Source organism: Budorcas taxicolor, chromosome 5, assembly GCF_023091745.1.
Source record: "Budorcas taxicolor isolate Tak-1 chromosome 5, Takin1.1, whole genome shotgun sequence".
Classification (NCBI taxonomy): Eukaryota; Metazoa; Chordata; class Mammalia; order Artiodactyla; family Bovidae; genus Budorcas; species Budorcas taxicolor.
The window spans coordinates 71,543,280-71,644,708 of record NC_068914.1 but is presented as its reverse complement, the minus strand read 5'-3'; the positions used below and the strand labels follow the sequence as shown (position 1 = coordinate 71,644,708).

At 50.7% G+C, this 101,429-nt stretch overlaps 7 protein-coding genes across 8 annotated transcripts; 5 read left to right on the top strand and 2 right to left on the bottom strand.

Moving 5' to 3' along the window:
- The first annotated feature begins 11,983 nt into the window (after positions 1–11,983).
- LOC128047290 (sperm mitochondrial-associated cysteine-rich protein) lies at positions 11,984–12,496 on the top strand. The gene has a single exon (XM_052639404.1). It carries the CDS (start codon positions 11,984–11,986, stop codon positions 12,494–12,496), a length of 513 nt encoding a protein of 170 aa, XP_052495364.1.
- A 5,629-nt stretch (positions 12,497–18,125) lies between these two features.
- On the top strand, positions 18,126–23,745 carry MFSD5 (major facilitator superfamily domain containing 5). Of its 2 annotated transcripts, none has more exons than XM_052639584.1 (2): positions 18,126–18,289; positions 18,868–23,744. In XM_052639584.1, exon 2 carries the CDS (start codon positions 18,886–18,888, stop codon positions 20,236–20,238), a length of 1,353 nt encoding a protein of 450 aa, XP_052495544.1. In that variant the 5' UTR covers positions 18,126–18,289; positions 18,868–18,885; the 3' UTR covers positions 20,239–23,744. The 2 variants fall into 2 exon arrangements, with proteins under 2 accessions (XP_052495544.1, XP_052495547.1); XM_052639587.1 differs by lacking the exon at positions 18,126–18,289 and adding an exon at positions 18,485–18,510 and having other exon boundaries at positions 18,868–23,745.
- A 3,203-nt stretch (positions 23,746–26,948) lies between these two features.
- On the top strand, positions 26,949–48,290 carry ESPL1 (extra spindle pole bodies like 1, separase). Its single transcript, XM_052640912.1, has 31 exons — positions 26,949–26,966; positions 27,198–27,290; positions 27,466–28,509; positions 28,790–28,894; positions 29,054–29,174; positions 31,506–31,642; positions 32,546–32,739; positions 33,018–33,257; positions 33,479–33,623; positions 33,938–34,076; positions 34,277–34,416; positions 35,658–35,792; positions 36,972–37,091; positions 37,589–37,760; positions 38,129–38,257; positions 38,388–38,544; positions 39,161–39,270; positions 40,314–41,311; positions 41,728–42,055; positions 42,252–42,407; positions 42,773–42,986; positions 43,088–43,278; positions 43,864–43,991; positions 44,115–44,237; positions 46,180–46,335; positions 46,446–46,616; positions 46,741–46,845; positions 47,017–47,132; positions 47,399–47,482; positions 47,639–47,803; positions 48,089–48,290. The coding sequence occupies exons 1-31, from the start codon at positions 26,949–26,951 to the stop codon at positions 48,288–48,290; spliced, it is 6,336 nt and encodes a 2,111-aa protein (XP_052496872.1).
- A 1,600-nt stretch (positions 48,291–49,890) lies between these two features.
- On the top strand, positions 49,891–53,417 carry PFDN5 (prefoldin subunit 5). Its single transcript, XM_052640423.1, has 6 exons — positions 49,891–50,016; positions 50,225–50,327; positions 50,630–50,661; positions 51,771–51,845; positions 51,934–52,039; positions 53,215–53,417. Exons 1-6 carry the CDS (start codon positions 49,945–49,947, stop codon positions 53,289–53,291), a joined length of 465 nt encoding a protein of 154 aa, XP_052496383.1. The 5' UTR covers positions 49,891–49,944; the 3' UTR covers positions 53,292–53,417.
- Positions 53,418–54,007: 590 nt separating this feature from the next.
- MYG1 (MYG1 exonuclease) lies at positions 54,008–60,969 on the top strand. The gene is made up of 7 exons (XM_052639578.1): positions 54,008–54,247; positions 54,428–54,540; positions 57,078–57,237; positions 59,896–60,048; positions 60,174–60,296; positions 60,394–60,575; positions 60,729–60,969. The coding sequence occupies exons 1-7, from the start codon at positions 54,032–54,034 to the stop codon at positions 60,925–60,927; spliced, it is 1,146 nt and encodes a 381-aa protein (XP_052495538.1). The 5' UTR covers positions 54,008–54,031; the 3' UTR covers positions 60,928–60,969.
- Positions 60,859–75,191, bottom strand: AAAS (aladin WD repeat nucleoporin). Its single transcript, XM_052639577.1, has 16 exons — positions 74,998–75,191; positions 74,250–74,377; positions 69,196–69,251; positions 68,793–68,884; positions 68,559–68,605; positions 68,203–68,301; positions 67,743–67,886; positions 63,387–63,507; positions 62,957–63,081; positions 62,715–62,775; positions 62,470–62,560; positions 62,173–62,266; positions 62,019–62,086; positions 61,789–61,870; positions 61,602–61,686; positions 60,859–61,478 (listed from the first exon to the last, which is right to left on the bottom strand). Exons 1-16 carry the CDS (start codon positions 75,118–75,120, stop codon positions 61,251–61,253), a joined length of 1,644 nt encoding a protein of 547 aa, XP_052495537.1. The 5' UTR covers positions 75,121–75,191; the 3' UTR covers positions 60,859–61,250.
- A 6,346-nt stretch (positions 75,192–81,537) lies between these two features.
- SP7 (Sp7 transcription factor) lies at positions 81,538–87,517 on the bottom strand. Its single transcript, XM_052641193.1, has 2 exons — positions 87,497–87,517; positions 81,538–82,812 (listed from the first exon to the last, which is right to left on the bottom strand). The coding sequence occupies exons 1-2, from the start codon at positions 87,515–87,517 to the stop codon at positions 81,538–81,540; spliced, it is 1,296 nt and encodes a 431-aa protein (XP_052497153.1).
- Between the last annotated feature and the right edge of the window lie 13,912 nt (positions 87,518–101,429).

Below are 101,429 nucleotides of genomic sequence, written 5' to 3'. Positions count from 1 at the left end.
ACTAAGTTTACAAGGTGAATGATAGCCTCTGGACTCACAGCAGAAAGGACTCCTAAGCTAGACCACTGAACACCATCATGGGCTGAACTCTTGATTTAACACTCACATCAATCCTGCGAAGTAGGAATTATGATTCCTATTTCACAGATAAGAAAACTGAGGTTAAGGGACTGATTAAAGGTCACATGGCTGTAAATGGTAGAGCCAAGATTCAAACTCTACCACTCTGGAGAAAGTGACCATATATGTTTTAACACTTTTATCAAAAAATGTTACACCTCTCTGAAACACAGATCCTGAAGCCAGACTATCTGAAATGATCCCCACCACTTCTGAACTGCAGGACCTCTGATGTATTAGCGCTACTTAATCTCTCTGGGCCTCAGTTTCCTTCTTTGCCGACTGTGAATAATAAGGCCCATTTCATAAGGTTATTACGAGGATTAAATAATTTACCATATGTAAAGTGTCTAGAATAACATAGGACACATACTAAATGCTTTGTGTATCTCGTGTTCTTTTTCCTTGTCCCTTCTCTTTCACCATACCTCCTTTAATTTGCACTCCTCTCTTTCCATCTTTCCTCAGTGCTCCCTCTCCAAGTTTCCCCTCCTAGTCTGTCTCTGTCTCCAATTATGCCTCACTTCCTAACCTCTCTTCACATCCACAGAAGTTGATGGAAGCCCGGCTCTGTGCCAGGCATGATGCTAGGAAGCTCCTCTCTCTGTCCTCAGTTTACTTTGATTTTCCATCTCTTCCCTCTCTTCTCTGAGCCCTCTGCATATAGCAAGCCCTCTCTACATCCCCCCTTCCTCTAATATAGCCTGGCCCCTGAGCCCAGGGAAGGGCGAGGGGGGTGGGGGGAAAGAGGAAGTGAGACTCCTAGGTTAGGCAGGTGGTTCCTCTCCTGATGCTCTGATAAGGGGAAGGTTGTAGGCTTTCCTAGGAGCACCAGAACCGCCCACCTGTCTCGGGAGTTAGGGACTGGGAAAGGAGAGTCATCTCAGCCTAGTGCCTCCTCTACCAGCCAGAACCATGATGGACTAGACGAAGAAGGTCAGAGAGCGAGGACGGAAGAGAGCGAAACACAGAGTCCTCAGGGTAGGCAGGCCCAGAGGTAGATAATGGGTATTTTACATCTCTTTCCGTCAGTCTTTGCTTCTAAGATCAATATCTTTCCATCTTTGTACCTCTGTTTTTTCATTTTTCCCCCCTCTCTTTTTTATCTCTCATCTGCCTTGGCTTTCAAGTTCCTGAAGGTAAATTGTCATGGCAGTTACAGGAACTCAGACCCCAAGCCACCAGCCATCACTCAGTCCCAATGCATAAAGCAGCCGCTGCCCCTCATTGCCACCACTCAGATCCCCAGCACCCTGACTCTTCAACCCAGTGTCTCCCTAAGTCCTAAAACCCTGAGCTCTGAGCCCCCAGGGTACATCTCCTTCACCTTACCCTATTCCCTGCAGTCCTCTTCCCAGGTTAAGCCAAGGAAGAGCCAGGAGTCCAGGCCCCTGAGGCCCCTGGGCCACAGCTTAACAGGCTGGGCCACATTCCAGGTGGATTAACCCCTCCAATGCCAAGGGTGAGAAGCTACTAGAGGTCCCCCCATCTTCCCCAGACTGGCTTAGGCTGATCACTTGGCTGTGTGGTCCAGCACTCTCTGTCTTTGCTTCTCACCTGTAGGTGGGAAACAGAGAACTGAGGGCAGAGCAGGAGGACTTTGAGGGTCCCAGAAAAGGATGCTCAGGCTCCTAGTCCTTGCGGGGGAGTGAAGCTGTGAGTGAGTGAAGGACAGCCCAGCTCTCCCAGGAACTTCCTCTTATTTTGCCTCAGAGAAGGAACTTGAGAGTTGAGTGAAGAGAGGAAGGGGAAAGAGATTCATCCCAGTTCTGAACCTTGGTTTCTCTGCCTTGGCTGGGAAGAGAAGGGGAGGGTCCTAAGTCTTCAGTATAGGAAGGGACCAAGGACTTGAAGACAGTGGTACACAGTGTAAAAGGAAATCCTAAAGTAGGAACCCAGAGGCCATGGTACTTCAGGGGGACCTGAGGAAGGGAGAACGGACTTCTTTCCTCCCAAGATGCCACCTCAGGTGGAGAGGGCTGACCAGGGGAGAGCGGGCCCTTACAAAGCTGCTTCTCTTCAAGTTGAGGTGGAGTTGAGGGGAGGGCATGGATGAAGGGGGCTGCCGGATGGAGGCGGGGGTGTCTCTCTGCTGGCTTGCCCGCTCCAGAGCCTGGAACAAAGCTGCTCTTGTCGGTGGCTCTCCACCCGCTGCCCCCCTCCCCTCTGTATAAACACGACCACCTTTTTCCATGACCCCATCCCTAGCCTGGGCGGAGGACCCAGGCATCCTCTGCTCTGGCCTGGGCCCCCAGCCTGCTCCCCAGGAGGCAACGGCAGGCTGGGTTTCCCTGGCCTCCTGCCACCCTCGGGGGAGTCCAGACCCTTGAGTCTCCACCTCCCATCCCCGTGTGTGCCCTCCCTCTACCTCACTGGCCCCAGGGAGGGGCAGTACCCAGGAGGCAGGCAGGCAATGCCAGTGGAATGTGTGTGGGCATCGGAGGGCATGGGTAGGGTGGGGCAGAGGGGGGAACTGGAGGTGCCAGTTGGGTGGCTTTCTGAGCCAGGGGTGGGGGAGTGCCGGGATGGGGGGGTGTGCCCTGTGCTGCCTACTAGGCTCCAAGCCACAGCATGTGTGTGCATATGTGTGTGTGAGAGTGTGCGTCTATTTGGGATACCCAAGCTCCAGGACCCCTCCCACACTGCCTCCCGCCCCCTCCCCTGTCCTCTCTTTTCTCGCCTCAAGGAAATGAGACACCACCTGTGGTCCTCAACCCTAAGTCAGCATCTGAGCAGTGATGGTAAGGGTACAAACCTCAGACTTTGGGACTGGTACCATCACCTGCCCTAGATGTGGACCCTGAAGGAACACCACCATCTCAGCTTCTTGCCCCACAGACCCCTCCTCAGGCTACTTGCCCCCCTCCCCGACCCCAGCATCCTCTTACCCTCTGGCCACCTGCAGAGACTCCCTCCTACAGACTGAGTCAGGTCGAGGGAACTGGGCTGTAAGAGCTAAAAACGGAGGCAGCGCCAGTAAGGCCCTGGGACTGGAGCTCCTGGGTCCCTTCCCCGGTCTCCCTGCTTTGCCCTTGTTCCATTCAGGCTCCCCTCAGGAATACTCCGGAGGAGCCCCCCACCTCGGCTGGAGGGAGCCGGGACTCACGCCCAGGTGGCAGCCCTGGGAGAGGGACTCCGGCACTGCAGCTCACATCCGCTGCCATCGGCTATACAGACCCCTATCCTATCCACTTGTCTCTCCAAACTTCCGGACTCAAAGGGACAGAATCATTTGCCTCTGGCTCTTCTGATGTCCAAGTGGTGCCATTCCACTAGGGAAGGAGGAACTTGGATCAGCGTGGACCAAAAATCCTGCCCTCAGATTCCCCAGGGGAAGCCTGAGGGGAGGCGGATGGTGGACTTTCCCCGCAGGAGGGGACCCTATCTCCCCTCACACTCTGGGCACAAAAATAAGGATAGAAGCCCGCTGGCTGGAGGCTCTTCTCCCAAAGCTCTCCCAGGATACTCACCACAACGAAGGGTGAATACAGCCCGGCCCAGCCCAGCCTGCCTTCCCCAATCCCTTCCCACCTCAGGGCTGACCCCCAAGTCGGGGCCAGGAAGCCCCCCTCCACCCCTGCGGACAGCCAGACCCGCGCGGGGAGGAACCGAGCCGGCGTGGCTCCCGGCGCCCCCGCCCCCAGCCCACCTCGCCCGAGGAGGACCCGGGCGTCCGCGGCGGCGGAGCCTGCTTCCCCGCCTGACTCACCTGGAGGGGGAGGGAGGGGGAAGGGAGGCCGCCGAGCCCCGAGGTCCCGGCGTCGGGCGGTCGCGGGGATGGAGCGTCGCAGTGGCAGGGGCTCGCGGTGATGGGGGGTTCTGGGGGGGCACGGACTCTAGGCTGGGACGGTCCCGGGGCCTCTCGGAGCCCGCCCGCCCACGTGACCGCCCCAAAATATCCGACACATTTTCTCCCAAACCGCACACTGACTCTGCAGGCGGGGACACGGAAAATATTTTCTTTCTTTTTCTCCCTCCCCACCCCCCCACCTCCCTCCCAGCCCGGCTCCCTCCTCCCCCTCCCGCCCTCGCTCCTCCCTACCCTGCCGCCTGCCCCTGCCCGGCTCCCTCCTCGGTGCCCTGGGGCGGGGGGGCGGGGGACTGGGCGGGGCGGCCCGGGACGCCTGGGTCTCTGCCCCTCCCATTTGCTGGGCTTCCGTGGCTCCGTCCCCGGGAGGCCGGGCAAGGCTGGCAGAAGAGGTCAGTGTCCTGGGCCCATGATGCCACCCTTTCTCTCTGGCACTTTCCCCCTTCCTGCCATTTGCGGAGGTGGGGGGGGAGGTGGCTACTGGTTGAGTCCTCTGGCGGGACTGTGGTTCCCGGAGGCTAGTCTCTGTACCTCCTCAGGACAGGCAGTGAGAGCTGTCTCCACGTCCTCCCAGGGGTGGCTTGACCGCGCAGGGATCCGCCAGAGCAGAAGCCACTATCTTCACCCTGCGCTTAGCCTTCACCTGCGTGTCAAAGTAGACTCTTCTTCCCCATGCCTACCCCAGCCGGTCCTTAGGTCCCAGGAGCAAACTGGTTTAACTAGTGGAGGTTGTAGGGGTTCTGAGGCTTGGGTTTAAAGACCTCTCTCTGCTTTGAGTAAGCTGTGGGAGCTAGGTCTCCTGGGTCCCCGGCTGGCTGCCAACGCCATCCCCACCTTTAGGCTTGTGTCTGGAGGGGAGAGGCTGGGGAGGAGGGCCAGGGAACTGTAGCTGGGGGTGGGAGGAGCCTTGCGCTGGGTGTGAGAGAGAAAGCCCAAGCCGAGGGTGTGTGTCTGTCTTAACTAGCTCCTGCCTGCCTGCCTGGTGGATGCGCCACGAATGTTGTTGACGCTAGGTCTGTGTGTGTGTGTGTGTGTGTGCGCGCGCGCGCGCACGCACCCAGTGTGAATGTCAGTGTCTGATGGGGACATTCCTCCAACTTCAACGTGACCACCACAGACTCTAAGTCCCTAGAGTCGGAACCCCCGGGGTGTCAGCATCCATCCTACTGAGGACAGAGCCAGAGAAGAGGAGGGAGTGTGAAGTCCAACCTCTGTGCACAGGGCCCCAGCACTCCTACAGGGACTAGCGTGGGCATGCGAGAGTGGAGAAGGGCAGCAGTAGGAGGGAGGGCTGGACCGGGCAGGAGAGAGGCACCCAAAGGACCTTCCCAGCAACAGTCCCAAGTAGCTGGCACTGGGGACAATGACTTGGTCGCATCACATTTTCCGTACTGGAATTACCTTGTCCCTACTGCTACCCTGAGGACCAGGTATCTTCCCTCCCAGGAGAGGGAAAGGCCACTTTTGGTAGCCAGAGTCAGATGAAGAGGAGGGGGATGAGGGGGCCTGCTGTGGCTCTCTCAGGAGAACAGGAGCTGCTGATGGGGTGCTGACAGGCTCTCCCTTTCACTCTGGGGCTGGGAAGAGCTGGGAATAGACACTCCAGGGTCCCGTCCCCAGGTGGCCTGGCTGCTGTTGACTTTGCTTGGTTACCCTGGGAGCAGCTCTCAGCAGTGTGGGAGGGGCGGGTGTTGGGGGGTTGGACCCAGGCATCCAGGCCGGGGTGGGATGGCACTCAGCCTGTGTGGCAGGGATCCTGCCAGGAGGCTGTAAAGTTAACCCCTCCTGCCCTGGTGATGGTGGCTGCGGGCGAAGGAGGGCGGGCCCAACTGCGGTTTGTGAATGTGGCCCTGATTCCCCCTCCCCCTCCCAGCACATCTGTACTTGGTTTACAGTGAATGAGTCTCCTGTCCTCATGAACCGGGTGAGGGCACCGCTCCCTCCCTGGCCCCTGGCCGGGCATCCTGACACAGAATCAGGCGCCACCCACCCGCAGAGCGCTCTCCCTGCTGGGTAGCCCTCTCCCAACACTTCCCCTTACCCTTCTTAGAGGGGCTCGGGGGCTGGTCCCCCAGAGCTAGAGCTCTGAGACTAGGCTTCCAGGACAGCGAATGGGGCCAGAGAAGCTAACGGGGCGGAGGGTGGGGGTGGGGGACAAAACTCTTGGATAGCCTGGAAAGAGGGAGTGGTCTGGAATTCCATCTGTCTCTGCCTTCCTCATTGTCTTGGTTTGTCTGTCTGTCTGTCTGTGTCTTTGTCTCTGGTGGGTGTTTGTCCATCGATCCGTTTTGGAAACTGTGGCTCCGCCCTTCTGGCCTCTACGGTCCCCAGCCAACGACAGCAGTCAGGGGGCGATGCCCAGGAAGACCCGCCCTACGCCGGCTCCTCCCCTAGGGATTGCCTCGCCCCCGCCCCCGCCCCCACCCCTCCCTCAGGACCCAGTGACTGGGGTCTGTGGGCTGCAGCGGTTTGGAAGTCAAACCAAACTGGCAGACTGGGGAGCAGAGAAGAGGGGTATTGTTAGGGGGTCAGTTTCTTCTCTCCGCCTTGCACTGCAGTCTGTGCTCTGCCCAGAGATTCCAGGAGGAAGCTTGAGAAGAGGGCCTCCCACTCTGGAAACTGGTGAAGAGAGCTCCCCTCATTTCTGCTTCTCTTGGGTCATCCCTAGTTCTAGGCTTTGCTCTGTTTGTGGTTGCTCCACTTGATCACCCTGGCAACTTGAGAAATGATATCTTGGGGGCCCTAGAACCAGACTTCCTTCGCTCCTTACATTGCAAAAAGGAGAAAATGGATCCAAACTTCCAGCCTACCTGCCCTGATTTGCCATATAGTCCACCCCTAATTTTCACCCTTGCCTCCTCCCCAGCAGCATCAGGACACTGAATACGTAATCTGCCCAAGCCCAGTCTGCTACTGGGTGGACGTCCCACACCACGCTCAGAGGTGGCTGGCAGATGTCTGGGGGTGGGGGTGGGGAGGGGGTTTGAAAGGGAGGGGAAAGCTCTGTTACAACCCCCAAGGACATCATTAAAGCATGAAAGTGCCATCGGGGCTTGGAGACCAGGGCACCCAGGGAGACCATGATGAAAACATGTTTTGTACATCACGTGCCTTTCCCGTCCTCCCCTCCCCTTCCACCTTCTCCCCCAGGCCTGCTCTGTGCCAAGGCTGGTGCCGGCCTTGCCCTGAGTGCTTCTCAATTCTACCCCTTGTATCAGGCCTATTTTGCTCCTTGCCACTTTGTTGGTTGTCCCGGTAAATGACTGTGTGTAGAAGGTCTTACCAGCACCAGAAATACCCAGATCCCCACAGAATAAGGCCTTGACTTTGCAACACAGGATTTTAGGACTACCCTAAACAGCCCTAGGAATTTCTTCCCTGAACACGCACCATTCATTAATTCAACAAATCTTTATTAAACACCCACTGTATGCCAAGCACTGTGCTGCTGCTGCTAAGTCACTTCAGTCGCGTCCAACTCTGTGTGACCCCGTAGACGGCAGCCCACCAGGCTCCCGCATCTCTGGGATTCTCCAGGCAAGAACACTGGAGTGGGTTGCCATTTCCTTCTCCAACGCATGAAAGTGAAAAGTGAAAGTGAAGTCGCTCAGTAGTGTCCGACTCTTAGCGACCCCATGGACTGCAGCCTACCAGGCTCCTCCGTCCATGGGATTTTCCAGGCAAGAGTACTGGAGTGGGGTGCCATTGCCTTCTCCGAAGCACTGCGCTAGGCCCTAGGAATCCGTAGGAATCTCCTTGGGCCCAAGTATCCAAGGAAATCAGGAAAGACTTTGGGGACGGGAGGAAATGAGGAGGAGAAGAGAGGGAAGGGAGGGCAGCAGAAGAGTACGTACAAAGGCCCTGGAATCAGGGTCCTGGCTCCCAACCACCCTGCTCCCCCAGAAAGAAGAGGGGCCCTCCACTCCTGCTCTTCTGCTGGACTTTGATTCACTACAAGGGAGGGATGGTGAGCACCTCCTAACGGCCAAAGCGCTCTAGGACCCTAGGACATCTGGTGCTCCTTCCCTGGAAAGATTCCATCCATCCCTTCATCTCTTCCTCCAGAAAGGGAAACAGAGGCACAGATAGAGAGGAACAATCCACAAGCTTAGGCCCCAGATTCCATACAGAAAACAAGGCCCCACGCTGAGGTGGAGAGACTCTTGAGTTTGCCCTGCTGTAGCCTCACCAGACAGAAAACCTGTCTACTCTGAACTGTTCGATGGTGCACCCTCCCGCCCTGGGATCCAGCCCTGACCTGTCCCACTCCCTGGAACGAGGAGGAGGTCTGCCTCCAAGGTTGCCTGGAGCATGTGAGCTAAGAGCTCCAGGTGTCTGCCAGTCTCCATGTGGGTGGGTGGAGCAGTCTGTTTGGTACAGAACCTCCATCCTGGATTACAGGGTTTTATCTCTCCTCTGTCCACTGGGGGGCTTCCAGCTCCTCCAGTTTAGACACCAAGGTTCCAAGCTTCTTCCTTTCTGAAGAAAAGGGATGGAGGGTCCTTTGAGGAGAGAATAGGTTTCTTTGTGGCTGTTCCTCCTCCAGAACTGGCTCAGAGGTCATGGGACCAAATGGGGTTAAGTTCTAGACCTGTTCTGATGACCCATTTTTCCTCCCTGTGCCCACACCCCCTGGGGCCAGGGTGTTGGGTGGGGCCGACCTGGCACCTCCACGCCCACATCTGGGACTTCCCCTAGATGGAAACTCCCAGAACCCTGGTGTCCTGCCTCCACTGCCAGCTCTCCCACTTCACTTACAGTGGGAGCTCCCTGTCTGCCAGCTCTCCTCCAGACTACATCTCTGCCTTAGCCCCAAGGAGGCCCCGCGAATGTGGGACCACCTTCAGGGACCATCTGTGATGTCTGGCTGCCCTTTCTAGTGGATTCCTTTGAAGAAAAGATGTGAGGCTGGGGGGAGGGAGTTGGGAAGCTATCCTTTGTTGAGCACCTACTGTATGCCAGGCGTTATGCTTGGCTTGTATATTACTCACTTAATCCACATAGCAGTCCAGAGAAGGAGCAGTTATCATCCCATTTCACAGAGGGAACTGAGAACCAGAGAGGGTAAGCAGCTTGCCCAATATCACACAGCTATAGCAGAGCTAACATGGGAACCTAGGTCTTGGTGGTCCTGAGCTTTCCTCACCACCACAGGCTTCCTCTTCATCTGCAGCTGCCCACCTCTCCATGAGATGAGACTTGGAAAATTCAGTTCAATTCAACCCAATTCAGAAAATAGTTATTGAACATCTGCTCTATGCCAGGCACTGATAGGTGCCAGACCAGCAATCTGGAAGGTTGCTGACTCAAGGTCTGGTGGGAGAGATAGGTGTGTGAACTTCAGTGTCTAACTTCAGCAGAATGATATGAGCAAGGTGGCGTGGAGTAGAGAATGAAATAGTATAAAGGAGACACAGATGTAAAGAACAGACTTTTAGACTCAGTGGGAGAAGGAGAGGGAGGGATGATTTGAGCGAATAGCACTAAAACATATACATTACCATATGTGAGACAATGATTAGTGAGAGCTTGATATATGAAGGAGGGCACACAAAGCTGGTGCTCTGTGACAACCTAGAGGGCCAGGGTGTGGCGGGAGGTGGCTAGGAGGGAGGTTCAGGGACACACATACATACCTGTGGCTGATTCACACTGAAGCATGGCAACAAGCATCACAATATTGTACAGCAACTATCCTCCAATTAAAATAAATAAATAAACTTTAAAAAAGAAAAGAAATAGTATTTCCATTTTCTCCTTATAAAAGAGTATAGAAATATATTATGAACAGTGTACAGAATAAATTGGAATATGAATACCTACTCGACTGCCATCCAGCTCAAGAAATAGAGTATTTCCTGCTCCAGAGGTGCCCATGTGACTCTCCCATCATCCTCTTCCTCTCTGAAGAAGTAACCACCATCCTGACTTTTCAGATAATTATTTCCTTCTTTTTATTTATAGTATTAGCACCTACATATGCATCTCTTTATAATATTATTTAATTTTGCCTGTTTTTTGTATAAACAGAATGACACTGTATTGCCCTTTCCTGTCTGACTGATTTTGTTCAGCTTGTTTGTGAGAGAGACACAAATTGTTGCACATAACTGTCTTTTTCATTGTGGCAGAGTATTCAGTTGCATGAATATACCACAATTTTTTTTTTTTTTTTAATTCTACTGTTGGTGAAAGTTTGAGTTGTTTCCAGTTTGGGCTATCATAATGCTACTAAAAACATGATTGTACATATTTCCCAATATATACATGCAAGAGTTTTTCTAGGCTATAAAGCTAAGAGTCGGCGTGTGTGTGCAGACAATCTCAATTTTTATCAGATAATGTAGAACATTCTAATCAGGAGCAGGTGTAAAATCAAGACCCATACGCCTTTCTTGCCTAAAACTCTCAGTGGTTTTCTGTTTTCCTTGGAATAAGATCCAAGTCACTGCTGTGGCTCCCAGGGCCTCTTCCTGGCTCTCTACCTGTGCCATATGACTCTCCTCTTTGCTAAAAGCTGTACTTGCTGTCCTCCTCTCTGGAATGTTCTTCCACTAGCCATCTCCATGGCGCTCTCCCTTGCTTTCTTCAGGTCCTTGCTAGAATGTCACTTCCCAGTGGCACTGTCCCTGACCACTGAATTTTCTTTAAATAGTTGTTTATTTATTTGGCTGTGCCAGGGCTTAGTTGTGGCCTGTGCATTCTTACTTGAGGCATGCAAACTCTTAGCTGAGATGTGGGATCTAGTTCCCTGACCAGGGACTGAACCCGGGCCCCCTGCATTGGGAGCGCAGTCTTAGCCACTAGACCACCAGGGAAGCCCTGGCCACTGAATTTTCTATTACAAAATTTTCCAGGCCTCCTTACCCTCCTCTCAGCTTTTGTTTTCCCCACAGTCCACCCATCTGGGTTCTAGTCAGCCTCAGGCTGCTCTCCTGTGATCTGCCAGGACTTTTATCTCCTCCCAAACCCTTAAGTGGCAACCCACTCCAGTATTCTTGCCTGGAAAATCCCATGGACAGAGAAACCTGGTCAGCTATAGTTCATGGGTTCGCAAAGAGTCAAACACGACTGAGTGACTTCACTTCAATTCACTTTAAACCCTTAAGGGCCCTTGGAGCTGACTGTGTGGTGGCTAGCTGCTCCTTCTGAAGGATCCACCTCTCTGAGTCACTTTGTATCACATCACTCTGGGTTTTTTTTCACAGCCATTCCATGCTCCTAGACAAGCTAATGTATTTATTTGTTTACCTGTTTGCTTTTTGTCCCCACCCAGCCCCACCCCTCACTTTAAAGGGCACTCCATAAGTGGAAACCTCACTGTCTTGCTCTATAACATGACCAGTACCTGCTGCATGATAGGCCCTCCAATAATAATTGTCCAGTGTAAAGTAATTAGCTTCCAATTAAAATAAATAAATTTAAATTAAGAAAAAAATAATTGTCCAGGCTGGTTGTCAGGCTCCCAGAGACAGCCAGGCCCTCCTCCTCCCCACAACACCTGGGACTTGCCCTGTCTGGAAACTCCCAGAACCTAGGTCTCCCCTGCCCCGCCAGCTCCCATCAATATCCCAGGCAGAGTCTCAGAGCATCTGCTGTGCTGCTGCTACTGCCCTGAGTCTCCTCTGGGGACTGTTTGGAAGTCTGAAGTGGTCATTCTGGCCATCGGGACTGGAGAGTGATGGGCAGGTGTCAGGTGCCCGGAGCTCAAGAAATACTTTTTGATTGAATAAAGGGGAAATCTTCAGAGATGAAAAGGATCTTGCCAGATGGAGAAAAGAGAAAGGGCACTGCTTGCAGAAGAGTGCACATCATAGTTAGAGGACTTGGTCTAATCTGGTGCCCATGGAAGGTGCTCTGTGGAGGGGAGGGGAGACGGCAAGCAGGGAAGGGGAGGGCTAGCTGGGGAGGTCTGAGCTCCTGCCGGCTCAGAGAGGCTCAGCAGTGTCTTAGGTTTAATCCTGCCCCCACCGCTGCTCCCCACAGTTCCCCCTCTGACCCCACCCGTACCCTCCCCTTCACCCAACCCCCAGCCTGGCCGCTCCCCGCCACTGAATGGACTTCTCTCTGGGCCTGCGTCTGGGGCCTCGGAACAAGAAAGCCAGCCATCAACAGCCACCTGCGCCCTCTGGACACTGCCCACCAGCTGCCTCCCCTTGTCCGTCCTGCCCCGCCTCTGCCTGTGCCTGCCCCTGCCCAGCCTGTCCCCCTCCCACCTGCTCCTGCACCACCTTTCCTTCCTACACAGCTCCCTGCCCCTCCTGTCCTAGCCTCCCAGGCCCACCCTGTACCTGCTCCTGCCCTCCCTGCCCCGCCTGTCCTCCCTTGACTTATCCCCACAGTGCCTGCAGCCAGTGCTCTGGCCAGCACTTGACCTGCTGCCGCCCCTCTCCTTGCCCCATGTACCCTTGCTCCAGGGGTCGAGCCACCTGTTTCAGCTCTTGCTTGGGCTGCAGTGACAGCTGTGGCTGTGGTCGAGGGGCTGCCTGGGGACCTCCAGGCTCCACTGGCCACTCCAGCTGCTGCTTTAGGGGACAGCGCACCTCTCGGCACTGTCTGATTGTCTAGGGGGCAGTTGCCCCCTGGGAGAGTGCCCATCTCCTGGAGCACTTCTGCAGGCAGAAGATCAGCTGGACCCTCTCGAAGGCAGGGAAGGGGGCAGGCTGCTCAGAGCCCCCCGGCCTCCTCAATCCTGAGAGTGAGAGCCAGGCATCTGTTTTGAAGCTAGTTTCTGGACACGCTCTCACTGGCTCCAGAATCTCCTCTTCTGCAACTTCTGCAATGGAAAATGTTCTTCTCAGGGCCTCTTCTGTGGTCCCTGAAGGTGAGCAAGTTGACCACTTCCCCCTCTAGTTGACCTCCCTGGGAGACCCTTCTTGGCTCATCTTTTCTGTAGTTTGCATGGATAAGATGGCTTCTTCATCTAGGGACCACATTTTCTGCCCCGTGGACCTTCACCCATACCCCTGAATAACCCAAGAGTCTCTGAACCCTTTACCTCTCATTGTGAGCCTGGAGGAAGGGCAGTGGCTCTTGGACCAGAAGAAGAGGCTGAACAGAGGATTCTTGGTTCCTCCCTCCCCTTGGATATCATGACATCTTTTATGGTCCTTTAGTTCTAGGAACCCGGTGCTCTCCACCTGGATGTCTTATCTTTCAAATCTCTGAGGGCTTGCCCAGCCTCATGACCCCAATCTTCCAGCAATAATCCTATCTGTTACATTCACGCTCATCTGGCAAGGGATGATGGAAGCTGGGAGCCCTTGACTCAGGTTCCCAGTGATTCCATCCACACGCAGCTAGTCATAGTCCCCTGTCCCTGGGAGTGGGGCTGGGGAGTTGGAGAAGCCACAAAGAGAAAGATGGAGCTGATAGATGCTGGTATCTGCCTGGGATTGGATCTTAAGCTGAGAGCCCCTAAGCATCCCATCATATTCTCCAAGTTATCTGACACTGATCTGCTTCAGTCTTCTCTTTCTCTGCCTCGATATCTGGGACCCTTTGTTCTTTCATTTCTATCTCTGTATATCCTTCTGCTTATCCTTCCTGCTAGCTTTCTACACCACTCTCTCCATTTCTGTTTCCTTTTTTCTATCACCTGGACACTCTACCTCCACCTAACTTGTGTCTTTATATCTGTTTCTCCCACTCTGTCCCTCCTTTTCCCCATCTAAAATAAAATCTACTTAACATACATGTCTTTTTCTTTCCCCTTTCCCTGTCTCATTTTGTATCTTCATGTTTGTTTTCTTCCTTGGTCTTTTTTTTTTTTTCAAACAGGACAAAGTTACATATAGTTCTACTATATGTTACAATTATTTTTTAAGTAGATAAATTAAGATCTTCTCCTTGGTCTTTTGACTCACCTCCTATTTCTCTCCTTTTCTGTCCTATTCTGCTTCTGGGAGCAAGTCACTAGATCTTTTCCATTTCTATTTCCCTTCTTTGTGTCTCTGTCTTTGTTCCTGTCTTTCTGGGTCCAATTCTCTTTCCCAATTCTGTTCTTCTGTTTTTCAATTCCTATCTCTCTTTCTGCCTCCCCAGAATCCGGCTTTCTGTCTGTCTCTCCCTCTCTCTCTAGGTCCTGCAGCTTCCTGCACACAGGCCTACGTCATACCCATCTCATTGCCGTCCAAGGGCCAGGACACCAAGTCTTCCATTGTCCTCCAAACACCCCATGTCCTGGAGTGAGCAAGGGCTGGACATAGCTACCAAACAGTCCCTTTGTCCCCTGCCCACTGTCCAGGCCATCTTATCCTCACTCAGCTCTAAGTCCAAACCTTTTTTCTCCCAACTTCATATTCTGAAAATTGGCAACTGAAAAAAAAAGAATTATGCATTTATGCTACCTGTCCTGTGTAAACTATATTTCAGGGTGGTCAAATAGCTCTAAGTGGTGAAGAAAATTTTTTTTTTACAGAAGAACTCCAGCTGATATAGAAGAAATATGGAATTAGGAAAATCACCATTTTTGCAACCCCTAATGAAATAACTGATCAAAACAAGACTCTTCAATGGATGAAGCTAAGGATGGTGGTTGATGGAGAACTTTACGATGGAGGAATGAAGCTGTAACTACCTGACCCCACTGATGAATCTGAGCATTACTAAAAAGAGCACCACCACATAGCCTGTACCTCCTGATATGATGCAATCTGAAGCACTCAGCACCACCTGTGAAGGACTCTTGCCAAACAAAGAAACAAACAAAAAAAACTGAACATGATTCTAATCAAACCCTACTGCTAACCTCCATTTAATAGGAAATATGGGGGGGTGGAGAACAAATTAAATGGCACAACAAGGAAGTAAAACAAAATATCCAGAATGTGGGGCATTCTAAAGGAAATCTGACCTGATTTCTTTGACCAGTCAATGGCTGAAGAGGAGGGTCAATGAGAGGGGGGCGTACAAAGACAGCTACTACACAGAATAAGTGGACCTTGTTTGATTCCTGATGGGAACCTCCCAATTGTAAAAAGACATTTTTAGACTGTTGAAAACATTTAATTATTTATTTAACATTTAATTAAACATTTAATTAAATTATGAACTGAGTACTTACAATGCCAAGGAATCAGTGTTGATTTTGTTAAATGTGAAAATGGCCTTGAGGTTATGTAAGAAAAGGTCCTTATTTCCTAGAGATGCATACTGAAGCATGGAATGAAGTGATGTATTTAAGTATTTTGGCAAATAAAAGAAAGGAGGAGAAGGAACAAAGGGATAAAAATCAATATTGTTGAATTAAGTATATAGGGTTTTATAGAACCTCTCTACCTTTATTTGAACATTTTCATAATAAAAGTTTTAAATGATGCTCCTCTTGTAGGCATGGTTCCTAGTAATTCCCAGAGCATCCTCCCTGCCTGCTCTGAAAGCCAGACTTCCCCTGTAACTCCCCACATACAGATCCTGGTCCTTCTTGCCCTCTACTGGAAGTGGGTCCTAGAGATGGATTTGCCCTCCCAGGATATTCTCTATCCCTTCCAGTCCTCTGCAGCTCTGCAGGCACATATCCCATGTAAAGGATCTTTCTCAGCTGTGCTTCCCAGCTCTGAGGGGCCAGGGGAACCTGAAAGAGTAAACGTATTTTGAATAGGTCCTATGATAAAAATAATCCAAAATAATGTAACCTTCCCTAAAGTCTTTCTTAGGTGCTTCTGAGAAAACTACAACTCAGTAATGGAGAACACTGGCCTCCATCCCGGAAAACAGAAGACAAGGCATGTAAGGCCATCCTATCCCACTCCCTGCTATCATTCAGGGTGACCTCCTCCCTCAAAGAAAAGATCACCAGGAACTGAGAGACTGGGTGTCAGGAGATCAAGGATTTTCAGTCCAGGACCAGGATGGAGAGCATTTGGATTCCCCCATGCCCTCACTAACTGAGTGACCTTGGGAAATCATGATTTTTGAGCTTTGTGCTTCTAGACGAAGCATGGGAACCGATACCCTTTTCTATTCTCTAGAAGTTTGCCAGTTAGGGATAAAGGCACTTTGGAAGTTATGGAATATAAATCTCAGATGTTTATCATAAGAAAGTATTTCTCAAGATATAATTCCAGACTCTCCCACCCTTCTTTAGTATAAAGATAACTAGCACTTACTAATCACCTGTGCAAGTGGGTGAACACATTTAATCTTCTCAGAAATCACGAGTATGGAACTGGGAAGATCTGGGTCCCAGTTCTGACTCGACCTCTTTTTTTTTTTTTCACGTAGCCCTTCTTGATTTTTCTCTCAGAGAACAAAATTCAACAGTGCCCTGTTGGGCAGGGCGTCCCCTTTCCCCATCTCTTTCCTCTGACTGACTCGACCTCTTACCATGTGAGTCTTGTCATGTCACTTAACCTTTCCAGTTCTGAAGTACCTACCGAACAAGTCGTTGAGACAGTTAAACACTTCATCTATAGCAGTTGGCCCAGGACTTCCTAAAACAGAGCTTAGGTGTAATACATAATAACTGATGCACTTCTGTGGTGGTCCAGTGGTTAAAGAACCCACTGGCCAATGCAGGGTACACAGATTCAATCCCTGGTCCAGGAAGATTCCATATGCCATGGGGCAAACAACCCCACATGCCCTAGAGCCCATGCTCTGCAAAAAGAGAAGCCCTCACACCGCAACTAGAGTAGTTCCCACTGGCTGCAACTAGAGAAAGCCCATGCAACAATAAAGATTCAGTCCAGCCAAAAATAAGTAAATAATATTAAAGAAAAGTTTGATAAGTGTTACCAGCTAATAAAGACCAGCACTTTTTAGAATAATTTACATGTATTATCTCACTTATTTATTCATCTGACATTTATGGAATGCCTTTTATGTCCCATTAAATGTTTCAAGTACTGGAAATATAAGTGAACAAAGCAGAAATTTGTCGGGAGAAGCAGCAGTAAGTGAAATATACAGTGTGCCAGATAGTACTAAGTGCTATGAAGAAAAGGCAGCAAAGGAGAATAGAGAGTTGGAAGGGAAGCAGGTAGGTTACTGTGGCAGAGGTGGTGCTGCCTTTTCAACAGTATGAGCAAGGAAGGCCTCTCTGATAAGATGACACTTGAACAGAGAATTGTAGGAGCTGCAGGAGGGAACCATGTGGATATCTGGGAGAACCAGAGCTTCACAGGGCACAGTGTGCAAAGGCCCTAGTGATAACCAGTGTAGATGGAGTAGAAGGCGCAGGAGGGAAAATGGTAAGAGATGAGGTCAGAGAAGTGGCAGCGGAAAAGAGGACAAAGGATTTTGTAGGCTATTATGATTTTGGCATTTTCGGTTAGTGTGATAAGAAGCCATTGGAGGGTGTTTTGTTTGTTTGTTTTGTTTTAAAAAGTTTACTTATTCGGCTTCCTCGAGTCTTAATTATGGCAGGTGGGATCTTCCTTTCAGCATGTGGGATCTAGTTCCCTGACCAGGGATGGAACCCAGGCCTCTTGTATTGGAAGGAGTTTTAGCCACTGGACCACCAGGAAAGTTCCCCATGGGAGGGTTTTGAGGAGAGAATACTAAAGCTGGAAAGAAGTTAAATAACCTTTCCCAGGTACCACAGCTGTAGCAGAGGGTGGGCGTCCAACTCCGAGGCTGAAGTTCTTAACTCTTGACTGCCACTGAACTTTAAGCCTTTTTCAGTTGGGCGCTGCTCTCCTATGATGCAGACCAAGAAACTGGGACACTGAGAAGTCATATGGCTTGCCCGAGGCGACACAGCTGGTAAGTGATAGGGGTGGGATTTGAGCCTTAGCGGTCTGCAAGCCAAGTCCACGTCCTTTACACCACACTGCCTCCCTCAGGTGTCTGAGCCATACTGACTTCTGGCCAGGAAGTCACTATCGTGGGAGAAGAGAAAATCGAGAAGCCCGTCTCGGCTTAGGGTGACGATGTTCCTTAAGAAGATCAAACCCCGACTCTGCGGAACTGCTGGCATTGTCTTAGGCACAGCAGCGCTCCGTAACCCACGACACGGAGGAAGAGACTGAAAATGGGTCTTTATTTCCAGGAGGTTCGGTAGGTATCCGGGAGTCGAAGAAGCGAGTGTCATGGGAAGGCCACGGATGGGAGTGAACCAGGAGCAGAAACCGCGACCACCACCGCCTCCAGTCTTGGCCTCGCCGGCGTCCGGAGGTTGCAGTCGAGTCGCGGCTAGAGGGCGGAGCAGGGGCGGGGTTTGAACGCCGCGCCCCCGTCACGTGATGGGGCCATCATGGCGGCGGCCAGAGGCCTCCCCGGCTCCCGGAAGCAGGCTGTGAGGGGCGGGCGCGCTGGTGGAACCCGAGCCGGAGCCAGAGCAGGAGGTAGAGCGGGAAGGGCGGCCGGGCGGCCTGGAGCCGGACGTGTCCGGAGCGTCCCCGCAGACCGGGGCAGCAGGTGAGACCAGGGTCTGGGCAAGGCGCGAGCGTGTGTGGCGGCGGCAAGCGGGGTCTAGCGGGCGCAGGGGGGGGGGGGTGCCCTGACCCGAAGGAGGGGGAAATCTGAGATGCACGCGCGTGGCCTGAAGCAACTCTAGAGGCCTGCGCGGGTGGTAGGGATGCCTGGGACAGATGACGAGACCTCGAGGACAAAAACAGGCTCCCCAAAGAGGATGGGAGGTAACAGAAGGAAGTACAGTGTGTAAACGCTGTTACGGGGAAGGGCAGCAGCCCCTTAACTTGCGGGGCTGGGATTAGGTACTCCCTCTTTGCTATGCCAGGAAAGGGTGGGGCGAACGCTCAATCTTCTCTCCTCTCACACCCCTCCCTGCCCCAGAGTGTCCCGCTCTGGCGGGCCACTCCTCCCACCCACCCAACTGGTCCCTCCGGTCTGAGCTCTGGGGGAGTGGAATTGAGGGGTGGGGGAGTGCTGTTGGCAGGGGGGTTGGGTGGATCCACTTTCTGCTTAGACAGGCAGCCCCTGGACAGCGCTACCCGGGCAATGGATGTGACTCTGAAGCCCCCTTCTCTTCCCAGGTCGTCCGGGGGCCGGCCATGCTGGTGACTGCTTACCTTGCTTTTGTGGTCCTCCTGGCCTCCTGCCTGGGGTTGGAACTGTCAAGATGCCGGGCTAAGCCCTCTGGAAGGGCCTGCAGCAATCCCTCATTCCTTCGGTTTCAACTGGACTTCTATCAGGTCTACTTCCTGGCCCTGGCAGCTGACTGGCTGCAGGCCCCCTACCTCTACAAACTGTATCAGCATTACCACTTCCTGGAGGCACAAATTGCCATCCTCTACGTCTGCGGCCTTGCCTCCACCGTCCTCTTTGGACTGGTGGCTTCCTCCCTGGTGGATTGGCTGGGTCGCAAGAAATCTTGTGTCCTCTTCTCCCTCACTTACTCACTCTGCTGCTTAACCAAACTCTCCCGGGACTACTTTGTGCTGCTGGTGGGCCGAGCGCTAGGTGGGCTATCTACAGCCCTGCTCTTCTCAGCCTTTGAGGCCTGGTATATCCATGAGCACCTGGAACGGCATGACTTCCCCGCCGAATGGATCCCGGCTACCTTTGCCCGAGCTGCCTTCTGGAACCATGTGCTGGCTGTAGCGGCAGGTGTCGCAGCTGAGGCCGTGGCCTGCTGGATGGGCCTGGGGCCTGTAGCCCCCTTTGTGGCCGCCATCCCTCTCTTGGCTCTGGCTGGGGCCTTGGCCCTTCACAACTGGGGAGAGAACTATGATCGGCAGCGTGCCTTCTCTAGGACCTGTGCTGGTGGCCTGCGATGCCTCCTGTCGGACCGTCGTGTGCTCCTACTGGGCACCATCCAGGCCCTGTTTGAGAGTGTCATCTTCATCTTTGTCTTCCTCTGGACGCCTGTGCTGGACCCACATGGGGCTCCACTGGGCATCATCTTCTCCAGCTTCATGGCAGCCAGCCTACTCGGCTCTTCCCTGTACCGCATTGCTACCTCCAAGAGGTACCACCTTCAGCCCATGCATCTACTCTCCCTCGCTGTCCTCATCGTCGTCTTCTCCCTCTTCATGTTGACGTTCTCTACCAGCCCAGGCCAGGAGAGTCCAGTGGAATCTTTCATAGCCTTCCTCCTTATCGAGCTGGCCTGTGGACTGTACTTTCCCAGCATGAGCTTCCTGCGGAGAAAAGTGATCCCTGAGACCGAGCAAGCTGGTGTCCTCAACTGGTTCCGGGTGCCCCTGCACTTACTGGCCTGCCTGGGGCTCCTGGTCCTCCATGACAGCGATCGCAAAACGGGTACTCGGAATATGTTCAGCATCTGCTCCGCCGTCATGGTGATGGCTCTGCTGGCAGTGGTGGGACTCTTCACTGTGGTCAGGCACGATGCTGAGCTGCGGGTGCCCTCGCCCACCGGGGAGCCCTACACTCCTGAGCTCTGACCCTGTTCTAGGACCAGGGAGCTGGGATGGACCCTTGAACCCCACCTCTCCAGGGCTGAACAGATCTCTCTGTGACCCCTCAGCCTGTTCGGGGGCTCCTCCTGTCAGTGCTTTGGGTTGGGAAGCACATGGGGTGATGGCCTGGAAAGAAGATGCCAAAAGTTGCCTCTGTGTCACTCCCATCCCCCTTTCCACTTTAAAATAAACAATTTTAATTGATCATTGATCTCATTTACTCATCCTCACCTGTACCCACCTCAGTAGTTCTTATGAGGGGGCAGCTGGAGGTTGTGAGGAGAGAGGTGGGGTTACCAGTGGAACGTTTGTCTTTCTAGCTTCGCTAAGACTTGTTTAGTCGCTAAGTTGTGTCTGACTCTTTGTGACCCCCATGGACTGTAGCCTGCCAGGCTCCTTTGTCCATGGGATTTCCCAGGCAAGAATACTGAAGTGGGTTGCCATCGCCCTTTCCATGCGATCTTCCTGACCCAGCGATTGAACCCACGTCTCCTGCATTGGCAAGCGGATTCTTTACCACTGAGCCACCAGGGAAGCCCTCTCTAAGACTGCCTCCACCTTAAACTGAGAACTGTGGAATTGCCTTTCAACAGAAATGGGTGGGAAAAGCCTGAGGCTCTGAGGTCCTCCATATCTTGTTACCCTGGAGACAGGCACCCTCCCCATTTGCCAAGCAAAAACCTTACTCCACATCCTGAGTGAGACAATCTCTGGAGCCTATGGAGTAGATGTCCAAGCCACTGAGCAAAGATTCCAGGGGCTCGAGCTGCTTCTGTGACCACCCCTTGCGGCAAATCCAGAGGCTTGCTGCATGAATAGGCTTGCAGCTCAGCACACGCGTGCTGCTTGCCTTCTGCCTCTCTGGCCAAAAATGCACCCCTTGTCCACATCACCTGGGTCCATCAGGGCCTGTATGCTTGCATGAAACCCAAGTGAAGAGCTGAAGAGGAGAGAGCAGTGATTGGCTGACAGACCGTGATCTTGTCTGTACCTGATTGTTCCCCACCCTGAGTGAGTGAGGGTGAGGGAGGCATCAGGGCAGGAAACAGTACCAGTACCAGGAACTCAAGTTCTGTGAGCCCCTCCCTGCCTCACCTCTGATTGTATCTGCCTTTCCTCTTCGCACCCAAACCAGGGCTTCTCAGAGGAAGGAGAGCCAGCAGTTAAGCAGGGTGGGGAATGGAAGGAGGGTCAGCTCAGGGTGTGTCCTGGAATGTGCTTGAGGTGGGCATGAGGGACCTACCTGTCCTAGAAAAGAGGTTGATGACCTTTCCTTGGGTCCCAGACGAATTCCCAGACAGGAAGAAGCAAAACTTTCCAGGACCTGCAAGTCCAAACCTGTGTGGGGAGATAGCATCACCCACTGGGGGAGGAATGCTGATGGATGGGTGCCTGCAGGGTGAGGCCAAGGGGAGGGAAGAGTAGTGGTCTCAGGTCTCTGCTCAGAAAAGGAAAAAAACACATTCCCCCACCCAGCTGCAGGGAATAGACGCTGAGGTTAAGTATGAAAAAAGCAGATATCTTTTCCTTCCCCCATCTTAAGGCTAAAACAGAGTCTGTTGCAATAACTCTACTTCCCCTTTCTGCCTGTATTTTATAGTTATTTGTAGACTCTCTGTCCTTGAGGACAGGAAGAAATTGTGTCTTCTATGCCCTTGTCTCCCCATATATACACACAAGTGGGTGCTTGGCCCATGGCTGTGCTCAGTAAATGGAGAGGAGACAAGCTAACTAACTCCGGGCTTTTCAAGAGTAGCCCATTTGGGAACTCTATTAGACTGGAATCCAGAGACTAGTTAATGATTTGTTGTTTTGAATGAGATTATTTACTGATGGAAGCATGAGGGGGGCAGCATGCTCCTAAGTGAAAAGGAAGTAGGGAGGAGAGGTAGAGGAGACAGACTAGTGAAGTTCCTTCAGCTTTGTCCCTGCCGAGTTCTCTTCAAAGGAGCTGGTAGATGATAGAGTGGGGAGGGCTCTTCCTGGCAGACTCATTGGGTGTGACAAGCTGGCAGGTATCTTTAAGGTTGTCCATTTAGCTGTAAACATTTTATTGAGTAACTACTATATACCACACATTGTATTACTAGGTGCTGGTGAAAGTTTTTTTATCCGAGAGGAAAATCCACTTAAAGGGCATACAGCAAAGCCAAGGCTAAACCTTGCCTCCTGCTGCCCACCCAGTGTCCCTTCTATGGCATGTACTGACCCTCTCCCTGGGCCTTCACCTACTTGACTTTCCCCCTCTAGCCCTGCTCTTTTCTCCCAAGCCCTGTCCCTGGAGAAGGGCATGAGAGTGGGAGCACTTAGCCATGGCTACCTGGCCCACCTCTGGATATTTGCCCATATGAGGTGAATGAGGGATTGCTTCACCAGGTGCACGGTGCCTGCAAAGCAGTCCTCATGATGCCTTGCTGAGAGGCAGTGCAGGGAACTGGGGAAGAGCATGGAGCCCGAGCCCAACTGCCTGGGTTTACATTTGTGCCTCAGTTTCCTCATCTATAAAATGGGGGTGATGGTATAGTAGCTACCCTGAGGGTGCTTGTGAGGGTTAAATTAGGCGCTTGGAACAGCAGTTGGCCTCCAGTGTAAGTACTACTAAGTGTTTGCTTTCATATTTTATTTTTTAACTTTTTCAGTCCAGCTGAGCCTACCCAGATTTGGGTGTGAGAATGAGTGGACTGGGTTGTAACGGGGTGAACAACTTTCCAACACATCCCTGTGGTTGGGTGATTCCCAGCAGTGTTTATGCTTGGTCCTGGCCCAGAGAGCAGGATCAGGCTATCTGAGAGGCCTTCTGCTTTGGGGTGTGCAAGTAGCTGAGGAGGGTGTCAGTGTGCTCCACTTGAACTCATTTCCTCTTCCTCAAGTGGGAAGGTCAGCTTGGTGTCAGATTTGATATACACCACCATTTTTCCCTAAGAGAGTCCTGATTTTCTGCCTTTCCATCCAGCTGGTATATAATTATTTTATTTGGAGCTTTTAAGTGATCCTGAGGAGAAAAGAAACAGTCCAAGGAAGCAGGAGCCAATGAGCAAGAAGGCAGGAGGCCTGGGGCATGAAGATAGTACTGAGTTCTGAGGCTGGAGAGTGACCTCTTCCTGGGAATACAGCCCCTGCTCAGGGAGGGGAGAGGGCTGCTCCCAGCTGGTGGCCATGATCCTTCCACTGCGTCTGGGTTCCACTTCCCAATACACTCTTCCCCTAACCCCAATCCTGTGGTTCTCCCTGTCCGTTTATTATTTTTTGCCACCACTTCCCCCACAGAACCACAGAATAGAATTATAAGACAAGTGAAAGTTTGTCATGCTTGGGATCAGACCTAATGTTATCAAAATATGTCACATTCACTTTAATGATTTTTTTAACAATAAGTATGGGCTAACTGTAAAAGAGTCAAAGGCAAATAGAGATGTATTAATGTAAATATGTGAATGTAAATACATGTCCATGTGTTAAAATACATATATTGATATATAAATATATTACAAATATACATATAGACATATAAAATATAAAAAATTATAGGCTCCCTTAAGCACCCCCTTCATACCAGTGTCAAATGTTTGTAGTCTAGGGCATATGTCTAATTCTTTTTAATAAAAATGAATCATACCATTCATGCTGTTCTCCAACTTTTTTTTATTTATTAAAGTATACCTTATTTTTCTCTTTTTAAAAACACTTGAGGGGATGGTACTGAGGAACCTATCTGCAGGGCAGACGCAGAGAACAGACTTCTGGACAGAGTGGGGTAAGGAGAGGGAGGGGCGAATTGAAAGTAACACTAAAACATATGCATTACCACGTGAAATAGATAACCAGTGGGAACTTGCTATCTGAGACAGGGAGCTCAAACCAGGTGCTCTGTGATAACCTACAGGGGTGGGATGGGGTGGGAGGGCAGAGGGAGGATCAAGACGGAAGGGATATATGTATGCCTATGGTTGATTTATATTGATGTATGGCAGAAACTGACACAATATTATAAAGCAATTATCCTCCAATTAAAAATAAATTTGTTAAAAACAAAAACAATTGAGGGACTTCCCTGGTGGCCCAGTGATTAAGAATCCACCTTGCAATGCAGGGGACTCAAGTTCAATCATTGGTCTTGGTTGGGGAACTAAGATTCCACATGCTGAGGAGCAACTAAGCCCAAGCAATGAAAGGTCCCCTGTTCTGCAACTAAGACTCAGTTCAGTTCAATCACCCAGTTGTGTCCAACTCTTTGCAACCCCAGGGACTGCAGCACGCCAGGCTTCCCTGTCCATCACCAACTCCCAGAGCTTGCTCAAACTCATCTCCATCGAGTTGGTGATGCCATCCAATCATCTCATCTTACTGCTGCTGCTAAGTCGCTTCAGTCATGTCCAACTCTGTGCAACCCCATAGACGGCAGCCCACCAGGCTTCCCCGCCCCTGGGATTCTCCAGGCAAGAACACTGGAGTGGGTTGCCATTTCCTTCTCCAATGCATGAAAGTGAAAAGTGAAAGTGAAGTCGTTCAGTCATGTCCGACTCTTCGCGACCCCATGGACTATAGCCCACCAGGCTCCTCCATCCATGGGATTTTCCAGGCAAGAGTACCGGAGTGGGGTGACATTGCCTTCTCTGTCTCATCTTACTGGATGCAAATAAATAAAATATTTAAAAATAAATAAATAATTGAAATCCACAAGACTGCAACAATCATTCATATATCTATGACATCTTTATATGTCAATATATATATAAAACATGCTTTTAATGGCTGCTAAGCCTTGTTGGGCCTTTGGAAAGCATTTCAAGTCTTTTCTGATGCTGGCAAAACCCCTGAGAGTGAGTGAGGCTTGATGTTACTATCCTATTTCACAGATTAATAATAAATTAAGCTGGGACTAGAACCTGGCTCCTCTGTCCAGGCTCAACTTGAAAGCTCTTTCCACCATCCCTTTACTATCTCTTTATAAGCATCAGGATTGCTATTGAGTGTTTGAATTATGTGACTCAAATTGACATTGGTCAACACTTTTTGATCTCTAAAGTTCTTGTTAAAAGTAGAAGATGAATAAGAAAGGATGTTTTCTTCCCTTAAAGAGGGAAAAAATTCTAGAACATTGTCAGGGCATTACCTGTTAAGGTGTAAGCATCTCTCAAATAAATATTGAGAGAACTGATGTATCGTTAATCATTTATGGACCTCTCCTCTCTGCTGGTTCCCTCACTCTATGAGAGATGGGTATCTTCTGCAACACACATTGAACCCCTGAAGTAATATTACCATTTCAATGATGAGATTCTCCAGTCATTCTTTTGCTTTCTTGGTTTGTTTAAGTGGTCTTCCTGGCTAGATTCTCAGCTGTTAAAAGCGGTTGACGGTGATAAAGAAAACCAGTAACACAGAAGGATGAGTTATCCAACAGAGTAAACTGGAAGAGAGTTGTGAACTGAATTCTTTAGGGGAGGAAGGGAAGAGAAGCAGTCAAGTGAATGTGCATGTTTGGGGACGTAGTTTGTACTCACCGAATACAAGCCATTAAAACCTGTGAAATATTTCACTGAATGAATTTTCGTAGTTCTTCACTCACACCCCCTACCCCTACCCATCTACCCTCCACCCCCATCAAGAAAATTCTGTCTTTCTCAAACAATCCCACTGATGGAGGGAGCAAGGCTGGAAGGCAGAGGGAGCTGGAACTCGCTACAGTACTTGCGTCAGTGGCCCTCAGAAAACTACTGTTTTAAAGAATTCCTTGAGGACTTCCCTGGTGGCACGGTGGATAGGAATCCGCCTACCAATGCAGGGGCCAGGGGTTCAGTCACTGGTCCAGGAAGATTCCACATGATGTGGAGCAACTAAGGTGTGCACCAACTAAGGTGTGCACCACAACCGCTGAGCCCGTGCTGTAGAGCCTGCAAGCTGCAACAACTGAAGCAAGCGTGCCTAGAGCCTGTGCACTCCAGAGAAGCCCATGCACGGCAATGAACAGCAGCCCCCATTCTCTGAAACTAGAGAAAGCCCTCACACAGCAACGAAGACCCAGCGCACCCAAAAATAAATTAAAAAATTATTTAAAAAAATAATAAAGAATTCCTTGAAAGGCTACGCCCTTTTTTTGCTAGTAACCCAAATCGAGAGTTTCCAAGTAGGTTCTTCTTGTTGTCTAGTTTACTTCTCGTCTTCTGGAAATTTAAACTCTTTCCGAGCTCTGACGATAAAGGGGAGGTGACAAAGGCAGGGGGCTGGCCTTCACGACTGCAGATAAACCGCAGGAAACTGAGGAGGTCAGCCCCAACTGGAAAAGGTGGGAAAATCCGCGCCCCCAAGAGGTCGTAACGTCCAGAGCAGCGGGATCCGGTCCGCAGGCATCACGTGATGGCGCAGCGCGGCAGGTAAACTACAACTCCCAGAAAGCCTCGCGACCCGCCGGCGTTACGCAACTCTCGCTGATTGGTCGCTGGGGATATTTGAAAGGAGGGGCTGGCGCGGAAAAGGAAGGTTACATTTTGGATCCTTGAGGAGTACTCAGTCTGGTGGGTAAGTCCTGGCCCTGGAAAGAATGATCTCTAGGACGGTAAGGCTTGGAGGTACTCGTGAACGGTGTATGCGCCGAGGTGAATGGAGCCCCAGCGCTGACTTGAGGGATAGGCTGGGCGGCTCCACTAAAAAAGTCGGGAGTCCTCGGAGCATCCTGGTGGGCGCTGGAGAGCTCGATGGAGGCCTCTGTTGTGGTGCGTTGGTTGGTAGGATGGGTTGTGAGGCCGGGGATAGGCTGGGAGAAAGGCATAGCAGAAGCGTCGGTTTATAATGGGAACCCGGCGTCCTGGCTGGGCTTTTTTCCCGACAGGATTTCTGATGGCTTTCTTTGCCCTCCATCTTCCGCACCTTCAAGCCCTTCTCCCGCCCTTCATTTAACTCCTTTACAGATCTCTGCCTTTCCTAATCCGTCTCCTTTCCCCTAGCCCTCCGGCACCATGAGGAGCTTCAAAGGAGTCAACTTTGGGACCCTGCTAAGCAGTCCAAAGGAGGCTGAAGAGCTGCTGCCTGACTTGAAGGTGTGCGTGCTGTTCGACTGTGGACACACCTGGCTTACCAAGCTGAGCTGTTTTGTTTTGTAACTTATTTGAAGAGACAGATGAGTAGGAGATCCTCTCTTGGGCAGTCCTATTTCTGTTTCCTTTCCCTATCTCTTTCTTCTTCATTAGCCTCATTCACATCTTCCTCTCCTAGGAGTTCCTGACCAAGCTTCCCAGCTGCCGGTCTGATTCCGAGAGGAGACAAACTTGTGATGCCATTCTGAGGGCTTGCAACCAGCAGCTGACTGTCAAGCTGGCTTGCCCTAGGCACCTGGGAAGCCTGCTGGAGCTGGCAGAGCTGGCTTGCGATGGCTACTTAATGTCTACACCCCAGCGCCCACCCCTCTACCTGGAACGAATTCTTTTCGTCTTTCTACGGAACGTTGCTGCACAGGGAGGCCCAGAAGCCACTCTCCGACTTGCTCAGCCCCTCCATGCCTGCTTGGTGCAATGTCCTCGCCAAGCTGCTCCTCAGGACTACGAGGCTGTGGCTCGTGGCTGCTTTTCTCTGCTTTGGAAGGGGGCAGAAGGCCTGATGGAGCGGCGAGCTGCATTCTCAGCTCGGTTAAAGGCCTTGAGCTTTCTAGTACTCTTGGAGGATGAAAGTATCCCTTGTGAGATTCCCCACTTTGCTTCTCCAACAGCCTGTCGAGTGGTAGCTGCCCATCAGCTATTTGAAGCCAGTGGGCATGGTCTAAATGAAGCAGATGCCGATTTCCTAGATGACCTGCTCTCCAGGCATGTGATCACAGCTTTGGTGGGTGAAGGAGCCTCTCCTGGTCCTCTTTCCCCCCAGAGGGCCCTCTGTCTCTTGGAGCTCACCCTGGAACACTGTCGTCGCCTCTGCTGGAACCACCACCACACCAGGGCCACAAGTACAGTGGAGAAGGCCCATGATTACCTAAGGAACACCAGTCTGGCCCCCAGCCTCCAGCTGTGCCAGCTGGCAGTTGAACAGTTGCTGGCTGGGGAAGGAGGACCCCAGGCAGTGGCCAAGCTTCTGATCAAGGCATCAGCTATCCTGAAGAACAGCTTGGAGGCACCATCACCCCCACTGCGAGCATTGTGTGACAGCTGCCAGTTCTTCCTCTCAGTCCTGGAGCGAGGCACCAAGAGGTGCTATGGACTTGATGCCATTCTGAGCCTCTTTGCTTTTCTTGGCAGCTACTGTTCCCTCATCCAGAAGCTGCAGGATGGTGTGAGTTCAGGACCCAGAGGTCGGGTGGGAATGTGGTTCTGTGGCCTCTCTATCGGGCTAGGGTCTCTGGTAAGATCTGGAGACCCTGGGTTCTGCCTTGGTAAGCTGCTCTCTGGACCATGCCTGGCCAGCCAGCAAGCAGCCTAGTATATGCTGGCAGGGGTCCATTCTGATGTCCTCCTTCCTACTCCCCAGGCTCTGTCAGTTCTCCAGGGCTCTGGGCCAGGCTTCAGCTTGGAGCTCCCTGCCCCTCAAACCAACCTTTCCCTTCCTTCCTCAGATCTGTGGGGACTCCTCCAAGCAGCTGCAGGCTTTGGTTCAGATACACTTTCAGGGACTTCACCTCTACACTGCGGTGGTTTATGACTTTGCCCAAGGCTGTCAGGTACCATCTGGAATCAAAAAACCTGGACAGGTCCAAGGATCTGGGGTTGCTTGACTGTCCTTGGTAGAGCTTTGAAGTTGCTTTGGGCATGGAGTTGGGTGGACATCATCTTGGACCTCTTACGTCTCCTGTCTCCTCTCACCTCTCTTGTCCCTTCAGGAAGCTAATTCGGCTGACCTGGCCCAGCTAGCGGACAGTTGCAGATCTACTGTTACCTGGATGCTGGAGGCCTTACAGGGCCTGCCTGGCCGAGAGCTGACTGACTACCTGGGGATGACTGGTTAGTACCATGGGCGTCAGATGCAGGGCTCTTGGGAGAGTCATCACTTGTCAGGCAGGCAAGTAGCACTTGCTGAATAGTTCTGACCCCTTTGGGATTCCCTGTGGTTTTTGGAGGCAGTGAAAAGATGTTTATAAGTATCCAATACTCTGTATTTAATATCAGTAGAGAAGTGATGAGACTAATTTACCAGAGCAGATATTAATTTTTTTTTCTCATTGACTTTGAAATCTGACTTGGCATGTGTTTCATGAATATGTGAAAGTGAAAGTTAGTCGCATAGTCGTGTCTGACTCTACAATTCGATGGACTGCAGCCTGTCCCGTTCCTCTGTCCATGGAATTCTCCAGGCAAGAGTACTGTAGTGGGTTGCCATTTCCTTCTCCAGGGGATCTTCCCGACATGGGGATTGAACCCAGGTTTCCTGTAGTGCAGGCAGATTTTTTACCCACTGAGCCACTAGGGAAGCCCATGTAGAATGGTCATAACTTAAATTTTTTAAAACCAGGCAAAACATTCACATCATTCAAAATTCAAATTGCACAAAAGGGCAGGCAGTGAAAAGTCCCTTTGCCTCCTCATAATCCTAGTAACCCACTCCCACTTTGCAGATGCAGCTAATACGGTCAGTGTCTTCTGCATCCTGCTAGAGATACACTATGTATATGTACTATGTGTGTATATACTATGTAATATGTATATATTAGCCAACAGGCATATATACTTCCCCATCCTTTTTTTTTCTCCCCACCCTTTTTAATTGAAATAAACATAGGGAAAAATACTAAAGTCATAAGCAAACAGTCTGATGAACTTCTGCAAAGGAAGCATACTTTGTAATCAGCATCTAGGTCAACTCAAAGAATATGACTTAACCCCCCTGAAGACCCCTCTGTTCCTCCTTTTGGTCCACACACCCCAACAGTAACCACTATCCTAACAGCATCGGTTAGTTTTGCCTGTTTTTTGTATTTCATAATAAATTTCCCCCTTCATTTACAAAAAGCATGGCCCTTTAGTTTAAATTATATAAACCTAAAGAGTTCAGTCACTAGAAGGTTTTGGAAATTTTTCATATTCGTATTTTCAGGTTAAATCTAGCCACAGAAGTGAAAAAATATAAGGAGTCACAAAAATTAACAGTATGAAAATTCTTCCCACAGAATATTGAAGACCTACTTTATTTTCTTCTAGCCATCTATGTCGATAGCCAGGAAGCTGCCTAAACTAGAATTTAGGAAGAGTGTATTCATTCATTCAGTGAATATTTATTGAGTACCTACTATGTGCTGCTAAGCACTGTTTCAAGTTCTTAGGTATGTCAGTAAACAAAACAAAGAGCTCTGCTGTCATGGAGCCACATTCTGGTTGGGGGAGAAAGATCATAAACAGTAGGATACCTGAAGTACAACTTGTTAGAAAATGATCAGAAATATGGAGAGAAAGGAAAAGTGGAACAGGAGAAGAAAGGGAATTAGGAGCTCAGGATAGATGAGGGGGCAAGTCACCATTTAAATAGGTGGTCAGGGTTGGCCTCATGAAGAGGGTGACATGAGAACAACCTGGAGTGTGGGATGGAGTTGGCCAAGTAGGCACCTGAGAAAGTACATCCCTGGCAGTGGAAGCAGCCAGTGCCAGGGCCCTCTGGCAGGATAGAGGTGGTGTGTATTCAAGGACTAGCAGGGAGGCTAGTGAGGCTTCAGTGGACTGAGGGAAGAAGAGGAAAGTGAGGGACAGGCCAGAGTGTTTCCCCCCAAATGCTGACCTTTGGAGCAAGGTGAAGACAGATCGGTGTGTGAGAAGGGATGGGCGCTGTATGGGAATGAGGGCTTGGCTCGTAAAACAAGGGCAGAGGTGGGACTTCCCCGGTTGTCCAGCGGTAAAGAACTGGCCTCGCAATGCTGGTGATCTGAGTTCAATCCCTGGTCAGAGAACTAGGATCCCAGAGCAACTAGATCTGTGCACCGCAGAAACCAGTGAGCCCTCACACCACAACTGGAGAGTCTGTGCACCGTAGCTAAAGATCCCACGTGATGCAATGAGATCCCGCAGCTGGCAACCTGGACCTGACACAGCCAAATAAAGATTTCTTTAAAAAAAAGGCACAGAGGGGCTGGGTGATGTGAGGTTGCCTTCTGGAATGGAGGGCTCAGGCAGACTTGAAACCCAGAAGGGGATAACGGCCCCGTTCTCACTCCCTAGCAGTGGGCATTGCTGCCTAATCTGGGGGCTGCCGAGCTGACCACACAGGTTGAGCATCTCTCTACTGCCCCTCCAATGGCAGAGGGCATAGAGCCATTCCTGTGGTCCTCTGTCCTCTTTCCCCTGCAGTCTCGTACACCAGTAACCTGGCCTACAGCTTCTACAGTCACAAGCTCTATGCCGAAGCCTGTGCCATCTCCGAGCCCCTCTGTCAGCACCTGGGCTCAGTGAAGCCAGGCACCTATCCTGAGGTGCCACCTGAGAAGGTACGTGGGTACGAGGGAGGTGATGTTGAGAGGAAGGAGGGGACTCGAGTGGCATGCAAGGGCCTGGCCAGGACCTTGGAGTAGAGAGTCAGGAGCTGCATGTTGGCACTGGTACCTGGGGCAGTGTTTCCCAGACCTCACCTGTACTGTTATTTACTTTTCTGATTGACTCACTTTTTATATTTAGCTTGATCCCCAGCCAGTGCTTTTCATCCTGGCTAGATGTTAGAATTGAGTGAACTGAAAAAAAAAATTCTGAAGCTGTCCCAAGCTAATTGCCTCAGACTCTCTGGCACTGGAGCCCAGGCATCTGAATTTTTTAAGTTCCTTAAGGAGTTCCTTCGGCCAACCAGAGTGAGAACCACTATCATAAAGCAAGAATATACCCAAGAAATGATGGGCTGGCTGGATTAACAGGCGAGATGGGTCATAGAGGGCCTTGGGTTTCATCTGATGAGCCTCTCAAGGACTGATGTGGCATCTTGGGTTTCTCAGCATCGCTGTAGTGAATGACTGGAGGGCAGGGACAACAGTGGGCACCCAGGTGGCTCCAGCAGATCAGGCAGATAAGGGCAAGCGTCTGAACTGAGGCAGCTTCCTGGGGGATGGACAGAAGTGGGTGGGTGCAAGAAGTCAAGGACTGACTGGAGAGTGACTGGCTATGTGAGAGGGGGAAGGAAGAGGCCAGGATGGTCTCGCCTTTCCAAGTCAGGAGAAGGTGGCTATTTGCTGAGAGGAGGGGGAGGGTCAGGAGGAGGAGCAGATTTTCAGGGGTGTGCGTGATGGATCTGTGGGTGTAGTTGAAGCCTCAAGGAGGACCGTGGGCTCACACGCACATACTCTCCCGTGGTACGTACTCCTTGCACGCCTCTTCAGTTTGGTCTGTTTTCTTTCTCTGGTCAGTTGCACAGGTGCTTCCGGCTACACATAGAGAGTTTAAGGAAACTGGGTAAACAGGCCCAGGGCTGCAAGATGGTGACTTTGTGGCTGGCGGCCCTGCAGCCCTGTGGCCCCGAACACATGACTGAGCCAGTCACCTTCTGGGTTCGGGTCAAGATGGATGCTGCCAGAGCTGGAGACAAGGAGCTACAGCTGAAGTGAGTTGGTGGGGAAGGGGATGACCCAGCTTCCTGGCCACGACTGCTTTTGGCACTCAAGGTCATGTTCATTCTCGTGGCTGAGAAAGGCACTGTTCCCTCCATTCACTGATTGATTGAGTGCCGAGTATGAGCAGGCACAGGGCTGGGTTCTGGGGGGACAGCAGTGACAGGCGGTGTTCTTGCTTTCACCCCTGGAAACTGAGCTCAGCAAACCAAGGCGGGGACTCCTTGGCGTGGGCCCAAGTCTCCCGAGTGCTGAGCCTGCCCTCTCTCAGGACGCTGCGAGATAGCCTGAGTGGCTGGGACCCGGAGACCCTGGCCCGCTTGCTCAGGGAGGAGCTGCAGGCCTACAAGGCAGTGCGGGCCAACACAGGGCAGGAACGGTTCAATGTCATCTGTGACCTGCTGGAGCTGAGCCCCGAGGAGACACCAGCCGGGGCCTGGGCCCGAGCCACCCACCTGGTGGAACTGGCTCAGGTGCTCTGCTATCACAACTTTGCCCAGCAGACTGACTGGTGAGGAGGAAGGGCAGGGGAGGCCACTCCTGCTTCTGGCCCGGGGTCCTCTTACCCTTTTCCGAGTCTGTTTCCCTCTCCACGTCCCTGAGCGCCCCCTGTAGTTTGTGGTCATGGGGACTCTTGAAAGGTGAGGCCAGCTTGCGGCAGAAGGCCCTTCCCGGGACACTGTGGCCAGATCTCATGGTTAAGCTGGGCTTGAGTGCGTCTTCTCCTGACAGCACTGCCCTCGATGCCATCCGGGAAGCTCTGCAGCTTCTGGAATCTGTGAAGCCTGAGGCCCAGGACAAGGATCGGCTTTCGGATGATAAAGCCCAGGCCCTGCTGTGGCTCTACATCTGCACCATGGAGGCCAAAATGCAGGAGGTGAGCACGGTTGCTCTGGGCTGAGCAGGACTGGGCTCAGGGATTATTTTCCCTGGACCCCAGCAAGCTAGCTGTTGTTCAGTCATGTCTGACTCTTAGTGACCCTATGGACTGTAGCACACCAGGCTCCTCTGTCCATGAGATTTCCTGGGCAAGAATACTGGGAATTGCCAATTCCTTCTCTGGGGGATCTTCCCAACCCAGGGATTAACCCCCCTCTCCTGAATCACAGGTGGATTCTTTACCACTGAGCCACCTGGGAAGCCCAGGAAGCTAGTACCAACCCTGCTTTTCACCCTGATCACCCCACCCAGGGTATTGAGCGGGATCGGAGAGCCCAGGCCCCTTGTAACCTGGAGGAGTTTGAAGTCAATGACCTGAATTATGAAGATAAACTCCAGGAAGATCGCTTCCTATACAGTAACATTGCCTTCAACCTGGCTGCGGATGCTGGTGAGGGCTGTGAACTTAGCGAGGTCGGATGCAGCCTTCTTGATGGCCTCCTAAGAACAGGATGGGTCCCCTAGCTGTGGGAGAGGCTCCCCGAGAGTGGGAGGTGGGCACAAGGCAGAGGCTATTATGGGAAAGATGACCACATTTCCCCAGACGGCCCACACTGAGAGAATGACTAGTCCCTTTCTTCTGATTTACAGCACAATCCAAATGCCTGGACCAAGCCCTGGCCCTGTGGAAGGAGGTGCTTACTAAGGGGCAGGTCCCCACTATACGGTGTCTCCAGCAAACAGCAGCCTCCCTGCAGATCCTAGCGGCCCTCTATCAGCTGGTGGCAAAGGTAACGGGACAGCGTGTTGACACAGACCAGAGACTCAGCTCCTTCACCTTCTTTGGCCTGTGTCCCAGCTGGGAAGTCATGTCACCCAGTGTACACTCTGTCACCAGCTTCCCCAAGTCTAAACCCAAGGCCTTAGGCAAGTTGCTTAGCCTTCCAAGCCCTCATTTCCTTATTTCTAAAAGGAGAGTAACAGAACTTCCCTGGTGGTCCAGTGGCTGATTCCACTCTTCCATTGCAGGGGAATGTGGGTTGGATCTCTGGTCATGGAATTAACATCCTACATGTAACACGGTGTAGCCAAAAAAATAAAGTAAAAATAAGATAAAATGAGGATAACAATAATATTAACTTCGCCTTGTTAGCATTCAATAAGATAATGCATGGAAGATGTGTGTGTAAATGAAATACTCAAATGATAGCCATAATTATTAGTAATTATCAGATAATTTTTAAAATATTTATTTTTATTTTTTTATTTGCTGCCCAAGTCTTTAGCTGCGGCATGTGAACTCTTAGTTGTGGCACGTGGATATAGTTCCCTGGCCAGGGATCGAACATGGGCTCCCTGCGTTGGGCGCACAGAATCTTGGCCACTGGACCACCTGGGAAGTCCTAATTATCAGAAAATTCGAGATGTGTATACTCAGGAAAAAATACACAAACACCTGTAGACACAATTTTACATCTTTACATGCAGTGCTGGGAGGTGTCAAGGACTTCCTGAAGTTCTTCTCTGGACCCCACATTAAGAACCTATGAAAAAATGAAAAGGATCTTTGTACTATGGGTGTTAGGCCACTTCCCTAGCAGGAGGAGCCTGGGGAGGCTGCCTGAGCCCTAGATTTGAATGTTACCTCTATCGCATACCTGTTATGTGGGCTTAGACAAGCAGCTTAATCCTACCTAAGTTTCAGTTTCCTCATCTGTAAAATTAGGATTAGAATTGTTATGAAGATAAAGTGAGCTGGTGCGGTGGCTGGCACATAGTAAGTGCTCAGTAAATCCTGGCTGTTGATGATGGCTGGCATGCAGGCTTTAGAATAGAAGGGAGGGGGCAGGATGGCTTGCACACACCCCTGGCTGCCCTCCTCTCTGGCTCCTTAGGGATGGCCAGTGGTTACTCTGTCTGGGTGGCCGCATTCCAGCCAGCCCCTCAGATTAGACCACAGGGCTGGAGAGGAGGGGGTGGAAATGAAGGCTTGAGTACAAGCTGGGTAAACGCGTTGCTCCCGGCCTACCAGCCCCTGCAGGCTCTGGAGGTCCTCCTGCTCGTCCAGATCGTCTCACAGAGACTGAGGGACCATGCGAAGGTAGCCGGCTCTTCCTGCCAAGTCACCCAGCTCCTCCTGACCCTCGGCTGTCCCAGCTACGCCCAGGTACAAGTGCCAGCCACCCCAGCTTGTGGACCTGGCTTCGGGGACTGGTTTCTCTTCTCTGAGAAGATGGGACACTAAAGGGGCAGCTTCTCTGCCTTCTGCACCACATTTAGCTGAAGGATCGTACAGGGTGGTTGGGAGGCGGCTGTGGGAAGAGGAGGCGTCTCTCTCCATCTCCCAATTGTTCACTCTCTTACATAGCCCAGTGAGACAGAACGGCAGAAGGCCCTTTACTAATCCTGTATGTCTCAATGGTTTCTGGTGCCCTGGCTTGCTTACTGAGTGCTGTTACAATGTGTCCTAACCAGTCTCCTGGCCTCCAGTTCCTTCCTTTTCCACTCATTGTTCCAGCATGATGCTTTCAGGCACAGATCTGATCTTATTAACTCTTTCCTACTTAAAGAGTTTTGTGGACTTTTCCATTACCTGAGGGATATGGTCCAGATCCTTTATTCTGAATTGCACGCCTTCTGTACACTGGTTCACTTTTTCTGGCCACTCCCTGCCATGAACCCCATCTGTACCACTATATTCCTTGTATGGGCCTTGCTGCCTTTGCCTATGTTAATCCCTCCACCCCAAATACACCCTCACCCCCATTTTTTTTTTAAATTGGGGTATAGTAGCTTTTCTCCCATTTTTTTCTATTTTTTTTTTGTTCAGCAAACACGTACTTTGTTTTCAAGGCCTAGCTAAATGGTCTCCTCCTTCGTAAAGCATTTTAAATGTCCTGTTCCTCACGGGCAAAATCAGCCACTTTTCCTGTGTCCCCACACCACTGATGGCATTGTATCATGATAAGATAGGTATGCCCTGCCCCTACCCCCCGCCCCCGCCTCACTGCACTGCAAGCTGTTGGATGGAAGGGCCTGCTTACTGCTTATCCAGCTTTATCTCTCTAGCTTAGTGGTTAACTGAAAGCTACTAAATGAGCACTTAGTAAGAGAATAATTCCTACGTATGTTTGTGTTAGTTGCTCAGTCGTGTCCAACTCTTTGCAACCCCATAGAGTGTAGCTCACCAGGCTTCTCTGTCCATGGATTAAAACATTTGAGATAATTTAATATTTAACTGGATGTATTCAACATTTTGCTTGTGAATACTTTAATCCACTTTAATTGGAACAGTCTGGCTGCCTGGTCACCAGCATGCTCACGGAAACCCTGATTGCGTCCCCAGGTGCACCTGGAAGAAACAGAGTCGAGTCTGAAGCTTCTGGATCACACCACAGACACATACCTGCTCCTCTCCCTGACCTGTGACCTCCTGCGAAGTCGACTCTGCTGCGCTCACCAGAAGGTGCTTCTCACTTTCTTGATCTCCGAAGGTCCTGGGGTTTGGAAGGATTTTAGGATTCTCCAGATATCTGTCTGGCTCCTGAGGTTTCTCTGGAGCTGGGGAGAATGTTCCTGACCCTGAGAAGCAGAGCCATCTCCTCACCTCACCTTCTCCCGAGGATCACTCACCAGTGCTTCTCTAGGAGCCGTTCTACCATTTTCATCCTTTTCTAGCTCTCTCGGGGATAAGGGCAAAGTCTGTCCAGTGACTAGAAATTGGGATGACGCTGACACCCTCAGCTGGGATCCAGTTGAGGGATCGAAAAGGCTGGGATTTCTTACACACGAGCTGTGTGACTGGGTATCTTGTGCCTTTTGTGACTCTAGTTTTCTGTCCAGCTTTTAACATCTGAAAAGCAGGGGCTTGGGCCACGTGATCTCTAGGGGTATCCCAAGCTCTGAATTGCTGATCCGATCCCACTCACTGCTCTCCTCTGCACCCCTACCCTCTATCCCCAGGTGGCTGAGGGTGCTGCTCTGCTGCTGTCTGTGCTTCAGGACCCTGCCCTCCAGAGGGCATCCAAGGCCTGGTACTTGCTGCGCGTCCAGGCCCTGCAGCTGGTGGCGGCCTACCTGAGCCTCTCGCCAGACAGCCTGCTGGCCCCGCTGTGGGAGCAACTGTGTGCCCAAGGTGAAAGAAGCGGGCAGTGGGCCTTCTTGCTGGGTGTGTGTGGTCTGTCCACTGTCCCCTCTGCTGTCCAGCTGCATGGACGAGCCTGCCTAGAAGCTGCCCAGAGTAGGCTTGGGATAGCACATGAGTTTCAGTTCACTTGCTGACTCTAATCGATTGCTCAGTGACTCCCCTGAACTGACAAGGATTCTGAGACTGGTCTTAGGGGGAAGGAGTTCTGTGACTGATTATCTCTGCCTGCCTTAAGCACGGACGGAGAGAGTGAGAGCCTGCTTTGCATTTGCTGTCTTAGTATTGGAAGGCGGTGGAAGCTCTGGCCGCATCATCTCCCTTCTTGTCCCTCCCACCTTCCCCCGACACTTGCCCAGGCTGGCAGACACCTGAGATAGCACTCATCGACTCCCATAAGCTTCTCCGAAGTATCATCCTCCTGCTCATGGGCAGCGATGTGCTCTCAGTTCAGAAAACAGCTGTGGAGACGCCATTTCTGGACTATGGTAAGCCCAAGGAGGAGAGCCAGTGTGGGAATGAGCAGACTGGTTGGTAGGGCTGGCGGTTTTGTCTCCAGAGGATTTAGGCTATGGATCCTGGTTCCACGTGATGATGATCTCGTCTCCTTTGCTGCAGGTGAAAATTTGGTACAAAAATGGCAGGTTCTTTCTGAGGTGCTGAGCTGCTCGGAGAAGCTGGTCTCCCGCCTGGGCCGCCTTGGTAGTGTGAGCGAAGCCAAAGCCTTTTGCTTGGAGGCTCTGAAACTTACAACAAAGCTGCAGATACCACGCCAGTGAGTACAGGGCCCAAGAGCCTGGTGATTCCCAAACCTCAGTGCCTACGACCTTGACCGTGGGTTCCCAAACTGGTCCACAGATTAACATGTTATGTTTGGAGGGGTTGATGGAAGAATGCATTCCATGGCAAATAAGTGGGAAATGCTGAGTTAATCAAGATTAGATGTTTTTTTTTTCCTATTGTGATTGTCATTGAGTTGCTAAGTCGTGTCTGGCTCTTTTGCGACCCCGTGGACTGTAGCCCCCAGGCTCCTCTGTCCATGGGGTTTCCTATAGGATTTATCATATCCTCCAGTATGCTAATACACATTATAAATCTCCAGAAGGGAGGTTCAGTACACAGTGATTCCCTAAATCTCTTTGCCTGGAAGAGGATCTTTTCAGTGAGGAATTTGATTTGGGAAATCCTGTCCTTAGGCACCAGGATGGGCTGGTTTGAGAGATGAGCACAGAGGGTTTCCCCAGGGAGTGCCTAAAGTCAGCTTTAGGAAGTAAAGGCTTTCTGGAGGCTGGGAAAGACTATGATGGCTCTGCCCGGGAAAGGGCAGAAAGAGACCCTCCAGGGAAACAAGGAATTCCACTGATGGGTCTGTCATCCCCTCTCCCAACCAGGTGTGCCCTCTTCCTGGTGCTGAAGGGGGAGCTGGAGCTGGCACGCAATGACATGGACCTCTGTCAGTCAGACCTGCATCAAGTTCTGTTCTTGCTCGAGTCTTGCACAGGTGAGCAGCCAGGCCCCCACGCCCGTGGGTGGTGGTCAGGGTGACGCATGCACTGTAACACAGCTTTACATGTCAAGGTTTGGTTCCCTTCTAAATCATGGACTGACTTCTGGTCCCAGGACAAAGCTCCCTTCACTTCAGTCAGACCATTGGTGTCCTCACTCCTTCAGATGGCCTGTCCAAGACTAACCCTACCTGCTTCTTAGTTTGCAGCGCTAATATATTTTAATTTAAATAAAATTGAGTATTCAGTGCCTTGGGTACTCACCACACTTCACGTGTTCAATAGCCACGTGTGTGGTTACTATATTGGGCAGCACAAGTATAGCATCCTCAGAAAGGATTAGGGCTAATAATAAAATATTGTACTTATGGTGCTTTTTTTTCTTATCAACTACTTTTACCTGTAATATTTCACTGGACCCATACAAAACCCTGGGAAGTCAAATGGGAATGTCAAGTTTTTCCATTCATAAATTCAGAAAAGTTGAGAAATTCAGTGTTTTGGGCCAGGATCATGGGGCTAGTCAGGGGCAGGAGCCAGGATTAAGACTTGGGCTTCTGGGTGCTGGCCTGCCAACCTGAACTGTGTAGCCTTCTGAGCTGCAGAAATGGGGGCTCTGTGGGTTGTGCTGATCCATTGTTAGAAGGGAAGACACTGTTAGGATTTCATCAAAAACCAGTAAGCTATGGGACTTCCCTGGTGGTCCAGTGGCTAAGACTCCACTCTCCCAATGCAAGTGGCCCAGATTCCATCCCTGGTCAGGGGAACTGCCTGCCACAGCTAAGAGTTTACATGCCACAACTAAGAGGCCACATGCCACAAATAAGATCCCCCCACAACTGAGACTTGGCACAGATGAACAAATAAGTAAATATTTTAAAAAACAGTAAGCTATGCCAATATCTAGTGTGCTAGTACAGGAATATATATAAGCCATTAGTAAGTATTAAAATAATGCAGATGAGGGCATCAGCTGCTGGGTAGACACACCCGTGTCATTCCTCCTAGTTTTGTAATGCTTGTTCCACTCTCTGCTCAGAGTTCCTCGGACTAGCGCAGCACCCGGACTCTGTGAAGAAGGTCCACCTGCAGAAGGGGAAGCAGCAGGCTCGGGTGCCCTATCTTCCAGATCTCCCGGAGGAAGAGCTCATTCTAAAAGGCCCTGCCCTGGAGCTGGTGGCCACTGTGGCCAAGGAACCTGGCCCTGTAGCACCCTCTGCTAACTCCTCCCCGATCCTGAAAACCAAGCCCCAGCCCAGCCCCAGCTTCCTGACCCACTTGCCCACCTGTGACTGCTCGCTCTGTGCCAGCCCTGTCCTCTCGGTGGTCTGTCTGCGCTGGGCATTGGTCACGGCGGGGCTAAGACTGGCCATGGGCCATGAGGCCCAGGGGCTGGATCTGCTGCAAGTGGTGCTGAAGGGTTGCCCTGCAGCCGGTGGTCGCCTTGCCCAAGCTCTGCAGGCTTCCCTGAATCACACAGCACCCCCCTCCCCTGTCCCAGGCCTCTTTGATGAGATCTTGGCTCAGGCATATACACAGCTGGCACTGGAGGGGCTGAGTCAGCCATCAAACAAGAGCCTGGGAAAGGTCCTGGAGTCAGGGTTAAAGTTTGTGGTGGCGCGGATACCCAACCTGGAGCCCTGGCGAGCCAACCTGCTCTTGGTCCAGGCCCTTGCAAAGCTGACCAGCCTCAGCTGCTGCACTGCCCAACTTTTTGCAAGCTCCTGGGGCTGGCAGCCGCCATCAATAAATAACCCCACAGGCTCAGAACCCTCTAAGCCTCGGAACCAAAAACAGTCAGGACAGTCCAGACGAGGATGCCAGCAAGTGGGCTCTGCTACCCTGCCCCTCTCACATATCTCTCTGAAAAGTCTGGAAGGTGGAGGACCACCCTGTACACCTAAGCCCCTAGGCCGAGTCAGGCAGGCTGGCCCTGGGGTACCCTTCACCGTATTTGAGGAAGTCTTCCTTACAAAGACCAAGCCTGAGGTTCCCAAGGCCCCCAGGGTACAACGGAGGGTCCAGACACGCCTCAAGGTGAGGTGGGACTATAGCTAGGTGGTACTGGTGTTGGGTGAGGGTGGTCCTGGAGAAGAGTTCTGCAGGGCAGGTGTTTCTATGGAATAGCTTCCCAGGGCCGGGTGGGAACTGTAGCTCTCCTGTTACCTATCACAGGACCCCTTATATCTTCCATAACGAGACCTAGTTCAAGACCTCATTTGTTTCAGACAGAAGGGACTTTTGTTGGTTCTAGTCTGTTCCTTTCCCTTTTCATCCTTCCTCTGGATCTTCTGCTCCTTCTCCCTCTCCCTCCTTCCACACTGGAGTTACTGCCCCTGATTGAGCATGGCCGATTATGCAGGAGGTAATTTCCTAAATCTTTCTCAAGGGCCTCGGTGATGGCGCCTCCACAGCGCCACCTCCTGGCCCTTTTCCTTTTCCCACCATTCTAGGTGAACTTCAGTGACGACAGTGACTTGGAAGACCCTGTCTCAGTTGAAGCACAGCTTGCAGAGGGATCCAAGAGACAGGGCACTGCTTCCCGGGGCCGGGGCCGGGCCAGAAAGGGCCCGAGTGTGAAGACTAACTCCGTGGCCACGTCAGGCAGTGCCCCCGGCCTCAGTGGCAGAAGCCGGAGGGTCAAGAAGGTGGCATCAGGGCGTTGTGAGGACCTGGGCCCTGAGATGATGAGGACCATCCCTGAGGAGGAACTGACTGACAACCAGATGGAAATGAGCTTTGAGATCCTCAGGGGCTCTGATGGGGAAGACTTAGCCTCAGGTGTGAGGGCAAGGGTGGAAGGCAGAAGTCCATTTTTTTCGAGGTTGCCCTGGGGTCAAAACACAAGAAATAACTGGGGCCAAAGATGGAACAGAAAGAAAGTTCTTTTGCTGGCTCTGGGACTGGACCCTAGAAGGGAGAGCAAGGGGATGGCAGGAAGAGGGAACACTATAGAAAAGTTGTGTCGTCTGCCTAGGTGGGAAGACACCAGCTCCAGCGCCTGATACAGCCGTAGGAGAATGTGAGGTGTTGAGACGGGATGCCAGCAAAGAGGAGCTGCCCGGCCCAGACAAGGAGAGAGACATGGATCTGGGTCCCCGGCGCAGACTCCCCTCGGCCCCCATAGCCATTGGTGAGTATGTTGACCACCGAGATCTGATCACCTGATCCCAGTACCTTTCCATTCTGTCCTTGGTTCTGGGTTTGGATCCCCGTCTGGATCCAGTAGCCTTGAACATGGGTCTGAATCCCAGCACTCTCTACTAGCTGAATGCTAGTCACTCCTCCTCTCTGAGCTTCAATTTATTTAACTGTCAGATGGAATTGGGGCAGGGTGGAGAGTGTGGCTGCATGTAAATTGCACAGCACTGCGCTTGGCATACTGCCCTTCAGAAATGGTAGCTGCTGTTTCCCACGTGGGAGGGGAGATAGGCACTGGTTCTTGGAAAGATTTTCTCAGGAAGTCAGGGATTCATCTATGTCTTGTCTTTCCTTTAGATCTGTCTACCCTGGATTCCATCTGTGACTCACTGAGTGGTGCTTTCCGTGGCATCAGTCACTGCCCTCCTAGTGGGCTCTATGCCCACCTCTGCCGCCTCCTGGCCCTGTGCCTGGGCCACCGGGATCCCTATGCCACCGCCTGCCTTGTCACCGAGTCTGTCTCCATCACCTGTCGCCACCAGCTGCTCACCCACCTCCACAGGCAGCTCAGGTGAGTGCCCCCCATCCCTCAGGCTTGTGCTGGGACAGACTAGAGGGGAGGCTCCAGACATTGAAGGAGGGAGACCTCACCTCCACTCGTGTCGCCTACAGCAAGGCCCAGAAGCGCCGAGGGCCGCCGGACATAGCAGACCAGTTGCAGGGGCTGCACCTCCAGGAGAAGCCTGGAGACATCCCTCTGGCACGAATCCAGCGCCTCTTTTCCTTCAGGCCTTTGGGATCTGGCCACTTCCCCCAGCCTGAGAAGGACAGCTTCCGGGAGCGTCTTGCTCTGATTCCCAGTGGTATGGTGGCAGGCATCGTTGGCTCTGCTGTTCTTTGATGCATCTTCTTCTTAGGAAAGAGTTGGGTGAAGGATCTTCAGGCATTAGTTAGTTCACACACAGATTTATGATCCTTATAGTAGAAGGGCATGTCATGCTTTGCCACTGATTAGTCATTTTGTTACTCTCACCAAATAGACATAACCTTAAATCTAGAAATCTTATTTTTTTTTTAATCTCAAGTTTGAGTTACCTACAAATTCAATGTCTTTCTTTCTTTAGAGCTAAGTTCAGGTGTCTGGAGTTTTCCTATGCTAACATGAAACATGTTCACTGATGATTTGAGTGCCTCACTGTGAGTGGGAAGTGGGGAAGGGAGCAGGTCAGAGGAGGCAGTTTTGTTAGTTTCTGTAGGGACACAAAGAAACACAAAACATGGTCTATCTACAGGGACTTGTTAGAGCAAGGGAGAGCACTTTGAACTCCAGTGATCAGGAAAGACTTCTAGGAGTTGTCTTAAGTGACGGACAGGGACTGAGTGCAGAAGACAGTGAAAGGAATTCCATGTAACAGCTGAAATAACTCGGGACATGTCCTGTGTGCCAGGGGTGACCGTGTGTGTGTTGGCCCTGGCCACCCTCCAGCCTGGAACTGTGGGCAACACCCTCCTGCTGACTCGGCTGGAGAAAGACAAACCCCCGGTCACTGTACAGATCCCCACTTCCCAGAGCAAGGTAGGTTTCCGGGGTCAGGGAGCAGAGTTGGGCTGGGGCAGGCTTCTGGTCTACCTGTGGCTGGGGGATGGAGAGATGGTGGTCACATGGACAAGCAGAACTTAGATAACCCCATCTCCAAAGCTTTCTGTGAGTTCGGCCTTGAAAGAGTTTGACGCCATCCAGAAGGAGCAGAAAGAGAACAGCAGCTGTACTGACAAGCGAGAATGGTGGACGGGCCGGCTAGAGCTGGATCGCAGGATGGAGGTGTGTGTTCCCAGTGTGGGATGGGGTTGGGCCTGCCCTAGAATATCTCCTCTCTCGGGGGTCCGTCCTAGGTCTGTGCTGAACTACCTCAAGTCCTTTCTGGAGGTGTTGCTGTTTTTCAGTTGTGTCAGACTCTTTGCGACCCCATGGACTATGGCATGCCAGGCTCTTCTGTCCTCTACTGTCTCCTGGAGTTTGCTCAGATTCATGTTCATTGAGTCAGTGATGCTATCTATCCATCTCATCCCATGCCACCTGCTTCTCCTTTTGTCTTTAGTCTTTTCCAGCATCAGGGTCTTTTCCAATGAATTGGCTTTTCACATCAGGTGGTCAAAGTATTGGAGCTTCCACTTCAGTATCAGTCCTTCCAATGAATATTCAGGGTTGATTTCCTTTAGGATTGACTGGTTTGATCTCCTTGCAGTCCAAAGGACTCTCAAGAGTCTTCTCCAGAACCACAATTCGAAAGCATCAGTTCTTCTCACTCAGCTTTCTTTATGGTCCAACTCTCACATCCATATATGACTACTGGAAAAAGCTTAGCGTTGACTGTATGGACCTTTGTTGGCAAAGTGATATCTCTGTTTTTTAATACCCAGTCTAGATTTGTCATAGCTTTCCTTCCAAGGAGCAAGCCTCTTTTAATTTCATAGCTGCAGTCACCGTCTACAGTGATTTTGGAGCCCAAGAAGAGAATCTGTCACTGGTTCCTCTTTTTCCCCTTCTGTTTGCCATAATCTTAATTTTTTTCATGTTGAGTTTGAGGCCAGCTTTTTTACTTTCTTCTTTCACCCTCATCAAGAGATTCTTTAGTTCCTCTTCCATTTCTGCCATTAGAGTGGTATCATCTGCATTACGTTGTTCATATTTCTCCCATCAGTCTTGATCCCTGCTTGTGATTCATCCAGCCTGGCATTTCACATGATGTACTCTGCATATAAGTTAAATAAGCAGAGTGACAGTATACAGCCTTGTCGTACTCCTTTCCCAATTTTGAACCAGTCCATTGTTCCTTGTCCAGTTCTAACTGTTGTTTCTGGAAGTGTAGGCCTAAATAAAAATTGTGTTACTTGGGAACCACGAGCACAAGGGGACTTCCCTGGCAGTCCAGCAGTTAAAGTTCCATACTTCCCCTGCTAGGGGTACCAGTTCAATCCCTGGTCTGGGAACTAAGATTCCACATATATGTGGTGCGGCAAAAAAAAACAAACAAACAATAAAACAAAACCAAATAAACAAGAGCCGAAGACTTGAAGGGGTTTTGGCAATGAAATGTTTAAAGATGAGTACAAAATAAGAATTTAAGGCCAAATATCAGCCTCCCAGGGCTTCCCAGGTAGCTCAACTGGTAAAGAATCTGCCTGCAATGCAGGAGACCCCAGTTCGAGTCCTAGGTCAGGAAGACTCCCTGGAGAAGGAATAGGCTACCCACTCCAGTATTCTTGGGCTTCCCTGGTGGTCGCTAAGATGGTAAAGAATCCACCTGCAATGCAGGAGACCTGGATTCAATCCCTGATTTGGGAAGATTCCCCAGGGGAGTGCATGGCAACCCACTCCAGTATTCTTGCCTAGAGAATCCCCATGGACAGAGGAGCCTGGCAGGCTGCAGTCCAGGAGGTCTCAAGGAGTTGGACACCTCTGAGCAACTAAGCACAGCAGCACATCAGACTCCCAGCCATAATTTTCATTTCATTTCCTGACTTAGCTTTTGCCCACCTGTTTGTTTATCCAAATATAGTGATTTATTACAAATCTTACCTTATCAATACTCTCTTAGAGTCTGAGCAAATGAAAAATGTTTCTCTCTTGCCTTTTATGTTGGTTGTAAGATAAATAAGACACACCAACTCATTGGAAGACGCATTTCCTTGTCTCCAAGAGGGTGCCTGTGGGGAAAGAAACTTGGCTTCTTCCCTCACTGACGGTTCTGTTGTGCATCCAGGTTCTCACCACTTCCCTAGAGAAGTACGTGCTGGGCTGCTGGCGGGGGCTGTTGCTGCCATCCAGTGAGGACCCTGACCTTGTCCAGGAGGCCTCCCATCTACAAGAGTCACTACAGCAATGTGGCTGGAAATATCCCGACCCCACTCTGCTGAGAGTGAGTTGAGAAATCAGGGGAGAGGATGAAGTACGCCTTGCCTCTTTCCCACCTGCCACTGCGGGTGGAAAGGGGAGCTGTTGTACTCACTGACCACTGGTCCCCTGCAGATCATGCTCAGCGGTGCCAGTACCCTCACCCCGCAGGACGTGCAGGCCCTGGCTTATGGGCTGTGCCCAGCCCGGCCAGCCCAAGCCCAAGAGCTCCTGGGTGAGGCAGTAGGGCGTCTCCAAGGTCAGATGGCAACAAGCAGTAGGCATCTCATGTTAGTGCTGGACAAGGTAAAGAGCCAGGGGCCACATGGGTAGCATCTGTGGGCAGTGGGCACCTCCTCTCAACCATGCCCCTCCTGCCTCCTGCATACCCCTGCTTCAGGACAGTAACGTCTGAGTGCTTTTTGCCCAGGACCTACAGAAGCTGCCGTGGGAGAGCATGCCCAGCCTCCGCGCCCTGCCTGTCACTCGACTGCCCTCCTTCCGATTCCTACTCAGCTACTCCATCATCAAAGAGGTGTGGGGTTCAGGGAATGGAAGGTGGGAGTGATGGGTAATTGGACAAGAAAAGGCAGAGAGACATGGCAAGAGAGGAAGGTGGTCTTAAGAATGGAAAGGGACTTGGGTTGTTTGAAGCTTGGGTGCTCTGACCAAACTGAGATGCTGATCACTGGTATCTCTCCATCAGTCCGGGGCCTCATCAGTGCTGAGCCAAGGAGTGGATCCTCGCAGTACCTTCTATGTCCTGAACCCTCACAATAACCTGTCAAGTACAGAGGAGCAATTCCGAGCCCATTTTAGCAGGTCAGGGGGAGAAGAGTAAGAAGGGTGGTGGGGAACGGTAGACGCAACACTGGGGTAAATGTCCTTTTCTCTGGAATCAAATGTTGCAGCCCACCTCCTTCCCAGTGTTCCTTCTGCCCTTTTTGCCACATGACCCATCTGCACCACACAGCGTGTGGGATCTTAGCTCCCCAACAAGGGATCGATCCCCCACCCCCTGCACTGGGAGTGCAGTCTTAACCACTGCACCTCCAGCTAAGTCCCTTTTCACTGCCTTTTCCCTGCAGTGAAGCTGGCTGGAAAGGGGTGGTTGGGGAGGTGCCAAGCCCGGAACAGGTGCAAACGGCCCTGACGGAGCGTGACTTGTACATGTGAGTGCTCAGGGCAGGGAGGTGGGGAGAGGGACAGTCCCAGAGGGTGGGTATCATCATGGTCTGCTCTGGGGCTTTGGAGCCCCTGGCTGACTCTGGACAACTCTGGAGGCCTGGCCTGTGAGGTCAGTTTCATCTCACCTCCTTCTGCCTCAGCTATGCAGGGCATGGCGCCGGTGCCCGCTTCCTGGATGGGCAGGCTGTCCTGCGGCTGAGCTGCCGGGCAGTGACCCTGCTGTTCGGCTGCAGCAGCGCAGCCCTGGCTGTGCATGGAAACCTGGAAGGGGCTGGCATCGTGCTCAAGTATATCATGGCTGGCTGGTGAGTCTCGAGGGGCCATCTATTCAAGGTCCTGACCCCAAGTGCTTTCCCAGGTCTGAACTCTAAATCCTTGCTCTTTTGTGCCCCATTTTCTTCCCATCCTAGTTCCCCGGCGTACTTGGGCTTTTACCCCTTTGTCATCATCTATCCTCCTCCTGGAACTATGGGCCAAGGGGCTTCCTCATTGGTTTAATCCCTCTCAACTCATTCACCACCACGAATCATGCCTGCCCTAGGTTCCGTTTTTGAGCCCTTACTTTGTATTTCTTCCCTCTCTTTTCCCAGCCCCCTATTTCTAGGTAACCTCTGGGACGTGACTGACCGTGACATTGACCGCTACACAGAGGCTTTGTTGCAGGGCTGGCTTAGAGCAGGTTCAGGAGCCCCCCTTCTGTACTATGTCAGCCAGGCCCGCCAGGCTCCCCGACTCAAGTACCTTATTGGGGCTGCACCTGTAGCCTATGGCTTGCCTGTCTCCCTGCGGTGACTCCTTGGAGCTCTCCTGTTGCCGATAGAAGCTATATGACTATTCTACCTCCAAACTTAGGTTTGGCCCTGAAGATAAATATTTTAAGTGATTTTCCCCAGTGTTTTACATGAAAGGTTTCCTTTTGATTTAATTTTAATATAATAAAGATACATTACTTAAAATCCTGTTTTGTGTAGTTTCTCTGAGAACATTTGAAGATAAGATGCCCACTTCCCACTATATGGTTCTATAGATAAGAATAACTTGCAACAGTCCAAGTCTGAGAGCATTGGGAAGAAAGGCAAACCACAGGACCTGGCTTGGCCTCAGCAGACAAAGCTAAAGGAGAGCAGGGCATCAAAATGATCTAAGTGGGGACAAAGCCCTGAGGAAAGGTAGAGATAGATCCATTGAGAATGTCTTGGCCAGGTACACTCATATCTATCTTGACTTCCTGCCTCTGGTATCCTCGGAATGACATTAGCTTTATTGCCTCAGTTGCCCTGCCCCCTCCTAAGTGGATATTGTCCTTCCCCCACATTCAGCTATTACACTTGTCAGTGCCATGCACTTTAGCAGCAGGTTCTGGAGAGTTTTTGTAGCTCAGATGGTAAAGAATCTGCCTGCAATGCAGGAGACCTGGATTCATTCCCTGGGTCTGGAAGATTCCCCCAGAGAAGGAAATGGCAACCCACCCCAGTATTCTTGCCTGGAGGAGCCTAGCGGGCTACAGTCCATGGGATCGCAAAGAGTTGGACGCGACTGAACAACTAACACACACGTACACATTGGGAAGTTTTGCGACTTATGTATGGTTTTCCTCTCCCCAGCTAGATTGTTAAGCTCAGAACTATGTATCTTACACTCATGGATCCTTCACATCTAGCACATGGTAAAACACTGTGTTGATTAATAAAGCTACTGCTGTAGTGTGGGTGATAACGTGCCTCCTTCCTGTTCTCTCAACCGCCAGACTCTGGCTTCATCTGCGAGAAGCATCCCTTTCATAATGCTACTGTCCCCCCTGTCCCTTGCTCCTAGAACTTCCCAAGCTTCTTCCTTGCCTGCTGTCACCAGGTTTATACCACCGCTGTGATTATGGTGTTGGGCGGGTTTCCTCTAGTGGCAGGGAGTAGGGGCTACACTTCATAGTGGGTGTGTGGACTTATTTCGGTGGCTTCTCTTGTTGCCGAGCACAGGGTCTAGGCGCCCAGGCTTCAGTAGCTGCCCCTTGCAGGAGCTGTGCTCAGCAGTTGTTGCACAAGGGGCTTTGTTGATCCTTGGCATGTAGGATCTTCCCGCACCAGGGATGGAGCCCCTTTCCCTTGCATTGGCAGGCGGATTCGTAACCACTGGACCACCAGGGAAGTCCCAAGGCCTGAGTAAGATTAAGTTTCTTGAGCATAAGAATCCTGTTAGTTAGAACTTGATTATGCGAGGCTTGGGATATTTTGTGAAAAGAAAACGCCGCAGCCCTTTCTATTCCATGGGAAGTCACGCCGAAGATTCCGTACCCTCCGCCCCGCCGCGAGCTTCCTTCTCTTCTGGGTTGAAGGACCATAGAGACGTCTAGCGCTGCGAGGCCTCCAGGCGTAGCCATCGAGATACGCAGAGGACGGCTAGAGCGTTGCTCTCCCAGAGGGTTTCCGCTTCATAAGCCCTCCTTCCCAACATGGCGCAGTCGGTTAACATCACCGAGCTGAATCTGCCGCAGCTAGAAATGCTCAAGAACCAACTGGACCAGGTGGGGATAGGCTCCGAAAGCACCCCTTTCCCGCCTCACTTCCCTTCGCCCCCAGCGTGTACTTCCTTGCCCCCCACTCTTCCCCTCTTGGGGAGAATTCCCTTCCCAGGCGAAAACCCCACCTCGTCCCAGGACCCGCCCCTTCTCTGGCAGTGCCCGCTTCTCCCGCGAGCCCCCACCCTGACCCTCTCATTCCTGTTCTCTGTAGGAGGTGGAGTTCTTGTCCACGTCCATTGCCCAGCTCAAGGTGGTTCAGACCAAGTATGTGGAAGCCAAGGACTGTCTGAACGTGCTGAAGAAAAACAACGAGGGTACGGGGTAGGCGTGCGAAGGGAACCTGGGAGATGTGGCGAGCCGGCTTCTCTCTTCCCGCCTCCTAATCCAGTTTTCTTACCTGAGACGAGAGAGCAGTCCATTACGTATTGTATACCGCTGCAGGAGCCCTTTGCATGTTGCTTATCTAGAGTTGAAATGTCCAGGATATTTTTCTGCTCCTGTTGCCTCTATTTTCGTCCTATTCGTATAGTTTTCGGGCGCCGTGCCGCTTCGAAACTCCCTTTGAAAGGTGGAGCTGCCAACCTTCCCCACATGTTTGTCTTCATTGCTTTCACAGGTAAAGAATTACTTGTCCCACTGACGAGTTCTGTATCCTTTCCGCAGGAGCCTTTTCCCTGCCCTCTCGTTTTCTCCCTCACACCTAACAACCTTCAAAAAAGGGCGGGAGATTTTGATTATTCCAGAGTGCCTAGATGGTTCTGAGACTGCTGTTAACACAAGCTTAGCTCTGCTGTCTAACCTAAGGCCAGCAACTAATTAATGCTTGGTGAGCACCCAGGTGTATGCGTTTAGAATTGAGGTGTGATTATTTCCCTTTGCTCTCTGAGGATATAACCTAGTAGGGAGGTAGAACTGGTGGTTTACATTTTTACTGTAACTTAGAAAACATAAGCAATAGAAGAATAGAGGATTTGGAAACAAAGGGGTTGGTTCTGTTTATTAATCCTCAATTTCAGTTTAATTATGGCTCTTATTCCTAACTGTTGTTACTAAGAAACCTGGATTATGTCTTACCTGTTGAATGTTGTATTTGAGTAAGTTATGGCAATAGGGCACCCATAAACTACCTGAGAATGGACAGGCTGAAAAGGAAACACAGGAATAGCAGCATAGTAGGAATTACTTAAATAATCAACGTTAAATCCATCAGGAATTAGCTAATTCATGTCTGGGAGTGTTAAAGAGAAAGTGAGGCTGGCTTTTCACTCTTACTCAACAGCAGCAGGAAAGAATTATCCTCTTTTGTCATTCTAATGATCTATCATTCTAATTGCTCTAATATCTAATATCTAATATTATTTCCGGAAGGAATAATGGTAAGAATAGTAAGAACTGCTTGCAGGATGGCAGATGAGATCAGAACAGGATCAGCACATGTGATTTTTCTCCATAAGGAACCAGCTTCCCTGTCTCTCCTCATGTGGAGTTTGTAGGCCTTCAGATGTGCCTTATAGCTTATTCCTTTTAAATTTTTCTTTCTTTTTTTTTTGACTCCATGACTCATGGGATCTTAGTTCCCCTGCCAGGGATTGAACCCAAGCCCCAGCAGTAAAAGCAGTGACTCCTAGCGACTGGACCTCCAGGGAATTCCTGCCTCCTTTTTTAGAAAAGGAGGGTGTTGGTAGGTCAAGCTGAACTAGCTGACAGGGAATCATGACTCATACTGGGCTAGTTTTCCCTTAATCCTTGCTTCTCAGATGTATGTCCCCGGGAAGCTACATGATGTGGAACATGTGCTTATCGACGTGGGAACTGGCTACTATGTAGAGAAGGTGAGTAGAAGGGAAGGTAAGACTGCATCTCTGAGGGGGAGGGCTAGCGTGCAGAATGGGTCACCTCTCATTCACTCTGACCTTGCAGACAGCTGAGGATGCCAAGGACTTCTTCAAGAGGAAGATAGACTTCCTTACCAAGCAAATGGAAAAAATCCAGCCAGCTCTGCAGGAGAAGCACGCCATGAAACAGGGTAAGCTTGGCCTTGGACACCTCTTCAGACCCTTTCTGCCTCCATAATAACAAACATGGATTGCAGTGTGAACCATGGGAGGGAGTATCCCCTTTGCTGGATTAAAACTGTGGTCTTCTGTTTGGTATCTTGATGCATTACCCCTTAGATTCTGTGTCTAACATACCCACTACCTTTGGTGCTTGAGAAATTTAGAGAAAGGAAATCATGTGTTTTTGTGTTTGAGTTCCTATTTAATGGGGATGGAATGAGGGAGCAGGTGCATGTAAATGAATACACAGCAAAGAAATATAGCCTTAACTAGCCAACTACTAGCAGTTGTAGCCCTGGCTGCATATTAGAATCACCCAGATAGTTTAAAAAGAAAACCTGGGCGACTCCAAACCAACGACAGTTGACCCTTGAACAACGTGGGAGTTAGGGGTGCCAAACCTTGGTGAAGTGGAAGAAAATCTGCATATAATTTATAGTCTGCCCCTCTGTATCCTCGGTTTCAAGTTTGCAGATTCAACCAATTGTAGATCATGTCGTACTATAGTATTTAGTACTGGGAGGAAAAAAACATGTAAGTGGACCCACACAGTTCAAACAGGTATTGTTCAAGGATCAACTGTGAGTCAGTAGGGTGAGATTCCAGAGAACAGTGTTTGTTTGTTTGTTTTTAAAGCTCCCTGTGTGATATACAGTCAGGATTAAGAACCACTGTTCTAAAAGCAAACATCTTTTCCACATTATAAATTTCTGGGTATATGTGACTCATTTGAAACTGTATTTTGTTTGTTTTTATATCCCAGTGGTTCTCATATTATTCTCATATGAGCTTCCCTGGTGGCTCAGACAGTAAAGAATCCACCTGCAATACGGGAGACCTGGGTTGGGAAGAGCCTTTGAGGAAGAAAATGGCAACCCACTCCAATATTCTTGCCTGGAGAATCCCCATGGACAGAGGAGCCGCTCTGTCCATGGGGTCTCCCAAGAGTCAGACATGACTGAGTGACTTTCACATCTCATGTTATTGACAATTTAGATTCTAAATTGGTGTTGTGTTTGCCCTCTACAGTGAATCTCTGTGTTGAAAGTTAAATAACTGTGGTAGTCTACCTGTCAATTTTCCTTAACTCTGAGCTCTCCCCTTTAGCTCCTGCCCAGGGTCTGACTCTTCTTTTATTCCACAGCTGTCATGGAGATGATGAGCCAGAAGATTCAGCAGCTCACAACCCTGGGAGCAGCTCAGGCTACCGCCAAGGCCTGAGAGCTTGTTTCAGAAATGGGGCAGAGGGTGCCTGCTTCCAGGGCCTGGGACTTTGTGGATGTGGTTTCCCGGAATGGGGAAAGAAGAGAGTCTGTGTTTAATGCTAATAAATGAGCCAACTGGGCAGAGTGGTGGTCTTTTCTTGCATTAGGCAAGGGACTAGTGAGGAGGTGGGAGGGCGGTGTTAAGAGGGTGTGCCCCTGCCCAGAACCTGATAAGCAGGAGTGATGCAGTGCTCATCTTGGGGGCTTCACTTGGGAATCTGTGAGGAACTGGAGTCAAAATTCAATGCTGGTGATACAGGATGCTCAGGGCTGGTGCACTGATGACCCAGAGGGATGGTATGGGGAGGGGGATTCAGGATGGGGAACACGTGTACACCCGTGGCAGATTCATGTTGATGTATGGCAAAACCAATACAATATTGTAAAGTAATTAGCCTCCAATTAAAAATAAGTGAACTGTGGTATAGAAATTTGAGAAGATGGAAAATGCCATCAAAAAGCTTCAAGGTATGATCTCTCAGCATGGTTTTTAATGCAGCTTTGGGCACCAGGTAGCAAAGCAGTGGTCCAGCCCTGGGTAAAATAAAAGCAATAATAATTTTAAAAAATTCAATGCTGGGTGGCAGGCCCTCTGCGCGGCCCGTTGCCATAGGAACAGCTGGCAACCGGAAGTGGAGCTGCGCAGGCGCTTCCCCTTCCGGGTCGGCGCCCTTACTGACTCGTGGAGAAAGCTGCATGGGCCACCGCTTCCTGCGCGGTTTCCTCCCTGTGCTGTTGCCGCCGCCACCGCTCCGGAGCCCGCATCTCAAGCTCAGCCTGGAGCCTGTCCCACCTTCCAAACGACCCCGCAGCCACCTCATGGCCCCGCCCCGAATCGGGACGCACAACGGCACCTTCCACTGCGATGAGGCGCTGGCGTGCGCGTTGCTGCGCCTCCTGCCGGAGTACCGGGTAGGTACAGGCCGCGCGAACTGACCCGGGGGCTGCCGCCAAATCTTCGGGGTGGACCGCGTCCTCCTAGAGGTGTGCCGCCCGAGCACCCCTCTCCCCTCCTCTGCTCCTTGGAAGCCCGACATTAATCCCCTACCCGTGCGACCCTGGCAACCCCCTCACCTCCTGTGTCCCCTGCAGGATGCAGAGATCGTGCGGACCCGAGACCCCGAGAAACTGGCTGCTTGTGACATCGTGGTAGACGTGGGTGGCGAGTACGACCCTCAGAGACACCGATATGACCATCACCAGAGGTGAGGACTCACTACCATTCCTTTAATTTTCTCAGTGCCCCAGGCCACTGCCGTGGTTCTTGTCAGCGAAGGGAACCGCCTCATCGTTGAATCCCATGGGACTGCTGTCTCCCATGCTTCCAGTGCTCCACCTACTCTGCACCCATCTAGGTGGCTTTGTGCTTCGCTGAGTCCTCGCGTCTGCCGTGGCCTCCCTTGGTCACCCCCGGGGCCCTTCCCGATTCACTTCCTTCTTTGGCTCCGCCAGGCTTTTCTCCCAGCAGCCTTACCGTTACCTCACTGAATACCCCAGCAGAGATTAATCCATTCCTGTGCCCTTGCTGCCCTACCTCAGGCTGCTGGGCCCACGTGATTGTGGCAGGTGGTGAGTGTGTGCTGTCTTCTACGTCACTGACACTCTACCCCTGGGAAATCGTTCTGGCCGAGAGGCCAGAATCCCCAGTACCTCTCCAATCCTTTTCCCTCGCCTCAAGCCCCTACCTCATCAAACTTTCTCAGTGAGTGATCCTGTCTCTCTTCTTTCAAAAGAAATTGAGCTTTTCTTGCGGGTACTTCCTCAGTTTCTCCCTCCTGAATCAACTCCCTCTTTCCAATTCAGGAAACCCTTCTGTTTGCCCCTTTTCCAATGTATCACTTCCTGCTCTGGGACTCTTTATCAGCGTTTCTACTTCTTATCTGAAGAAAGAAACTCTGTTTACGCATCTCCCGTCTTGAAAACAAAGGACTGAAAAAAACCCATAACCCCCTCCCTCACATACACCTCGCTGTTTAAAATGGTTATCTCTGGGGTATCATGAGGATATTGAAGTCTGTTTCTCTCTTTCTCTCTCCCCTTCCCTCCCTATCTTTCTCTTTTTTATTTAAATATACATATTACTTTTCATTAGTGTTGTGAAGAGGGAATGCTCCCAGTGTGTACAACCTAATCTCACCCTCACTTCTCAGGCGTTCTTCAAAAGAAGAGCTGACCCTGGCTCCACATTTCTTTCAGTTCATTCCTTTTATCCATCCTATCATTCATTCAGCCGGGTCTTTTCCAATCTCTCTACCGGAAATGCTGGTGGAAAGGGCACCAGTGACCTCAATGCCAGACTCAGGTTGCTGGTTGAGGGTTAACTGACTGACCTGTCACCTTAACCCTCTCACCTTAACTGACTTCTTTGTGGCACTTGATGTAATTGACTGCTTCCTTTTTCTGGTAATTTTATATACTTAAAAAAAAAATTGTGCCATTTTTGACATGTAAAACAATATATTTAATATTTCTGAAATATAAAACATAAAATGAACACCGAAGAACTGATCTCCCAGCTGAAGAAATAGACCATTATCATTATCTTAGCACCTGTACCTGTGTGCCTCTTCCCCATCCCAACCCCACCTCCCCAAGAGTAAGCAACATCCTGAATTTTGTGTTCATCATGTCCTTGCTTGCTCTTGTGTACAGTTTAGCAGTTATGTCTTATCTGTTTGCATCAACTATTTATTTAGTTTTGTTTCTTCCTGAATCTTTTCTGGGACATTATTTTTATTAGTCTTTATACCTTATGAGTATTTTATAGGTACTTTTGTGTTTACTTAATATTTAATAATAAGTCATTAGAACGAAAAAATGAGCTTCCTTGGTGATTCCACTCGACTGGTATTTAGAAATTAGAGCTGTGGTTTCTACTGTTCTAACAACTATCATACCATTTCCGTGCCCTCTGTCCCAAGGCTGTTCAAGTCCCTGCCTTCCTCACTCACCCGGCACATTGCAGGTGATCTTGGATCGCTTCTCCATGCTGGCTGGCACAACGCACTTTCTGACATGCTCCAGCCTGCTTAAAGTCTCTCGGTGGCTCCTCCTTACCTACAGATAAACTTCAAACTCTGAAGTGTAGCATCCAAGGCCTGCCCTGGTCCAACTCCTGCTTGATCTTTTGCCTCTCATTCCTCATCCCAGGCTGCTTTCTTGCAGATCCATGGATACCTCTCTCTTAGGCATTATACATGTTGTTCCCGCTACTTGGAATGCCTTTTCTCCTTCCCCCTGTATGTGTCTGGCACACACCCACTAATTCATCTTCCAAGAATGACCTGAAGGTTCTTCTCCTGAGCGCTTTCCTCTCCTGAGCCCTTGTTTATAACCAGCTGGAGATTCCTTTGGTTGCTCATGTGAGTGTGCGTGGGGGGCTGTGTGTGGCCATGTGTCCCCATGTGTCCCTGTCCGTGTGCCTTAGGAAGATAAACTTGAAGGCAGGGACAGAGTCTTAGTTTTTTTCATCTCTGATGTTTACAACAAAGTTTGGGCATCTTGTAAGCACTGAGTTAATCCTTGTCAAATGACATCTGAGCCACAGGGAAGCCCAGTGGATGCATGGGGGCTCCAAACTCAAGTCCGTGTTAACCCCCGAGGACAAGCCAAAGCCTCCCCAGCCAGGCTTTGTCCCAGTCCCCCCGGTGTTCCCCAGCCTCCCCACCGCGCTGTGCCTGCACCTGCACACGCTGGGTGAGCCGGGGCGGTTGGCGCTAGCCCCCCTCCCTGTGCTCCTCAGGTCTTTCACAGAGACCATGAGCTCCCTGTCCCCTGGGAAGCCGTGGCAGACCAAGCTGAGCAGTGCGGGACTCATCTATCTGCACTTCGGGCACAAGCTGCTGGCCCAGTTGCTGGGCGCTAGCGAAGAGGACGGCATGGTGGGCACCCTCTATGACAAGGTGGGGACCCAAGGACAGAGATGCCCCCCACGTGCGTCTCCACCCCGTGGGCCAGAGCGACACTCACAACCACGCTCAGGTCAGGGTTCCTGACCCGTGCTGGCCCACCGCCCTCTCACTCAGTCAAGCCCGTCTTCTCGCAGGGGGATGGGTAATCTCTCCTGCCTCCATTCTCGGGTGGTTGTGAGACATGGATGAGGTAATGAAAACTGTAAAGCATGCCCTGACACACATAAAAACAGTTGTTCAGCAGCTTGGTAGTGGACCAGGCTGCCTGTGTTTGGCAGCATGTGACTAAGGTGCTGGCTGGCCTGAAGGTGGAGGGCGGCAAAGGCACAGTGAGTTGGGAAACTGGCAAGGGTTTGATTATGAAAACCTCTTCAGGTTCCACCAGCCCCCCCCTGCAGGCAGTTCAGGTGCCTGTGGTTGGGGAAGCAACAAGGGCTAGTGGCCCTGGCATGCACGTTGGATCCATGATTCTGAGGTCAGCTACTTGACCCTGCTCCTGTGAAGTTCACAAGTCAAAGTTCAAATGCAGTCAACTCTGCTTTTTGCAGATGGGCTGTTGAGTTCAGTTCTCTGTCTCGGCTTGTCTGTCTCCTCTGTGACACAGCATTAGTATGATCCAAAAAAGTTGAATAAATGTGAATGTTTAAATTGGAGCTTCTGGAATAGGTTTTAGACTGCCTGGGTCAATCTTCCCTTCTACTGCTGAGGGGTTTCAAGCAACTGAACTAAACTATACCCAAGGTTTTGTTTCTGGTGTACTACATGGTGATTCACAATTTTTAAAGATTATACTCCACTTACAGTTATTATAGAATATTGGCTGTATTCCATGTGCTATAAAATATTTTCTTGTAGCTTGTTTATTTTAAGCATGTTCTTTTTTTTAATGTTTATTAATTTTTTTGGCTGTGCTGGGTCTTAGTTGTGGCATGTGGGATCTAGTTCCCCAACCAGGGATCAAACCCAGACAGACCCCCTGCATTGGGAGCTTGGAGTCTCAGCCACTGGATCACCGGGGAAATGCTTTTTTATTTTACACATAGTAGTTTGTACCTCTTAACCCAACCCCATCTTGCTCCTATCTTCCCTCCTCCGATTGGTAGCCACTAATTTGTTCTGTCTGTGAGTTTGTTGTTGTTATATTCACTAGTTTTTTAGATTCCACATATAACTGATATACAGTATTTGTCTTTCTGTGACTTATTTTACTAAACATAATACCCTACAAGTCCATCCATGTTGTCGCAAATGGCAAATTTTCATTTTCATTTATGGCTAAGTCATATTGTTGTGTACCACATCTTCTTTATCCACTCATCTGCTGATGGACACTTAGGTTGCTTTCACACCTTGCCTATTGCAAATAATGCTGCTGTCAACATTGAGGTGCATGTATCTTTTTGAATTAGTGTTTTTGTTGTTTGTTTGTTTCAGATAAATACCCAGGAGTAGAATTGCTGGGTCATATGATAGTTCTATTTTTAACTTCTTGAGGAACTTCCATACTGTTTTCCACAGTGACTGCACTAATCTACATTCCCATCAACAGTGTACAAGGGTTCCCTTTTCTCAACATCCTCACCAATATGTGTTCCTTGTGGTATTTTTGATGATAGCCATTCTGACAAGCGTGATGTAGTATCTCAATTGTGGTTTAATTTGCATTTCTCTGATAATCAGTAATGTTGATGGCCTTTTGGCCATCTGTAGATCTTTGGGAAAATATCCAGTTCTGCCTATTTTTCAGTTGAGTTGTTAGGTTTTGGTGTTAAGTTATATGAGCTGTTTTGTGTTTTTGTTTTTTTAATATTCATTATTTATTTATATTGTAAGTACAGAATCTTAGTGATTGGACCACCAGGGAAGTCCGAGCTGTTTGTATGTTTTGGATATTAAAATTACACCCAAGTTTTAACTGAGCCTTGGGTTGGGGGTTCAGACCAATTGGTGCTGGGCAGAGAGGAGTTTCTTTTCCAGCTCTCCCTGAGTAGCACTTTTTCTACATACCACAGATGTGTCTAAATGTAGGCCTATTTTGTAAGGCAGTTTTGCATTAAATACTGATATCCCATGTCCTTTTCTACCCCCCGACTCTTGAGGAATCCTACCATTTCTTTAGGCTCAGGAGATGCCATTGGTACATCATGGGCTTCCCCGGGACCACAGGTCCAGCCCTTGATGTCTAGTACTCATCTTCTCCCACTTGCTGGGTATGCTTGATCAGACCCTCCTGTAGCTCAATAAGTGGATCAGTGAATAGCCTGCTCAGCCCACCTGGACATTTACCTGCCCTCAGCCATGAGGATCCACCCCACAGAGCCCATCATGGAACTCAAGACCTTCCTTGTTCAGAACACAGCAGCTCCCTCCCCCCACATGCTGGCCTTGGCTTTGGCTTTGAGCTGTAGTAGAGTGAGCATTGGATCAGAAATCAGGTGATCTGAATTCAGCCCCAGCGCTGTATGCTCTCTGCCATTTAGGAAGTTGCTGAACTCCGCAATTCCCCCTCTCGTCGTCCAAGTAATGTTGGGAGATCCTTGCAGGATCCTTGTGAAGATTAAAGACTGTATCTGCATACATGTTGAGATCTATAAAGCTTTATGCAAATAGTCAGTGCCCTCCAGAGCCCTTCTTCTACTGCTGCCTTAGATGTATGAAAACTTCGTGGAGGAAGTGGATGCGGTGGACAACGGGATTTCCCAGTGGGAGGAGGGAGAGCCTCGGTACCTGCTGACCACCACGCTGAGCGCCAGGGTTGCTCGGCTTAATCCCACTTGGAACCAGCCCAACCAAGACACTGAGGTAAGGAGGGCCTGGGGAAAAGAGGCTGAGGTGTGTGAAAACCAGGGGAGGAAGTGAGTGGGCTTGGCCTCTTCAGCCCTAGCAGAGTTAGAAGTTCGGGCCAGCACCATGGTTCTCATTTCCAGGCTGGGTTCAAGCGTGCAATGGACCTGGTTCGAGAGGAGTTCCTGCAGAGACTAGATTTCTACCAGAACAGCTGGCTGCCAGCGCGGGCCCTGGTGGAAGAGGCCCTGGCCAAGAGGTTCCAGGTATGGGCCCGGGAGGAGACATGCTGGCAGGCTGCTGGCCTGTTGGGGCTCGTGCTCCTATCCTGAGCCTTCTGTCCCGGCTCCACTTCCTCTGCAGGTGGACCCAAGCGGGGAGATAATAGAACTGGAAAAGGGTGGCTGCCCCTGGAAGGAGCACCTCTATCAGCTGGAATCAGGGCTGTCCCCCGCAGGGACCATTGCCTTCGTTATCTACACAGACCAGGCTGGACAGTGGCGGGTGCAGTGTGTGCCTAAGGAGCCCCATTCGTTCCAGAGCAGGTGAGGGCCTAGGGGTCCACCCTGCAGCCCTTCAGGCATGTTTCACCCCCATCAGAGGAGGCAGCCACTAACCTAGGCCTCTGCTCCCCCTCTCCCAGTTCCTCACAACCTCCATTTGCCCCCACCAACTCCCTCTTTCTGCTCACTCCGTAGGCTGCCCCTGCTAGAGCCATGGCGGGGTCTTCGGGATGAGGCCCTGGACCAGATCAGTGGAATTCCTGGCTGCATCTTTGTCCATGCCAGCGGCTTCATTGGTGGGCACCGTACCCGAGAGGGTGCCCTGAGCATGGCCCGTGCCACCTTGGCCCAGCGCCCAGCACCTACGCCTGCCCCAAATCCCCTAGTCCAATAAAACTCCCATCTCATGCTGACCAAATAATGTTCTATTACTGCTCTGCACTATTCTGGGAACTTAAATTTGGGGAAAGTGCAACATGTATTACGTGCCAGAGCTGGTGCTAGGTATTTTCTCAGTTTTGCTTTCAAATCATTTGAAAACTATCCAGTTCTTAAGGGTAAATAATGACCTGATTCACAAGGAGTGACTAAAAAGTGAAAGAGCCAAGATCTAAACCCGAAGTCCATGCCTTTTTTTTCCTTCAGTGTATCCCAGTGCAGCTCACTGGAAAAGACAGAGTCTCATAATTAAGTGGAAAACAAGAAAGGACACTCTTATTACTGAAAGTGGGAGTGAGGGGAGTGGGGCCGAGCAGGGGGTGGCCCTGGGAGAGGGTCCCAAGGGGCAGAGGTTGGGGATGTCTCAGTAAACAGGGGTAGATCGTGAATAGCGCCTCCACCCCCAGCAGGGGGCTCCTGGGCTCGGCCAAGCACCGGGCTAAAGCGTGGAAACTGGGCATTGACGAAGTACAGAGGGATGTGGGTGATCCGGCCTGTGGACCAGCACTGCAGAGAGAGGGGAGCAAAGTCAGCCTGGGCCCAAAGAAGGGCTATTTACGGCAGAGCCACCCAGCAGCCGTGGCCCTCAGCTCCTCCCCACTCCTGCAGCCCAGCAGCTGGCCTACTCACCACGCTGAGCAGAGCTCCTTTGTTGAAGGAAGGATGGAAAGTGATGAGCTGGGCCTGGGCTCCTAGCTCCCCCTGGATAATGCCACTAGACGAAGAAGAGAAGGGGAGCAGGCAGCTGGAGGCAGCAGGCAGGTATAGCGGGATGTGGGTTTGGTATGGGAGGGCCAGTGAGGAACCCAGCACTTACCAAGGAAGTAGCTCAAACACTGGGCTGTTTCGAGTGCGAAAAAGGAGGATGACTGGTTTCCCGTTCTGGACCCGAGGATTGCCTGTAAGAGATGGACGAGGGACAGGAAGGAACTCTGGAGGCCGAATCCCAGGGCAGGGGCACAGCAGAACTGCTGCCAGGACACGGATACACTTGATTACTGGGAAGATGGCACAGCCTCCGCAGAGGCCTTCCTCTCCACCTCTTACCTTTCATGAGCACAGCCAGCCGCTCCCCGCTTGGGTCCCAGACCATGGAGTGGGCCTCTCCCCCAAGTCTACGAGTCAGAACAGCAGGTTGAGGGGCTCTGCGTGGTCCCTCCCGGCTTTGTCTCACCACTCCTTCCTCACCCACCCAGCTTACCTCTCCTCGCCATGTGGCGTCTGTATGGTGGTCTCAGACAGATCTGCCACTATTGTAGCAGACTTGGCGCCTCCAACATACCCCTTTCCCTCACCTGTGGATCAGAGCAGGCACTCTCAAGTATAGGGAAAGGGCCCCTCTCCCCCGTCTACTCTCCATCACAGGCATCAACGCCTCTCAAGTCTTCCAAGCTTCTTTACTTCCCTTTTTCCTTCAAAGCAGCATATTCCAGATGGCGCTTTCCTCCCTCCGACTACCCCAGCTATTGGGCATCCAAAAGTGTTGCCCCTGACTCACCACACCGTTCTGGGAATGACAAGGAGTAAATAAGCGGTTCCCCCAACACTGTGAACAGCAGGCGGTTTCCACTAGGGCTCCAGCAGCCAGTCTGGGGTCAGGGAGCAAAGGGCAGGAAAAGGGTGGGCTATGGGAATACAGGAAGGACACACAGGCGCAAGAGAAGTAGAGGAGGTGGGGGGGACACGCCTGGGCAAGTAGAGCCAACCTCCTCCCCAGCTCCTGCAGCGCATACTCCCTCCTACCTGGCATCGCCCCGAGAGGGTAGGCCACCGCTCGCAAGTCCACATCTGGGCCTCCCAGACTCTGTGCCAGAGAAGCAGGCCACAGCTTAGAGTTCCAGGTGTCACAGCTCAGACCTCCCTGCCTGTCAGTCCCAGGTTCAGGGGAATGGGGATGGGGACAGAAGGCTGTGCAGCTGAAGTTCCAGAAGCCTAGTGCCTTTCTCCACGTCCTTCCTGCCCACTCCCGCTCTCCCCACACTCACCGAAAGACAGCTGAAGGAGTGGTAGCCAAGACTTTGCTGCCATCTGGGGACCAGAGCAGGTTCGTAACCCCACCTCCCCGAAACCAGGGAAGGGGAACACAGGTCTCTGTTGAGACATCCCATACCTAGGAGAGAGGCGGGGAGAGTGAGACAGGGAGACAGTATCCCCAACACCCCACAGACCCCCTTCCCTGAGGTACAAAGAACCAGAGAGGGGAGGAAGTGGGAAAGGGTTGAAACAGGAGGAAACAGCAGAATTTTACATGTGAGGAGCAGGGCTGGTGCTGCACCTTGGATAAGTTTAAGACTGAATGGATAACTGTTCCTCACCTCCCCCAGCGTACTTCCCACCACCAGGCAAAGGCAGCTCTTCCCTCAAGTCTGAGGGGTGTGGCTGAAGTGACCCCAAGAGGCGTGGGGACCAACTTACCAGGATGGCAGCATCCACAGGGGAAGCTGAGAGCAGCCGCCCCCCACTAGGGGCCCAAGCCAAGCTGGTAACGGGTGTGTGGCCAGGGTGAGAGAGCACCTGGGCACAGCCAGAAGAGGGTCTGCAGAAGGGAAACGGTGTTGGGTCAGAAGACAAGAAGAAAGCCTTGTGACTATTCCCTTGCCTCCGCCTGCTAAAACTGCCCAATCCCTGTGGCCCCTCTGAGTGCAGGAATAAGAATAATGGAAGTTAAAGGAAAACAAGAAGGAAGCAAGGGCAGTCACTACCAGGAGGCCCAGAAAGGGTGAAAGGGGGTAAACCTGAGACAAGAACTTTATTATTCCTGTTACTTATTTATTGGCTGTGCTGGATCCTTGTGGCTATGTGGGTGTTTTCTCTAGCTGCATTAGAGGAGCTTCTTGGTGCGGAGCATGGGCTTTAGGGCATGTGGGCCAGTAGTTGTGGTTTCTGGGCTCTAGAGCACAGGCTCAATAGTTGTGGCTCCCAAGCTTAGCTGCTCTGAAGAATGTGGGAATCTTCCTGGATCAGGTATTGAACCTGTGTCTGCTGCACTGGCAGGCAGATTTTTTACCACTGAGCCATCAGGGAGGTCCGAAAGAGACAAGAACTTGTGACAAGTAAAGCTCGGTGGCGCTGGGCTGGGGAGATGCATGCTCTGCTCTGGGTGAGAACCCTCTCTCCACAGGACCATCCTGCCTGGAGGCCAGGATAACCCATGACATCACCTCACAGCTCCCATCTCTTATCTTTCTAGTTATCTGCCACTCCTCAGAGTTCATCCTGTGCTCCCAAACCTCTCTCTCTGTGTTTCCTTGTCACAGTTACCTTCCCTCCTCGGTGCTCTGCCTCGTTTTCTGCTCATCAAAGATGGCGCGTGTGGCAACCTCCCCGACTAGGCTGGGAACAAACTGAGGCCACCAGCTGTGTCAGTCAGCTCTGAATCTCCAGAGCGACATACTTGGCCCAAAAAGTGCAGGCTACTATCTGAATTAATGCCACTCTGTCCCTTCTCCTCCCAACTATACACCCACCTTTAGCTCTAATGAGGTCACCAGTCTACAGTTACTCTCTTAATTTTATAACACATCAGTTTACAGAGATCCATTTCACTCTTTTCGGTGGCCTCACTGTATTCCACTGAATAGATGAACTATAATATATTCAGTCGTGCTTCCAGACATTTCAGTTGTTGGTGATTTTTTAATTACAAATAGTACTGCAAAAGTATTCTTTATATCTTTATGTACTCATGTCATTATTTGTGTAGAATACGGTATTAAAATGGCATTGTGGAATTGTACCTTTCCAAAGTTAAATATGCCAACAAATTTTTTCCAACAAATTATTTTCTGAAAAGTTTGTGGGGCTTCCCTGGTGACCCAGTGGTTAAGAATCTGCTTCACAATGCAGGGGACACCAGTTCAATCCCTGGTCCAGAAAGATTCCACAGGCCAGTGCACCATAACCACTGAGCCAGAGCTCTAGACCCCGGGAGCCGAAACTACTGAGCCCAGGCGCCACAACTACTGAAGCCTGTGTTCCCCAATCAGAGAAGCCACTGCAATAAGAAGCTCGCACACTGCAACTAGAGAATAGCCCCTGCTCACTGCAGCTAGAGAAAGCCCACACAGCAACAAAGACCAAGTGCAGCCAAAATAAATAAAATAATTTAAAAAAAGTTTGTACCACACTATGCCATTTTTCCTACTCTTGCTAATAATGGATGTTATCAAACATTTCAATTTTAATAATACTGTCATTCTGAGTGGGCAAAAAAAAATCTTACGTATTTTTCTAGTCCTTTTAATTATGTATTTTTACACTTAGTTTTTTTATCAGCTTGGAATTTATTTGTATATAAAATGTGAAGCAAGGCCGAACTTTATCATTTTCTAAATGGACAGCCAATTTTGTCAAAACCACTAAAAAAAAAAGAAATCTGAACTTGTCTATTGCAATGCAAGCCAAATTCATCATGTATTAAATTTCCATAAATTCCTAGATCTGTTCCTGAATGTTGTTCTGATACACTGATCTGTTTGACTTATCTTATGACAATATCTTTGTATTACTGTGACTTCATGAAACATTTCAATACCTAGAGGCAAGTCTCCTCTCAGTATGCTTCCTTTGCAAACATTCGTGGCTATCCTTCCATATCTATGCTTTCATAAAAACTCTAAATAGCATTTTGTCAAGTTCACAAAAACAATTCAGTAGAATGCTAATCGGAAATACACTTGACATCTTTATGATTAAATTTTCCTATCCAGGAATACAGCATGTCCCGCCATTAATTAAGCTTTTGTTTAATATTCTTGTCTAATATTGACTTCCCACCAGGCTCAGACGGTAAAGCGTCTGCCTACAATGTTGGAGACCCGGGTTCAGTTCCTGGGTCAGGAAGATCTCCTGGAGAACGAAATGGCAATCCACTCCAGTATTCTTGCCTGGAAAATCCCATGGACAGAGGAGCCTGGTAGGCTACAGTCCATGAGGTCGCAAAGAATTGGACATGATTGAGTGACTTCACTTTCTTCCTTTAATATTCTTCAACCACTTTCTTCAGATGTCTAACATTAAATAAATTTAACAATTTATTCCTAGTAACCTATAGTAATTATTGGACCTGTTGTAATAGAACATATTTTTCATCACAATTTCTCAGCTGATTCTTACTAGTACAAGGAAAGCTATGACCTTTTCAGTTTCCTGGATCCAATTACAGTACTACTTACATTTCTTACCAGATTAAACAGGTTTCTTTTAGTTGAATCTCTTGTTTTATCTAGGTGTAAAATCATATCTCCAAATAAAAATTAATTTTATTTTTCTCAAGACTTATACCACATTCCTTTTTCTTGTCTTACTGCACTCACAAGAACATCGAAAACTACTGTTGATTAACATGGTGGCAATGATACTTCTGTCTTTATCTTGACATTACTGGAAAAACTTTTAGTATCTCCTATTTCACCGTTTAATATGGCAGCCACTCATTTTGAGTATATACTTTTTATATTTAGGTCATCTCTTTGTATTCCTATTTACTTTATGCATTCCGCAGGATGTCTGCTTATTCAAGGGCATTTATTAATACAAACATTTTTCTCCCTTAATTTGCCAATGTAATAAATCATTTTAATATATGTCCTAATGGTAAATAGTTTCTAATTTCTGGAAAATTCTACTAGGTTAAAATTTTTTTTAAATATATGCTTTTGGATTCTTTTTGATAGTCTTTTATTTAGGATTTTAAAATCAGTAACTGTCAGGTTTCAGTTTTAGGGTCACATTAACTTTATAAAAAACAAATCAGGATGGGACAGAAAGAGGACATTAATGGGAAAACTGGTGAAATGTAAACAAAGTCTACAGTTTAGTTAATAACAACGTTCAAATGTCAGTTCTTAGTTTTGACAGATATAACATGGTAATGTCAGATATTAACAATGGGGGAAATGCTATGAAGGTATAGCCAAACCCTCTGTCCTATCTTTGCAGCTTTTCCAAAAATCTAAAACTTTGTCCATATAAAGTTTATTAAAAGGAAGAAACAAATCAGGAGGCTTTCCAAATTTTTCTATGATCTGGGTTAGTTCCAATAACATGGAGATTATCTTTTCTCTGACAATTAGACAAACTATCAGAAAATCATCTCAGTCTGGCATCTTTTTTAGTGGTACAACTCATCCACTTTGGTAACACATATTTGGTAGAAAATCAAACATTTCCTTAGATTTTCAAATGTGCTGGTCTAAATGTATAAAATACTCTCTAATAATTCTATTTTCCTCCATATTCGTGGTTCTTTCTTTTCCCGTTCTGAAAATAGTATACTTTGATTTTCTCTTTTGCCTTAATAAAGTGAGCCAAAATCTTTATTCAAAATTTAAAGAACCAGTTTCTGGTTTTATATGTAGTTAGTTAGTTAGTTAGTTAGTTAGATTTAGTTAGATTCTTTTTCCATTTTCACTAGTTAGTTAGATTTAGTTAGTTAGATTCTTTTTCCATTTTCACTGGTTTCAGCTCAAATCCCTATTAATTCCATATCTACATTAACTGCCTTTCTCCCTTCTGTTAAACTTGCATCTGGCAGTCCTCCCAAAGAGACTTTCTTTCCACTTCATGATCCACAGGTACACACTCCCCACACTCCCAGAAGCCCCTATTCTGTCCCTTTCTCTAGATTACCGCTTGGTAGAACCTCCACCTTGGCCTTAGGTCTGCTCTCCCGTAGCCATGGGAAGTGCTGTGAGGATAAAGAACTTTTCCTCCCAGACCTCCTCACCACCCCATGGCCTCGGGCCAAGGTAAGAGACTGCTGGGACTCACCGGGTAGACAAGGACATGGGGTCCAGAGTCCAGATGAGAATGCAGCTCTGGCAGGCCACAGCCAAGACAGAGGCACTGAGGGGCTTCCAGGCCAGGGCTGCCACATTGCGCTGCAGCCGGTGCTTCAGGGAGGGGACTATAGTGCTGGGGTGAAATGGGAGGGGACAGAGTCAATCAGGGACGCTAAGGTGCAGGGGACCTGAGTATAACTGAGGACAGACATCCAGAGAAGAAAGCAGGACATCCAGCGCCTGGGGGTCTGGTGGGACAGGAGGATAAAGGCTGGGTTTGGAAAGAGGATGCATCCAGCTGTGGGGCCTCCCTGACCCCAGTTCTGAAAAGAGCCATCGAAGCGGGCTCAGGAACTGCAGGACTCCCCCGGCACCAGAGCCGGAGAAGGAAGAGGGGACTGAGAGATGGAGACTAAAGAGTCAGAGCCCACCCAGCGTGCCACACACACCTGTTGGCATTATACACGCGGATTGAGTCATCCAGCAGAGCCACGGCAAACTTGTTGGTGTGGGGGTGCCATGCAAAGACCCGCAAGCAGCAGCTGGACCTGAGGCAGGAGTGAGAGTGAAGAGTCCGAACTGCACCTCACCATACCTGGGCCCAGAGCTCAGGCTGCCTTCCACATGAGACCGTTTACCATTTTTTGCTGTTTCTTTCTTTACTGGGAGGTTAGAAGGAACGAGAACATGGGGAACAGTCAGGGAAGGGGTGGGAGGAGTCTCTGCCTTGTTTTCCCTCTTCGCAAAAGAAGTTTCAAGGTTCAGGACTTCCTTTTAACAAAAGCCCCAGAGCTGGTACACTCACCAATTTGTGACTTGAGCAAATTCAGCAATCAGATCTTCGCTCCTAAGCTGTAATAACAAAGCAGACAGAGGATGCCATGGGACAAAGGGAGCTTATCCCCTCAAAGCTCCCACGGGGAGCTGGACCATTCCCACCCTCTGCCATCTTCCCATCACAGCCTGAACCTAAGGCACAGAAAATGGTAGGAGTAGAGGAGTAGCAACAGGCAGGGCCACTGGCAGAAGCCAAACTTACAGACAGATGGGGAAACAGGGACCCGTGGAGGGAGGAGGCCCATCGACAGAGTGCCAGGGCCCAGCTGGATGCCGTCTTCACCCACTCAAACACTGTGGGGTTGAGGAAGCAGCCGTGATTAAATCGTTCACAGGGCTCTCACTGGGCACCCTCCTAGGTAAGGGCTGAGCAAGGGCAAGCACTCTCCGGGCCCTTCCACCCAACAAGTGATCTGGACACCCACTCTGCGGCATGAGGGATAGGTAGAGGTGAGACGAGATAGCACCAGTGGAGACAACTGGGCCAGAAATACAGGGCTGAAGGGAAAGGCGCTGGGCCAACAGGTATTGGGATGAATTACGGAGAATATGGAGGGGAGATGGCAACCACAAAACTAGAGAAGGCTGGAGGTAAACATACTTACCCTCCTCCTCTGAATTTGCAATTTCATTCAGCACCCCGAAAAGGCCTACATCACGCCTGAAGAGGAGAGGGAACTGTGAGTTAGATAGCTTTGATCCCTTCAGTCTCCGCTTTAAGTTCCTCCATTCATTCATTCATTCATTCAAGAGACATGTACTCAGAATAAGATCAGGGACTTCCCTGGTGGCTCAGTGGCTAAGACTCCACACTCCCAATGCAGGGGGCCCAGGTTCCATCCCTGGTCAGGGAACTAGACCCCACCTGTTGCAACTATAAGATCCTGCATGCTGCAACGAAGACCTGGTGCAGCCAAGTGAGTAATACATAAATAAATATTTAAAAAATAAATAAGAGCACTTCCATTTAATGAGTGGCAACTATATGTCAAACACTTTATATTGTCCTTTCATTCTACCCATTTCCTCAATGAGACAATTAAGGCTCAGAGGTCTGTCACGCTTTGTCGAGTCAGGACTTGCCCAAAGACAATGAATGGAAAGCCACTGAAGGAGTTTCAGTTGAGAAATAAACTGATCACACAGGCATTTTAGAAAGATCAGTCTGGCTGCAGATTAGAGGGAGACAAGAATGGGAGAAAGAAATAGATTAAGAAGCTACTTCAGGAATCTAGAAGAAACACCAAAGTGGCCTGAACCACTGGGGGTTGAGAACAGAGGACAAGTTTGAGAGCTTGAGGAAGTAGAACGGACAGGACTGGAGGACTAATTCAACATTAGTAAGGTAAAGAGCAATATCAAGGGAAACACCTAGATGATAATTATAGCATCCAACACTGATTACACTGTGCCAGGGCTGGGCTACAGCTTCACATGCAACATCTAACTTAGCTATTATCACAACCCTATACAACAGGGATTGTTATCGTCTGCATTTTTAGATGAGAGAACAGGGAGTGTGAAAGGTTGATTATCAAAGGTGAACTAGGTAGGAAAAAGCAGAGTCAGGATTCAATCTGTCTGTCTGTCCCAAAGCCTACATTCAAACCACTTATTCTTATATGACTAGGAAGGGCATTCCTTGAGATGAAAAACACAAGGAAGACACTGGCATAGCGAGGAAAACAGATTGATTTTGAACGTGCTGAGTGTGTGAAGCCTGTAGAATATCCAACTGAGGGTGTTGAACAGACAAGTGAACACCAAGGTGTGGTGCAAGTCCAGTTCAGGACCAACATTTAAAAGATAGCAGAGGGCTTCCCTGCTGTCAAAGTGAAAACAACGCCCAGTTGTGGATGTGACTGGTGATGGAAGTAAAGTCCGATGCTGTAAAGAACAATATTCCATAGGAACCTGGAATGTTAGGTCGATGAATCAGGGACGTGGAATTGGAAGTGGTCAAACAGGAGATGGCAGAAGTGAACATTGACATTTTAGGAATCAGTGAACTAAAATGGACTGGAATGGGTGAATTTAATTCAGATGACCAATATATCTGCTACTGTGGGCAAGAATCCCTTAGAAGAAATGGAGTAGCCATCATAGTCAACAAAAGAGTCCAAAATGCAGTACTTGGGTGCAATCTCAAAAATGACAGAATGATCTCTGTTTGTTTCCAAGGCAAACCATTCAATATCACAGTAATCCAAGTCTATGCCCCAACCAGTAATACTGAAGAAGCTGAAGTTGAACAGTTCTATGAAGACCTACAAGACCTTTTAGAGCTAGCACCCCAAAAAGATGTCTTTTTCATTATAGGAGACTGGAATGCAAAAGTAGGAAGTCAAATGATACCTGGAGTAACAGGCAAATTTGGCCTTGGAGTACAAAATGAAGCAGGGCAAAGGCTAATAGAGTTTTGCCAAGAAAACGCACTGATCATAGCAAACACCCTCTTCCAACAACACAAGAGAAGACTCTACACATGTACGTCACAAGATGGTCAATACTGAAATCAGACTGATTATATTCTTTGCAGCCAGATATGGAGAGGCTCTATACAGTCAGCAAAAACAAGACCAGGAGCTGACTGTGGCTCAGATCATGAACTCCTTATTGCAAAATTCAGACTTAAATTGAAGAAAGTAGGGGAAACCACTAGACCGAATTCAGGTATGACCTAAATCAAATCCCTTACAATTATACAGTAGAAGTGACAAACAGATTTAAGGGATTAGATCTGATAGACAGAGTGCCTGAAGAACTATGGATGGAGGTTTGTGACACTGTACAGGAGACAGTGGTCAAGACCATCCCCCCAAAATAGAAATGCAAAAAGGCAAAACAGTTGTCTGAGGAGGTCTTAAAAATAGCTGAGAAAAGAAGAGAAGCTAAAGGCAAAGGAGAAAAGGAGAGATATACCCATCTGAATGCAGAGTTCCAAAGAACAGCAAGGATAGATAAGAAAGTCTTCCTCAGTGATCAATGCAAAGAAATAGAGGAAAACAACAGAATGGGAAAGACTAGAGATCTCTTCTTCAAGAAAATTAGAGATACCAAGGGAGCATTTCATGCAAAGATGGGCTCGATAAAGGACAGAAATGGCATGGACCTAACAGAAGCAGACGATATTAAGAAGAGGTGGCAAGAATACACAGAACTATACAAAAAAGATCTTCATGACCCAAATAACCATGATGGTGTGTTACTCACCTAGAGCCAGACTTCCTGGAATTCGAAGTCAAGTGGGCCTTAGGAAGCATCACTACGAACAAAGCTAGTGGAGGTGATAAAATTCCAGCTAAGCTATTTCAAAGCCTAAAAGATGATGCTGTGAAAGTGCTGCACTCAAAATGTCAGCAAATTTGGAAAACTCAGCAGTGGACACAGGACTGGAAAAGGTCAGTTTTCATTCCAATCCCAAAGAAAGGCAATGCCAAAGAATGCTCAAACTACCGCACAATTGCACTCATCTCACACGCTAGCAAAGTGATGCTCAAACTTCTCCAAGTCAGGCTTCAACAATATGTGGAACCACGAACTTCCAGATGTTCAAGCTGGTTTTAGAAAAGGCAGAGGAAACCAGCGATCGAATTGCCTATATCCATTGGATCATAGAAAAAGCAAGAGTTCCAGAAAAACATCTACTTCTGCTTTACTGACTATGCCAGACTGAAGCGACTTAGCAGCAAACCCTTGGACTGTGTGGATCATAACAAACTGTGGAAAACTCTTCAAGAGATGGGATTACCACACCACCTTACCTGCCTCCTGAGAAATGTGTATGCAGGTCAAGAAGCAGCAGTTAGAACCGGACATGGAACAACAGACTAGTTCCAAATTGGGAAAGGAGTACAATAAGGCTGTATATTGTTACCCTGTTTATTTAAGTTATATGCAGAATACATCATGAGAAATGCAGGGTTGGATGAAGCACAAGCTGGAATCAAGATTGCCAGGAAAAATATCAATAACCTCAGATATGCAGATGATACCACCCTTATGGCAGAAAGCGAAGAACTAAAGAGCCTCCTGATGAAAGTGAAAAAGGAGAGTGAAAAAGCTGGCTTAAAACTCAACATTCAAAAAACTAAGATTAGGGCATCCAGTCCCATCATTTCATGGCAAATAGATGGGAAAACAATGGAAACAGTGGCTGACTTTATTTTGGGGGGCTCCAAAATCATTGCAGGTGGTGACTGCAGCCATGAAATTAAAAGACGCTTGCTCCTTGGAAGAAAAGCTATGACAAACTTAGAAAGCATATTAAAAAGCAGGGACATTGCTTCCCCCGTGGTCTAGTGTTAGGAATCCACCTGCCAATGTGGGGGCACAAGTCTGACCCTCGCACTGGGAAGATCCCACAGGCCGCAGAGCAACTAAGCCTGTGCACCACAACTACTGAAGTCTGAATACCTAGGGCCACTGCTCTGCAAAAAGAGAAAGCACTGCAATGAGAAGCCCTAGCACCCCACAACGAAGAGTAATCCCTGCTTGCCACAACTAGAGATAGCCCCCGCACAGCAGCTGAAGACTCAGCGCAGCAAAAATAAAATAAATAAACAGAACTTAAAAACAAAACAAAACAGCTATTCATATAAAAGACAGCAGGAAGCAACTTCCCTGGTGATCCAGTGGCTAAGACCCCATACTCCCAATGCAGAAGGCCGGAGTTCAGTCCCTGGTCAGGAAACTAGATCCTGCAGTGCAACTAAAAGATCTCAAATGCCACAATGAAGATGTAAGATCCTGCACAAGAACCCAGAGCAGCCAAATAAATATTAAAAAAAAAAAAAAAAAAAACACAACAGCAAGAAGAGAAGCAGCAGCTCGATAGAGGCAGAAATCAAGAAAGAATCCAGAACTGAATGGGTTTTCAGACCACAACCTGATGTTTAGCTTCACTCAAGGAGACATGCAAATGAAACTGTTATGCAAAATCAAATATCAAAGTTTGATAAGACCAGTGTCAGAAAACAGGCACTCTCATACACTTTTTTGGCTTTGTTTCATTTTTAGGTTTTTTTTGGAACATAGTTTCTCACTGCTGGTGGGTCTATAAATATGTACAACTTGGAGGACTGTATGGCAACAGCTTATGAAATTACAGATGAACATACCCTTTGAACCCCTACATACAATGATGAGGATAATACTAATAATGGCTAACTCTTGAAGGGATTAACATGTGGTTTACTCATTTAATCATCACTAGAACCTTGTAAGACAGGTTTCATTTTACAGATGAAGAAATTGAGGGACAGAATGATTAAGTAACTTGCTCAAGGTCACACAGCTAAAAAGCGGCACAGCCAGGAACTGAATCCACATACAAAATGCATGACCCATGTATGAGATTATTCACTGCAACCTTATACCTATTCTTTCTGAGCTCCAGGTAAAGGCTCAGAAAGTGATAATGACATGAGGGATCAAGTTTACATAATTAAACCAGAAAGAAAAGCAAGTCATTGGAGATGAAACGGAACTACCGTTGCACAGCCTTGAGTTCCACAGAAAGGACTGATAATTTGATGTGTTGAATGACAGACAGCTCTGAGCTAGAGAGAGCCAGGAAGCCCAGGGCAGAGAGGTGGTGACCCCACTGCGTCCAGGATCTGCAGACCAGTGGCCCAGGAGACCCTTTGCCAAGTCTCACCAAATGTTGATGCATCTCTTCCACACTTGCTCCCGGTGGTGGATGAAGGCAGTTCTTGTGCCATGGTCCAGCCTTCCAGGGGTCTTCAAGGGCTCCTTAGTCAGGTTTAGGACAGGAAGATTGATCCACTATAGCCAAAAATGAGAGGTATGACAGTGAGTGAGTTCTTCCCAGATCTCTACTGAACCCCCGTTTCCCATTTCCACAAAAGAAACACTTGTGGAACTGGGGAAACAAGTCTTATCTCCCTTATCGGTAAAACCAGAATAATATTTCATAGGGATGCTGTGATTATTAAATCACATTATTAAAACATTTGTGGAGAACACCTGACTCAGAGCCTCTTTCTTCCACGCAAACGCTTAATAAACGTCCATTTCTCTTCCTTTTCCTTGCCAGGAAAACCTCGGGGGAAAAAACTCCCCAGGTTGGGCCTTCCCAGTTGTCCCAGATACTGTCTCCAACTTTTCAGAAGTCCTCCTGCACAGTCACGGCCCCTAGATTCGCCCCTACTCTCTCCATCCCCGCTAGGCCCGCCCCACAGCTCCTCAGCATCCCTCATCCTCCAATCCCAGCTCTAGAATACATTCCATCTCTTCTCTTCTTCTCCACCCTGGGAGAGGTTGTTTCCAATCCTCCAGTCTGGGGACCGCGACGCGCCCCCCACCCCCCACGCTGCCTCTGCTCCCACATACCCTCCGACACCGCCCCCCATGCCTAAAGGTCCCTCCCTCCTCGCCCCGACCACCTGGCCCCGGAAGTCGGGAGGCGGACTCTCACAGCTACTGCCTGTCACCAGTTCGTTATTGTGCTCGTATAGGGTGACTTGTCCCCTAGGCGGTGGAGGAGGGAACAACCCCAGGGAGCACATCTTGCCGGTCCCGAGGACGTCCGGAATCAGAAAACTCCCAGATTCCCGCTCCTCTGACTTAGTTCCCGGGCTAGATTCGGATGCGTACGGGTAGGCGCATGGGACAAACGGCAATACAAAGCTCAAAGAAAGTAAACGGAAGAGCACTGGAGAAGAAGGACGCATGCGCAGTTCTGGGATCGACTTCCGGCGTCCTGGCGCGCCGCCTGGCGGTGGGAGAGGGAGCGGCGCCGGCACATCCGCAGCGCTGACCCCTAGTTAAGAGTCGGAGCGGGTTTTTTTGTTTTGTTTTGTTTCCTGTGAGACTGCTGTTTTCCCAGTTGCGAATTCCCCAGCATAGTCTCCCACTCACTCTCAGCACTCGAAAAGCCCAAAATAAGCCACGTTCAGGGAAGTACCTAATTAAACCCTTCCAGAACTGTGAATCGCCCAGAAGAAAATAACCGACTCTAGGGCTTCCCTGGTGGTCCAGTGGTTAAGAATCCACCTTGTATTGGAAGGGACACCAGTTCGATCCCTGGTCGGGGAAGATCCCACATGCCTCAGAGCAACTGAGCCCCGGAGCAGCAACTACTGCGCCCTCGTGTCCATGCAGAGAAGCCACCGCAATGAGAAGCCGCACACGACAACCAAGAGCAACCCCTGCTGACCTCAACTAGAGAGAGCCCGAGGGCAGCAAGGAAGACCCAGCACAGCCAGCAAATAAATGAGTCTCTAAAAAAAAAAAAAAAAAAAAAAGAACCGACTCTTATCACGGGCAGCTGGCTGGAAAGTTGAGGGACGCTCACCCTTAGAAGGAAAGTCAGGCGGGAGACCTTGGGAGGGAAAGTACTGCGCCCGCCAGAACCTAAAGGCCACAGGGTTAGGCTTCTTGGAAGGAAAAGTGGGAACAGTTGGGAAACTAATATTTCCTGAGCACTTATTATGATAAGTGCTTGACTAATCTTTACAACTCCATGAGATGGGTACTGTTATACTACCAAAAGGAAAGTGAGGCACAGGGGAGATCGGACCTTAAAAATACCAAAACCGGGAATTCTGCCTTCAGAATAACAGAGAGATAGAGAGGAGAGGGGCAAAAACAGGTGAAGGGGATTAAGAGGTACAAGCTACAAAGTAAAAAATAAATTACAAGGATGTAATGACAACACAGGGCTTCCCCAGGTGAAAAATCCGACTGCCAAGCAGGAGAGGCAAGAACCTGTGGTTCAATCCTTGGTTGGGGAAGTTCCCCTTGAGAGGGCAATGGCAACCCACTCCAGTATTCTTGCCTGGGAAATCCCATGGACAGAGGAGCCTGAAGGGCTACAGTTGGTGGGGTCGCAAAGAGTCAGGACACGACTTAGCAACTGAACAACAGCAATACACAAGGAATATAGCCCATATTTTATAATAACTTTGTGTGGAGTATAATCTAAAGAAACAACATCACTACGTTGTACACTTGAAACATTGTAGCCAATATAGCACAGGGAAAGTAGTCAATACTTTATAATAACTCTGGAGTATAATCTATAAAAGTATCAAATCACTAAATTGTACACTTGAAACTAATACAATGTTGTATATCAACTATGCTGCAATTTTTAAGTGATATTTATCTTACTCTAATTCATAACAATGGAGTTATTAATAGAATTGGAGTCTAATGCAGATTGCAGGCTCCTCTTCTTACAGCTGTGTAACTTTGGAAAATCATTGAACTCTTTGAGCCTCAGTTCCCTCACTTGCAGAGGGCGCTCACACATGGTTGTTTCCCATACATAAAAATGAAAACAAAGCCATTTAATAAATTGTAAAGCACTAGGCAGATACAGGAGATAAACAGCTCTAACTCTGCCACAAACTAGGTGACCCTGGACATTGGTTCATTCATTTAACAAATATTAATAAGCAATTCCAGGGCTTCCCAGGTGGCACAGTGATAAAGAATCCCCCTGCAGGAGATGCAGGAGACAAGAGTTTGATCCCTGGGTGGGGAAGATCACCTGAAGAGGAAAATGGCAATCTACTCCAGTATTCTTGCTTGGAAAATTCCATGGACAGGGGAGCCTGGCGGGCTACAGTCCATGATGTCGAAAAAAGTTGAACATGACCGAACACGCGTGCACGCATGTGCACACACACACACTCAACAATTCCAAGGATCAGGCTCTGGGCACACAGAACTGTATAAGGCATAGTCCCCACTCCCAAGAGCAACCAGCCTCATTGGAGAGACATTCTGGTTTAATATTTTTGTCTGTGTCTGCCCCTCTTTTCTACATGAAAAGTTCCCCTCAAGCGTTATATCCTGAGTCAGAAAACCAGGGGTTCCAGAAGGTTAATAAACATGGGACTCATCTGAGAATCTTGTTAAAATACAAATTCTGGGGTGGAGCTCTGAAGCTGTAGCTCCAAAAAGTCCCCAGGTGATACGGAAGGGACAACACTGTGAGTACCCTCTCTGGCCATTAGCTTACTGTTGCCTAGGAAGTCACAGAAGGTGTAAAAGAGCAGAATATAAAAACGGGGTAGTTTGGAGAAACTGGCTGAGAAACCACTTGCTGAGACAGGAAAGCAGTATAGGACTGAAGGGAAAGTGGGAGTCTGTGACTGTGACAGATCTGTGGAGAGCAGTGAGATGCCACTCCCAAACTTTTTTTTAATTAATGTAATTATTTTTGCCTGCACCAGGTCTTCCTTGCTGTGTGAGGGCTTTATCAAGTTGCTGGCAGTCGTAGTTACTCTTTCCTTGTGTTTGGGACTCTCACTGCTGTTGCTTCTACTGTTGGGGAACAAAGCCTCTAGAGCACTGGCCTAGAGTTGCGGCAACATGGGGCTTGGTTGCTCTTCCTTGTGTGCAATCTTCCTGCACCAGGGATGGAACCCGTGTCCCCTGCACTCCCAGGCGGATTCTTAACCACTGGACCACCAGGGAAGTCCCACCCACAAACAGTTTCGTTGTATCTTAACCTTGGCACCATCCAACCCCCAAAACTCACTACAGCCTGGGCCTGCACCTTCCACCCTCCCTTCAATGAAGCCTGATTTTCACCAACAGATTGCGTTATAATTATCAGTTAGGTGCCTGCCTCTTACCAGTAATGTGACCTGGAGAGAAGGAAACGGTGCTCTGTGTATTCACACACAGTCACCATCTCCCATGTGTGTGCTTAGTTGCTCAGTCGTGTCCGACTCTTTGTGACCCTGTAGACTGTAGCCCGCCAGGCTCCTCTGTACACGGGGATTCTCCTGGCAAGAATACTGGAGTGGACCTTCCCAATCCAGGGGTCGAACCCAGGTCTCCCGCATTACAGGCGGGTTCTTTACCGTCCGAGCCACCAGGGAAGCCCATACAGCTTATTTAACGTTTGTTGAATGATTTTTCACGATTTCCAGAGTCTTGGGAGGCTAGTCCGGACCTAACGCACTCTCCACTAACTTCACCAGGGGGCGCGGTGGCCCCGGCGACACAGTGACTGAGACCCACAGTCCCGGGGGCGCAGAGCTCTCAGCAGGCGGTCTCCACCCCGGCCCCTCCCTACGACCTGGGCGGGAAACCGAGGCAGCGCCCCTGCCGCTGCCCGAAACTTCTAAAATGGGCCCCCTACTTCGAGAGGCGGGAGGCATCACGGCAGCCTGGGTGCCTGGACCTCGGCCCGCCGCCCCTTCCCCGGGCCCGCCGAAGCCCGGCGCCCCGGCCCGGGGCCGGTAACCAGGCGCACATGGCCCGCCCGGCCCTGTTTGTCCTGGCAGCGCGCCGCCGCTATTTGAGGCGGTTTTTATCTCCCAGAAACCAGCAAAACCCCAAGCGGAGTCTAGGGAAGATGAAAGGGGCCGAGGGGCCGGGGAGGGGACGACCGCGAGGCTGCGGCGGGCGGGAGCTGGCACCGGGCAGGCGGAGACCGGCAGGCGAGAAGGCCAGGCCCTGGGGGGTCCCGAGGAGCCGGCCCAGCGGGGTAGCGCCGAGCCCGGGGGTCCACTTCGGGCCGCCGCCGCGAGCCTAGGCGTCCCCCGCCCCTTTTCAGTCTCTCTTCCGCCGCGGCCCCAGGCCCGCGGGAGAGTCCTCGGAACTCCGATCCTTCTTCAAAGTGCCTTTGAAGCCCTGCGCCCCGCCCGAGGGCAGGAGATTTCGCACCTGGACAGGGGCAGGGTGGGAAGGGGGCCGGCAGCTCGAGCTCGTCCGGATCGCCGCCTGGGACCCGCTGACCCCTCCGCGCTGCAGCGCGGCGGGCCTCTCCCGAGCCCCCAGGGGTACCGGCGGACTGGGGCGCCGCCCGCAGTCGGGCCCAGGCCGGGGGAGCTGCGGGTGAGCCCCTCTGCCTGGCGGGGGAGCCCTGGGGGCGGGGGCCGCACAAAGCCCTATTGTGGCTGGGGGCTGGCCGCCACAGAGTGCCTTTTGTTCCGCCTCTAACTCAGTGGCGGGCACGACTGATTGCAGGCCCCGGGCCGGGGGCGGGTTACGTGCCAGGCGGGTCCGCCCGCGGGAGCCGCACCGCGCCGGGCTCTGGCCCCGCGGTACTCCGCACGGGGCCGGCGCGCGTCCCGGCTAATGCCGGGTCAGGTCCGCTGGTTCCGAGCCCGAGGAAGAGCCGGGGAAGAAACCTCTTTGCTTTTCCAACTCCGCAGAGAGAGCTCTGGGCTGTTAAAAACACCTCCGCCGCAAGGCGGGACAGCCGAAGTATTCTATCCCAGGCGTAACGTGCAAACAGGCAGGACACAATGCCCCTGGTGACTCCCCGGATTGCCAAGGAGAAATCCTGTGGCTCACCTTTCTCCCCTCTTCTTCCTCTTCTCTCAGCATGACAAAATGTAAAATCAAACTTTTATTTATTAAATTAAAAAAAAAACACCTCCATGAGGGCTTGATCCCTTCCCTTCCACAATATTACCCTCTCCCCAAGCTCCGGCGGCTTTAACCCTTTAACTTGGGACCTTGAGGGAGCAAGAAGTAGAAAAGGAGGATCCAAAGTCACAGGAAAGGCATTCAAAGGCACGAAGCGGCTTTAAAAGTCACTGGAGGTGGAGTTGGGAGCATCGGAAGTCCCAGGTTGCCGGCCTGTGGATGCAACCCCAAGTCAGCTTGGGGACCTCTGTCCTCCTAGGTCTATAAATTCTTCTTTCTCATGACTTCTGGGCACCAGCCTATCACAGTGCCTTGCACAGAGTAAGCACTCAATAAATACTCGATTTTCTTGATTTGATCCCAGAGGAAGCCTTCCTCGCCTTTTCTCCAGGAGAGACACTTCCAAACTAATGTCCTCCTTGGGTTAGATGGGCTTCCCCAAAGAGCATGTCTAAGATGGCAGCTGCAAGCTCTGTTAAAGGCGGCAACAAGGGATTAGCCTAATGGGGTCATGGTGTCAGGAGGGGCAGTGGAAGAACCTGCTCTGGGGTCAAGGAATCTGGAGTACATTCCAGTTCTCCCCTCCATAGGGCTTGAGTTTTCACAGCTTCTGGCCAGGCTGGATCCCTTAGTTGTGAGATACCCCATCAACTCATTAACAGAGATCTAGCTAATTCACTCTATTAGAGATTCCGTTAAGAGAAACACCATTAACTGAGACCCTGATGATAGAAGTTCTATTAACAAGATCTCCACTATCACTTTTTCTAGACAGAGATGCATTTGGCTAAAACTTCCATAGCAGAAATAGACCCCCTTCCCTCCCCAGCTCACTCTACCTGACCTGTCATCATAACTTAGATAAATAGAATTATTATTATTACTATTTATTTCTCTTGGAACATAGGGGTTAAATATACATGCCTGGGGGCAGCCTCCCTGACCCTGGGGTCACCCCATCTTTGGGATCAGATCCCCACCAGTCTGCCCCCTCTTGGCACCCTGCTCCCTGCCAGGTCACTTACCCCAATCCCCCGAACTCTGGTCCCTAATGAAGAGGCCACCAGGGGGCAATAAATTATCATTATCATCATCATGACTGTTTGTAAAAAAACGCTCTGGAGCATAGAAGGCAGTGGACTACAAAGTTGAGAAGATTGGAGCCTGAAAGCTAAGGAATAGTGGTAAATAAGCTTGGGAGGCATAAAAGATGCACATAAAGGAGTTAGTGAGATGGAGAAATGAAGTGTTGGGAGCCCAGATGGAGGGGAAGTGAGTTGGTTTGGTAAGAGCAAAGAAACTGTGCAGTGGCCAGGAAAGAGCTTCTGAAGCCCTGAGTGCAGAGATCAGGCACCAGGTGACGGCCTGAGATGAGAGTTTGCAGAAGGGTCTCATGGCAAGGGGAGGAAATAAACTGAGGAGGCATGCAGGGTGATACTCAGGCCCAGAATGGGTGGGAAGAGGCGGAGATGGATAGAGTTGCAAAGGGCAACATGCATGGGGCAGAGGGGGTGAGGCGCAAGCAGTGGTCCACAGAGCCAGGAGAGGCTGGTAAGGCAGCCTCAGGGGGCTGAAGACCTCCACCCAGCTCAGATCTCCAGCAGGTTGCTCTGCTCCGGACTGCCTTCAGGGGCTTTTTCTGGGGGTGCCGGTGAGGCGGAAGGTCTGGGTGTCTGACTGGCCTCTTCTTCGCCAGCGCTGCGGCCCTCCCCCAGCTCCTTGGGGCCGCTGGCTGGGGGTCCCGGACCTGGCTCGCCGTGGGTGCGTTGATGTTTGCTCAGGTGGTCGCTTCGGGTAAAGCGCTTGGAGCAGAGCAGGCAGGTGAACTTCTTCTCCCGGGTGTGAGTGCGCACGTGGCGCTCCAGCTCGTCCGAACGGGTGAACCTCTTGCCGCAGAAGAGCCAGTTGCAGACGAAAGGCCTCTCTCCCGTGTGCCAGCGCAGGTGGGCCTTCAGATGGGAGGCCTTGCCGTACACCTTGCCACAGCCCGGGATGTGGCAACTGTGGATCGGCTTCTTTCGCAGCCCGGCTGCGGCAGCGCCCAGGCGCTCCAGCTCCTGGCAGTTGGGGCAGTCACAGGAGGAGCGCCCTGCTCCGCTGCTCCCGTAGCCAGCACTGCCCCCTGTGCCTGCACCCCGGGGGGGTTTGGCTCCACCGCTCCCCTCCAGCTGCCCACTGTTGCCCACTGCCTTGGGTTTATAGACATCCTGAGGCAAGACATGCTGGGGCCCTGGCTGCAGGAGGTGGGGAGCTGGATAGGGGGCTGGATTAAGGGGGGCAAAGTCGGACGGGTAGGTGGGCAGCTGGGGGTTCAATGGAGGCTGAGCAGGGCCTGCAGGCAGTGTCCCTTGCAGCCCATCACCCTGGCCCTGCCCACCACCGAGCCAGTTGCCCCCGGGATGCATGTCCCACCAAGGGGTAGGAGCATTGCCTGGGCCCGGTGAGATGCCTGCGTGGATGCCTGCCTTGTACCAGGAGCCATAGGGGTGTGCCATGTCCAGAGAGGTGTAGACGCTGGGCAGGCAGTCAGAAGAGCTGTGCCCCTTGGGCACTAGGAGCCCAGGGTCCTGGGTGCCCGTGGGCCCTGGGAACGAGTGGGAAAAGGGAGGGTAGTCATTGGCATAGCCCGAGGTGGGTGCTGGAGGGCTGCCTGGGGGGGAGAGGAGCCCATTGGTGCTGGAGAAGGGGGCTGGGTAAGCATCCCCCATGGTTTTGGAGGCTGAAAGGTCACTGGTCACAGAGTATGGCTTCTTTGTGCCTGCTTTGCCAAGTGTCGTGGAGTCCCGCAGAGGGCTGGAGCTGCCAAATTTACTGCACGCCGCTGTCAGCATGGCCAGGGGGCTGGAGCCATAGTGAGCTTCCTCCTGTGGGGAGAGAGAAGCATTGCTTAGGTGGAGAAAAGGAGATGTGCAGAAGGGCTGCACAGCCTGGAGACCTGGAGAACAGAAGAACAAAGGTGGTGAGGAAGAGGTGAAGAGGACGGGGATTCAGAGGTAAGGTCGGGGAGGAGGATGGGCAGTGAGGACTGGGACCCAGGGAAGAGCTCAGATAGAGTCTGGAAAAAGAGCAGAGGACCAAGACAGGGGCGGTAACACCCAACCTAACAGGCAGGAGGCAGAGCTCCCTGTGATGCTGGGGATGTGCAAGGGCCTCTGAGGAACAGGAGATGCTTCTTAAAAAGCCATGAGAAGAGCCAGGGGTCAAGGCAGCACCTGGATGCAGTGAGTATTAGGGATCCTGACCCCTGGAAGTGGGTTGGGAGCAGAGGCCATGGTGGGGGACTTGGAGAGGAAAGACGAGGCTGAAAGAGCAGCGTGGGGAAAAGCCGAAGTCTTAGGGGACCGTAGTTGCCCCTGTTCCAGGTTTTCCCAGCTTGACCCCTTATTCACTTCCTGTCTCTACTTCATCTCCTGACTAAGGCAGTGGCCTAGTCACCCTAAAGCAGTGTCCTCATGTCCCTGGTAAGGAATCTCTTTCTCTTGGCAGGGACCCTGGGCCAGGGAGCAAGAGGAAGCGACGGCGGAGACACTGGGACATTGAGAGGGAACAGGGTTGCCGCCAAGCCAGGGCTGTGGCTGAGGCAAGAATGTCTTTCAAGCGGGCATTAGGCACCTCCTGCTTTGTGGAGCCAGCTGGTACCCCTTTGGGAGGGCTTGGAGAGCTGAAATCCTCACACCCCTCCAGGGCAGGGAATTGGATTGGCTATGATCGTGGCTCACAGCCACACCCCTCCCTCCATGCCTCAGTGTCCCCTAACACGTAGAGACCCCTCCAGCACAGTGAAATGAGGGAAACGTGTATAGATGCAGGGCACAGGGGTCTTTTAGGAATATCAAATGCCCATCGTGCTGTTGCTACCAGGCCAAGCCCCCCGAGATCACCATCCCTCAGGAACTCACGGTGCCCCTCCCTAAGTCAGCTCTGGGGCAACCCAGAAAGAAATGGTGCCCTCCTGGATTTCTGGCTGGCATGCATAGGCATCCATTACTGAGAATCCCACCAAAAGCAAGTCAGAAGCTGACCCTGTATAGTCCCTTGACGGGGGCCCTCAACGACAACAGCAAAAATGTGCCTGGTACCTTCCCAGTAAAACTGAAAAAGAACCCAAGAATGCAGGGTTCCCAGGCCAGCCTGCTAGCTCCTAGCGCATAGTCTGTGCCTGTGACACCAATCCTAGAGGAAGATCTGAGGTTTAGAGGCTTGCAGTGAGGGCTGCGTGTGCAATCGCCAGCCTTGCCCTGCTCCCAAAGGGAAACCTGCTGTTTCCCCTGCCCAGTGACCTCTTTCTGAGGTCCTGATGACAGCATGGACTCCCAAATTTGAACCATCAAAAGTGTCCTCAAATCTGGCCATGACAGAAGCCCTGCATCCTTCCCAGCCAGGGTGTCCCTGGAGCCTCCCACCTCCCAAGCGGAGGTGGGCAAGGCAGGGCAGCTACTGGGGCAGGAGGCAAATCCTAGTGGAAAGGAAAGGTCGAAACGTATTGTTTAAAGGAGAGGGGCAGAGACTTATAGAACCAGAGCAGAGAACCTGACCTTAAAGCCCCCGGTGGTAGGGGGTGGGGCGGGGAGTGAAAACAGTGGGAGCTGGCCCACAGGGGCAGAAACGGGCAGGGACGCGAAAGAGAAGAGAAGGAAAAAGCGACAAAAGGAGGGAGAGAGAGGAAAGCAGAATAAACAAAGAAAGAGAGGTGATGGAAAGAGACTGGGCAAGGAAGGCACAGGAAAGCAGAGAAAAGAAAGGAGGGGGAAGGAAGAAAAGAGGGGAGGTCCGGGGAGGCAGATTTCCTACCTAAGAGAAAATCCCCCCAGTGCTGGGCTCCAGAAAACCCCCAGACCAGGCCACTCCTCCCTCCTTCTCCCCCTGACCACCCCCTCCCCCTCTGCCTGCCTGGCCCGGCTCCGTTGGTTTCCCTGCGGTCGGTTTATTTTTAAAAACGCCGACGCGGTCCCCCCCGCCCGGCCCTCACACTGTGGCCACAGGGGCCTCAGCCAAGCCCAAGGACCCCACCCAGCCATGGGGCGGGAAGGAGGGGTGAGAGAAGGCAAGCAGCCCCAGGCCAACAGCAGACCCCCGCCCTGGGGAACAGAGAGCCCCAGGGCCCGGGGGACAGAGAAGGGGGAGCTGGGCACCAGACAGCTCAGAAGGTTCTGGAGGCCAAGAGCTGGGCACTTGGCTAAGGTTCATCGCAGCCTCAGTGTCCTTGTCGTGCTGCTTGGGCTCTCCCGAGAACTAGGGAGAGGGTCCTGATTAAGGAGTCTAAATATGTGCGTCTGTGTCCCCATATGGGGGAGCCGGGGGCTGGAGCCCACCTTCGAGTTGTTTTTCCTCCTGCTTCCACCCACATCCATTGAAAACAATGACAACCACACCAATACAGGTTTTTAAGTACTGAAGGGGGAATCTCTGGAGAAAGAACAAGATAAGGAGCTGTCCCAGCTCTCACTCTCACATGGGGAGGGGACCCCGCCCTCTTTCCCCTGACCTCGCACTGGAAGGCTCACTTGGACATCTGAGTGCTGACTGGCCACCTGAGGTCCCAGTTTCCAGTTCTCCACTTTCAGCCTCCTCCCAAATTGTTTAGTTCTCCCAGCTTCCAAGTCTCCATCCTCATTAGCCCCCATCCCCATTTCTCCCTCCTCCCTGATCCTCTCTCTGCATGTCTCACTCAGCCCAGGTGAGCCTCCTGTCAAGCTTCCCTCTCTGAACCCCCAAGTTCTTCCCACTGTCCAAGAGGACTTCCTGATGGGGGTATAAGAAGAAGCTTGAGGGCCCAGGTGCCCCTCAAAATAGATGAAAGAGACAGAGGCTGGAAGCCTTGGGATTAGGGGCATCTCCAGCTTACAGGGAGTGAGGGACAAGAAAGTCCAGTTTCCAGGACATGCTCCTCTTGCCAAATGCTACCCCGATCCCATGTCTTTCCAGCAGACCTCTGGCCCAGCCACTCCCGCAGGCACCAGTGCCACGCTGGCAACTCTGGCATGAAGCCCACGCCCATTGACATGGCCCCTGCTTTGGGTGGACCCAGGATTTCCATGCACCTTAGTCCTCCAGCTTCCTCAAGCTCCAAGCACAGCATTTCAGTGATGGCTCAATCATGAGTCTCTTGGGGAGATGGTGGGGTGAGCAATCTGCCTCCTTGCAGCAGAGGGTAGACATAGCCCTGAGGACCCCCAACTAGGTCATGGTGTCCACCCCACTGCCTCACATGCCATTCCCTCAAACTCAGGCACAGGCTCCCTATCCACCAGCCTTACACACACCATTCCCCACTTGGAGTAACAGATACTTGGGTGACCCAGCCTGTACACACACCTGTGCTCCCGCAGAGCCAGCCACACGTGCAGGTGTGCTGCTTTACATTCTGACACTCACAGGCAGGCCAGTGAACACAGATGTTAAGAGACTCTTGGTCCATCTCCCACACACCTCTCCTGCAAGGCTGAATGAGTCAGCCTGGACCTGAGCTGGTGTACTGGGAGCAGACATGGGGCCTTCAGAGGGGCCCAAGAATAGAGAAGGTCAAGGCCACTGACGGGAGTTGATCTTTGGGAAGGGCTCTCTGGTCCCAAATTCCTATGGAGGGACCCAGAAAGCAGAAGAGGTAACAGAGACACAGAGTCAGAGATCCAGAAGCAAGGAGAACTCAGGACATTCAGACAGCCTCTGAGTGACTGAGTCTGCCTTTCCAACTGTGATGTGCCATGAGTCCCTCAGAAGCCCTGGCAGAGTCAGCAGTTTCTCAAGCCCCCAAGCCCTGACCCCCATGGTACCCTAGTTCCCTCCATCCTCAGTGCCAGAGGCAAGGGATGCTGGGGTCCTAGCCTGGAGGGGAAGTGGCCTGGTCCGCCCTGGAGCCTCCCACTCCCAAAATAGAGCTGAGTTTGTCTTTGGCTGAAAGCTAAATATTTGTGAGCCGGGCAGGCGGCCTCAGACCCTGGCCCTCCTCCTTGGTTGCCTCTCAGACCTGGGCCCAGTTCCTCTGGTCAGCCCCCCCACATACATGGACTGCCCTCTCCCTTCTCTCATTGCCCACCTCCTCTGCTGCCAGCCCAGAAGCCCAGCCCCCTCCCCACCTACAAACCAGACAAGACACTGCTTAGGGTGAGTCCTGAGAGCCAGGACCCCCAGAGAACCATGCACTCACTGTTGCCCAGTGCCCACTCAGCCAGTCTTCTGGCCTGTTTCTCTCCCCCGTCCCCTACCAGTTTATCCCTCTCCCATACCTCTCTCTTCACTCCCCTCCCCTTCCTTTCTCGATCCCTCGATCCCTAGTCCACTCCTCAGAGTTGGTGTGCTTGGCGGACCTCAGGGGTCCATGCCTTCTTCTAACCTAATCCCCTCTGTCCTCCTCTGACTGCTCCGTGACCCCTTGCCCTGCTGTCTCTCCTCCCCTTTCTTCTGCCTCCTGCCCCCCACCCGTCCTCTGACCCCTGGAAGTGACAAGCACCACAGCAACTGTCTGTGTGAGTTAGAAGGTGGGAGTGGACAGGGATTAGGACCATTAAGATCCAGGCTGGTGTCCTGGGGGAAGGAGGGGGCAGTTACCTCAAGCAGGGAGGACGCCATCCTGAGGCTGGGGAACGGGTCCCAGGGAGCCAGGCAGATGGAGAGAGCTGAGCGGGAGAGAGGGAGAGGGAGAGGGAGGGAGAATGGGAGAATGGGAGAGAAGAGATCTAAAGTTAGAAGGGACTAGGGGGTGGGGGTGGGGGGGCTGCTCTCTGTCTGTAGGGATCCACCCTCTAATTACAGCTTTCCCAGCGGAGAAGGCTCCGGATCCAATGAGCAGGGCGAGAGAGGGAGGCAGAGGGCCCAAGTTTCCTGCTCCATTTGCTGAGCTCCCCCAAAGAAGGGATCTGGGCAGGAGAGGAGAAACGGGGCTCCCAGGGAAGCAGGAGGGGTAGGGACAGGGCAAGGTGTCAGGGCATGCCGGGGGCGCTGAGGGTCTGGGCAGATGCAGGGTGGGCCCAGGTGCCCCACATCCTGCCCCCAGCCATCCCATAGGCGGCTGTGGGAACCCCTCCCAGACAGAGCCCCCGAGTGTCCTGTACCTGGGGGATAAGGGGCTGGGTGTCTCGAGTCTCTCCTCTCTGGAGGTCTGGCACTGCGAGTGCTGGCAAGGGGTCGCCTGCGGGTCCGAGGAGGGCTCCGCTCCTCTCCTAGGCCAGCCGCACTCCTGTTCCCACTCAGGCTCTGATCCTAGAATCCTACTCTGACTCCGGAGTCCTGGCTGCGGGTCCGCGGGTGGCGGCGGCGGCTGCTGCTCCTGCTGCTGCTGTTGCTGCTGCTCCTGCCGCCGCCGCTGCTGCCGCTGAGGGAAGGAACAGGAGGGAAAAGGAACAAACCCCAAACCACTAATTAGAGATCCAGGGGGGGGATGGGGGATTGGGGACGACACTCACACAGAGAGACTGGAACACACTGACATACACACTCATGGACAAACACAGGACGATACATGTGCACGTCCACGCGCGCAGGGCTCCCCACCGGGGCACGGCCACTGTCATGAATGAACAGAGACAAACTCACACACAGATGATCGCAGTGACATGGCTGGAGGCGCGCACGCCCCACACACACATCCGAGCTGACCACAGAGATGCCTGCTTCCCCAGTCACCGACCTCGAGAGCAGGAGAGCCGTGTTGTGAAAGTCAGGAGGGAGCGTGTGCTCTGGGGTTGAGGCTTTCTGCTGCCCAAGCATTTGAGGGTCACGTAGGTAGGTTCCAGAGCAAGGCCTAGAGGGAGGGACAGGGTGGGGAGGGCTTGGCACAGGCTTGGGGCTCCCCAGTCTTCCTCCCAGTACCTCAGTCTTAGTCTTGAGAAGTGACACCTAGGCCTACCTCCCTTTGTGGGGCAGAAGCTAGATCTTGCATATCTGAGAAAATTTAAGGCAGGCAGGAGTGAGGGTAGGGGGTAGGAAGTCACTGGGTCAACGCATCCGTGCCCGAGCCTGGCCTTTTTGGATCAACTTCCTTTCCCCCAAAGACAGACCCCAGACATCATCATTTCTTGCCAATTACCAGCCCTAGGCCCTTCTTGGCCACACGCACATCCAGTCTCCAACCTCTGATGGATCGTTCTCATGAGCGCTCATGCTCTCCTGGGAGTGGGTCTGGTTCCCTTTCTCACTGTCGTGCATCGATTCCCCCTGCAGCAGGAAGAATTGAAGTTAGAGCTTAGGCAGGACTTCCAAACGTTGACTTCTCATCAAAATGGGGAAGAAAAGAAAGTCACCCAGTTGGAAGAGGGGAATGCAAAAAAGTCTATGAATTGAAACCTGGACCCTGAGGTAAGTTTATGGGAGAGAGAAGACTGGGCAGCCAAGTGGAAGAACCAGCATGTCTCCCACTGAGGGGCCCAGCCAGACGAGGTTGTTTTGCAAGTTATTCCCCAACACACCCCTCTCCCCGGGCCAGCCCTGCCCATCAGAGGAATGGAGCCTGGTCCTTCCCTGCTCTTCTTATTCCCCAGTCAGTCCTCTCACTTGCTCTCCCTGGGTGCCCACCTCCAGGCTCCTCATACTCTCCCAGCTCAGCTTCTCAAGGCAAACTTGAGGAGGGGGCAGGAGCAGCTGGAAGTCCTGGGAGAGTTACCTGCAGTTTAACCAGCAGACAGGGTCAATGTTCAGGGAAGGATGGTGGGGGAGTTAGGGTTTCCAGCCCCAGGATTTGACTTCTCTAACAGAACCTTGTAGACTCAACTTTTGAGGAGAGGGTTAGGGAAGGAAGGTGACTGGCAGACAAAGGAAAAGAAGCAAAAGAAGAAACACAGAAAGACTGAGAGGCATACAGAGCAAATGAAACAATCCGATAAAATCAGAAGAGACACTAGCGAAATAATATGGAGAGAAGAGAGGAAAACACAAGACCAGTATGTGGCTTAAAAAAACACCCACACAAACAGCAGAAAAAAGGGAAAGAAATAGGCCCAGAGAAACAAAGATGAGGAGACAATGGCTTCAGAAGAACAAGACAGGGAGAACTGCAGGAGGCCTGGCCAGGTCCAGCGGAGGCAGAGGGTTAAAGCGGCCAGGCAGGTGGGGGGCGGGGATGAAGTATAAATAGTCCATAATTGTGTCCGATGATTACACGGGCCACCCCACCCGTCTGCCCAAGAGGAAGTGCCCGTGGTGGGGTGTCCCATGACCTCGAAGTCTCCCCCTGGTGGGGGGTGTTTCTGAGCCTGAGGTGCCAGATGGATTTCTGGGCCCCCCTCCCCAAACCCAGCTCCGAAGTTGGTGAGGAAAAGGGGAAGCTTTGGGCAAGTTACTGCATCACCAGCAGAAAGCCATCCCGCTTTTAGACCAGGCAGCCCACTGAGGCAGAGGAGCAAAGTCTAGACTCCAGAGAAGAGATGGTAGGTGAGTGAGAGGTTGAGGCTCCAACTAGATTGGGGAAGAAAGGAAGCAACGGAAAAGGAAACGGAGGCAGGAGGAGAGGAGGTATGGGGTTGAAGAGGGTAAGGGGAGACAGGTATGGCCAGCCGTCTCCACTTCATTTGGGGATTTGGATCCCTAATCCTACTGGGGTGGGGGGAGCAGGAGTGCTAGGGAAGGGCAAGGAGCAGGATCCCCGGAAGATGTGAGCCAGCGCCCCTGATGTGTCAACCCCAGTGGGACAGTGCCTGGACTCAGAGCCCCCTCCCAAACGTCTGTGCTGAAACCAGGGCAGAGGGGCTGCCTGAAGCTCCCAGCTCCCTCCCTCAGGACCCTGGGCTCTGACTTCTTCCACACCCTGTTTAAGATAGTCCTGTAGTCCAGACCCTGCTATTCCTGGGCCCAGACACACACGCCCTTCCCAGCTTCCCCAGGGGCTGGGGTCAGCAACTGGGAGCCCTACCAAGGACCTGCCTCCACTCTCTCAGGCCTCCCTCAGCCCGGCCTCCCAGGGGGTGGGGCAGCCCAGGCAAAGGCGCCATGTGGCAGGGGCGGGTAGAGGCTGCGGCTCTGGTCCTTCCAGTATAAACCCCCTAGGCATCTGGTTTCTATCCACCACCCCCCACCACCCTGGGGGCCCCTCAGCCTCCGCCCATGGCCACCCAGACACTGAGCTCCAGAGATGGACGCCCCTGAAGGAAGGGGTGGGATGGTGCCTTTCTGATCTTTCAACCCCAGGACCGAGCTGAACCACAGGGACGCTCCCTTCCCTCCCTGCCTCCCTTCCCTAGAAGAAGCAGGGTGGGATTTCTAGGTTAGAGGGGGTTGAATCCGGAACCTGCCTCAGTTCTCTTTAGCTCTTTTTTGGAAAGGTCGGTGGGGGTGGGGAGAGTGGACCCTTGGGAGAGTGGGAGACCTATATCTCCCTTGTCCTCAGGGAAGTGCTTCCTCCCACCCCCCTGCCTTCTGCCCACCCTGGGCTTCCTCTGAGAGCCCCAATCCAAGGGGACTGCTAACTGTTCCTTTGTCGTTGTCATGGGTTTGGCTACCCTAGAGAGTCACCAGCAAACCGGGAACAGAGTCCTGAGATACAGATCAGCACGTTCTCTGATACAGACTTAATGAGTCTGTATCCCTTTCAGATATGCTCTTGCACATGTGATGAATTATGAACATACATACAGTCTGCAGGCATCCACACTGACACACACTGATATATATACATACATTGTACAGATGATGCTCACACCAAGACACTGACCCTAACCTCCAGTCACAAAAATGCACACACTAGCACCTATACATGCCTATAGACCCACAGTCACCTACAGAGACTCACACAGACTCTCAATACACATTTTTACATATGTGGCAAATATCACATATATATACATACACAGGTCTGTCATCACAACCTTACAGCTCTAGAAATCTAGGGGATTTAGGAACTCTTCTTCGTATAAGAATCTGGACGTAAGGGTGATGTGGCAGGCACTGCCAGTCCTACACATTATTGCCTGCACTTCCTACTAGTGTAGGAAACTCGCGGGTAACTTTGGGGACTTGATCCTTTATCCTCCATATCCACCAGAAGTCAGAGACCCACATGGGCCCGGTAAACTCCCTGGCCCTGGGGAACCCCGGCATCCCCACCCCCACCCAGACCCCCCCCTGCTCTGCGGCCCGCTGACTCATCTCTCCCTCTCTGGAGCTCCCCAACCACAGGGGCCTGGACGAGACGCTTGGAAAGTTGCGCTCACGTCCCGGGCCCCTAGTCTGGCCACTACCCACCCCCGTGCACCCAGGCCCAGCCCTTGTCTCCAGTGGATACACTAGCGACAGAGAACACAGAGGGGACAGGAAAGAAGGCACCCAGAGTCAGGAAAATAGAAAGACCAAGGGAAAGAGGAAGAACAGAGATGGTAGGGATGCAGATCAGAGGCCTTGAAGGACAGCTGCTAATCTAAGAGGGTCCTCCAAACGTAACAGGGCTGATGACCCGGGGGAATGTCCACTCATGACTTTGGGATGTGGACACTGCCCAGTGCCTTGACATTCTGAGCTGAGGCTCAGGAGGCTTGGACAAGAGAATCCCATTGTGGGAGGCAAAGCTGAGGATACAGGGAAGAAGCCTGCCAGGCTCCTCTGTCCATGGGATTTTCCAGGCAAGAATACTAGTGGGTTGCCATGCCCTCCTCCAGGGGATCTTCCCAACCCAGGGATCGAACCCGAATCTTCTGGGGCTCCTCCGTCGGCAGGTGGATTGTTTGCCATTGAACCACCTGGGAATCCCCAACCTCTCTATAGAAGGTTGCTTGAAAAAGGAGCTCCCCACCCTAAGGTTCACATAAGCATATTTACACATCTGTGTTATCTCAGCTCCCTCCCTCTCCACTGGCTCTCCCCATCCCCTCTTCCAGTGCCTGGGTTACAAGGCAGGACTCCTCTTGCTGGCCCTGGTTCCTCTCTGCTCTGAGCCTCAGTCTCTTTAGTTGACATTTGAGCCCCAGGATAGGAGATAATATAGCAGTTCCAGGGGACGCAGATCTAGAATCAGAAGAAATGCACTGGTAAGGCTAGGAAGGAGCAAGGATGAGAGGAGACAAAGAGGGAAGGGTAACACTGAGAGGCCTGATAGGGAATAGAGGAACCTGCACTGGGTAGGCATTTTGAAAGGCTCAGTGTGAAATTAAGACGCTGGCCAGGGACTTGCTTGGTGGTCCAGTGGTTAAGAATCTGCTTTCCAATGCAGGGCACATGAGTTCGATCCTTGGTTAGGAAGTTAAGATCCTGCATGCTGCAATGAAAGACTGCAGGCGGCAGCGAAGGTCTGATGCAGTTGAATAAATATTTTTAAAAATTTAAAAAGACCCTGGTTATCACCAGCAAGTGCTTCTGTGTAAGAATGATACCCTGGAATCTGATACACAAAATATATTACTGTCTTTTAAAAAAATATTTATTTGGCTGTGCCAGGCCTTAGTTGGTGTACATGGAATCTTTGATCTCCGTTGTGGCATGCAAGATATCTTTACTTGTGGCGTGCAAAATCATAGTTGAGGCATGTGGGATCTAGTTCCCTGACCAGGGATCGAACCCAGGCCCCGTGAATTGGGAGCACCAAGTCTTAGCCACTGGACCACCAGGGAAGTCCCATATATTACTGTCTTTAAACAAAGAGAACTTGAGGTTATAGAGTCCTGATCACAGTTTCTGTCCTTAGTGATGAGGCTGAACAACTCAAGGAAACGGTTCTTCAAAATCTTAGACATACTCCACCCCACTCCCCCTGATTTCTCTGACCTGCTTAAATTCTTCTTGGGAGAACAGTTTTTTTTTTTAATGCAGACTAGATCCAGGAACATTCGTTCATTCAACAAGTGCTCAGCAAGCACCTACTTTGTGCCAGGCATAGCAGGACTAAACTTAGGCTTGCAATCACAAATCGGACAGATCCAGTCTTTTGCCACACAGACCTACAAACAACCTAAAGAGTGGGAAGTATCTTAAGAGGGTAAGTACCGGATGTTATTGGAGAACCAAAAAAATGAATCTAAGCCAGTATTGGGAGAATCAAGGAAGGTTTCCTGGAAGCAGGGATGCACAGGTAAAGAAACTGAAGGAAAAAAAAAAAGAAGAAGAAACTGAAGGGTGAAACGGAGTCAATCAAGTGAAGAGAGGAAAAGTGTTATATGCAAGGGGAAGAGTGTATGCTGAGGCCCAGAAGTCTGAGGGATTAATGACATTTTGAGGAGCTGAAAGTTGAGCACAACTAGAGTATGAAGAGTAGGGGCTGATGGAAAAGGTCTCATCAGCTGTACAAGGGATCTGAACCAGATGCTCAGGGCAACATATGGGAATATTGGTATTTTCGAACGATGACCCTGACTGCAGAGGAGAGAATGGAATAGGGACTTAGAGCCAGGCAGTTCTGGGCAGATCAACCGCTTACTATGGTGTAAGGTTGGGCACACTGTTTAACCTTTGATGCCTTGGATTCTTCTTCTTTAGAATGGGGAAACTTAATACAGCAACCTCCCAGGGTTGTTATAAGGATTAGGAATAATACGTGTGGAACTCTTACCACAGGGCTTGGCACTTAGTAGCTGTTCCATAAATGGTGCCTAATAGTATTGTCAGAGTTTGGAGGAGGGCAAAATCAGAGGCAAGACCAGTTGACCACAGCAGTCCAGGCAAGAGGTGAGAAGGTGTGACCCACACCAGCAGAGGGCATGAGGAAAAGTCAATGGAAAGGTGATATTTAAGGAGCTGGTATGGAGACAACATGGTGAATGATCAGATATGAGAAGGAGACCAAGCAATGCGGGAGACCAAGCAATCGAGGGTGACTTCCCTTGCTAAGTGTGTTGGTGTGGGCACGGGCACACAGGACATGTGAGCATGTGACAGGTACCTACTCAGTTCTGAGGGTGGCCCTTGATAGCCAGCCGCTGTGCCTGGTCCACAGAGTGAAGGGCCATGCTGCATCTGAGGACCTGTTTCCAGTCTCCCAGGAGGGTCCCTAGTACACACTCAGCCCTAGCCTCTCTTTATTTTCCTTTTCCCCCATCCCTGTCCCCCACCTCCCCAACAACCCCCTTCAACCTGCACCCACCGCCGTTCTCCTCTCCTACGAAGGAACTCTCTGTAAGTTTAGACTCTGCACAGGCCACCCTTCTCCATCCTTCGTTTCTCCACTGCCCAGGTTAATGAGAGTCCTTGAGGCTCAGGCATTCTTCCCCAAGCACTCTCAGTCGGACGCCCCCCGCTGGATCCCCAAGCAAGCACTGCTTGACTTTCTTGGCGGGTAGCTTTGAAGACGGGCGAGCGGTATAGCCGAGGCAAATCTGGTGATCTCAGCCCCATCTCCAGCTGTTGCGCGGATGGGTGCCTCTGGACCGGCAGATCACGAGGCCTGGGGCCTCCGGGCCGTGCCTCAGTGTCCACGAGCGCGGCTGGGAGACGGAGGGGCGGGCCCGCCGGGGGGCGAGGGGCGGGGCGCGGGCGGGGCCGGCCGGGCCGGGCGCCCGGGCAGGAGGCAGCTGCATATCTGCGGTCCCGACCACAATTGCTGGGAGTCGCGTCCCGGAGACTGGCGGCGCTGACTCTGCCCGCTGCGGCCGCCGCGCCGATTAGAGCCCGAGAGGGAGCGCCAACCCGGGGAAGGGGGAGGAGGCGGCGGCGGGGAGCTCTGTGTGCCCCTTTCCCCTCCGCCCCAGCCAGCGCCCCCAGCTGCCCCGCCCAGACCTCTCTCGGTGGCCTGAACCTGGGACCGGAGTCCTGCCTTCCCAACCCAGGCGTCCTCCTCTGGACCCTGCAGGACCGAGATCCTGAAGGCGCTAACATCCCGTTGACCCCAGGCTGTCAGCCTCTCGTGCCCTTTCTCTTCCCTATCCACCCACACAAAGAAGAGTCTGAATCTCAGGACTTCTACCCACCACCACCCCTCCCCTTCCCCGCTTCCCACAAGCACTCTCTAGGCAAAAGTAGTTCCAAGCGAAGAATGGGTCAGACTCAAAAGGACCCACATTCAGGGGCCAGAGCACCCCCTGCTGGCTGGCCCGAAGCCCCTGCCCCTCCCCCTCCAGCTGTGACCTCCAGCTGTGGTGGTTGGGAAGAGCTGGCCTCTTTGATCTAGGAGCGTGGCCACCCCCTCCAGGCGCCCCATTAACCTCCATTATCCCAATTAGGCAGCCCTCCCAGTCCTGGATCCAAGCTTCAAAGCCCCTTCAGTGAGAAGAAGGGGCTGAAGCTTACGGCCCCCCACCCCCACCCCACCCCATCAATCTACACCACTTTCAGACAAGACCCAGGTGTTCTGGTCCCCAGCTTTGGGTACAGGCTAGCAGGGCCCGAAAAGGGGTCTCTGTCTTCCAGGCACCAACCAGATCTCAATCGTTAAACTTCACTATAAAGAGATAAAGGAACCCTCTTGAGGACTCTCAGTTTTCTTACACATTTAGATGGCAGCATCCAGGTTCCTGGCTGACCTGAGCTTCCCATCAGTTTATCCTGCTTTATCCAATGGACAGGGAAGCCAAGAGCCACCCCCTCCTCCCTTAATCCTATCTCAACACTCTCCCCCTCCCTCCTGGAACAATTTCCGCTGGGGGAGCCGGAGCAGGGCCCAGCACAGTGGCCGCTTCCTGGAACATTTTCCTGTATCCGAAACCGCGGCTCCCTCCCCAGGGACCCACTGATCAAGGCCAGATGGGAGCAAGGATGGGGGAGGAAGAGAGGGAGCCAGGCTCTCACCATCACCCCCTCCCAACACACATGCACACCACAGGGAGCCCTTGCCCCGACACAAAGGCACACACCGCATGCCACCATCACACACCCATGGGCATTCATGGCAACACTGACAACCACAAGGGCCAGGTCTTAGAAGGAGACATACATAAAGTCAAATAAGTACATTCAACACACACATGGATGATCACACACACTCCCTCTCTCCTTCCACTCGCTTACTCCTCTGAAGTCTCCTTGGCCCTGGGCCTTCCCTGCCATCTAAGAGACCTTAGGAATCCAAGAATACTGGATAGAGCAGGCAGGCCTTACTTAACAGAGGTTAGGGCACAGACTGAGACATCCAACCCTGCTAGACAGCACCTACCACCTCATTCCATTTCTGGATGGTTCTCAGGCCTGACCCCTCTTCCCAGGGTCTCGAGAACTGGGGTAGAGGAAGACTGCAATGCTCCCCCTCAGTGCTACCCTCCAAGCATCTTCTGCTAAGTCGCTTCAGTCGTGTCTGACTCTGTGTGACCCCATAGACGGCAGCCCACCAGGCTCCCCTGTCCCTGGGATTCTCCAGGCAAGAACACTGGAGTGGGTTGCCATTTCCTTCTCCAATGCATGAAAGTGAAAAGTGAAAGTGAAGTCGCTCAGTCGTGTCCGACTCTTAGCAGGTTGCCATTTCCTTCTCCATCTTCTAGGTACTTCCAAATCCTTGCAGAAGAAGCATATGATATCCAGTGGACTCAGTCATGGCAGCCAAGAGATAAAGAGAGGGCAAGAAGGTGCAGCTCCAGGAGCTTCAGGAGCCTGGGGACCTGGGCACCTGTGTCTGGAGAAGGGCAGCCATTCCCTTCTCCAGGGGACCTTCCCCACCCAGGGATCAAACCCAGGTCTCTTGCATTGCAGGCAGATTTTTTACCATCTGAGCCACCAAGGAAGCCCCAGGTTGAGATGCGTCCGTGCATGGGCACAAACCACCAGTCTTTCAGTTAATAGCCAAATGTGCTAACTGATTGTGCATACAGTATAGTGATTCACAGTTTTTAAAGGTTATACTACACTTAACAATCATTATAACATATTGGCTATATTCTCAATATATCCTTGTAGCTCACTTCATAAGTAAGTAAACTACCTAATGGACTTCCCAGGTGGTGCTAGTGGTAAAGAACCTGCCTGCCAATGCAGATTAGACATAAGAGACATGGGTTCGATCCCTGGGTAGGGAAGATCCGCTGGAGGAGGGCGTGGCAACCCACTTCAGTATTCTTGCCTGGAGAATCCCATGGACAGAGGAGCCTGGCGGGCTGCAGTCCATAGGATCGCAGAGTCGACACGTCTGAAGCAACTTAGCACACACGCACAAACTACATACTAGTTTGTACTTCTTAATCCCCTACCCCTATATCACCACTGCCTGCTTCCGCCTCCCCACTGGTATCCACTAGTTTGTTCTCTATATCTGTAAGTCTTTTTCTTTTTTGTTATATTCAACTCAGCCCATTCTTTAGCCTTTCCCTCTTCTGCCGACTGCCTTTCCAGTTCAAGAGCCTAATTGTTACATCCTATGTGTTTGACATTTGCTAAGGAGGGTATAGATTTGGGCATGGATACAATATGGGACAGAGCATTGGAAAAGTTGAGGATGGAGATACATTGTCTGCTGTTTCTGGAACATCACATTGGTTTAAGGAAAATATCTGAAGCTGCAAAATTCCAAAAACTCTAGAGTACAGTGGAAGAAGATGAGGGAATGTGATAACTGTAAGAAGAATCAAAGCTCATCCGCCTAGCCAAAACTCATTAAGTTCTTCCCTCAGTCTTGTGACCTAGTTAGAAGGCAAATCCCCAGGCTCACCTGAGGAGGGTATGCTTCAAGCCATTTTTATTCACTTGTTTAATGGTTTACCTCTAGACCATCTAAAGGCCTCTATTTGTTATAGCTACTATCTTCCATCTACCTATTAACCTGCAACTTCTTGCTCTTGTTCAGTGGCCAAGCTGTGTCCAATTCTTTGTGACCCCATGGACCACAGCACACCAGGCTCTTCTGTCTTCCACTGTCTCTCAGAGTTTGCTCGAATTCATGTCCATTCAGTCAGCGACGCTATCGAACCATTTCATCCTCTTGCTCTAGCTCCAGCAATAAAAGCCTACTAATCAATTTAGTAGTCAGTAGGATTTATTGAGTGGACCCTTGGGTGAAATATTATAGAGAAAATGCTACATAGAACCTTTAGTGCTTGCACTTTAGGATCTTAACAACCTAGGTAGGGCAAATGAAAAAAAATGGAAAAAGGTGAAAAAACATGGGACCATGTTTGAAAGCATAGATGACCCACTTTCCTCATTTTCCTCATTTGAAAATAAACAAATTTGGCTACATCTAACTGAGAAACACTGACTTCAGTGAGCACTAAGTTTCCTTTCTGATTCATCTAGGGACTGCTAGAATATGCCTTTAATAATACAAGGCATTAATAGAGAGGGGGGTTCAGGATGGGGAGGGACACATGTATACCTATGGCCAGTTTATGTTGATGTATGGCAAAAAGCCATCACAATATTGTAAAGCAATTATCCACCAATTTAAATAAATAAATAAATAATTTGAAAGTCATTAATAAAGAGCATGTTAATACGTTAAGTAAGAAAAGTCATATCATCAGTTTAGGCTCAGATCATGAATTCCTTATTGCCAAATTCAGACTAAATTGAAGAAAGTAGGGAAAACCACTAGACCATTCAGGCATGACCTAAATCAAATCCCTTATGATTATACAGTGGAAGTGAGAAATAGATTTAAGGGACTAGATCCAATAGATAGAGTGCCTGATGAACTGTGAAATGAAGTTCGTGACATTGTACAGGAGACAGGGATCAAGACCATCCCCATGGAAAAGAAATGCAAAAAAGCAAAATGGTTGTGTGGGGAGGCCTTATAAATAGCTGTGAAAAGTAGAGAAGCGAAAAGCAAAGGAGAAAAGGAAAGATGTAAGCATCTGAATGCAGAGTTCCAAAGAATAGCAAGGAGAGATAAGAAAGCCTCCCTCAGCAATCAGTGCAAAGAAACAGAGGAAAACAACAGAATGAAAAAAGACTAGAGATCTCTTCAAGAAAATTAGAGATACCAAGGGAACATTTCATGCAAAGATGGGCTCGATAAAGGACAGAAATGGTATGGACCTAACAGAAGCAGAAGATGTTAAGAAGAGATGGCAAGAATACACAGAAGAACTGTACAAAAAGGATCTTCACGACCTGGATAATCACGATGGTGTGATCACTCACCTAGAGCCAGACATCCTGGAATGTGAAGTCAAGTGGGCCTTAGAAAGCATCACTACGAACAAAGCTAGTGGAGGTGATGGAATTCCAGTGGAGCTATTTCAAATCCTGAAAGATGATGCTGTGAAAGTGCTGCACTCAATATGCCAGCAAATTTGGAAAACTCAGCAGTGGACACAGGACTGGAAAAGGTCAGTTTTCATTTCAATCCCAAGGAAAGGCAATGCCAAAGAATGCTCAAACTACCGCACAATTGCACTCATCTCACACGCTAGCAAAGTAATGCTCAAAATTCTCCAAGCCAGGCTTCAGCAATACGTGAACCGTGAACGCCCTGATGTTCAAGCTGGTTTTAGGAAAGGCAGAGGAACCAGAGATCAAATCTTCAACATCTGCTGGATGATGGAAAAAGCAAGAGAGTTCCAGAGAAACATCTATTTTTGCTTTATTGACTATGCCAAAGCCTTTGACTGTGTGGATCACAATAAACTGTGGACAATTCTGAAAGAGATGGGAATACCAGACCACCTGACTTGCCTCTTGAGAAACCTGTATGCAGTTCAGGAAGTAACAGTTAGAACTGGACATGGAACAACAGACTGGTTCCAAATAGGAAAAGGAGTACGTCAAGGCTGTATATTGTCACCCTGCTTATTTAACTTCTACGCAGAGTACATCATGAGAAACGCTGGGCTGGAAGAAGCACAAGCTGGAATCAAGATTGCCAGGAAAATATCAATAACCTCAGATATGCAGATGACACCACCCTTATGGAAGAAAGTGAAGAGGAACTAAAAACCTCTTGATGAAAGTGAAAGAGGAGAGTGAAAAAGTTGGCTTAAAGCTCAACGTTCAGAAAATGAAGATCATGGCATCTGGTCCCATCACTTCATGGGAAATAGATGGGAAACAGTGGAAACAGTGTCAGACTTTATTTTGGGGGGCTCCAAAATCACTGCAGATGGTGACTGCAGCCATGAAATTAAAAGACGCTTACTCCTTGGAAGAAAAGTTATGACCAACCTAGATAGCATATTCAAAAGCAGAGACATTACTTTGCCAAGAAATGTCCGCCTAGTCAAGGCTATGGTTTTTCCAGGAGTCATGTATGGATGTGAGAGTTGGACTGTGAAGAAAACTGAGCGCCGAAGAATTGATGCTTTTGAACTGTCTTTTTTCATTCTGTTGTTTTCCTCTATGTCTTTGCATTAATCGCTGAGGAAGGCTTTCTTATCTCTCCTTGCTATTCTTTGGAACTCTGCATTCAGATGCTTACATCTTTCCTTTTCTCCTTTGCTTTTCGCTTCTCTTCTTTTCACAGCTATTTGTAAGGCCTCCCCAGACAGCCATTTTGCTTTTTTGCATTTCTTTTCCATGGGGATGGTCTTGATCCCTGTCTCCTGTACAATGTCATGAGCCTCCGTCCATAGTTCATCAGGCACTCTATCTATCGGATCTAGTCCCTTAAATCTATTTCTCACTTCCACTGTATAATCATAAGGGATTTGATTTAGGTCATACCTAAATGGTCTAGTGGTTTTCCCTACCTTCTACAATCTGAGTCTGAATT

What these genes read in the sequence shown, in the direction of transcription:
- LOC128047290 (XM_052639404.1), top strand. Translation starts at nt 11,984, where the DNA reads ATGGACTTCTCTCTGGGCCTGCGTCTGGGGCCTCGGAACAAGAAAGCC.
- MFSD5 (XM_052639587.1), top strand. Translation starts at nt 18,886, where the DNA reads ATGCTGGTGACTGCTTACCTTGCTTTTGTGGTCCTCCTGGCCTCCTGC.
- ESPL1 (XM_052640912.1), top strand. An exon ending in GACAAGGAGCTACAGCTGAA is followed by an intron (nt 32,740 to 33,017) that starts GTGAGTTGGTGG and finishes GCCCTCTCTCAG; the next exon opens with GACGCTGCGAGATAGCCTGA. An exon ending in CTCGGCCCCCATAGCCATTG is followed by an intron (nt 42,408 to 42,772) that starts GTGAGTATGTTG and finishes TCTTTCCTTTAG; the next exon opens with ATCTGTCTACCCTGGATTCC.
- PFDN5 (XM_052640423.1), top strand. Translation starts at nt 49,945, where the DNA reads ATGGCGCAGTCGGTTAACATCACCGAGCTGAATCTGCCGCAGCTAGAA. An exon ending in TCAAGAACCAACTGGACCAG is followed by an intron (nt 50,017 to 50,224) that starts GTGGGGATAGGC and finishes TGTTCTCTGTAG; the next exon opens with GAGGTGGAGTTCTTGTCCAC. An exon ending in GCTGAAGAAAAACAACGAGG is followed by an intron (nt 50,328 to 50,629) that starts GTACGGGGTAGG and finishes TTGCTTTCACAG; the next exon opens with GTAAAGAATTACTTGTCCCA.
- MYG1 (XM_052639578.1), top strand. Translation starts at nt 54,032, where the DNA reads ATGGGCCACCGCTTCCTGCGCGGTTTCCTCCCTGTGCTGTTGCCGCCG. An exon ending in TGGGCACCCTCTATGACAAG is followed by an intron (nt 57,238 to 59,895) that starts GTGGGGACCCAA and finishes CTGCTGCCTTAG; the next exon opens with ATGTATGAAAACTTCGTGGA. An exon ending in AGCCCAACCAAGACACTGAG is followed by an intron (nt 60,049 to 60,173) that starts GTAAGGAGGGCC and finishes TCTCATTTCCAG; the next exon opens with GCTGGGTTCAAGCGTGCAAT.
- AAAS (XM_052639577.1), bottom strand. Translation starts at nt 75,120, where the DNA reads ATGTGCTCCCTGGGGTTGTTCCCTCCTCCACCGCCTAGGGGACAAGTC. An exon ending in CTGTGGATGCTGCCATCCTG is followed by an intron (nt 63,082 to 63,386) that starts GTAAGTTGGTCC and finishes CCTCTCTCCTAG; the next exon opens with GTATGGGATGTCTCAACAGA. An exon ending in ACGCCACATGGCGAGGAGAG is followed by an intron (nt 62,087 to 62,172) that starts GTAAGCTGGGTG and finishes TCTGACTCGTAG; the next exon opens with ACTTGGGGGAGAGGCCCACT.
- SP7 (XM_052641193.1), bottom strand. Translation starts at nt 87,517, where the DNA reads ATGGCGTCCTCCCTGCTTGAG. An exon ending in TGGCGTCCTCCCTGCTTGAG is followed by an intron (nt 82,813 to 87,496) that starts GTAACTGCCCCC and finishes CTCTCCCCACAG; the next exon opens with GAGGAAGCTCACTATGGCTC.